The 117,784-nt window shown below is 40.5% G+C and overlaps 2 protein-coding genes across 3 annotated transcripts in view; one reads left to right on the forward strand and one right to left on the reverse strand.

The window, feature by feature from the left end:
- Window positions 1–549: 549 nt before the first annotated feature.
- Window positions 550–72,976, reverse strand: LOC125020581 (CMP-N-acetylneuraminate-beta-galactosamide-alpha-2,3-sialyltransferase 1-like). 2 transcript variants are annotated; one of them, XM_047606016.1, is made up of 8 exons: window positions 72,649–72,976; window positions 44,607–44,686; window positions 31,753–32,353; window positions 28,557–28,750; window positions 8,010–8,189; window positions 4,866–4,911; window positions 3,955–4,074; window positions 550–3,711 (listed from the first exon to the last, which is right to left on the reverse strand). In XM_047606016.1, the coding sequence occupies exons 3-8, from the start codon at window positions 32,041–32,043 to the stop codon at window positions 3,538–3,540; spliced, it is 1,005 nt and encodes a 334-aa protein (XP_047461972.1). In that variant the 5' UTR covers window positions 32,044–32,353; window positions 44,607–44,686; window positions 72,649–72,976; the 3' UTR covers window positions 550–3,537. The 2 variants fall into 2 exon arrangements, with proteins under 2 accessions (XP_047461972.1, XP_047461971.1); XM_047606015.1 differs by lacking the exon at window positions 44,607–44,686.
- A 40,887-nt stretch (window positions 72,977–113,863) lies between these two features.
- The window catches only part of LOC125019573 (CMP-N-acetylneuraminate-beta-galactosamide-alpha-2,3-sialyltransferase 1-like), a 17,829-nt gene continuing 13,908 nt past the window's right edge, over window positions 113,864–117,784 (forward strand). The window contains exons 1-5 of the mRNA XM_047604418.1: window positions 113,864–114,730; window positions 114,825–115,021; window positions 115,105–115,284; window positions 116,153–116,198; window positions 116,278–116,397. Coding sequence (XP_047460374.1) covers window positions 114,392–114,730; window positions 114,825–115,021; window positions 115,105–115,284; window positions 116,153–116,198; window positions 116,278–116,397 — 882 coding nt within the window. The 5' untranslated portion in view covers window positions 113,864–114,391. The remainder of the gene's footprint in view (window positions 114,731–114,824; window positions 115,022–115,104; window positions 115,285–116,152; window positions 116,199–116,277; window positions 116,398–117,784) is intronic.

Consider the following 117,784-nt stretch of genomic DNA (forward strand, 5'->3'; position numbering starts at 1 on the left):
GCTGTATTGTTGTAATGAGCCAAAAAACATAAAGAAAGAAAAGAACCTAATTGTTTCTCTTTTGTGCCGTTCGGAGACAGCTCTTCAGGGATAACAACCGTACCTCAGATTTGATCTCACCTAAGCATACAATTAGTTAAAGTGCAGATATCCTCTTTTAGATATTTATATCCCATTTTACACCCTGATGCTATCACGTCAATTCAAACATGAACGCAATAATATGAAATCAAAGGATTAGCAAAAATTAAAACTGGAATTCACACATTTTCTGTAAGAGGTATATATAGCGGAAGGTGTTGTAGTCAACAACCCGTCTGGGGGACAGGACATCTGCACTGCCCCCGTCCTTTGCTGATGAATGACCATGTTTCAAAGGACACAAAAGAGATGTTTTAAACGATATGAATAGGAGGGAGGAGGGAAAACAGAATCTTCAAAGAATGGGAGAAATATGATATATCAGTGGTTGGCATGAAATATAAAATCTGCGTGAACTAATAATATAATGTGGAGGAAAATTTAAATAACCATTTCTTTACAATCTCAGATATATTTGTTAATATTTGCTTTATTTCAGTAGAGGCGTCCTTTTCACAGATTGCAACGTAAAGGCTGCGGTTGTATTTCTCTGCACTGTGGCAGTCCGTTGAATGCCGAACAACTGAATAATTCATGTCATTATCCATCTCTCCCACACAAGTCAGTGTCCATGAACTCCTCCAGTTGAAAAATAAAAAAAACCCCACTATGGATTATTTAATGTGAAAGAGCTGCTTCGGTTGGTTTTAAATAACCAAGAACTCAGACCTTAATGTTTCCTCACTGAGGGATAAATTAAAGAATTTATTTTAAACATTAATAAGTGAGTACAGTTTTAAAAGTTAATACCAAGCGACCTTGCTTCACATTCTCGTCCACTAGGTGACAGTATTCCCTGTAGAACAAATGTACGCCACTGTTGTCTTCTGTTTTAGATGCATGTACACAAGGTGGCAGGCAGAAAAAAAAAAAAAAACAAGTTGAACTGGATGGTCGCTGTGGTTTGCCTTCAACGCCGTCAGCCCTCCCTCACATGGACGCGTCAAAGATCAGAAACACGATGACCGAGCAAATGGCTCCATTATGTTTCAAGGCACATGGAGAAGATCATAGGTCCCCTGCTCTGACGAAATAACACACGGGACGTGAGAACATGAGAGCCGGGAAGAGTGCCTCTGTGCTCCATCAAGCATTCAGTGTTCACACATCCACAACGAGTTCAGCGAGCGTAACTAATACAGAAACCTCAAGCCTGGGCAAGACATTGTCTCGTCCAAACTGCAAGTGTGCCAACATATTACTGACAATCTGTACCGTATGTATCATGCATATGATTGTTTAGAAGTTACAGTGAGTGCACAGATTAAAGCTAACTTAAAGTTACAAAGAAATAAACACGTTAATCCACATCCCCAAGACAATAATTAGAAGACAATATGATTGAATTCAATTGAAACTTCCCTTAAAGGCACTTAAAGGCTGCATTTCTTTACAAAATAGTTTGTACTTCAAAAATGTGGAGTACATCACTGATTTCAATCATAAGGCACCCCAACACAGGCTGTATAATAAGTGTGGTGTTCAGGATGAATGATTTTGTGTTACACCTGTTACCTATCACCTTATTAAAAACTTTGTCAATTAGTCATTTCAATGATGAAATGATCACACTGATTGTTTTGGTACAGAAAAAAAACTTTCAGTAAAATCATAGTCGAAAATAAAAATCAACCCCAACACCAGACCAAGAACAATATAGTCAGTTTTTCATTCCCTTAACTGTGGAGTGATTCAAATATTTAACAGTGCATGGGGGATCAGAGCAGCACTGAGAGGCGCGTCAGTACGTCCTCAGTGAATTTGTAGATTTTGTAGATTAGCTTTGATCTAAACTACATTTGACCATATGGTGAAGTGAAGTAAATGGAAAGCTTACCATGGCCACCATCCTAGTATAGCATGTTAGCACGCTATACACCTGTGCTAGCATGCTAACATGTCATTACATATTCAGGTATTTGGTCGTTAACCATATATTTCATGGAAATTTAAGCGATCACAGTTGACCTGTGTTTTTAGCTAGGAAGTCAGCCCAAACTTCCACTGCCCACAACATTTCATAGACTTCATAGAGTCTCTCTGCTTGGAACTGATTATGCCCCAGCAATGACCTGCCAGGACAGTCAAATCATTTGATTGTGTGCAAATTTCTTTTAAAAAAAGAAAAAAAAAACTGCATCAGTAAGATCACCACAATGGGATCCAGAGGGTGTGATACCAGACTCATATTTTGATATGAATTGAGCCTAACTACCACAAACAACTAAATTTACATCAAATTTTGTTAAGATATTTCACTCAAAATCACAAATGCTATACGAATGGTGGTGGTATGGTGGCAGCAGGGGATACAGAATCAGCGAAGTTGTTTGGTCACATCTTCTGGGGACCATAAATGTGCGCATAAAATATTATTTATCTGATAGTTGTTGAGATATTTTAGTCTTGGACATAAGGAGTGCACATCAGATGAATATTGTCATTGCCCTGGAGTCATTCTAATTCAATTACTACTGATAATTTAATGTCGGGAGGTCTTAGAGGTCCAAATTCTCCCAACTCAGGCTTATGACTTAAGTACTTCTAAAAATAAGGCTATGACCTTGTGGGTAGTCTGCAAAAGTCACGTTATGCTTTGGGGCTGATTTTGGACTTGATTTAAATGTCCCTTTAGCCTAATCTAACTGTATTTTACTGCCGCAATCAGACAAGCCAGATGCAGGGAGCTCCGCAATACGAGTAATTTATGTCAAAATCAGTCGGTGTGATGAAAAAAAGAGTTGATTTTCTCTCACATCTGCTAGTACTATAATATAAAACACCTTCACTGACACATCATTTATGAATGTTATTTACAGTGTAGTTAATAAGGTTTTGTTATGAAACTTCTAAAATACAATAAAAAACTGTTGGTTGGTTGTCAATTTGTACGTCAGCAGCATCCAGTAGAGACACTAACTGCAGAAATGACAATCATCGATTCCACCTCTCCACAAATCTGGCACTTTGTCTGACTGCTTTCAGCAGAGCATATTGGAGCAAAACGTGCAGGTAGCAAGGTTCATGTGGCCATAATGCTGATCTCAGTTGTGAGGAAAACAGAATGCGTCAGCTTTTAATATAAGCATGCTTGTTGACAGCATGTCATCTTCTCTTGTCTTCTTGTTTGGTCAGTCTCAGATTATGGATTCTGAAAAGGGGCAGTGTTGCTTTTGTCTTGCTGATGGCCAGTGCCGGTCTATGCCTACAGAGACAAAAGCTCTGTTGGTTTGTCAATAAGAACGACATTTTCTCAACTGCAGCCAAAGCAAAGAAAACAAAAAGCAAAAAAAGGAAACCGGATCCTCTAGACAAATTTATGAAAATGTCTTTGGAAACAAACATTAAAGGCTACTGGGTTCATTTGGTGGTCATCCCGCACATATGGGCTTGGTATCATCTGCCTTTAAAAATTTGGATTTTGTGCTTGTCTGCCAGCAGCTGGGTGACATTATGTTCGTAATCTCCATCATGGACTCCCGTGTGTCGGAACGCCCCGGCCAAATGGTTCTTCTCCCAGTAGTGGTGCCAGTTTCCATACTGGTCTGCACCGAATCCAAACACATTGACCTGGAGCAGACAAGGTTAAAAAAAAAAGAAAACACATCAACACCATCACTGGGGGGCATCATCCACAAAGCTTTATGCACTTATTCATCAGTGGAGTGTGTTCAGTCCGGCAGTTCAGATCTATGTGAGATATTATTGGAAAAAAATCAACATAAAAGATGCCCTTTTAAAGCTGCATGAGAAATCTGAGTAGGCCTTTTGGATGAGGTCACATATGTTACCTATTAGAGGAGCTCAACATACCTCATCACATATGTGGATAGCGAACAGCAGGCTCAGGAAGCCAGTTGAAGGATATCGCCCGTGACCCTCCAGCCAAGACTCATAGACGTATTTGAAAAACGCTGGACTGTAAATCAACACCTGCGAAAGAGTCGGAGGAAATTTTACTTTTGTAATTTCCTGAAAAATCAGAATAGAGGGTCAGCTCTGTATTGTGTATTGCTTATATCATTTACATAAATAACACATCTTGGTATTAAAAGGAACACTAGAATGCTCTTGTTATGCAAACATTACGTACAGTCAAAAGTGCAGTGTGCTTTTTGGAAAATAAGTGTGGAACTGTTTTTAATTGGTTTTGGTTGGATTCCTTAGTGGAAAACTAACCAACTCCTTGTGATACAGTGACACCAAAATTGTAAAGTTTTGTTACACACTTAAAAATGAAACCGTTATGTGGACCAAAATAGTTTCAGGGCATAGATGACCCATTTCATGAAAAATGACCGCCTAAATCAACAATACCGAGCAAAAATAGGCTCACACTATCTTTTTTCCTCCTGGGTGTTGCTGAACTGACTAATAGTTCCTGCAGATTGGCAGCCATGTTTCCATTCATCACCATTGTAACTGTGAGCAAATGCATAATGTATACAATACAATTAAGCTCTTTGAGCATCTGGAAAAGCGCAATATAAAGCCAATGCCTTATTATTAAAGGACCAGTGTTTGGACTTTAGCAGCATCTGGTGGTGAGGCTGCAGATTGCAACTAACTAAACACCCTTTCCTCACCACAATTTTTTGCATAGCATCACTAAGAATGTGGTTCTGTCACCCTGTAGGTACAATTAATGTGTTCACATACTGTTGTTCTTATAGGATGCAATACATATTCAGCAATCCATGTTTAACAGATGTATGCATACTCACCTTATCTTTGTTTGCCTTTATCCTGGACATAACGGGCATGTATGTTCTGTAACGAAAGACAATAGCAGGGGCATGAAATATTTCAATACAACTACCTGAAGTAATAATAAAAATACCTTCAACATTTTAAACACAGTTAAAACAGAGTTTGCGCAGTGCTTTAACGGACAAAGAAAAGATGATATACAGTAGAGAGTTAACAACGTGAAACAAGAACTAGGCAGATTAAAGCAAACAGATAGATAATCAAAGAGAGGCACTGTAAAAAAAGATGTGATGAAAAGAATAAAAGCAATACAATAAATTGACAGAATAAAAGCAGGTATACTGAAATAGGTTTTAAGAAATGATTTAACAGAAGTCACTGATTCTGCCAGCCTTATCTCCTTAGACACATCGCTTCAAAGCAGAGAGGCCCTGATACCTAAAGCACAGTCACTTTTAGATTTAAGTTTGACACTTGCGAGGATATACTGCTGCGAGGCTCATACGTTGCTAACATTTATGGTATGTAGCTCGGGGCCAGAGCCACATGTACTTAAAATATGATCAGTAAAATCTTCAAAAATGAGTGGGGGTCAACGGGAGACAATCAGAAAAGCTTTGCTCCCACATTCTTAACAAGTGGAAGGCATCCTCAATGTGAGAGCAGAATTTTTATCAATGTCCAAAACTGAATTACAGTCGTCTTTCCTCATTAGACACGTGTGAGGTCAGCTATCATGAGCAGATTCTGTAGTCATTACAGGACAACGCGGAATTGTGTGCGGCATCCATGAGGTGGTCACATCGAGTTAGCATGTGAAAAGTGTCCTCAAAAGACCCTTCAGACTGCAGTGGATTTACATGCACGCAGGGCGACATGCGAAAAGTGAGTGGAAATCATTTTCATGATGAAAGAAGGCAAAAAGGTTCATGTAAATTCCACACTGTGCCCGTGCTTATGTGAGCATGGATGGCATACCAATGACTGGATTGTAGAAGTAATTACATGGTAGACAAATGTGCCTAATTAAAATATGATTTATCAAGGATGCTGTCTGCTGCAATGCAGTGTGTCTTATTAGAATTCAAACAACATACAGTGTTTTTTAATGAATCTCTATGAAAAAGTCATAGTCCACAACTGGGGTCAGGTCTACATTCTTTAACATGTGCAGCACTGGAAGTTTTGTATTAAATTTTTAAGTTATTAAGTTATTAAATTTCATTGCTGCTCAGAGTCAGGAATTTGAAGTTGTGTAGTGCGAACATGGACAAGCAATAATTCACCTCAGTGTCATCTGATGGAGCCCTGTTTTATATAACAAGGCTAACAAAAAAACAAAAAAACCTTTAAACCTTTAACCTTTAGAATCAAACGAGCGCTAACAACAAAGGGAAATTTATTGATGTCAAATAATTGTTTTGGCAGAGTTGGAAGATGCATTTATAGGCAATATTGTTTGGAAATTTCCACCATCTAACGTGTTGGCGTGACAGCGTTACAGACAGTAGCTCCATTTTATCCCCTAGATGTCCAGTAATCGAGCTAATGACTACAGGTCACTGAGAGTGAAGCAGCTGAAGGAGAAATTTACTGGAAGACACAAACTGAGTGATTATCCATGTTGTGGCAACGTGACAAATAGCAACACTGAACGGCTGTGATTGTTATGACAATCTGGTATCTGAAGAGTGCAAATGAGCAGACGCAGCAGGCATGATAATGAATTCACAGCTTTCACATTTCCGGGCCAGTGAAAACTCTCAAGCTCTGATTTCAGCGACGTGAAATATTAGGCAAGTTTGCTTCTTTGGTGGCACAATTAATCATTGTCTGTTGTTTAGTGTGTAATCTACACACGCTTTTATGTTTTATCTACTGTCTGTATACAAAGGCGGACAACCCTTGCTTATACCTTACATAGGATTCCCGTGGAGGGGCTTTATGCTATCTTCCTAGTCCAACTAACTTGCAGGTAATTCAAAAATAAGCAGAGATCAGGGGCACGGGTAACACCTTGGAAGACAGCTGGCAATGTGTGAAAGCACCAACGTGTCTCTCAAAGCAGTCACGCTCTTAATTACTTAAGATGATATAACATTGAGCCTTTTTATAATTCGTACAGGTACAGTCATCATAAATGATTAAACTAGCCAAAGAGACCAACCCCGACCTTTGCATCACGTTGCTAACGTGCTCATTTCTGCTGCTGTAAAGGTTGAGTTTTTCTTTTCGCTAGACATTTTTGATGGATTCAACCTCAAGTGGCCGTTTGAAGAACTACAGTTTTTGGAAATTGGAAATTGGTGATCCCTTTTAGACACAGGGTTTTTACTGTTGTAAGCTAGCTAGGGCTTGGGGTGATAGAAGTCTCTGGCAATTTGTTGGAAGGAAAACAGGATATAACTACTTATTCCTCAACTGGGCTCCCAATGGAACCCCACCTCCAAATCAGACACTCGGGTGAGCGGTGAATTGTCTTCAGTTCAGTTGGCTTTGTTTTTCTCGGACGTACGATCCCTTGGATGACTGAGAACATTTGCAGGCTTAAATTACAGGACGCACGGAAATGAAAGACATCTTCTGCAAATTCAGATTTTTTCACTTCATGCATTACGCACAAAAGAACAAAAAACAAAACAGATGTGTACACATGATATGAGCACACAAAGCTATATCTTGAAAGAGAAAGTCATGCTCACTGTCTTTTCACCTTTAACTACACAGGTGCATCCAATGTGGGGCTGTTACTGAAGGGACAGGATGAATGGAAAAAAACTGTGTGCAACTACTGTGAGGTAATCACATTCAGTTTGCATATGAAAAGTTTCCTTCACATTATATGTCACACAGCAGTGAGTTCACAAATACAGGCAGGCTGACATGCAAAGAAGTCATTGCAGATTGGGAGGATAGTGTTGTGACGAGGGAAGACTAGACCCTCCCCATACATTTGCATCTGCTCAACACTTGCTTTGCTTTGAGACTTTAAAGGCCAGAGCCAGAGCTGATGCCTCATCTCCCTATAGCCCCAAAACTCACTGCAGATTTAATACTATCAAATCATTACAGAGAGCAACACCTTTTACATTGATCGCCAACATTTCATTCTGAATGTCAAAATAATTGCAGTTTTAATATTTAATAAGAGCACTTACTGTTTTATAGTGCCAGTGGTCAGAGCACTGATAATCCACTGCAGGTCCAGAGTCTTGAAAGGGATCAGAACCAGACTGGTGCCATTGTCCAGGTCTACGGCGCTTTCTGGATACATGAGATGATGAGTTGTTCTGGAGCCCACATCCCGCTCAAAGCCAGCGGTGGGAGCCTGGTTCATTCTGCAGGGGCAGAGGAACAGGAAGATTTTTGCTACTTGCTACTTGTTTCACGCATTCTCGTTTCCCATTTCTCGAGTTATTACTATTTTTTTTTTTTTCAAGTTTAGCATGGTTTAAAACACATGTTACAAAGATGCAAAACATTTGGCTTTAGTTACACTAATCTCTATAATCTAATGAAAGTGGTTGCTGCACTGGACCATGTGTTTAATTCGACAGAGTCCAAAATTTCAGTCATACCACATGGCGGTAAGGCATGCAAGGACAACCACGATCACTATTACAAAATAGAAAGACAATGCAGAAGGAGCAAAGAGGGAGAAAAACAAAAAGCGCAGTTGGTCGTGCCTCTGAATTTTTGGACATCCTAACAGCAGAGCAATCCAGTATCCATTAAAAGCTCAACAATTACCGCCTGGTGAACTGGGCGACGCCTCCCTGTCATTATGTCCAACAATTTTCTCAAACCGGGGCAGTAATTGGCAAGAACATAGTTTGACAGTGTCAGTTGCTTTCGATCAACAGCAGGAAGGGACAGAGAGGGGAGAAAAAGCATGAGGCTGACCCCTCGTGTGACTAGCATCACCTTTTTGAGCGCACTGGCCTGAGCAATATCATCTTCCTCATTACGGAGTCTGGGATGACAGCTACATAACAAGTTGACATTTTCAGCCCGAGCCTGTCAGGACTCAAAAACGACCTCCTGCAAGGAGCATTCGAGGCTGGTTATAGTTGATGAAAATTCTTTGGCTATTTTCTGTAACACTGTAGCTTATACTAATACAGTTTCTCTGGCAAAAAGAATTGATCACAAGGTTGTACATTTGCAATAACTCAATATCTAAAACAAAGTGAAAAAAAAAATACAGACACAGAGTCCTATCCTAGTTTTTCAATAGTTCACTACTTAAGTAATTTCTACTCACTTGTATAGACCAAACTACAGTTGCCTCAGGCAGTTAGGGATTCTTAGGTATTATGACTTAAGTTCAGGAACAAGACAGCCGCCTATGTCATTCTATTTCCTATGCCTACCTATGAAACTGTGTACTAACCCTCTCCCTCTCTGTTCTTCACCATTCTCACTGTCACCGTCCTTATTTTTTCTTTCCTTCCTCTTCCATCTTTCATTACAGGAACCAGGGAACGAAGAACCGAAGCATGCATCTGTGCATTCCACCCCCTCGTCCCCTTTCTCCGACCCCTTTCATCCTTTCCCCTCAACATAATCCATTTTCCCTCGCATCCTGTCTACCAATAAACTTCCTCGCATCAATTAAGGCGTGGTCAGTGGTAGTGGACTACTCAGGTTACGCCCTTTTTTTCTTCTTTTAGACTGTATTCTGCCAAGGACACACTCCACATATTAAGTGTTGAGGCAATGGCCAAAGAAATACATTTACACAGCACTGTGCACGTGTAAAAGCCTTTTAAGTTTATTTGGAAAGACTCCAGCACGGTAAAGTCACTCTCATTTTATCTAGTCCACTAGTCGACGGTTTGTTTAATTTAGTGCTGTGCCGCTTTAGGCATTACGTTGACTAGTCACTAATCATGTGACAATAACAACCTGTCTTATGTCTTCCTCTGGGAAGACTGGGGAAGAGCACAGTGGGTGGTTGCTGGTAAATTTAGTTGTCAAAATTATCAGACCTTTAGCTGCAGCAAATGGAAAAGGCTACTGGCTGGTCTCACCTTACTACTTGCTGTGGAATACACCACTGATGGTGCTGAGTTGCAGCCTGGGCTATATATATCATATGGGCTACATATCGGTATATGTGTTCACGTCAAGACTATAGATTTCATCGTTGCAAAGCATTACTTGTTACTGAGTTTTAAATTAAAAAAATAAATGTTTGCTAAAATGTCAGGTGGTGATTTCAAGCATGAACCAGAAAAGCTGAAACAGGAGTGCATTGAGAGTTCATTTAACTGGTATCTTACCAATGCTTAAGGGTCACAAACAACACACATTAAGTTAATATTATAGCATATACGCATTATCACTACAGTCACCAGGTTCGCCTCCCGCCCTGTTCATGGCTGTGGTGCCCTGAGCAAGCACCTAACCCCGGGCGCACCCACCAGAGGGGCTGCAGCCCTTTGCTCCAACTGTACACATTACTGTGTGTGAACAAATGGATGGGTCAAACAGCAGAATTTCCCCTCGGGGATCAATATAGTATATCAAAAAAAAAAAAAAAAAGTTCCAAACAGAATTAAAGGAAGTATATTTTTGAGAATGTCCATATGCCTGTGTCCAGGTATACCATGTGTGGTGTGGTGTGGCAGGGCATCCCAGGTCAGTGTGACCTCATACAAATTCACGTGTATGTGGCCACGATTACGGGAAATTATTGGTGTTGATGATTTTATTACCAGGAACAAAGCCGAGTGTTCCCAGAATACACGCATCAACTGAACACACATACTTAAACTTATCACTCATCGCACAAAACATTCACACACCAAAACTAAATAAACTACACCCCTCATGTTTGCCGCTGGGTTGTTCCACGATTTTGTCTTGTAGCCTTTGTGAAGTTTGTGGCTTCCATCTGTTTTCTTAACTTAAGCGTGATTTATGATAGTAATGTGTAAATTGGTTATCAGCAGAGTCAGTATCACAGACAACACAGGTTGAAAAATAAATTTAAATTTCAGCTCCTTAAGTGAAAGCATATTTTAGGATTTAGGATGAAAAAGGAGACGTGATGCAACAGCAACTCAAAACTAAAGCAGCAGTGAAAAGGTACAATGCTATTAGCTCTACTAGTTGACTATGTATAGTTTCAGCTGTCAGTTGTTGCATATAAGGCAAATGAACTGCGCCACTTTATGAACAAAGCTCACAAATAGAGAAAGCTCAGTTCACTTAAAACCAAGAGAACAAAAGCTACCAGCTTATTCTAAATGAACACTCAATGGTTGTTGGGTGTTCCCTTTGTTGCTTTGCGGAAGCTCATCTGAAACAAAACAGTTTCAAGGCTCTGGCTGTGCTGAAACTGTAATGCATGGGAAACAAGAAGCACTGACAAGATGGTTTACAGAAAAAGCAATTTCTGACAGGACTACATTGGAGCTAAGAATGTTATAAATGTATGGCAATGAGAGCCAAGGAGAGTCTGGTCAGATGATAGAATTGAAAGAATTCATCACTCCACTACATTCAGAGATATTTTTCAGCTGCACCACACTACTTTGTCATAGTACTGAAAAATAACATTAGCTTTTCTACGTCTTAATTTACGCCTCTGCTATTACGCAGACGGAACATAATGCTCTTGACACGCAACAGGAAAACAACAATAGACGTCACCTTATCTTTTTCTTCTTTCATTTCCCCAAGAGCCAGACTCTATCTCATTTAACACCAAACACAACAGCTAAAAAGACACCGTCAAGGCGCTTTTCTATTATTTTCCTTTCCCTTTCAATAACACAAAATGCTACAGGAAGAAACATTTCTTCAATTTTCTTTCTCCGCTTGACAATTGCTTTTGAGAGCTGTCGAAGGCCATGTAGAGCTTGCCATTCCTCACTACAGTGCTATGATAATGCAAATCTACAAGGACACTCAACAAGTTAGCCTAAGAGGATTCTGTGGGCTGTCTGTTCACTTAATCTTGCGGGGGCGTGCGGTGTCAACTACATTGAATAGGCGAATAATTCGGAACGGGCTAATCAACATTCAACTTACGCTCCCACTCCTCCTTCGCTGGAAGTGTGTACCAGATGGATAAACTGAAGCAGATGTATATTGAGCTTTTAAGGAGTCACCAACAAGATTGCTTTCTCACGCGCAAGAAACTGAGGCTCTTTACCTGGAATACACAAAGACTCAGGAAACAGAGAATGCATCAGTGTGGAATGAAGGATATTTAATGATTAGAGTAATATTTTTGTGTCCATCATAAAATGATTAGGACTTAGTGGTGTCTCTCTGCTGGAATTCTAAGAGAATCCTCAATCTTACAGGCTCTATAACAGTCTTCCAAGGAAATCACAAAACCAGGACGGATACCTTACTCTCAGTGGAGGCCTTTTTTGATGGATGATCAGTGTCTTGACTACTGCTTTATAGCAGAAATATATGGTGACTTTATGAGAGTATGAAGTGTGAGCATAATGAGAATCAATCAGCTGAGCTAAACTTATGTGAGTCTTAAAAGCTCCAATGTAACTTCACCCTAATTCAGGCTGAATAGTCTGCAGCTTTTATTGAAAATAGATTATTGTTTTCCTTCCAGACTGCTTTTCAGACTTGAAATATTTCATTGCAAACATGAACACTTTTATGTCTTCATGTGTTTTCAACCAGACAGAAGATTTACTTTTAACATCGGCCTGTGAATGCTGCTGAGACTGCTCATGATATCAGATGGACAGCGCCAAAAACATCAATGGCTTCACTTCAGACAGAAAAAGAACATGCATTAATGAAACATCTCTGAATCCGATAGTAAATTAATTGTTTATTAGACTTTTTAAGGTCAGTTAAATCATTGCTCAGTCATCCTTGGGCAATAGCTGGGTCTGAGTTTAATATTGCAGCACACCCGATTCAGTGGATTATTGGCGGTTCTGTGCTTGTTTATTCCACTGACGGCTCACCTCTGTGGCCGAGTATTTACAGCTAACACACACCCACCAGCCACAACATTAAAACCACTCGATGGTGAAGTGCACAACATCAACGACACAGTTTCATCGCAGTGCTATGTTCTGCTGGAAAACCCTAGACATGAAAGTGCATAGGCCACATACACATTGCTACAGACCTAGCACATCTACAGCAAAAAAAAAAAAAATGCACCTAGCCATAGTGTAAGAACTCCTTAGGAATGGTTTAAGGAACATGTGTTCAGAAGGAAATGTGAAGAGTTTGGAGGTTGTGTCAACGCCTTGATGAAACTTCCAAACTCTTAACATCATGATGGGATTTGTTGGAAGTATTGATCTCCAGAGGTCCTGCCTTGCAACCCATATGATCTGGATCAAAGGGATCTGCTACTGACATCCCAGTGCCAGACTCCACCAGATACCCAGTTTGAATGAAATGACAGAGTTTGAATTAAATGACAACCCCCTATGAGCAGGTATCCAACATTATCTTAATGTTTTTCCACTAGTGCAATAAATATTAGTGTGGAACTTGTCAATGACACTGTTCAAAAACGAAACCACCTTCACGCACAACCCCCAAACAGTGTCCAGAGTTGCCTTTTAACATCTGTCCTGTAGCAGACATCAGTAGATTATATGTGTCAGACAAGGTGTCACTTCTTGAAATACTCTGTTTGGTGGGTGGCGTCGAAGGTAGAGCCAGAACGAGGCCTAAAATGACATGCATCAGCACACCCACTCACTTGCTGTGTTCCACTGACAATTACCTGCTCTATTTACACACGGACTCAGTTGGACACTGGTATTGGGGAGCTGGAGGAGGAAAGGCTGTTTAATGCTGAGTCCAAGCGATGTAGACATGTGACGGTGTCACTAAAAATAAATAAAAAATGACCAGGGTCCACAGTTGGGTAGATTTTAAAGAAGCCTTCCACGCAGCTTTCCTACCTCCAGATTATCTCTCTGAGGTCGAAGAAAAACTTAGAGATATGGTGCAGCTTCCTGACCAGTGTCTAAGGGACTTTGCCTATGACTATCATGCCCTTTGTGGAAGTGGAAACCTGAAATCACAGAAGTTGAGTTAGTCAGGAAAATACTCAATAACTGTATTTTCCCAGATTAGCTAGATGTCTTCGCGGCACGGTTACCACAGTTGAGCAACTAGTATCCATTGGCACTCTGGTGGAAAAGGACTGCACATCAGCAAAGGAGTACTGGGGGAAGGTTGATCAACAGAAAGCAAAGGAGAAAATTACAAAGAAACCACAAGAAAAGTGGTCATCCATAAGGCCTGCTGATATCTCTACAGTTGTGCAGCAAGGAAAGAAAACAACAACGCTTCTACACATCCTCATTGAGGTGAGGGGAAGTCGATGTACCGCTGTTTTTGACACTGCCTGTACATATTCCCTTATGAAATGTAGTCAGTGGTTGGGGGTGGCACAAAGTGGAGAAAAAAATATGCCAAGTGAAAACCAAAGCTTTGCCCTGGCAGATGGGAAAACCTACTACGAAAGGAAAGGTACAGCTACTGTATGATTGGCATGGCATGCTGTGGTCATTAGAGATGTACATTTTTGATGATAACAACCTAGCATTTCCCCTTTTAAGTCTAGATTTTCTAACAAAGACCTCAACCATTATTAATCTTGGGGACTGAACCTATGGCGTGAAGGGCCCAAGGGGTTATACTTTCTATCCTTTTCTTTCTCAGCCTTCTGAGCAGCAGGTCACTTACCCCAGTGTTAATCTCATCATAGCACTCCCCCAGACGATGAGCCCTCGAAATAACTCCAATCCAGACTGGGAAGATCATCCTTTGGAGGTAAGGGAACTATTCAAAGCTTGGCCAAAGGTGTGTTCAGGTAGACTGGGGAGAACCACCGTGGAAGAACACACGATCTTTACCACTAATGAGGTCCCAGTCCGCTGCAAAGCATACAGAGTGTCCCCTTACAAACGTCAAGTCATCATCGAACAGGTGGAACAGATGCTCAAGGATGGCATTATTGAGCCATCACAATCAACCTGGGCGTCACCAGTGGTGCTGGTCCCGAAAGCTGACAAAACTCCCAGATTTTGTGTTGATTTTAGGCCATTAAATGCTGAAACCCAACAAAATGCTTACCCCATGCCCCTCATTCACGATTTACTTCAGTCTCAATCTGAAAAAGTGTCACTTTTTTGTGAGGAACTGAAGTTCCTAGGCCATGTAGTGTCGGAGAAAGGTGTACATGTAGACCCAGGGAAAACGCTGGCAGTAACAGAATATCCAACACCCACCAATGTTAAGGCATTACAGAGATTCCTTGGTTTAGTGAGATGGTATCATAAGTTCATTTCTCACTTTGATTACATTGCAGCTCCCCTCCATCGCCTGACCAGGAAAGATGTGGAGTGGACCTGGACGGCTGAATGCCAGAAAAGGTTTGAACAGCTAAAACAGGCCCTTGTCAGTGCTTCCATCTTAGCTCAGCCAGACCTCTTGCTTCATTTGAGGTACATAGTGATGCCAGTGATGTAGGACTAGGAGCAGTGTTAGTAAGGGAAGGGGAGGAAAGAGTAATAGCTTATGCTTCCCAAGGGTTGAAAGGGGCAGAGTATAATTACTCAACTTCAGAAAAGGAATGTCTGGCAGTAGTATGGGCTGTTGAAAAGTGGCGCCACTTCCTGGAAGGAAAGGAATTCACAGTCCTTACTGACCATGCTGCCTTAACATGGGCTTTTAACTGTCCAAAAACCTCATCCTGTTTGACAGGGTGGATCCTGAGGCTCCAGCTGTTTCAGTTTAACTTCCGATACCATAAAGGTCTTCAGAACATCGTGCCTGACGCCCTGTGCAGAGCCGTTTCTCCACCCAACATCTCTGCAGCTTATGTAGCTACAAACATCGCTAAAGATGCCTTTGGACTTCCAACTTCTCTGACAGAGATACAAGAGGCTCAAGGGAAAGATCCAGAGATTAAAGATCTGTTAAACTCTGCCTCTGGCACTGATAGACCAGGAAGAATGGGCTTCATTGTGGTACAAGGACTTGTGTATCGAAAGTCCCCTATAGAGGGAGGTGACAAATACCAGCTTGAAGTCCTTAAAGCTCTGACGGCCTGCTTACTGGAATATTTTCACAATCATCCTTTCAGATGACTTAAAACACACTTGAAAATCCTTGAAGTGGCATGGTGGCCCTCGATCCAGAAGAATGTCAGGAGTCATGGAAGATGCTGCCTTACGTGTCAGGCGTATAAGGCAGAAAACCAAAAGCCTGCTGGCTTTATGCAGCCCGCAAGAGTGGAGGAAGAGTGTCCTCAAGGACAGCAAGGCTCATGGCATCGCCAACATCCTAACAACAGCTATCACCACTGTGATCCACGGTTCTCCAGTCAAGACAGTTGAGGAATACAGATACCTGGGAACCATTCTGGACTGCCAACTGAGGTTCTCTTCCAACACAGGAAGTACCACCAGAGGATGTACCTACTTAGGAAACTGAACGCTTTTTCTGATGTAAGTACATCTCGCTGACATTCTATTACACATTCATTGAAAGTGTTTTAGCTTTCTCCATATGCTGCTGGTATCATTCCATAACTGTACAGGACAGGGACCGTCTGCACAACATTGTGAAGGTGTGTTTTAAGATTATTGGACTTCCTGTTCACCACCTGAGCACTGTAAAAGAGCAGCAGGCTAGCAATAAGTCATTTTTAATGACTTATTGCACGGTCTCTTCCAGCTTTTGAGCGGCTGCCACCTGGTCACAGGTTCCGGTGTCCAACCTATAAAATCCAGATGAGGATAACATCCTTTGTTCCCAAAGTTATTCTCCTCCTAAACTCTAAGGCAGTTACAATAACTTAAGTTTACTACTTGTGCAATGCTCAAGTGCAATATCACTATGTCCTCTGGTGCAATATTACAATGTCACTCTTAATTTCATCCATGCTTCACATTATTTATTTAGCACCATTTATCTCACTCTTCTGTTATTGGCAGCAGGCCTGGCATTGCACACGATATGCTGCTTTTGCCCATCCACTTTTGGGTTTTATTCTTGTTCTTTATTTTTATGTCTTTTTTCTGATTCTGAAAAAACAAAAAAAAAACACTTACTGTCACATCTTTTGATGCTTTGATTGGATGTAGGACTGGTTGTAGGTTTTTTTTTTTCTCTGCATCAGTTGAAATCTACCCCACAATGAAATCCTTGAGCGTTACCAAACTGACGTGCTGATAAGAACTGAGTCTGGCTTCATTATTACTGCATTTGTCTTTACATATACATTTTTGTTTTTTTTCAGCTTGAAACAACATCAAGATCATATATATTTGGGTCAGACATTTAGCCTGTAGTCAGACTCACACAGTTTTCTCTCTGGGTTATCTTTCTTCTTTTTTTGAAAAGTGAGAAAAAGAGAAGGCGATGCTGTTGAATGATTTGTGATGCCTTTAATGTCAAGACTGTTTGCCTGCCAGCAGGTTGTTAGACATTATTTGTCTAATTATTATTCATTTGTACTCAAAATGCTCAAAGCCTGGATCCCCTGGTGTTCCGTAACACAGCCCCATGCTTCAAGGTGCAACCAGATCACGGTGCGTGTAATAACCAACTAACACGTTAAAGGTCAGCAGTGTTTCAGTACTGTCTCAATTCTCCTCATGCTCGCCAGTCTGTTGCTCCTAGCACCCTTCTCTTTTGTAAGCCGGAGTGAGTGTACATTTTCAAAGCCGCCTGTGCAGTTCCAGCTGACTAATAACCAAGATGAGGAGGGAACACTGTGTACATTTTTATCAGACGAGTGAAGCAGTGGGGCCAGAATGCAGCAACATTTGAGGTGAAAGGAAAGGAACCCCAGGTGTGGATATCAAGCCCGAGGCTTTGCAATTAACAGGATGAATATTAAAGTTGCACTCAACTCAAGGTTACTTCGAGAACGGTGTAGGACTGCCTGCTTGTTTGCTATAGATGGTCTACCAGTAACTACCAGTTGCCATAAAGCGGTGCCGTGGGACCTGAAAAAAGTATAGTGTATAGCAACTTCTCCTTGTAACTGGTGAAGGTAAAGTAGAGCATAGTGTTAATTAAAGGAAAACACGAGTGAGCCTGGTGGTATGGTCGGGTCATTCAGTGCGTTTACATGCAGAGCTTATTCAAGCTATTCGACTTTGTGACTACAGTCCTTGTCCCAGTTTACATGCAGCGCAAGAAAATCAAATAACTGACGGGAACATGTGCTCCTCCTTCACACTATGTGTCTTTTTAGTGGGATAATACCACGTTAATACAGCCCGTTTTCCCGTTGACCTATTTTGTCACATAATAAACAAGAGTCATTCATGCGGCAGACCAGCATTTCAAACAACAACCATAGGGATAATAGCATACGTAATGTTTGCGTTACTTCTGGTGCAGATAAGTTGCGTGCTATCCCTCAGACGGTTCTTCTACGGGCTTTGTTTACCTTCTTCTTCTTCTGTGACCGGATTTCTTGGATGTTTTTGTTCCGAGGTCACAAGCCAGCACAGTGGTTTTGGAGCATGCGCCTACGCATTATCCGATCAGCACTGCAATTAAGCCGTATACATGGCAGAGAACCGAATGTAACCGAATTCCAATCGCATTATCTGGGTGTCTCAATAGGATAATGAGAACTCAGATTTTAATAGGAGTAACGTGTTTACATAGTTCTCCTGTGATAGTCAGATTAAGGCAATAATTTGTTTTTGTTTTTTTTCACATGCATGTAAACGCACTGATTGTGTGGTCAACTCTGGCTCCAAAGTCTTAAGATGGCAGCAGTTTAGCCAATGAAAGGAAGTAGCAACATGTGGTCCATATTTATATACAGTCTATGACCAGTCTAAAACGCTGAACCCCCAGTTCCTCCCAGTGCTTGGCACTGGTGTGTGAATATGAGCCTGTGACTGGCTTTAGATAAAAACAAGACCATTTATCATTTAACATTCTAAAGCAGTTGCAGGCGAGCAGCTTTATCAAAATGAGTTTGATTCAAACATTTAAGTAAAGTAATATCAGCAAATTGCCTCTAATCCAGGTCACAAAACAGACTTCTGACGGTGCCCTGGTGACATCAATTTGTAGCGCAGGTAGCACAAAATAGTAATCAAGCCTCTGAGCTCCACTGTTCAAATGTGTCACAATAACAATGAGGTGCACTGGGCAAAGCACAGGAATGATTGCACTGTGAATTGAGTGCACCTGAAAATGAGGCCTTTATTATAAATGTTTGTAATGATGGATCTTTGAAAGTGCTGCTCTCTTTGTGCTGTAACAAATAATGAGGAGGAGGAATAATGCAAAAAAAAAAAGCTTTAGGATACTGATTACCAACACGCCTTGTGTTTCCTCAAACAGAGGTGGTTGATGAGTAAGAGGCACTTGCATGTAGATCCTTGGTCAGTCGTTGGCAGCAGGAACATATAGTTATGCTAAAAGGCTCTTGCTGAGAAAAGAAAAACTTCATGTTCTTTCTTACAAACAAGTTTAAAGAGCATCATCACTGGTTGACAGCTTCAGCATCAGTTCAGCGAAGATCTCGGCTTTAAAAGCAATTTCCAACAGGGATTCTGAGACACAAATGCAATGTGCCTACCTATTACGTCTCCTGGCTTTAAGATCCATCTTAATGAAGTTATTTGCAAGGGCTTACATCACGGTGCAGAATATAAGCTTGACTGATCCCCAATTCACCAGAGTAAATATAAATGATGAGACAATCATACATCCAAGACAGCCTGCTTCTTTTCAAATGAAATACGCCAGCGTACCCTCAGAGCATGCAGACGAACTGAGAGAATGTGATTGCACACATTCGCTGCACAGAAGTGCTCAGAGCGGTTTCGGAAAAATACATATCCCCATTTGTCTCCATTTGAGCAAAAACAACATTTCATAAAAACTGGAGACTGGACAGAGTGTCGTCCTCGAGCATGTTACCTACACCTAAGGGTTTTACACTGCTTGTTCCGGTGACCTTTTGGCTTTGCACCAAGGCTAGATATTATCTTTCTTTTTTGCCTCTTCCATCTCCGCTGAGTTGCATTATTTAACAGTCTAATGTATGTCTATTGTTATTCATGTAAGTTTGTTTGCGTTTATATATCTGTTTCCTAATGTTGCACTTTTCCATTGCACTTGATTCTGCCAGGCCAGATTTTTGTTTGCTGTTTAGGTCAAATTTTTCTTCCTCATCTCTGCTACGTGTCTGAGCTACAGGGTAGATGAAGTGTTAATCCAATATCTCTTTTAATGGAGTTTAAAGTTTGGATAACATCATTGTCTTTCTGCCTAAAACGTAGCCCTTATCTGTGTTCAGATACGAACTGGAAGTCAGCAGGGTAATGTGCATGTGTCTCAAAGATAAGAGGTCCACAAAACGTGTTTTAGTGACGACAAGTGTCGTAGAAGACAGAGAGGCTGATCAACTAGTGTGACTATTGTCTATTCTGTCAGAGGCAGATTTAAAAGCTTCGTTTATGACTCATATTTGTTTTTCCCCAGCAATCTGCTGAGCAAACAAGAGGCTTGGGATGATAGGCTAGCGTTGATCGATATTCATAATGGTGTATAAAGAAGGCTTTTTGAGGATCTGGGTGCAGTGTGGATTTCTGAATTGTCTTTCAATGTGCTCACACCCACTGGACTCCGTTTCAGCTATATCCAAAACTTTCAGTTCACAAATTCAGTCATTCGATCGCGCTATCTGCTATAACGTTAACTATCAGTCTGTTCTTCCTGTGCAGAAACGTGTTCCTAGGATACTTGTTGTAGATAATTCAGCAGACTGTAAAGTTTCTAATTGCTGCACAATATGATGATAAAAAACTCTAGGAATAGCACTTCTTTTTACTTTGTTTTTTGTGTGAATATGATTGTTTCCCAATATTTAGGGGGACCTTTCAGCGGAGCACCACGGCCTGACTCCAATGATGCTCTGACTAGAGTAAATTGTAATTTCAAAAGCTGGCTACTGCAGAAATGTCTTCTACTAATAGAAACGTAATACCTCTTGTCCCTGTCATCCATTAATTGAATTGGTAGACAATACCATGCTGCTGTCACAGCGGGGGCTGCCGAAGAAGATAAGTGCAGTAATGTAGCTTTATAAAGAGGCACCACGTCACAGCAGGTTGACAAAGCCATGCTGTGATAAATTAAGGATTATGCAAGAACACTGGGTGTAATTTGTTTTTGCATATTTAGGCAGTGTTCGGGTTACTCTCTTGACAGGGGCTTTGTGTCAACCACATCACTATGATATTTTGCTATACATCTTAACAGGGTTCAAGAACCATGCACAAAATCAGTCTCTTTTAAAGCAAACATTTTTTTCTAAGACCCTACCATGAGGCCCTACTAAATGTAGATGTAGATAGTCATTTTTGATGTTAATCGTGACTTGCTTGTATTTTTTATTGTGTATTTTATATCCTTTGGTACTGAAAACACTTTAAAGATACAATGTCACATTACTCAAGCACACACAAATTCACACAAGTGTGCCAAGCACTGAGAGAACATAGGTGTTCTGTACCTTGCTGATGGATTCTTTGGCGTGCGCTCCATGTACTGGGGATCAAACTCCTAACCCTCCACTTCATGGCCATCCTGTTCTACCTATCTTTATGCTCTAAGATCGATTCTCAAAACACTATACACTATACTTTCAATACTTTTGATAGGTCAGTCATTTGAGATAATGTAGATCATTAACAGGAACACAATAGAAAATAACTAAACTACTGAGTTGTGGCAACACAACAAACATCAAACACCTCAGGTTAAACCACAACACAGAATACCATGCATGAAAGTGCAATGTATATTTTGACATTTTTTCCGTTCAGAAAATGATATTACAAAAAAAAAAATGGGTGGTTATTTCATTTTCATTTTAAAATTCAAAAATTAAAATTGAAATTCAAGGAGTTTTTCTTTGTCAGGGTCGAGAATGGATAAACAAAACTTTAAACAACAGTCTGTTTTCATTTTCTTCAGTTTCTAAAAATAAAAAATAACATTGTTAGAAGACAGAAACAAAAAAACACCTGTTTTTTTAATTTTGCAACCAGAAGTTGCTGTTTTCAAAGTACGGGCACGTATGAGGACGGTATTGTGTTAATGGCAAATACATGACTTCTGTCATTTCCCTAGCCCAGTCTTTGGAACTGACTTTTAGTTTTTACCTGAAATATGACTCACCTTCCCTGAGACACACTCTTTTATTGTTTCGAAAAACAACATACTTATCCATGTCCGTCAACTTCCGTTACACAACACATCAACTTCCGGATTCACAATATGAGAGGTCGAGGTAGTTACATAGGTTCTCCAGTGTCCTCTTGTGCGCTGGGGCGTGGCATGCCCCATGGCTACGTTGGTTCTCTGGTCTTGGAACCCATGCGCTCCATACTGGGGTGGTGGTTCTCAGGGGCTGGGGCTCCTCACTCAGACTTAGGGAATGCACACATGCATGTGTGATGCCACCTGCCAGCCCGTGCTGGATCACATCAAAAAGAATTGATGAGTCCCGTCTCATGAGGGCTAGACTGTTCTTTCACTCTATCACTAGTTAACCTCCTGGACTCTTCCATCTCTCCAGAGATCTACATGGCACCCCCCTGGTCCCAGTCAAACCTGAGTGAGGCGACTTGGAAAGCACAGGACCCTACACACCACCAGTTGCTACCAGCACTTCATGCCTCTCTTCCTCTGTACATCCTTCCACATCTTCTCTGTCCTTTGTTCTCTCCCTCTATTCACTGAGCACTGCCCTCCCTGTCACACAAGGTCACTCCACTTAATAAAGCTCAACACGGCTCCAAGGGAGGGCTGGTGATGGTCACGCACTGAAACAATAAAATATTCAGCTGCAAGAATATAACTGCATCAACCTCATATAATGTTGATGTGTTTAGCTATGTAGACAAATGCAGACACCGCTTTTTTGCTTCCTTCTTCTAACGATTTTAATTAAAAGTGACTGGTTTTTAAAGTTTTGTTTCCATTCTCGACCCTGATTAAGAAAAATGCCTTGAATATCAATTTTAATTTGTGAATTTTAAAATGAAAATCAAATGACAGTTTATTTTTTGTTTTTAAATATCCTTTTCTGAACGGACAATTCAATGACCTAAACATACATGGGCTCAGTTCTCTCAGTGGAGATAAAATAGTTGTGGCCATGTCAAGAAACACACGTGTGCTGCATTTTTAAAATGTAATTTTACCACCGATCATCTCAGTGCGACAAGGGACAGCGTGCCGCTGCTTCCTTGCATTGGCCAAATTGGCGCTAATTTCCTGGGGATACGTGCGGCGCTGTCTTGCAACTTTGCCAGATTCAGCGCAGTGCAGTCACAACACACTTCTGCCAGACTCAGTTGTGCTTTCATATAATTAACTTGAAATTTTATCCAGCCACTGCCAGTTGTAGACAACTTTGGTTGAACGCAATTAAAAGAAAGACTGAGTGTATTAATACAGGGGTTCTTAACCTTTTGCAAGCTGGGCAATGCCAGAGGTCCAAATATAAACATCGGTATTAAGTGTAATAAACTTCATCACCCGAGTCTCTCTCATTAACACACCTGTCTGAACAAAACAGTCCCTCTCATCCACACAGACACACCTGTGTTCACCAAGCTGCACGTTTCACAGCAGATCATTACACCACACCACTGTTTAACGGTGACCTGACATAAAATAATAGAGGGAAAAATTTCTTACCTTCACTCTGGTGCCCAAAACAGTCAGCATTATCAGTCATTCAGCTCCAACAGGTTAATAAGCCACTGAAATTATTCCCGTTTACATCCTGTTCCTCAACAGTGTTTCATCCATTTTCATCGTGTGAGTCCAGAGATGCTGACAGATGAAACGCTGATTAAACGCTGACCGCGAGGAGCAGGATGTAAATGAAAATAATATCGGTGGATTATTAAACTGTTGGAGCTGGATGACTGATAATGCTGACTGTTCTGGACACCAGAGTGAAGGTAAGAAATATTTTTAGGTTTGATCAGTTGTGTCTCTGCTCAGATGTGTGGTGCGCACACACACACTGACTGATCGTAAGTGGTCGGTTGAAGCAGGACGCTTGTCCAGCTTCCTTGGTCATTTGAGTGGCTAGGGCAAAATAGTAGGCTACTTTCGTTGACACTTGCCACGCTGCACGCGCAGCTTCTTGACGAAGTAGGCTGTAATAGTCCAGCTTGGGACTCTGCTACATCTCCTTGTTGAGAACCACTGTATTAGTATATTCTCTAAACTATACATTTTCCTCGTCCACTCTTGCCTTTTGAATTTTTGCTGACCGTCATTTACAAGCTACAGTGTTTGAGCTCTTTTGCCTCCAGGTAAGCCCTGCCCCTCAAAAAACTTCACACTCTTTACAAACTGTGAAGGGGTCTATATTAACAACCTAAAATGACAGAAATCTTATATGAATAAAAAAAATATTTGATGTGTATTTTAGTGTTTTATTTTGGCCCTAGTCCCATCCATTAAAATAGAGATGGAGCTTATGACCTATATTGCAGACAGACACCAGGGCCCTACCTGCTTTTGCTCCACTTTTGAATAGCAGTTCTGCCATCTGTCCATAGCTCCATGGCTGAAAATCTCAATTTGATACCTCTCAGACAAGAAACAATGCTTAAATTACATTTTTTAGCAAAATAAAAGCCATTGAAAGGTCTTTTGTGGATGAGCTGTAACTCATAAAGTCTCGTCTCACAATATCCCATAATTTGCTTATATTCTTGTCACGCAAGAATTCCCTTTGAGAAAATGGACTTGAACTGGTCACATGACCCCCTGCATCATCTCCAGTGGCGCCATAGGTCTGAAAAATCACACGTAAAAATATTTTAGCAATATTTGAGAGGTTTTTCGAAATGAAGGCATTTCCATTACCATTTTTTTATTGCGATATTTGAGTTTTGCATATTTCAATGGGTGATGGAAACGCAGTAAGTGAGAGCCTCCAGTCTCAAGGTGTGAATGGGGTAGAAACTTCTTGAGGAGGGAAGTTAAGACTGTATTGTAAATTGATGGCAGATTATATCTCAGGCTACCTTCTCTGTTTAGAGATGGTTTTGCCAATAGTCTTAACTTCTAGACGAGAAATCACAGTTTGAGAAATGGGTTAAGAAAATTTTGGGGGAGATGCAATCAACATTGTTACATAAGTTTAGCTTGACAACACTGTCAGCTGAGCTGTGTCGTGGTAGACTTGTTAGATCCTAAATATTAAACATATTCGACATTAATCACATTGGTCCCGATAAGTCTACAAGCAGTTCACATCACCAGATCATTTCAACTGAACTTCAACCAAGTAGATTCTGATCAAGATTGGACATAACGGGAGACTCAGGGGATAAATCGACTAAAATCTCCTGTAGTCCAGCTTTAGAAAAACAAAAAACTTGATTTGATTTGGTTTGTCATTTGGTCCACATTTTTCTCTCTTATCTCACCCATGAGCCTGAGACACAGGAGAAAGGAAGTGCGATTCCACTACCTCTGTCTCAATAAAGTTAGCACAATTTTCCATTTCTTTTCATGAATCACTCACAATGCATCAGTTTCACAATTATGATGACTCACTATAACTACCATAGTTTACATCTAACTTTAATCACTGCCCTGACCCTTTACCGTGTCACAGAAGTATCCTTTTTAGAATTCCATTATTCAAAAAGCCCCACAGATTACTATTGTCTAACATGGGCGTATGCAATACTTCTTTTGTGACTCAAATCTAATTTATCTTTGCAATCGGCCAACAAACAAGAGGCTTTAGCCGATAAGGCAATGATGGTTCAATGTGCAAAATGGACCATAAAGCAGGCTTATAAAGGAGGAGCTGGGTAAATTCCATTGTGGATATTTGAATTGCATTATTTTTCACTGTGTGTCACAACGCTCCCCTTACATTTTTACATTATTATCCTACGATTAGTTTAAAACATTTCAGAATTCGGAACGAGAGTAACAATCTTCTATTACTTGAACAATACCAGGATGCTGAACATCACAATTCAGGTCCAGAGTGCAAAAGTCTTCAGAATTGTTGAATAACAGACCGAGAGCAATTCAAAGGAATTTGACGTCACACTAGTATGGGAGCGTTTCACACCCCTTCAGCGTTCAACTCACTGAACACATCAGTACATATTGAGTCATCCTGATAATTCAACCTCTGTCAACAAAGTCTGAGCGAGAACCTTTGTTTGTCCTTAGTTTGAAGCCAGTGGTTTTACAGCTTTGCCAGTTCATAAACTGGTATATCTTGCCATTTGTGCGACTGATAACAGAGACAGAAAAGCGCCACTGTTGTTTCCTGCTGCCTTAAGGCACGAGTCTGACAATTAAATATTCAAACGTGGTTGGTTTGATCTACTTTGTTAATAAAATTTCTTTTGATTTGTTGGAGATTATGACACTTCTGACGTACTGCCTGATGGATCCACACTTAAGTCCATGCATGCATGGACAGTGGCAGTTGTTTGCATTATACATGAATAAGTGGAGGAACAGTTGAGGAAATGCTACAATTTTAATTCATTTTCAGGGGCTCAATAATGATTATTTTCTAGGACAAGTGAGGAATATTCCTTCATTATTTCTTGATCAGATAGGCAGACACATTGTCCGGAATTGTTTCCAATTGTGACATTTGTGTTTGCAACCTGCTGCTGTGAATCAACAATATGTGTTCAAAGGCGCTCTCAGTGAAAGTCAGACCACCCTGAGGCTGCAAGAATGAAGCAAATACGTCAGAGAGATAGCAGGAACATTAGAGTTGCCAAACCAACTAAATGCACTGGTCAGCTCTGCAGTATAAAACACCTTGAACAGTGGTGGATGACATCAGGGTCAGATTAGACTTTGCCAAAAGAGCAGCCTTTTTTTTTCACAAATGAAACTAAGATAACCCTGTACCAGAGTGATGAGGAGAAAAACGCTATTGAAAAGACCCACGATGCAAAGAACACAGCATCATCTATAAAACACGGCGGAGGCAGTGATGCCTGAGCGTGCATGGCTTCAAATGGCTCTGGGTCACTCATGTTTATTGATGGTGCAACGCAAGATAGAAGTGGCCGGATGAATTCTGAGGTGCACAGAGGTGTATTGTCTGTTCCGATTCAGACAGATCGAGCAAAGTTGATTGGACAGGAAATGGGACATAATTTTACATTTATCAACTTCTGCCATATAAAATCTGGTGGTGGTTTGTTTTGCCCCGTTGCTTCTGGAAAGCTTTTTTTTTTAATTATTTTTGTTTGTTTTATTCTACCAGGATAAATTATATTAAAAATTTGAATTTAATAAAAATAAAGAAAATTAGGTGTTGTGTAATAGAGCAAAAGGCATGAGGCAAAAGTTATGTGGAGGCTGTCCGATGAGTAGGCCTTCAGCTCTTCTGTGTGGATAGGATATGGGTAAGCCATATACGTATGGCACAGAACTGGCAAGGAACTGCTTGGAGCCCCAGGTCAGCAGTGGGTCCCCAAGGGCTGACAAACTTGAAACTTCAACAGTGTCAAAGTGCTATGTTGTCAATGACGGTATTAAGACCTCCCAAAGGGACTTCCTCTTGACACAACTCTGCACATCTAATCCCATAGCATGCGGACTCTTTAAAGAATGACAAAGGCACCACTTTCAAAATGAAAAGGAGCTCTGGGGGGAAAAGGAAAAAGAAAGAGGAAGAGGAGAAGCGAAGCAAGACGGCAGAAAGTAAAGCAGATAATGAGGATTCATTATAACACTAAATAGCTAACGAAATGCCTTAACTATGGGAGAGAGATTTGAATAAAATATCTTCCATGAGCATCACATTTTTTCATTCTTTCTTTCTTTTATGTTTAACATTAGTTAAGCTAGCAGAGCAGTGTGTCCAACTCTTCTGTCTGGAACCAAGTCAAGTGTGGAATTTTTTTCCTGGGGCCACAAAAGACTCTACAAGTGATCAGATCTCATGTATCCTGAAGACATCGTGGGTGTGTTCACATCTATACTTGGACCAGTACACTTGCGATTGGATCGAAGCATTTTCTTTCTTTTTTCTTTTTTTTTTCTTTTTTTGTGTGATGCGATCATTGCTGATAAAGTGTGAATTTCACAAATTAATTCTGCTATTTAGTTGACAGATAAGACAAGATGTACAGAGCTTTATCTAATGTGAATATCTGCTGGGCTTCATATCTTCTTTTTCTGCAATCAGTTATAGACTACTGAGCACACGCAGTGAAACAGTTCAAACAAACCCACAGGTTAATCTAATGTGGAAGAAACCTACATGAGTACATCTATATTTCTATTACACTATATCTGTATATAGAGGCGTGTCTTAAGATGTCTCCAGTAAAATAATTCCAAGAACAAACAGTGAGAACAAGGCGTCGGTATTAAGTTGTACCATCCTGAATGAATGAGAATTTAAAACATTTTTATAGCTAAAATATTTCCTTGCCCCAAAACCTTAGAATTTATTTGGTGCGTACAACACCTTCATGAACCTTCAAAGAAGTGAGAACTATACTAACTTACTTTTACAACCTACAATAGTACTACAACATAACCCTAACCCTAACCCAAATAACATACATGTAGTAGATTTTTGGTCTCTGTTAATAACACAGTAAATGGCAAGGGTGTGCAAATGTGTTATTCTATAAATCCGACAGACTGAAGTGCCGACTGACCTTATGATGAAATCATAGGAGTCGATGAGCCTGCCATAATAGGACCCCTTCAGGTTCCCAGAGTTCCCCACCACTGCGCAGGTCCTGCAGCGCTCGGGGCTAGCATCCATGTAAAGCACCTCATCGGGGATGACTTGGAACAGCTCCTCCACCACTTCAGTGAAGTTGGCCGGCTGCCTCTCTGACTGCAACCACTGGTGACACACAGCACAGACAGGCCTCAGAGAGAGCGCCACAGCTCTGGGGCCACTTTAAGTGGAAGTGATTGAACAAGGGCAACGGAGCTCGAGACACTGAGCGCATTTGTGAAATAACCTCAGGGGCGGCTTAGCTCGGTCTGCAGGGACTCTTTTGGCCTGGCATTCTTCTGGTGGCTTTGAACTCGGAGCGACAGCACATAAACACGGGAACATGTGTGCTTTGTATGCTATTACGTAGTGTGCCGTGGCAGGCTGAAACACAGAGCAGATATAGAATGTTCTGCAACGGTCTCACGAATGCATTAGTTTTAGTGACTCATGGTCTAAATATTATTTGTGGAGGCATTTCCACCATGTCAGAACTACATTTTTCATGGCAGACAATTGACCTGTCACAGTAGGCAAAGCCCAGGCGTATTAAATGGGGTTAACAAGTTAACTGAGGTTGATACTTGTATTTACCTGAACCCAGTACCTATAACCCAGTACCTATAACCCATCCTTCCTTCCTTACCCACTCACTCCTTAATCTCTTCATCCTTCTACCTTTCCCTATGCTTACCCAACTCCTCTCCACATCTCCTTTCCCTTTCATCACCTGGGCTCCATAACTTGCTCAGTCACTCCAGTCTCTCCTCCACTCCAGCCACTCACATCAAGGAGCCTGGAAAAAGCCTGAAAGGGGATCCGCACATCCACCCTTTCCCTAACTCCTGTCATTCATCCCTCCTCTGCACCTCTTTCCTTTAAACTTGTTAACTGTGAGCTTTGCGTGGTCCTTGTACCGAGCCAGCATGCACAAAATAAAGACCTCCTCTAAGTGGAATGCAGCTATCAGTGCTATACCTGATTCCCTGCTGTGAAAAAGGTCAATATGACATTACTTACTTGTACAGATTGTTAACACTGTACAGCGGTATTTCATGCCAGCCTTGAAAAGAAAACAGATTTCTCCTCTGATAAAAACATCTCCTTTACTAAGCTTACCTAAAGCCATGTAATGTGTGAGCATTGACAGCACATTGGGAGAAAAAGCCTCGGCGCACCTGGAGGTTATGCCCTTGCCTTGAAGCGGCACAGTCCAAACCATCTGGCTGGACTGCCATTGATAGGTGACACTTGCCTCATCAAGCGCTGAGCGAGAGGCTTTTCCTGAAATGAGTAGTGACAGGCGGCAACCTTGCAGTAATTTTTCTATTCTTGCCTCTAATTGGACATGGTGTGAGGTGAATGTGGGAATACCTAAGGCACTGGCTGCTTTCCAGACCAAGGTAATTGTGTGGCATAAATTTTGTGAATAGGCTTTTTCTAATTTACAGAGCTGCACTAATAATGGGATGCATGGAAAGTACGGTATATACTGGTTTGATGTAATTAAATTAAGACTGGCATGTAATCAGTTATATGGCTGCTATGAATTCTGTTTTACAAGAAAGTGGATTTAAACATAGAATCCCCTATGAAACAAATGTTCTGACTGACGAGCCGGGGTTGATATTTTAAGTTTATTTTATGATCCCTGCGGATGACATGCTAAATTTAGATGGCATTACAAGCTGTTAAAGATGTCTCCAGCAGCGTCAAAACGGAGTTACATGAATATATATCCCCACATAACAAGAAAATAAAATGGCTTTCCTGTCACTCCAAGAAACCAAGGGTTTATCTCTCAAGCTATTTAACAGTGACACTGAGGTATCACACAGGTGACAAAATCCATCTTTGAAGAGGCAGAGATAAGAAATAATCTGCTGACTGTGGTGTCAGACAACAGTGTCCAAGTTCAAAGTAAGTCTGGCTTGCTTACTTTCAAGTTACTTACAAGACTAGACTTAAATAAATTGCGAAGATAAAAGCACTTTTTGCCTGTGATTAGAAAGGAATACATGTTTCCATGCCATTGTACATGAGTGAATAAGTGATTTCTGAGATACAGTTGAAATTAATTTAACAGACTTGGCCAGGTCAATATGTAATGTCTACAATGTTTAAAGTAGGAAGAAGGGACAATAGTTCTGCCTTGCACATATTCATGTTCAAATTAAACGTTAAAATAAACGTGAAAAAATGACATGATTCATGGTTTCCGCATCGATGGGCTGATGTGTTTTTTGGATTGTGTTGGACGTGTTTATGTTTCTGAAGCATAATAGGGACTTTTTTACATTTACATTTACATTTACATTTTTTAGCTATGATCTTTAAAACATAGCAGCTTGTTACAGAGCGGGCTGCGCCACAGTTAAATGGCGTGCCAAGAGCTACGCAATAGCCTGCAGCCGGAGTTTATCCAAGTGCAGTGGGCGGACACTGCATTCTTGAACAAATTTGGAATGTTTTCTAGCCAGGAGTTTAACGCCATCTGCGTGTCCCTGTACTGTACTCGTTTCATGGTGAATTGTGAAGTGGATAACGGCAAATCTCTTTGTGCATCCTCTTTTCGAAACAAGCTGTTTTCTGGTGGACATGGCGCTCTCCGCCATTTGTAATTTCATGGCTGAGAGCAGAAGGAATAAAGGAGCTACGTAAAGCTATAGTTATTGGTTAATAACTAGACAATGCGATTGTCTAAATCAGGGCAAATATTTTGCCAGACAAACCATCTGACTGAGGCTGATTTCAGGAAGTGATCCTAAGTAGTTTGCTACCAATTATTCACTCAAGTTATGACAGAAAACGTTTCCCTTTGTCTACAGATTTAGTAGAGACTGTGAGAAATTACTGTGAATCCCATATCCTAAATCTCACTTCTTCAATGTGAACAAATTGTGCGTGGGAGTTTGCTTCACAACTTGATCCTGCTAAAAATTCCTCGGATTGAAACAATGTGGTGAAAAATGTTTGGGAGCGTCACAGCAGAGTGTGATCTCTGTTCTTTATTCATAGTCTTTTCTTTTGAGCACCTCGTCTGTTCCTAGAAGCTGAGTGTGCACATTCTCTTCCAGTCCTCTGCAGCATTGCATTACAAACCCGTAAACAGGCCTCCTCAATCTTACCTGCCACCACTTAAAGGTCTCATCAGAGAGGACGCTGTTCTCCCTGGTCATCAGAGGGTGGACGGACTGATTGAAGTGCTCGGAGAACCATGGGTCATCCTCCAACTCTGCTATGCACTGCTGACAAGCGCATAGCCCTTTGGCAAAGAAACTGTCCGACAGGCGGGATGCGTACTTGAAGAAGTAGAGCGAAGGATCCCGAAAAGTGTAACTGAACAGGAATGTCGTAAATGTAATGACACAAAACAGGAGAGCAAATGTCCTGTTTTTATTCTTCTTGGTCAGCAACATGTTGTCACAGTCAAAAATCAGTTAGTGGGAACATTAGGATGGCAACGGACAAAAATAGCGTGATGACAAATCGGTATGAGAAAAAAATCAGCCCGGCTGACCACAGACCCCGCTGTTCTTGTTTTCCAGACTTCTCAGGATTTGGTTCGTAAGCGTCCTTAATGAAACTCATCAAAAGGAAGCTAAATCCACGGTGCTTCTGATAGTCTATGGCTCCTGGTTATCCAGATTTGGCAACTTCTACTGACTGCTCAGATGGTGGCTCTGTGAGGTCAGTGACTGATATGCCGTTTAGTCTTTAATGATCCACCTAGAAGGCAAACAAAGGAAGATCACTATGACACAAACAAGGAAGAGGTAACACAGACAAAACTCAGGTTTAACTTTAACCCTCATGCTGTGCCCATTATTATTTTTCAATTTAAGTTACGGTGAACGTAAAAGTCGCATTAACTTGTTGTTTGTTTGGTCAAAGGGCACTAGGAATATATCTTTTGTGTACATATATAAAACCACATCTCACACGTCCCGTGAGACCTGCAGTTGTCTCCTGAATCACAGGTTTCACGTGGTGTTTAGCGTCATGGTCTGCGGGTTTCCTTGTGTAAATTCAAAACAGGTGGCACTGGTGTTCGAATGTGTGTGTGTGCATGTGTGAGCGAATGCATAAATGTGTCTGTGACTGTAATGTGCTTTGATTACCACGAGGTAGAACGGCACTATATAAAAGAATGTTTACCATTTTCCATCTCTCATCCGCACCAGTGTGGCAAACAAATATAAGAAAGAGCTGACATACTTCATATATATATATATATAAGTTGATCTGCCACACACAACTGTGACAAAGACCTTGAAAAAGCATTTTATACCAAAGCTGAAGATTAATTAGCATTATTAATATTATACAAGCAACCACTCACACTTACAGTCAATTCAGTCACCAATCAACCTAACATAACGAGCATGTCTTTGGAGGAAACCGGAGAACCTGGAGAAAACCCACACAGACACAGGTAGAACATGCAAACTCCACCCAGAAAGACTGAGCGGGACTCAAACCCATGATTGAGAGATTTACGGGGCAAATGTTCCCTAAACAGCTGATGCGTTGACAACAGTAATACGAATTTCAAAAAATGTCCATTTCAAATAATTTAAAAAATGGGAATTAGGTTAATTATGGGAATCGTGTGATTAATCGCTATTGAATATTTTAATATACTGACATCTTTAAGTAGAATTGCTGTCACTACACTTCAAGAACCACACAAATGCACAAACACAGTATGTGGTAGTACAAAAAAAATAACAGCTCGACATATAAATTACATGCAAACATGAGGTAAGCAGTCACTGAAGCATCAGAACACTTCTTTCTTGTGTCGGCATTGTTCTGTCGTTGCACCACTAAACCACTATTTTGCAACTAGTCGGCTGGCTTGGCTTTCTCTGTGTACCTACGGTGACCAGATGTCCTCTTCTTCCCGGACATATCCTCTTTTTGAGACGTAAAAATGTGTTAAACTCAAACATTTAAACAATTTCAAAATTTTGTTCAACTAGAGCCCCAAACATGTGTTGCGTCCGTGTTGCGCTTTGCGTTGCGTTTCTCTATGTGTGCTGAAGGGTCCTCTTTTTCACAAACTCAAATCTGGTCACCCTTTGTGTACCTCACACAATGGCAAATGGAACTGAGCAGCTCATGTTTTCATAAGAGTTCATGACAACTAAACTGCAACCCGAAATACGAAGGCAGAATTTTAAATTCCGATGAATTTAAATCAATGTTGATCAAGTTACTGGATGCCATGCAAGTACATACTGGCTCTAAACTGTTGTGCATCACTTTTTATAGTTTCAGGGCTTATTGAGTTATGGTGCTGGAATGGAACAGCCGTTCAAAAGTGAGCATACAGCCCTGGGGTGCCCTATGATGTTGTGCATCGCTTTTTATAGTTTTCAGTTCATTGACATACGGAGCTGGAATGGCACCTTTGACAAAAAACACTTAGTACCTGTTATCCTGGAAACAACTGAATTTGATCTGACAGGTACATTTGTCTTTCTAATTATAACTGTGTTTTCTATTGACTCATCCCTATTGACTCCCTGTCATTAAGTAGATATTCACAATTGTGTTCGTTCCCAGTTCTGGACAAATTTTTAATACAAACTTTATTGCATTGATATTCTCATTAGCAGATGTTCTTGTTGGCAACAATATGTGACCTTGAACTGATTTATCGTGACAGTACGTGTCTGTGCTTGTCTTGTTGCTTCTCATTAGCCGTGGCAATTTTGGTTTGGAAATTCTTAGATCTAGATCAAGACATGTTTCGTTTTTAGAGTCGGTCTTCACATTAAAATATCGATACCAAAAAAGTCCACTGTCACATGAAATATTAATGTCTGTCTGGTCCATAAACAATATCAGAGCTACGGTTCTTAGTTTCATTGCTCTGATTAAAGAGAAGTCTACATAAATGTGCATTGTAAAAGTCACTATTTTTATATACACAAGTAGACGTCTAAAGATATTGATATCCAGATATCAGCCTTAGTGTGGTATCGCACATCCCTAGTCCTAATATTCTTCTGTATGTGTAGGAGGCAGAAGCAGGAGAGTTTTCTGTGCTTGCTTGGAAGCTGAGAGCAAGGACCCAGAGCTACGAATTGTTCTGAATTATATTTTGTCGGTGAAACTTCAGTTGTTCACCAGACAATTTGGTTTGGGATCATTTTGGTTAAACTTCTATCAATGCTAATTTAAAACAAAATCAAAGTACTTTTACTACTTCCTTATCCCTTCAGTGAGTCACATGCAGACAGCATAGACAGTTCTACAAAGGTAGGTTCTCACAAATCCTGCATGTGAAAGAGAGAGAGAAACAGTTTGGTCTGTTTGTATGAAGAGGAGGTTGCCCATTGTCATTAGACTGCCTTCACATGATAAGCAGCGCTTGGTGCAGCAGTTTTAAAGAGTAGAGAAGCTCCATCTGCTTATCAGCGCAATACATGGTGTTACCAACTTGCTTTATAGTAGCTAGATGTGAGGAGCCGTGGTGGTTGCACGATGATTTATATTCCCACTGAATTGATAGGCTACACTAGAGTGACGGTCTAAACCAGGCATGTCCAAAGTCCGGCCCGGGGGCCAATCACGGCCCGCGGTCAGATTTCATACGGCCCGCAGCTTCAGTCTTATGATGTATTATTTATGGCCCGTCTGCACTGTCAAACAGAATAAATAAATCATAAAACTTGAAACTGTAATTCCTCCTTTAACCAAATGGTGGCAGCACCACTTTAATACTATCAGTCTCAGCATCCGTGCCGCGAACCCTTCTCCGCTCATTTCTGCCATGGCCACTGCAAAGAAAACGAGGAAAGTTGACAGTGAGGGCCATGTTACGAAGTGGCCATGTTAATAGCTAAACATGGCAAACCTTTTACTGAAGGTACATTTATCAAAGACTGTGTTATGAAAATGGTGGACAACTGGGGGACAGGGGAGAGGCTTTTGATTATTTCTCATTAGCCTGCGATGAAAGCACAGATGCATCTGACACTGCACAGCTACTGATTTTTTTAAGAGGAGATGACAACAACATGAACATAACGGAGGAGCTGCTGGACCTCCAAAGCATGAAAGGCCAAACCAGAAATTTATTTTTTTTTTATTTATTATTTATTTTATTTGTTAGTTTTATTAAACTCTTGAGTAAGATTTGGTTATTACTGTTACTGATGTTATGAACCTGTAGATGTGACACAAACTATTATTTTCTGAAAGATATTGTAAATGACAAGAGCAAAATTCACTTGTTTTAAGATTTAATAATAACAGACAACTTTGCATTACTCATAACTCCTGTTTTAAATGTTCATGAGGCAAAGATATTTTTAAACTAAATTTAAGGTATTTCATACAGTTTGTTCAATGTTATCTGACTCTCCAGATATGAATGAAAGGCAGAATTTGTGGTTTTAGAGTTGTTCACATCTGCCTGAATGGCTTATATTTGGTTATTTTGTCATTTGAAAAATAAAGATAATTGTGACAATAAAAATTGTTTTATAACAGTGTGTATTTGCATGAAACTTTTGTAGTTAAAAAATGTCCGAACAAACTATTGGCCCCCAGGCATCTTCACTTTATCAAATCTGGCCCTCTTTGCAAAAAGTTTGGACACCCCTGGTCTAAACAGTACTGAACATACTAAACTTTTGGTGGTTTTTGACCAATTTTTGTCCACCTCACTGGTGATGCACCACCATAGATCATAAAGTAAGACACAGCAGCAAGTGAAGATGACACGACCTGCTCAGTTCACTTTCAGACAAAGAAAATCCAAGTGTGCAGGTCTGACGCATGCAACTACACATAAAGAAAATCCTGGCATAGTCTGAAAAAAAAAAAAAAACAACAACAAAAAAAAGTCACAGTCTGGAGACCTGTCTAGCTAACCGTAGGTGCAGGTCAATGATTTAGCCAGAATACAGAGCTAAAACAACTTGATGAAAGGCACAGGTAAGCTTAAGGTAAAGGATAAGTAATAAATCAAAACAAAAGAGGCAGTAGATGGTTGAATTAGAAGAGCTAACTAGTAGCTAAGCTAAGTACTACACATGCAAACACATCCACATAGTTATGGACAGGTGCACGTTGTTATACATACATGTAAAGATACATATTCATTGCCAGTTATTTAGCTGGAATGATAAGCTAGCTCAAATAACTGGATGAATGGTTAAAAAGGTTTAAATACACCACCGAGCAACCGACAAAAGGTCAAGATGTCCAAGCATGAATAAGTGACTGATATGCAGCGCATAGCTAAAGGCAATTGATACATTAAATGACTGAATTGGAAAGGCTCATCCAGCTGTGCACTAATTGAGTAAAATAGCAAGGTGTTTGAAATCTGTTCACACTTAAACACATTAGGCGCACGACAGGCGGTGTCAGTCAAGGTGAACTTCAGCCTCAGGCAGTCAGGGCTGAGGAGCTAAGTCTGATGTAACCGCAGAAATAAGTAAAAATTTGAGCGACTATAGAACCTATATAGTTAGTTTGAAATGTGCTGGTGACACAATTCCCAGGATAAACTTGAGTGTAAGATTTTTTATTTTTTTTTTCAGACCATAGCTTTTCAGGACCGACAAAGCACGCACACCTCCTGGGGTTTGATTTTTCAACATGAAAAGGCCAACCTCTGCCTTTATACCGGGCTGGATTTCATTCTGACATTGCTGCTCTGTTTAGGAGTCCACCTTCTATATTTACGGCAGAACCACAGTGATGCTACCATCACCGACTCAGGGTGAGAAATGCATCAGAAAAGTGAACCGCAGAAAACACTTTAACTGACGTTCGCTCTTAATTTCTGCTGCCCTCCGTACACAGCATTTATGGGAAAACTGTAATACGACGAGAGAAAGGCTGCGAGGTCGTCCTGATTAGAAATTGATCAGGTCATTCGTATTCCACCCTGGAGGGCAGCAAAGAGGATTGTGTTGAAGACTGACTGGGAAAGACTGTGCAGCGACACAGCTTGCCTGTTGATTTCATTCTTTCTGTGGTAACAGAAAAAACAACTCTGTCGTTTATCAGCTGCACAGACTCACGCCGATACGCAGGAAGGCTTATATGTAAGGGATCCCGTCTGCTGATCAGGGCTTTGTAACTGACAACAGACTGCAGATTAGCATACAGCCCAAGGTTGGTTAATGTCTAACACAGCACGTTTGACAAGGATACCTGGGGACACATCAATGAATAGGCCCGCTTCTCTAAAACAGGCTGTTGACTCCACTCATTTTGAAGGCTGTGGCATTAAGGATCCAGGTAGATAGGAGAGCGAGCGGAATTTATTGTCAAACAGGTGGCGACTCCCCGCTTTTTGACAACACACCGACCATCAACCCGTTCCCCTGACCTTGTCGGACTGAAGGCTGGCAACCTCGCACTGATCAAAGATTGCCCAGCTGAGACAGCAAAGCGTCTGTTCACACTTCAGAGACTAGGGGAAGGGTGGTGGTGGCGGTGGTGGTGGTGGTGGGGAAGGGGGTTGGGAAGAGAGAAAGAGAGAAGGTGGCACAAAGCAGGGAGGGAAAGAAAGTGCACGGGCTGTGATTTTCCGCCTAATCTTCAGTTTTGAGAAGTCATCAACTTTGCAGGGAGTAGTTACAGTAAAGTGTTTTGGGTTGGCTTTTGGAGGAAATTGTTTCTCCTCCCCGGCTCGCCTCTTACTACTTGAGAAATTTAGGAAATCAAAATTCTGCAGTTCTGAAGATTCCTATATATTATATACTTTACAGAGGGGCCCCCGCAGAGCTGACAGAGCGAGCTTCCTTAGTGCCTCTCAGTGTGATTTAACCCTTTGAAGGATCATGATGGCGGTTTAACTTAAATTGTGAGCATCATAACAGTTTTTTTAGGTAAATGTCAAAATGCAAAACTCATCAGGTCAGCCCTACTAATTTGTCTCCAACACTGTGTATTGAATGTTTTTGAATATTGTGTGTATTTTCACACAGAACATTAAATAACCATAATAATGATCCAAACAACCTGTCTATGAATATATATTCTCACAGCCCTACAGGACCATTTCTCAGTGGTTGGCATGGTAACTGGTAGTCAACATGATGTCACATCCTTTTTATCTCATCCATCCATCTACTGTCTTTGTATATAAACCACTAAAACATTCTTTAGGTATAATCACCTCCTCTTGAATCAGCCTCCTCTTGGACTGATGGAAAATGTCTTCATCTCTGTTGCTCCCTACATGAGAAGCAGTTCTCTCTATTTCTCACTGGTTTTTGATTTGCCACATCACTACTGTTATTACTAATAATAATACAGAGGGAATGTTGTGATGCTATTAACGATTTTACTGTATATTTTGTCACATTTCATGTCACATTTCTGGAACAAATACACATACAACCACTTCCATTCCCAGCTCTTTGCCAGATGATAGCTGAAGCTTTTTTTTTTTTGTACTCACTGATGTTGCGCATCAGTCAATGTTAAGAGTCCCCAATGTGTAACCAGAGTGGTCTCTTTCAAGTAAATGATTGGGCTGTATTTATTTTATTTATTTCTTTTCTGTGCAAGGCTGAAGCCATTCTAAACTTGGCCTAAAGAGGAACATTTGCATAATGGAACCCTCTGTACTTTACCAGATAAAGCCTGCGACGCTACGTATTCCATGTCAGTAAAGAGCTTTAGAAACACTTGAGGTAAAAAATAAAACAGCCTGGCTGCTGAGAGTGGCGATCAAACAGATTTTCATTGAAATAATTGTCTTTTTAATCCATACTAATAGCAACTGGGATTGAGAGTGATGGAAGTATTGTGAAATTAACAGCACAGTACCGTACAGTGTGCCAATTTGTGAACACATTTTTGATGAACGCCACGAGTTAAACACACACGCATCGTAAAAGTCCTTCTGTGCTTTTGTGTGACAATTAAATTCTGTTGTAGTAGGTGACATTTTTACAGCACTGGAGCTGTGTAGACCAGAGTCAATCCCTCAAACAACACACCATAAATATTCAGTAAACTGCCAAATTTATATCAATCAGTGACTAAGAACAGTCCCCAAAGCCTAATTTTAGTTTGTTAATTTGAAATAATGTCCTGCTCTGGGGTTAAAAATGCTGCATTAAGTTATTGCTAATATAATAGCCACCGATGTCTGGATATTAGTTCAGGAAGTGAACATTTCCTGCTGTTGCGGCCTCGCATTAAAAGCATTTAATTGGCACAGAGGGACTTTTATGATGAAGTGGACACAGAACAATGGCATATGTTTAACTGCGACTGTTCATCAACAATGTGCCTGCAAATTGAGACAGGAATTGTTTGGAAGTAATGGAAAACGAAGGGGCAGCCACAGGGAGCTGTTAGATGAAGAGCTGCAGGCGAAGCTCCGAGGTAACCAACTCCCTTTACTGCGGCATGCTGTTCCCAGTCTCATTCCGTGTGCAGCATAACACCTGATAATGGTAGTGCATAGAAAGATGAAGCAAAGGCCAATCGTTAAATACTTCTGCTCTCACCAGAAGTATGTCACCTGTAGTGTTAAACCACATTCACTGTCAGCACCACTGTCTTTGGCAGAATCAACCAGGGCTAAAATATTTGTGAAGGCCACTTTAATGGAAAGGAAAATAAGGCCAACCCAGGAGTGATACAACACTCTGCTATCGTCAACATTCAGTATCTGAAACCAGGAGATATGTTGAAGGCAAACCCAGAGGGATTTTTTTTTTTTTTCTGTGAAATTTCTGCTCCGCAACTAATAACATCACTCAGGGAATAAAAAATGAAAAAGCTACAGATTTTTACATTTGATGGCATCACATCTTACGAGCCTTCATGCTGTAGACTCTGCCTTTGGTGGTGGAGTATTTCATTTTCACTGGTATTGACTTTCAGCCCGGATCTTTATTTCAATAAAAAGTAGAAGCGTGGTTACGTTTCCTGCTTGAGCACATCAAGTGGATTCAGGAGGCACTGAGGGATTGAAAGGTGTGGGCAGATCTATCTGAGATTTGAATAGATGGCGAAGAAGAAGTGATAAGTATGGTTCAATCGTCAGATTAATGGATCAAACTGAAGGTGGCTTGGACAAAAAATAACACACGCACACAGTATAAACAACCATTAGTCTGCTTTGAGCTTTTTAAGACATTCGTGAAAAAAACCTGCTTCCTGTAAAGCTACTCTTTTAGAGCTATTGATTTAACAGAGGGCTTGTGTGGCTCTCAGTGGGGCTGGAAACCTCATGCGACTCCTGGCTTCCCGACGCCCTTTCAAAATTCAGTGGATAAAATGTGAGATGCAAAGTGGTCACATTTAAAATGCGGCTGTTTATCTGGCTCTTGACATTTGGGAGGTGAGAATGTTGCTGCCCAACAGCAATGTGTTATTTATAGATTTTTCAACTGTAATAGTGTATGTGCTTTGCACGCTATTGATGTTTGCATGTCCTGGTTTGTGTACGTGACAAGCATGCTCTCACAGGTCGTTGAAACAAAGGTGCTCTATGCTCAGGAACCAATGACAACCACAAACCACCTGTAGATGTCAGTCTGTCTGGGAGGGAAGGTTCAATTAGTTCTCAAATTTCAGGATGTGTTTGCACTCACTGTCCTGGGAACTACTTTGTCTTTCGTCCAGCGGACCATGCCAGTCAGTCATGGTTTCTGGTTAGCATGCACAGTGATGGTTTTTATTACAGTCTGTATGCAGATGTACGCAGTCATCATGTTTGCATGCTCCTACCGGTCCGTCTGATTGTAAGGTGGTTACACCCCAGTCCTGTAGTGCTGAGGTGGCCTACCGGCCTACTATGTAGGTTACCCATCTGAGTGCGGGTGGCAGACTACTCTGATACGTTGGACTAGTGACATCTGACCCTGGATCTATAAGCTGACATTAGCACGACAGAGACAAGGTCTGAGAGGCCGAGGCTGGGGGCAGTAGTTGACCTTGTATGCTCCTGTTTATGTGCACCCTGCTCAGCATGATGTTTTGTAGGTACGTAAACATAATAGATAAAAAGCCGGGTTTTCTACAGTCTATTGTGCTCATTTCCTCAATCAGTTAACAGCCTACAAATGAGCCCTATCTTAGGCTTCAGGCAAAACTGTTCAAATATAGTTTTCTTTATTTAGTTTTTTGTATTAAATGTTTGAAATAAATCTTTCATTCATTCATTCATTCATTCATTCAGAGCTGTCTGTCTTTAACTACTATTTTTAAGATATTTGCATAATTTGACTGAATGTCAGTGTGTTTACCATGTTATCTCGCGGCATCTCTAACACCTTCTGACTACTGTATGCCAGCATGTGTGGAAAGAAAGGCTTTCTGTGGCCTCAATAGAATCTTAGTTTTTTAAAATGTTGTGATGATTTCTGCTACACCTTCACCTGCCTTTTTTTTAATGTCTTTGTTGATGTTATTCTTATATGACATGACTCCAATGAACCTTCAGTCATTCACCCTGGCTCAGCAGAAGATTACATAACTAGTTATTTCAAAATGACATTACCCACATTGCATTTCCAGTGATTACTGTAGACTCTCATTTGTCACGTCCTTCACACCCAATCATGCATCTGCAGTTGCCTAAAGCAATAAAGTTTTTTTTGTAGTTGTTTTTTTCCCCCGGTGTCTTACCTACCTGTGCAGCTGCTTTATTCACTTCAGGCTGGCGTCAATGAGTACAAGCACAGAGCAATGCAGTTTGAGATGAGCCTTCACACTGGGTTTCTCAGCAATTCCCTCAGCACAGACATTCTAAACACCTTAAAATGCTTCCTTTTTCTCCAGTATCCTCCTTTAAATCCCTTCTGGATTTGGATAAGCCACCTGAAGCCTCGCTTTCAAACAATATCCACTGATCAAGCACAACATTGTGACCACCTTCCTAAGATTATGCAGGTCTCTCTTGTGGCTCCAAAACAGTTGTGACTCATCAGAGAATGGACATGGGCGGTGTCCTGTGGTGTCTGGTAATAGAATATTGTTAATGGAGGCCTTTGGGTCCTATGCATGGAGGGGAGGGGCCTCTGTGGATCATCCCACAGATACTTGATCAGTTTGGGATCTAGTGAATCTGGAGGCCAAGTTAACACCTCGTGCATGTTTTTTAGTTGGTCCTAAAACGTTTTTATGCCTGTGTCAGGCTGCATCCTGCTGGGCATGGCTGCTGCCATCAAGGGGTGTCATTGCTATGGAGTGGGGGTGTCTGGTCTGGTCTAGGTGGGTGGTACATACAACATCCACATGAATGCCAGATCCAAAACAACTGTTTTCCGGCAGAACACTGAAGTGTCACAAGACGTTCAATGTCATTTACTTCTCCTATCAGGGGTCATAATGTTGTGGCTGATCGGTATATGGATCACATTGGTCTAGCTCCAGCTATGTGATATTTATACAGAAGTATTTTAAAAGCAGTGCTGTTCCAAGTCTTGAGTAGTTTCCCAAAACCAACACACATCTGGTATGTTTCAGTGCTTTCCATACACAGCATGAGTTTGTGATGACTGATGCACTGGCAGGTCAATAAGACTGAGAATTTACTATTATATTATAACATTATATTCCAGCCGTATGTTCCAGGCTGATTTGTAATTACAAGCATACCATGCAGAGCTACTATGAATAACAACAATATAACGATAACAATTCAGCTCTTATTTTCTGTCTACATACTGAGGAAGTATGTTCTCTCCATTTAACCCATCTATTTGTACACACAGAGTAGTGAGCATGCTTGGAGCAGTGCGGACCTGTTTGATGCATTTAGGTGCTCACTCAAGGCACCTCAGCTATGGATGAAGAGGGAACCATCTCCTTTTATCTGACTGTGTATGCACTGGAGGGCACAGCAGCACTTAGTTCTTGTACTGTCACTTCTGTACATACGTACACTTGATGTAAATAATACATTCTTGCACTTTTGCACTGGTTAGGAGCTAATTGCTTTTCTGGGGCTCTGTACCTGTTCTCATCACACTGACAGTGAAGTTGAATCTACTGTAATCTTCTTAGTGGGCTGTGCAGGGGAGTGGACACGACAATTCACGCTTTGTAAAATAACATCCATGCCACGGTGAACCTAGCGTTTTATTTTCTTTCCCCCTCGGCGCTGCATCTCTTCATTAACTCAGGCTTGCTATGCCACCGTTGCTCTCTCTCTCGTCCTGGTCAGGCCAGGGGACCAGGATTGAATGTTGAGTTTACAACTCAACAAACGCTGTGTATTACGCCTTTGAGTAAATCCTGGTTTAAACGTTGCATTCATGCAGTCGTGATAGATATGAAGTCTGCGAACAAAGGTGTGAATTAACACATTAGTTTCTAGACAGAAAAATAATGTGTTTAAACTCATCCCTTCCCTTTGTTTCTTTTGCACTTTGATATTTTCATCATACACACATTTTTCCATCTTAGCCAGGTTCTTCTAAAGGCCTGTATTTTGCTGCCCATCTTGTATGTTACATATGTATGTTTTTAATCATAGCTGAAAAACTATGTGAGAAATATTTATTTTAATCATTTAATGGACAGACCTTCTCATTGAATATTTTTTCTTTGTTTTTACTACGTTCTACTTCATACATGCTGAAGACACAAATATATGAAGCAACACATATGGAATTACTGTATGTACTAGAGAAAAAAAGTGTTAAATAACTCTAAACTAAATAACTAAATATGTTTTATATCTTAGATTCCTCAAAGTAGTCACCCTTTGCTTTGATGACAGTGCTGAAAACCCTTGGCCTTCTCTCAATGAAGGTGACGATGATGTCACCCTTTGTCGTAAGGAAGTCAGGTTGGTACACAGCTGACAGCCCTATCTGACTGTTGTAACTCGTAGTATAGCAAGAACCAATCAGCTAAGTTAAGAGAAACGACAGTCCATCATTACCTTAAGGACTGAGGGTCAGTCAGTCTTTAGAATTGCAAAAATTTGACTGTGTCCCCAAGTGCACCATCAAACACTATGACGAAACTGACTCACATGAGGACCGCCCCAGGACTGGAAGAGCAAGAATCACCTCTGCTGCACCTCTGCTGGATAAGCTCATCTGAGTCATCAGCCTAGGAAATCACAAGTTAACAGCACCTTAGATTAGAGACCAGAAAAATGCCACATAGAGTTCTAGTAGCAGACACATCTCTACTTCAACAGTTCAGCGGAGACTGTGCTAACCAGGCCTTTAGAATCACAAGGAATAGACATTAGACCAGTGGAAATCTGTGCTTTGGTCTGATGCGTCCAAATCTGAGATCTGAGACCTGTTGTGTCTTTGTGTGACTCAGAATGAAGATGGAATGGATGGTCTCTACAATGATCCCAAACACACCTCCAGGCTGTGTAAGGGCTATTTGACCAAGAAGGAGAGTGGTGGAGTGCTGTGCCAGATGACCTGGCCTCCACAGTCACTTGACCTAAACCCAATGGAGGTGGATTGGGATGAGGTGGACCGCAGAGTGAAGGCAAAAGGGCCAACAAGTGCTCAGCATTTCTGGGAACTCCTTCAAGACTGGAAAACTATTTGAGGTGACTTACTCGTGAAGCTCACAGAATGCCAAGATTGTGCAAAGCAGTAATCAAAGCAAAGGGTGGCTATTTTGAAGAATCTAAAATAAAAAACACAAGATTTTTTCACACTTTTATGTTAACTGCATTATTCCGTATGTGTTCATTCATAGTTTTGATGCCTGTCTCCTGCTTTGATGCCAAGAAGGCGTGTCCAAACTTTTGACTTTTATATTACCATCAGAAATACAAAGGTAACAGGGGGACACTTTGTAAAAGCCAATTGCTCAGAAGTACCAGTACCAAATGGGTGAGAATCAGTTCCAAAAAGACGTCTGTGTTATTAACGATTAACAAAGTGTGAGATGCCCTCCCGGGTTAAATTACTTTAAAATCTCACCATTCCATATTTAAAGATTTCATAAAGATGTCAGTAACAAAATCTGATACAACCAGGGCATATTTACAAACATTCTATCCAACATGATAAAAAAGGATCTTTGTGCAAAAACAAATGGGTAAATTCCCTCTATTTTTGATTAGGGTGTTTTGCATGCAGGTAAATGTTTTTTCCTGCACTTCCACCAATAGCTCGAAGCAGCCGGGAAGAGAATGTAAAACAGGTGCTAGTATTTATGTGTTATGTCAAGGAAGTTCCCCATTCAAAAGGCAATATCTGTGCTATTAATCAGTGTGGGAGGCAAGTCCATTTGCATTTCTGGTGACATAAAATACCTATCATGTTGCTGATGAGTCTTTATGTGCAGTGTTTTTTCATTGTGATATTTACTGTACAGCTGTTTTACACCAGAGGGCCACACATTTTCCTCTTCATATAGATGAAGCATTTTCACTGAAGACTTACTACACATGGCAAAATAGGTTACAGCGTGGAAGAATCCTCCAGGGATCTTAGAGATTTGGCGCTCAACAAAAAAAGCATGTTCAGACAGCCTGTTTCTAAGTGGAAGGGATCCTATTGAACTGCCTGGCACAAGGACACTGTCTTTGTCAAATTTCTGACATCCGTTATTCAAACATTATCTGTCACTATGGTACATCAAGAGTTTTTATCGTTTAGTTTTTTGTATTAAGTGATTTTTTTTCTATCAACTTGCCAGTCAGATCCGCTGAGGAGTTCACTCTGCTTCTGATCTTGTTCCAGATTCACTTCTGCATTTGGAAAAAATCCAATTCTGTCAAAAAGAACATGAAAAGCAGGCTGTCCTCTCGAGAGGCTTAAAGTGTTGTTTGTTTGTTCAAAATTGAAATGACTCATGTTTATGTTCAGAATCATGGCACAGCACGAATTGGCATGATGTCCTTATAGTGGAATTAAAATTAAGCATGTGCGTGTTTCAGGACACAACCACTTTCAATCTTTCAACACTCAATGATGGTTTCTTTAACTACTGATCATCATTTTCGGTCTGAGCCTTATAAATGGCCTTGTATTTATTTTAAAGTGCTGTTCTACATATTGATACTCAAAGCACTTTACAGTCACAGTGACTGTAATCTACTCATTCATTCACACATATGCGCACACATCCACACACCAGTGCCAAGCAATGCGATCGACTCGGTGATCAGTGTCTTGCTCAGAAAAACTTACACCCTCTGGTACGTGGACGACCTACTCTATCTACGGATCGACCATAGCCCTGTTACCAGACAATGCAGGGAACAGAAAATCAGTGGTCTTGCCTTGTTTGCTGTGTTGTAGTGTTCACATAACTGAAACTCCTGTATTAAGCACCTATATTGTTTCAGGAAAGATAATAGAAAAAGGATAGCCCAACCAAGACTTCCGTAGGTCTGGAGCATAGACTGTATATAAATATGGACAGTACATTGTACAGTACAGTGCAGTATGGTCGCGTTTTTGGTTAATTAATACTGCATCCTGCTCTACCTCCATCTGTTACAAAGAAATGTTGGACACTTTATTTATTAATTTATGTTTTCCAACTCTCACCGTACTACAGGACTGCTTCACCACATGTGGTTGGCAAACCCACATGTGGTGATCATGATGTCACATCCTGTTTGTATAGGTCAAATAACTAAAGTGAAAAATGGACACTTGAGCAGGCATCAGGATTTCAGAAAACTACCTAAAGAGACAGAAAACATCCTTTAATAAAAATAATTTGACATCTACCATATTAGTTTTAGTTGGTCCCTTATCCACTCACATGGAGGGGGTTGAGCTTATGACCTATACTGCAGCCAGACACCGGTGGGGGCTCTACTTGGCTCTACTTTGGCTTCACTTGGAGGTGCTGTTCCATTGTCCATCTTTATACAGTCTACAGTCTGGAGTGACTGCGTTGGTAAAGGATCATGCTACGGCAAAAATCTACTGGGTCAATCAAATTGTTCAGGTAGGCTGAAGGGTAACAGCAACATAGTCATAAAGACTGCTGAGTTAACTTTAAAAGTGATTGACAGCACATGTAACAGGCATTAGCTCATTCCAGAGCCGCTGCCAAACACAAGGTTTGAATTATGAGGATGTTCATGCAAAAACACTATATTGCTGGCAGACCAGTATAAAGCTCATGGGCTCATGAGTCTCTTTTGATGTTCTGGTATGAGCTGACTCCACTGCAAGAACACTCAATCAGCGCAGTGACCATAACTCTCCGTGTCTGCAGGGAATTCATATTGTGGTTGATCAATAACAATAGCTGGATGATTGTATGTCTGACTGGTGACATTTCAGGCTTTCACAGCTCACTCTCTAGCCTCCACTTTCCCCCTGATGAGCTCCTTCTCCATCGCCAGCCCATTGGCAGCTTCACAGAGGACGACAGTGTCACGAGCACTGACTGAAATGAACTTTAACTGACGAATGACACAATCCGCCAGCCAAGCATATTTATTTTTACTTGGAAAATAAACAAAATTGCCTTTTAGTGTCACGTCAACATTGGCGTCAGTACATTTCACAGGGATCCAAATTATCATGTTGAATACAAGTGAAGCAAAATGATTTTTGCAGTTTTCTGTTACTTCTGTTATCTTTCCTTAGTCAGCGTGTAGCTCCCAGCCAGATGTGGGCATTGTCTGGATTTGATCTTTATCTTAATGCTACTTCTTATCGCCTTCCCTATTGAAAGAAGAAAAAGATACACAATAATAATGTTTGCAGCAGCAGAGCCGCTAGATAAACACAACAATTTATATATGCTTACGATCTTGCTGTTCTAGTCTAAAAACTGGCATGAAAAAATAGAAATTCTTAAGTTTGACACACCTTCTCATCCAATTCAATGAAAAGGCGCCCAAACCAAAACCACCTGTGTGGCAGACAGCCTTATGAAATCTACTCGACAAAGCAGCTTTGGGGCCACAAGGTGAAGGACTCGCATGACAGTATGTCCATGGCTGAGGTGCCTTAAGGCCCCCCACACACATGACAGCTCACTGCTTTGAGTCCAAACACTCGAGTGTGAACGAATGCATGAGTTAAATGCACAGAAAGAATTTCCCCATGAGGGATCGATAAAGGAAATTAAAAATCGGAAAACTGCAAAACTGAAGTCCCCCTTGGCTTTCGATTCAGCTGTACACCAACAATTACAATGCATTCAGCATGTCATAATTCATGTCTGCACATAAACGAGTGCCCTAAAGCAGCAGCCTACAGCCAACTGACATTTGTGGGACACAAAAAGAACACTTTGCCGGTCCCCATGGTTCTCAGCTCCGGCTCATCTGTCAGCCAAAAGAACTCAAATGCCAAAACACATTTTTTTTTACTTTGCATACTGTTCATTAAAACTTTTGGAGAGGGTCTCCGCTGTTCACTGACTTCCACGTCTCTATTATCATAATTATATTTATTATGCGTGCAAGTAACAAAGGAGAAAAGAGAATGGAAGGCAGTGTAGGAGGAGATATTTTCAGTCAGCACATGTTCTACTGGTTACCATGAGAAACTGGCGAGAACAGTACGTGGCTAAAGTATATATACTAAAGTATATATTAAGTATATTCAATGTACAGTCTGTTCACATATTCTGTTGATGTTTATTTTGACTAGGTCATAGTAATGAGAAAAGAAAAGCTGAAATTCAATTCATCAAAAAAAAAACTCCTGTGACTGCTATGCAAAACCAGTGACATCAAATGTGCCCAAAACTTTTCAAGACGTTGAGAACTTTATACATTTGAGACGCCTATATGCGGGGAACAGATGGACTTTTTGGACAGGCCTTTCTGTTATAGTGTGTGGGATTAAGACAGGCTGCATTAAATAACCTAAACCTCCCCGGGAAGAAGAGCCAGCTCTGCCTTGTCTAATCTATTGCTACAGTGTTATCGGACCACTGCAGGTTGTTAATAATGTGACACCTGCCGCCTCCCCTCCAAGCCGTCAGGAAGGGTGCGGCCATGTGGATTGGTGGACGGATTTAGAGATTTCTCCCTGCGTCAGAAATCCAGTAAAACCTAGTTTGTCTCAGCGTGATGGCAGTGCTTTAATCAGAAAGTGTGAGAATCTGTCGCCAGTTATTAAGGGATGGATAATAATGCGTTTGAACGCAATCTAGTTAGAATCTTTTCGAGTACGCCATATTTAATTAAATTATCTTGAGTTCAATCAATTTTAGCTGATTCGTAAATCAACATAAAAACAAAATGGCCAAAATGTACTTGTTCCAGCCTCTCAAATGCAAATGTTTGCTAATTGTCTTAGTCAGCAGTAGCCATGGTTACATGGACACTAGTGTTCCCCTAATAACCAAAATAACACAATAGGAAAATATATTGCAGGAGAAATATATAACGTTGACCATCATATGACAATTCTGTGTCAAACTTTTGACTGACAGAGACACACACACAAAAACAGTTTAGGTACAACTAAGAAAAAAACAAGAAGAACAGCACCTGGCCTCCAAATTCACTAGATCCCAAACTGATCAAGTATCTGTGGGATGATCCACAGAGACCCCTCCCCTCAACCCATAGGACCCAAAAGCCCCCAGTAACAACAACCTGTTACCAGACACCACAGGACACCCTCAGAAGACCCATGTCCATTCTCTGATGAGTCATAACTCTTTTGGAGGCACAAGGGAAACCTACACAAGGTAGACGTAATGTTATGCCTGATTGGTTCATGATACTGTTTGAAAGTGGGGCTTCAGGTGGTTTATTCAAATCCAGAAGGGATCTAAAGGGGGATACTGGAGGTAAAAAAAAAAAAAAAAAGGAGAAGCATTTTAAGGTGTTTAGAATGGTAAGTCTGTGCTGAGGGAATTGCTGTGAAACCCAGTGTGAAGGCTCATCTCAAACTGCATCTCTCTGTGACTTTGATTAGTTCAACCAAAAAAAAAAAAAAAAGTGGTCAGGGAAGTTTGACTGTTTTCCAGGCTAAAAATTCTGAAGAATGATGTACCAGTATTAACACGGGCAGTGCAAGTGAAGACATGGATCATCCTCAGTTATCTTTAAGCATTTCTTTCTTTCTTTGTGGTGAGCAAAGTTGGGATAGGCACGTCTTCTTCGTTTGTTGCCTTTCCAGCAGATTCAATGCTCCGCAGCAGGCACACACATTGCTCATGTTTAAAACATTCCCATCCGATTGACGTTTTGGGGCATGTGAATAAATGATAATGTTATCCAACATCCATCTAAACAGGTAGAAGACTGAGTCACGAGATTTGCATGTTCAGCATTCTACCTCCAAGAGCATTTGTTGCTGTTACATATGAACCATAACTGGCATTTCCACTTTCCATGACTTCAATAAGAAGAGCTCAGTCTCTATGTTTACCTATATAACCACTGGCTACGACTGTGGGAACATATATTTCTTTTAATTTCACTTGTGAATAATCAATTCCTTGCTGCACAATCGATAAAGAAGATGTGACGTCAAACTAATTAATCACATGCACAGCTCTGGAATAAGCTTCACTGATGTAAAATGTAGAATACAAGATGCGAAAACAACAAAAAAAATCAAAACAAGAAAGTTCATGCTGGAACTAAAAGCCTGTTGTGCTTACACATAAGTCATCTGCTCAGATATGTATTCTGAAGCACAAACAGAGACAAAAATGCCCTGGAGGGGAAGCAGAAAGAGTGATCCTTCCTTTATTGCTTCCTGCTTGAAAATCCAAGGTTAGAGGGCAGGTATTTTACTGAACATTCATTGCTAATACAACACAAACGTACAATTAGTTGTCATTGTGATTATGATTGCAATGTGGAAAAGAGTATAACCAAAATATCGGCTTCTGAGCGTACTTTACTACTTCTATGGCATCAATTATTACTTTGTAAAAATGTCATGTTATGGGTTTTCTTACTTAAAAAATGCTCATATAATGTAATTATTTCAAATAAAACTGGGGAAAGAGGAAATAAAAATTAAGTGTAATTGCACAGCCGTGGAAATGCCATAAAAACAAAATATGAAAACAAGGCTGACAAGTCAAACTCACACTTTAAAAAATTAATAACTTGACGTTTATACAGTGAGGTTAGTATATTTTTACTTGTAGTTTGTAATGTCAAATATATATTGTCGATAATAACATTGTAGTATGTAATTGTACATACAGTATGTCACAGTGTTTTTGTTGCCTGTCAAGTGTTGCCTATAGTGTTTCTTTGAAAATGACAAAATAAAAGTAATATACTTAAACGCAGACATAATCTTGTCTAGTGCTAAACTGAATGCACATATTTGATATATGCATTTACATGTAGTTGCCATAAAGCAACAAGTGATTCTGAGCATTTTACAAACCATTTACCACATTATAAATAATAAAAAAGGAACGCTAACTAACCTTTATATTACACAATTCACAGTTAACGGTTTGTTGATCTTTGGTGACCTCAGCCCACGACCTGCACAGTATCACGTGCCTATGGAAAATGGAAGGGGGTAGAAAAGGATTTCCTGGATATGGGTGGATATTTAATGTCATTAAATGTTTGTAGTTTGAAACTAAAAGACCCATTTTCACAACAAAACTATACCAAAAAAAAAAAAAAATGGATTTAATTTTACTGCCTTATAATAACATTGAGATAAAGTCATTGTTTCCACCATGCAAATACAGTGTTAAAGGCCAGAATTCATGTTCACAAGAAGAAATGTCAGCTTGTGCAGTATAAAAATTCATGTTTCTTGCTTCAGTGGTGATTCAGATGTAAACGTCGGCCCATATTATCAACAGCAGATATACGGTACCTGTAATAATGTCGTAATAGTTAAAAGTCTAATATTCTGTCTCGTATAACTGCCTAGCAGGGTAATAGTGTTTAAAAAAGACATTTATTTAATGGTCAGTGTGGAGCTGTGTCATCAGCTGCCTGCTGCTTACATTATTTTATAACATCAATTTTACAACCTGGATGACTTATATGACTCCATACAGATACCACCTAACATTATCCTTTTCAATGGTGATAAATCCCGTGACTGAGACTCCCACAGAGTTTTAGAGGTGGGAGCTCATATCCGATATAAGAAAGTAAATGAGGGATAAAAGGTCGATGCCTTGAGGCGGCCCCTGGAATCGTACCAACTGCATCCCCTTGGCAAGACAGAGTGCTATCCAGGAAACCACAGGGGCATCCACCTGCATCGCCCACAGCTTTTCTCCCTACATGGAAGGGGTCTGCGGCTAAAGGGGAAGTCAACATCCACAGTGCTATCACAGTCATTTAAAAGAGAGGAAGGATCGTGGAGCTGGTCCAGGGGACACGAGAGGACTGAGAGAATTTACATACACTCAAATAATCGATGTTAACTCGATAAAAGTTTCACCAATTTGATTTTCTTAAGTGATTAGCTTAATTAGAGTTAGCATTCCAGTATAACCACAATACATTTCTCCCTACGATACACACTGACACACAGGAAGACAGTCATTTCATTTCGTCAGAAGACGTTGGTAAGATGAGGAAGTCCTGGGAAAGCTCCTTCGGTGTTTCCAACCTCTCAGACCTTTGGATCGATAACACGGACCCATTAGAAAACAAACTCACTGGATTAGAAATCACAGTGATTCCCACTAACCCAATGCTGGGCTTGTATAAGAGCTCAATACTGGAACAATACTGGAACTCCTGATCTACATTCAAGGTTTAAACCCATTATGTTTCTTTTGTTCCTGTGAATTGAAACGCGACATAAATATGTATAGATATGGAGATTTGTGCCCTCCACATTTATATGGTTTCATTAATAGTAACCTGGGCTTAGCTTCTGAAAGCTGCTTCTGATCCAGTTTTCAATTTGATGGAACAGCGAGATTCGTTAAGCTTTGACGTCTCTTATAAGATCTGTAATCTCTCCTCTTTTATTGCTCTTTGACTCTGGCCAGGGTACTGACGTCTGCTCTGCTATCTTCAAGCACCAGGTTTATTTTTTGCACGAACAATCAGCATCTGAGAAGCGTGGAATTGTGTACAAATGCCAATATTTATCGACAACTAGCATGAAGTTATTATTTATTGATGTGTTTTGTTTCTTCAGCGGGCTGTTGGTGATTCACCCTCCTGCTCCGTGGCGTGAGGAGGAAGAAGGAAGCTTTGACTTCTTAAATGCTTTTAATGGACAGAGACGCAGCAAGAACGTGACATGCGACCACAGTGTGACACAGCTGCACCCAGGGGACATGAGCAACAGTCTAATGGAACTGCGTGAATTGGCACAGGAGTCCAGATGCAGATTATATCATGCTTATTCCACAAAAAGACAAGATGGCATTTGGCTAATGTCTATTGGTGCTACAAGAAGAGGCAGGTTTCCCCTAACCCACTATCAGTTGTCTAATCCAGTGAAACAAACACCAGTCTTAGGAAAACTTTTAGCACATAAGAAGTCATTAAATTTTAATCAAAAGTGGTGGAGACAGCATTATTTATGAAGAGACAAGAGTCAACTACTGTGAGTCAAGGCTACAGCTACATGTAGAGAATGGGAACTCCATTTACACATTTTACCAACATGTTCTTTACTGTTGCTATTAAATGCACAATACAAAAAATACATACAAATAAATAAAAATAAAAATAAAAAAAAAATACAAAAAAATGTGTATAAAATCTGGTCTTTAGACATTGTTTCTTCTATCCATATCAATACCAGATTGTAGTTACTTTATCAAAGAAACATGAATCTATTTTGCAGGGAAATTTGTAAAGTTGTGTTCTGTCGAGCCAATCATGAACCCGCATACTACACGCTGACTCTGTCAGGTTCCCTGCTATTGGCTGAGAGCCTGTTCAGTCCCAAGGTTAAATCCCAGACGCACGCTGCAATATTACTGCCCCTGCTGCACATGTTTGACATAAAAAATAATAATATCTGATCCTGTGTATTACTTGACTTTAATATAGAACACATATAGTAGGTAGGGGTCCCTACTTAATATCTCCATCAGTTTGGGGTTCTTGGCCTAAAAAACTAAGTGTTTGAATAAAAGCCTTCACTAAGCTTCCACTTAACAGCCAGCATTTTCTTTCCCAAACTCAATATCTAAACTCTATTAGTTAGAGATTAAATTCCTCTCGATAAGGTACAGTGAGTGAAAAAAGCCAACGTGCACAAAAACACACAAAATACTAAATTTGTTTTTATTAATAATAATAATAATAATAATAATGATGATGATGATGTATTGGTTTTATATTGTGCTTTTCCATTTTTAGATGCTCAAAGTGCTAACAATTGTATTGTATGCATTATTCATTCGCTCACACAGTCACACCCTGGAGGTAAACTACCTCAGTAGTCACAGCTGCTCTGGGGCAGGCTGAAGGAAACATGGCTGCCAATGTGAGCCTACGGCCTCTCCGATCACCACCAACATCACCACTCATTTGCAATCATACACCAGGGAGTGCACACCTGGGGGCAAGGCTTGCCCAAGGACGAAACTGCCAACCTTTTCGGTTATTGGACGACCGCTCTACCTCCGCTCCTGAGCTACTGTACGTTGCCACACACAGATTGTCCTACGCTAGCGTAGCTGGCTCATGAAAAGCAATGCAGTGGAAGTAACAGACTGCAGCAGCCAACCACCACAGCTACTCACATCTAGTTACTATGAAGATGTCTGATGAGTCAGGCGGTCCACTGATAGGCCTATGGAGCTTCTCTGCTCTTTAAAAGCGGCAGCTGAACCAAACGCCGATTGTCGTGCGGAGGCAGACTCACGACAATAGTCATTACTCTGTCAGTCGATAGGCATCTTCCTCTTTGCGCAAACAGAGCACTTAGGCACACTGCACACAAACACAAACTGTCTTGGAAAGGACTAAATGTTTTTGTTTTGAATCAGGTTTGAAAGGTAATATAGGAAAAACCAATATATGATCTCAAATCAGCCCTACTCTATTTTTAAACTCTAAATAAAATTCTAAACCACTCAATCTGGCAAAACAGGCAGTTGGTGCTTCTTCTGAAAGATCACAATAAGATTGATAATCACTCTCAGTAGTGGAATTGGAGGTAATAATATGCAAGGCATTTCTAAGAAATGCTGGCAGCAGAAACACTGCATCTAAAAGGAGCCGCTGTGACACTTAATGGTAATATCAAGGTCGGATCAATCATTGGAAGATGCTACGAACATCTTGTTATTCACTAAAGACAAGGGACGATCAGCGGGCTGTGCAAAGTGATTTCCTGGCGAGCTACTTGTCCACAATCCATGTGGAGTGGATTTTGCTGCCCACACGTTCCTCAATTAACCCACATTTCTTCAATCCCCCCACTCAGCTCAGATGAAGTACTCTGCATAAATGTCAACCCAAAAGTCAAGTAAATGCATTTCACTGTGAAGCACGAGAAGGCGGAACACTTCTTATGGCTCAGTGAAGGTTACAGGTTATATTTTGGCCAATTTGACGTCTGCAGAGATCTTTTTTTTTTCTCTCATAAAATCAGGACAGGATCCCCTAAAAGTGAAGACATCTAAATGTTGCATGTGTTGAATGCCAGAATGCTTTTTGCACATTTCTCTCTTACACACTTCGTTCACTTATTATACAAACGTCCCGTTGCTTTAGCTAACGAAATTATTCATGACGAACTGCGAGTATGTTCATGTCACTTGGTAGTATTTAAATGTTTCCTATACATAAATGTCCTGGATTCTCTTTTCTGAACTATGCGTTTCTTTTCCGACAGTGGCGGGGCTTTGTAAAAAAATATATATTTATATGAGTATTTTTACTCAAAGAAAATTCCCAAATTGCTTGGATACCGCTTTCAGATTTTGAATCAAAGTCCTCCTTCCAGCTGTCAGGCTCATTTGTTGTTCTGTTCTGCATGCTCTTTAAAGCTGACAAAGTCGATGGCATCAATAATTCTAAAATAGAACGTTACTGTGTTAGTCATAACTCTTAATAATTCTATCTGTGAATGACTGTGCAACGCGAATGGCTTTGAAAACAAGTAATCACTACATGTGTATCACTGCTATCCAAATAAGATAACCATTTCAAAATATATAACTCACTGGCGTCTTTAGCTTTTTCAACCATCTCCATGTCTTATGCAAGAGACCAATAAAAAGCACATTTTCAGACTATTAGCTCTGCTCTAATCCCTCTGGTTAATTGCCTTCTTGTGCACCAGAGCCGTCCACCTGGGATCAGCTGTAATTTAGCTGCATTAAAAAAATGCTCAAAGGAACAACCAGCATTTGGTCACAGTTCACCCCCTTAGAAGTAGGCTTAGAAGTATGTATCCTTATTTCACATTGCAATGTGATGTGTGGGATATTAAGGCTTGAATTGAGATTAAATAGTGTTAAATAAATGGCAAAAATACAAAATTTGACATGACCACATATAATAGACAAACACAAGATGAATCCAGTAGGACACACGATAGTTGTGTTCTGGTGAAGTTACATGACAAGGTTAGCAACGTTAGCAACGTTAGCAACGTTAGCTATGAACGTTACTCATCATACTTTCCATGGCTAATTCTGACTTTTTTTTGCCTCTCTAAATATTCTCCCATGAGGGTTTTCTGAAGAACAGTTTTAAAGCACAGTGCAGTAGTTCTGGACTTATTGGTATTACTGGTATTATGTAAGTCCCTGCTAACTCAGAAATGGCCAGAGAGGTGGACTATGACTGGAGGTGAGGTGGAGAGCTCACTCACAGCTGCCACGCTCTTAATTTAAAAATTTTAAAAAATTTAACACAGAGACCAATATATATAGATTAACTGTTTCTTGTACCAGACCATGTTTATTTCTGTTGTAAAAAAATGACATTTTAACACAAAGGTCTGAGGGCGTTGGTCTCAAGTGGCCACTTGTGGAACTGCACTTTTTTTTTTTTTTTTTTTGCATCTGTCTGCATTTGTCCACATAGTTAAAACCCACAGGGTGGCAACATTATATGTCATGTATTCAGTTATATTCATGTAGCTGAATATTTTATTGTTTCAGTGCATGTGTGTTACCATCTGACCACCTCTGGCCCCTCCTGGGAGCTAGTTTGATGATCTTTATTGAGTGGAGTGACCTTGTGTGGCAGTGGGGACAGTGCTACACCTCGGTGAATAGAGGGGGAGAACAAAAGACAGAGAAGTAGTGGAAGGATGGACAGAGGAAGAGAGGCATGTGGGGCTGGTAGGAACTGGTGAAGGATCTTGTGCTTTCCAAGTCACCGCACTCAGGATTACGGGGGTCCAGGAGGGTTCTGTGGAGATCTCTGGAGAGATGGGGGAGCACAGGAGGGTAAGGGTTTCCCAATAGAGGAGCTAAATCAAAGATAGGAGCTCTGCTTGCTTTGACTTCATTTTTGCAAAGCTGTTCCATTGTCCATATTTAGGTCTGAGTCTAAACAGTAGAGTAACCTACCAACACTGGCAACACATCACACCATAAAATTCAACAATAAGCCAACACAATTCACAACTACCGCATTACACAACATTAAACAGACTCGCAACTGGCTTAAGGCTTTATAGATAAAATGAAATCCAAATGCTATAGACATCTGACAGACTATAGCTCCTAATACAATGGCAAGATAAAGATATGCATACAGTAGCTTTATGCTTTAAACTTGAGCCTCCTCCGCTATGCTAGCTGTGTCTATGTTCTGCGTTGCTGGGAGATTGTCAGCTTAAGTCCTGGGTTTAGGGTATATTTAGTCTACCTCCTGCATCCTGTCCACTAGATAAACCAAAGGCAGGGAGGGTGTTTTTGTTTTGGTCTTGATTCGTCACTCTGTGCTGTGCCTGCAGGGGGTGCTATTTTACATAAATCTTACATAATCTACCTTAGAGCTAAAAATAGGAATTTCTAGGGATTTCTTTTAGCAAAATAAATAAATAAATAAAATGCAATCAGCTCAGATTGCAAGTTTTATTCTCTGGAGAGGCAGTTTTATATATTTTTCTGGAAGCGCATTTTTGCATATTCAGCCATCTCTGTTGGGCACGTCGCTCCATCTGGAGTTCATATATTTCAGTATAAGTAAAATGCATTTTGAAAAATAGTTTGCCTTTCTGCTACCTGTCCACTCACATTATCGTTTAATGCAGCTCCACAAGGCACTGAGTTGAATTGAGTTTGTTTGGGTTTTCAGGACAGAGGAACCTCGGGTTTTGCATTGATGCATGGTGGTGTTTGGCACTCTCCCCTAAAATATAAAGCTCCTCTGTGTTTTAGATCCTTGTTAGATATCCTCCCCTCCTAATATACCCGCACTGATTTATACTATTTTGTGACACAGCCTGGAGAAGTAAGCACACTGGGTTCTGTGGACAAAATGTATCCCTGCATCCCTCACCACATTCAATCCTTGTTCAGTTGTGACAACATGTAGCCAATGGAAAAAGGAATATTGGAGGGATTCAGAGGGATGTAAACGCTCTTCATTAGTTCCACACTCTGCATTAAGGAGCAAATTTCTTCTTTGGCCACGTAAATTAATCGATTAGTATCAGCTTCTTTTCTTTTTTTTTTTTGGTTCCTCTGTATTGGGTTTTATCTGTAGTCAAAGATGAGGAGATTGAATCTTGATTATAATTATACTTCTGGCTCCCGCCTCAACATGTTGATTAGGCTGATTAGCGGTGCTCAAAATGTACACTTTAAAAATACTGCAATGCATTCTGCAAAATAAAAAGCACCAACACTTGTTTATCAAAGACAGCACTACATCACAGTCGTAATGGGACTGCTCAAACTAAATAAAACATTTTATAACAAGCACAACATTTCCTTGCTGCAAGGAATAATACAATAAGTAATTTGTTTTGCAGCTAACAGTTCTGAATTAAGATTAAGTTTAAGCTCCAAAATGTCAATCCATGTCCTCCAAAATAAACAATATTATTTGGTGTTTTGCAACTCTGCACACTGTCCTTTGGGAATTCCGAGGCTTCAACACTGCACATTTCCACATGCATGGGACAAATAAAGTCTTATCTTATATCTCATATCATATCTTAACTGTATTAGAACATAACCTGTATTTTTCTTCCCTAGTCATTTAGCAACAGGAGCAACTTGGCTCCAGAGGAAATTCTAAACCACTGCAGGATGGATTGTTATGAAATCCAGAGGATGAACACTAATGAGTTTTCTGACCCCTGACCCTTTCCACTTGCTCCACCATGAAGTCAAAATTTGAAACATAATTAGATTTTATAAAACAATTACCTGCAAACCCGATGAGAATTTGTTTAGCTGCAGCTTTTTTTTTTTTCATGCCAATTAGAAAATCTTGACGTTCTAAACTGTGATTAAACCTCATACCTGCTGCAAATCTGAGACTGTGAATGTGGTAAACTTTCTGCCTTAGTGTTTAGTAAAGGTCAGATGTTAGTCCTTCTATTCAACCAAGACTAATCTCAAAGAGAAACTCGTCACAATTCATGTGACCCCAGGAAATCCTTGTTTAGTAACTCTTTTTATTTGATTTGTCAAACCGTGTTACATTGAATTTTGTCAGAGTCAAGCATTTGAATTTCTCATGTTATGATGGATTCCTTTTTCTGTACCTCAGAGAAGCATACATCATCTATTGATTTAAAAACGCTGCCGTATAATAGACGTTTCCAGGAGAAAAATAAGTCGGTGGTTTGATTGTGGAGATTACAATGATACTCCCACAAGCAACAGAGAGCAAAGAACAGAAAAGGATTTATTCAAATGCGAGGATTTCAAGATTTAAAGGAAGAGGAACAATATGGGAGCAGAAGGCGCTGACAGATAAGCAAACGTGAGCTTATATTTATCTGTTATCCATGTGCGAGTCAAACATGTCACCCATCTGAGAGTTTTATTTCTCTGGCGAACAGAGAAAAAATAAAAATAAATGAGCGGCATTCTGTCAGCCCCCTACGTCCTCTGCAAGCGGATGCAGGCCTGATTACATCAGTGTCAGTGTATTAATTGTATTTATACCGGTAAACAATATATCATGAAACTTTATATCATGTTTAAACGGGAGAGCATCTTTCATGTCGGGGAGGTGAGAGTATGCGGCACACAGGGAGGGAAAGCTGAAATGTGACGGGAATTGGGATGTTGCCAAACTTTCATCGCCTTTTTTTCCCCTCTAATAAAAAAATATTACATCTCCATGGAGACTACGGGGGCAATAAAATCAGCACATTCTAATTTGTAGATAGCAAAGGGAAAATGTCAGTTGTGGGTACATGTGATCACTAGCAACTGGAGATAAGGAAACTCCAGTAATGGTGGCATTATCCTCTAAGCTGATTACTAGCCCCCCATGAGATGGACTTACCTAACCAGACAAAGAGACTGTGTGCGTTTACTTGGGTTGATGAGAAAAGTTATAGGTGTGATTCGCGTCTTAACTGGTTGCAACCACAAAGAAACTTTTCCTTTCCAAATACTCAGGTCATTTGATTAACTGGAGGTGAGGATCTGTCCGTTTCATTTCCTTTCTCCCCACCTCCTTTTGTTGCTAGTCGGCTTTGATGGTAACATCTGTGACATGAGCTTCACAGAAGAATTTAGCTGTTTGATCAATGAAAATGAAAACTACACAGTGGGAAAGCCACACTGGCGCCAGTTCTTTCCTCCACTTGTAAGAAATAAGATGAAGCCTGTCACGCTGCGAGGCTCAGCGGGTGGCTCATCTCTTCATTCATCGGATGTGACTTTCGTTGTGGAATCTGTATTTTCAGCAGTGTTGTCCACCAGCTCTGTTTCAATGCAGCTAGACCTTCCCCGGTTATGTATATGTGTAACACAAGACATAACGGTTGGCATGGAAATGGTCAGGGTGATCGTGATTTTCGGTTAAGGCAACGCATTTGTTAAGTTCTCAATTTATTGTTGAAGTCAGGACTTTAAGAAACCTTTTAAGTGAGAGATAGATATAGAGAAAGATATAGATATAGTATGACTTGATGACTGATAATGTCCTATGAACATTAAATCATTAAGGATCAGTAAATGCTACTTAACAAAATATTATTAATGTGACTCACCTGATTTTTTAAAGAAATTTATATGTATCAATAAATAACAAATTTAGGACAGATGTGTTTTATTTTCCTGTTCTTTTCTAACATTTATGACACAAGGCAGCGGGTATGATTTTGTGGTCGTTTCGCCTCTTGAAAGTAGAAAGATAAAAATAAAATACTGGGTCCATGTCAAGAGCGAGGATAAAAGTCAGAATGTTATTGGTCCAGTTTGATATACTGCAGCTACCGCAGACACACATTAAAGAGAAGACTAATCCTAAACAGCGGCCAACACTATGTACACAGCACTGGTTGAAGAGACAAGTCGACTTTACTGATGTGCCATGACACTTTAAGCAGGAAGTCGACCAGTCGCTGATCACGTGACAATAACCATATGGAGGCCTTCTGGCTTTGGAGAAATACCACATGTCTTTTGAACCTTATCGTATCTCACACGATGTGGAGTGCTATAAAATGCTATTGATGGAGCCTGTTTTTTACAGACTGCAGCACTACAGAATTACGTTCCGAAAGACGTATACGTAAGGCCACCAATGAGGAAAAAAATAAATAAGAAGAGGTAGAATTTTTTTTCATCATGAAATTTGAGAAAAAACTTGAAATACAATATTTAGAATAAAGTTAAAATATTAGTTGAGCATTGGGGCTTAATTTGTAATGAATATGAATTAAGGATATAAAATTGTACTATGATTAGTTTTTCACTTAGATTGCTGATATATTATATTGGACTGTTGCATGGCAACAAGCACACACACTTCGTCCATCTTGCCTGTCAAAGACCTCACATTCCCCATGAGGACAGGTGGTACCGCCAGTTTGTATGTCGACTATTTCAACTTTTTTCTTGAAATTTTAACTTTTATCTCAAAGCTTAGGAAGAAAAAAAATCTACCTCCTCTCTTTTTTTCTCAAGGGTGGCCCTAATACTCTTTGGTAGCAGAACACAGTGTGTAGCGCATGAGCTATATGTTCTCAGCAGAAATTTTACTGGGCCGCTTTGGTAAGCTCACGTGTTTATGTTCAGCTCTCTTCTATTCTATTAGTTGACATTGTCTTGATGATGGTTGACCCAAGGCCCAAGCAACAATATGGGAGAGTTTGTCAAGTGAAGGTCAGACTGATGGTGTTTATGGTGTTGGCATAGGCTATGGCCAGAAAAGCCTGTGTAGTGCTGTGTGGGATGCTCCAATATGTATTCAGGTGAAGAATATAGATTTCTTTGCTGCAGAGCATTATTTTCTCCTGAGAGGAATTTGATTGTAAACTAATTGGGAGCATACCTATGTTCCCCGGGTCCTATGTTCCCTGGGTCCCTAACCCTAACCCTAACCCTAACCCTAACCCTTTTTTTAAAAAAAGGGTTAGGGTTAGTTGGGGTTATCATCCCTATGTTCCCCGGGTCCTATGTTCCCCACTTTGTATGTGACCGGGGAACATAGGAGCCAGGGAACATAGGGATGATCCCAACTAATTTTACTTCATGGCGCTCTGATGACATATGACTATGACTGTCCATCACTGCATAAAGCCCATCCAAAGGATTTTATTGGCCTATCAGATCTTTGCCAGAGCTCAATCATTTCCCACCTGAGGTGTTCCAGAACAACGGTCTGCCTCAAAGGATTTGTAGGGGGGGTTTGGATTTCAGGATATATGAACATAGTTGTGCCAAAAATTGCGATTCTTCGAACGGCCGCTTGAGACTGGAGTCAAAAATGGTTGCTGTTCAGTATGTTGTTCAGCATCCTTTATGGACCCAAACTGTGTTGAGTTTGCATTACTGCCTAGTTAATACAGTAGTAGGCCTCCTCCTAAAGCAAGAAGACATGAAATATATACTTAGAGTTGGGATCTGTACGCATGTTTAGATAAAGGCCTGGTTATCTCTGGACACAGTAATTCCTAAGCCTCAGCCTCAATGAATGCATCCCAGAATACTTCACACAAAACATATAAAACAAGGTTTCCTTTCCTTCCTCTTATATTCCTTTTGATACATCCAAACCATACTACTGTCATTTGAAATTTTACAGGTTGCTAGTGGTGCTACAAGCTCCAATTACATCAAACATCTTGAATATAATTTTTAAGAACCAAGATAGTAAAAGGAGGAAATTAGGATATTGTCATTAATGCAGCCCAATGAAACCTGTAATCCAAGACTGGAGGTAATATAGCAGCAGGATCTTGCAGAGATCAGGAGGTTTCTCTGAGATGAATGACTGTGTAGAAGCAGGCACGCCAGGGAAGCAAAGAGGCCAGCAGCAATATTAACAACCGAGTGCTGGAATCCCGTTCCGTGGATATATCAGCTCATTTGCATGTTTGCAAGGTTTTTGGGCTGAGCAGTCAGGTGGTGAGGCAGACACCACTTCCCCCTAAAAATAACATCCAGTTGGTCTTAATTATGCAAGAACATGCACTCTAGAAACTATCAGAAACATCTAAGGCTTGAAGGGCTTAAAGTTTTAACCTTTCGCTTTCCCACATCCCAAAAAGCTAATACACCAGTGTATTGGTGCACACCGCAAAAATGTACTCATTTATACGGAACAGCATGTTTTATATTACAGTTGCATCTGATAAATGTGTGGTATTTAATCTATTTCATGTACTGCCAGGTGCCTTAACCTACAATTACTATATCATAACCTATGAGACAGATTTATACTTTGGGATGATACATCTGCAAAGTAACGAGTTACTGAGAATAAATAAGTCTAGTAGCATAATTTTTCTCTCCAAACTGAGTATTAAGTACTATAAAGTGGAAATACACAAGTCAGGCATCCTAATGAGGTAAACTACGTGTGTAGACGTACCATTAATCTCTGTAACGAGGTGTTCTTTATGTCACAGTCGCCGCTGTTTATTTAATGTTGCCACTTAGTCACATCTGAAATCCTTTAGATATAGTCGAAAAGACTGATGACAGATAACCACGCTGTTGACAGCAACGATCTCCAGCCATGTGAATTACCATAAAACATTAGCTTCACAGTGTGACAAGCTCTTTGGTTTTAAAGGTGATGAGTCTGTAAAGGTACCGTATCCTAAGAGCAATATTTTGACAGTTTTCTAAAGACGCTTGCTGACAGTAAAATGAAAAATCAATATTAATCCCATATGTGTCCATTAAGGCCACAGTCAGCAGCTGGCCAGCTAAGATTTGCATAGAGGCTGGTAACTGAGGAAACAGAAAGCAGCTCATGCAAAACTAATCTAATACTCCTCTTGATGTCAGTATTTAACACAATCTGTCTAAATTATTTAATTCAGATTAAAATCATAACAGTTGTAAAACTGATTGTTGTGTTGGACTGGTTAAATTTGGCCTTTCTTACATAATTAAACTGATTTAAAGTTGAATTTACAGGCAACAGTTACCATTTAAAATCTTGACTTGTTATAGTTTGCTGAGACACATGCACCTTGTTAATTATGCGGGTCCCAAATGAAGCAGAAAAAGTGCACTCGATCGAATCTTGATTTTGACTTTGGTGCAGCTACATTACTGTCTTCCCTTAAAACACGGTGTGCAATAAAGAGAAAAAATGACCACACAACACCAGAGTAGCAATCATCCTTAACTGTAGTGCCTTAAATTGGCACTGAGTGAGGGTGTCGTAATGATGCCAGAGGACAGGCAAGGAAATGTAACTGGATAAAAGAATGGGCAAACAAATGATTACATGCAGAGACCTCCAAGAACAGACTCCTGTACATTCAGCAAAACTGCTGAAGGACGTCAGTGATTAAATCAATCTATAACTATAAATGACACTGTTTCTTCTTCGGGCGCTGCATCATGCCAGAATACTGGACAGACGCTGTGGTCAGGGTGGAAGGGAAGATGAATGTCTTCAAATACCAAGATAGTTTCAGGAGCAAAAACACACTACTCATGTCAAAGATGAATTTTCCCTTTCGATTAGACAACAAAACCACAGTGCACCAGTGCACACAGCCAAATCAGCCATCGGCAGAGACTAAAGAATGGCCTTCATCCTGGTCTTTATGCGTTTGTATTAGCTCTGTGACCCCAAAAGAGTATGCACACAGAAACTGTTCAGGCTGACAGGGCAAATGAGGAGCAATTCCTAGATTCTGACTCTCTCATACGGATGGAAACATATGTGGAAATGTCACGGGTGTTATCAAAGCAGGGCGCGTCAGTGTTCACCCTCATAAAGCTGGAAAGAGTTGAGTTTTTTTTTTTTCTTTTCATTTTTTTCCCCAACACAGAAATTGTCAGAAATTAGCCGCTTCTCATTTTTACCTTTAGCTCGTTACTTCGGCATGTCCAAAAGGAAATGGAAAAATTCAAATTTGATTTAATAGGTTTTCATTTCAGCCTTCAAGGCAATAAAAGGAGAAAATTAGAAAGAGCCTGTACACTTCTGATATCCACTCTATGTCCACGCAGAAGCCAGGCAGAAGCACCTCCAATGATGATTACAGAACTGAACCGAAGACAGTAATTACTCATAGCCATTACAGAAGCATGTGTGTGGCGCAGCGATGGAGACCTGCTTCCATCCTGATTTGTTTAGGCCCTATAAGCTGGACGTAGCTTTAGTGGAACACACTTATTTCTCAGAGTGAAATGAGACAATCAATATCAGTCTAATGTATGTACATTAAAGAGACTATAATCAATATTTCATATATTACTAGATCACATAACTCTGTGTATGTGAAAGGGGATGCTGGTATCGATCACTTACTGAGAACTATCACACAACTGCAAGTCCTCGATTCAAACGGGCATTTTATCTTCTTTCTGCTACTTTTTTTGGTTTTCTGCCAAGTTATCAACGAGCTAGTAAGCAATGTGGAGCACTAAGCAGCTACAGAGAAACATCTTTCTCAAAGGGGCTGGTAAAACTGGACAGAACTAGTAAAAGCAGAGAATATTTAAGAGATTTTAGGGCTGTAAAGTGATGTTCACAGACTAAAATTCTAAAGTTTGCAAGTGAAAATCAGCAGTCGTGGACTTGCAATGTATTGTGTATGTGTAGAAAGAGTATTCTTTGAAAAAATAAAAATGTGGACTGTTATTGGGTTAAAATATTACTTATCGTGATTACCATATGATTTCCATAGTCAAATTAAATGTTGCATTCAATGTAACTGGAAAGGATTTTTTTTACTTTTTTGATCAACATCACAGCTGATCAGAAAGCTTTATGATGAGCAGAGACCACTCTGGTCTAGAGATGGTTCTAGAGAGAACCATCAGGAGGCTGAAGATGTCATTCAGAAGGCCAGTGTCTTGTTTGTTTTTCATTCTTTTTCTTTTGGATGCTCAAAGTTCTCACAATGTTTGTGGCACTGAAGTTGCGAATGAGTGAGTATGAATTTCGACCCTGCTTCTACACCTTAATCTGACGAGGGAGTGACATAGAAGTCACAAGACTTCCACTCCTTTATCACCTCTGCAGGTCCTGAAAGGCATTCATACACAGCGCATGAAATATTTACCTTTTTTTTCACTCTGTGATAAATATAATTAAACCCACCTGGGTCACAGAAGAGCCTGCGCCATAGTCTGTCCTGAAAAACTAGCTAGCTTGCATAATTTGCAGTACTGCAGCAGACTGACGGCGTAGACATACCGTAGCTCCAGACCCTACTCCATAAGCTGATGCTCACCTCCACCTTAACGATCCATAATGGCCGTGAATGATCTAAAAGGAATTACCTTGCTCACAAAGTGACAGTGTTCTCCTTTGTTCAGGCTCATGCACGCCATCTGCTCAGATGTTTCTCTATGTTCTGTGTTTCAGTGATTTCAGCGAAAGCGACAGTTGTTCAAATTTATTATCTGTAACTACAACATGACCTGCTCAGCTTCATTCAAAACTGCAGAACTCAACACACCTAGCCAGTCGCCACCTAGTTTTTTGGTGGCTTAATTACAGAAACTATGAACATTATGGATGTACCTACGCCTCACCAACGTGCAGCAGTACTATGAATTATGCTTTAGCAGGGTTCTGTGTCAACAAGTAACTTTCTCTAAAACCATAACTAGATGAGTCAAAGATAGTCGACGTAGCATTTTTTTTCCCAGGCGACCTTCCAGCGCTTATGTTAAAGTAAGTACTACCTCACGCCATGCAAACCTCTTTATTTATATATGAGGTTGATATCTGCCTTCTCATTTCACACAAAGGAGCTAATTGGTTTTAAATAGGGATCAATATCTGAATCTTTTTTTTTGGCACTGCATGAAGGTCCCTTTTCCACTTCGCCAGCTCCGCATGTATTAATATAAGCACCTCGTGATGAACCCAAATCTCAAATTTGGCCTGTCTCAGGTATTATAAGTGCTTTGGCGGCTAAGCGAAGAGGAGTATTTACATTTTTCCTGCTCATTATTCCTGAAATGACCTCCGGAGCAAAATTAAGCTACACTCTGTAAGTGTGTGGGTCCAGTCAAGGAGAAGTCGTTTCCACAGAGCAGGGCTGCTGTTTTCCATAGTATGTTTAATTAATGAACTGTTATTAACGACGGTTGCACTGGAGCACTAGGGGAAGTAATGACTCGACTGCCAGTAATTACAGCAGTGATAGCCCTGTTTATTATAATTAGTCCGTGTAAGCCACCGATTTGCTCTTTTTGTTATTATTCATAGCTTTTCCGTTTTTCCATTTTTAAATTGACACTTGTTAACTTTACTGAGCTGTTGATGGAACAGTAGCATATAAGTCATTTTTGCTTATGTACTATGTACAGTTCCTAGAAAATAAAAAAAGAACTTCACAAAAAGGAAAAGAAACGGCAACAACAACAACAACAAATCACACAGGTCCCCATCATCTTCAGCTCTGCTGTTCAGCATTCTGCCTACGACTCCTAGCGCAACATATTTACAAAGCATTTTTCCAGCACTTGTCTCTGTTCTAGGCATCAAGCTATAGCGCAGCGTCTAAATCCGCTTTACGTCTCAAATCCCCATTGTGATCAAAGAAGAAAAGGACAACGCATTTGGGAATAGGGGTGAACTTATGTTTGTTTTGGCAGCAAACAAAACAAAGCTATTGACTTTGTGCTGCGAAAAAGACAAAAGGGCTTTTGTCCTCTGGAGCATAGCGATGCAAGGCACATTTTATCAGAGGTTTGTCTGTGTCATATACGGGTCACACCTCTCCAGCCCCTTTGACAGGCCTAAACATTGTGGTCCCTGTGCTCTTGCACGAGTTACTCTATATTTGTGGGGGTCTTGGTTACATTTTCTCTCAACGCGGAGCTCGATCACACATGGGAATTTTTTTTTAAAAAAAATCTCACGCTATTCAGCTTACTGTGCAAGTTCCTGGTGTGAGTTTCCAATTCATTGTGTGGAGCAGCTGCACTATCTCTTGATTAAATCGCTGCCTTTTCTCTACAGCGTCTCCACTGAATAAAAAGGCTTCAACTTAGAGGAATAGTTCGCGAGGATGGATTTTAACATTCATCTACCTCCATGAATACTGAAACACATCATTGGATCATTGTTATCTCATCTGTTCCGTGGACAGATGCTGAAATAGACCTCAGGAGCCTTTCTGATGCAAATTGTTGTTCATTTGCTAAACTTCTCCTTCCAACGACAAATGAAGGAACCTCCGCATGCTGTGCAGAGTGCTGATGTGCTGCCACCTCACACCCCTGCAGGGTTAGAAATCTGAAACAAAGAGGTGTGACGGCAAAAGATTGCACTAATTTCTCTGGAACCTCCTTTTTTTTTTTGCCTCCACGCAGTCTTCAAAAATCTTGTTTATCCACGTAGCATGAAATAACCGCTTCACTCTGCCGTTTTAGCAAAGTTGTCCGGCATTCTGCGCACACTTCATTGACTTTTCCTCCTTGCTGCCTTCCCCTCTCTCTGTCTCTCTCAGCCTTTGCTGTCTGTCTTCTTTTTAAGAGGCTGCACTCGCATAATGCCACGTCCGTTGGTTTTGCTGGGAGCACCTGGTGAGTTAAAGGCTAGGCCAGGTGGTGCACAGCTTTGACTGCCAATTAGAGCGGTGACCATGTGAGAGGAGCCCGAGATAAGTTCTAATTAACAATGGACCTCTGAGGCATAACAATTAGCCTTTCCTTCAGATTCCTTCCCAAAAAAAAAAGGAAGCTTGCTAAGCCCGCTGACAAATCCCCCCCCCTCCCCCTTTTAGACTGCCAAATAAAGCCCTAGCGATGACAAGCACAAGCAAGTGAAAAACATGCAGAAAGTGGGAGCAATATTGACCAAAGCTGTGCAGCGTGACAGTGAATAAATGTACTGCGCATACAGTAAAAGTGAGTCTCAATTTGAGTGAAGAATGAAGGCTTCATTCCTGACAAGGTCACCGAGGCTCACACAACATGAGCGTCGGAGAATAAAAGGCAGAGAAGATGCAATACATTGATTATGATGCTGGAGGAGAGTCGCACGCTCTCAGGCTAAACTAATTGCACCAAGAAACGATCGGGACAACGAGGGGGAAGTGTTTGCTGAAAAATAACTCAGGTTGGTGACAAAATGATTAAAGTCAAGGGCGGCGCACGTGCCCGTCGAAATGAAGATAAGTTGAGAGGAACAAGTCGTGATAATGCTGTGATATTAAGATGCATGGTTATGTGGGGAGGCTGGAACAGCTGCTGTATGGTACAGTAGGACTTTACATAACGCTTCAGCTGTGGAGTCCCTTCCCGGGATCCTCCAAAGGCACCTGCCAATAAGCATTATCAAACAAGCGCCAGATAAAAGCCGCGCAGTAATTTGACAAGACTAATTGCAGGACTGATGTGTCTTCTTGACGTCGCTGATTGCGCTGGGGAAAGATTACGACGGCAATCACAGGATGGCTTTCTTTCTCGGCGAGGCTGTCGAGCTTAAACTGTCATTTTGCAATCATCTGCGATAACCTCCCAAGTGATGTAATTCAGATATAGTACAATCCTGCTTCGTACATGCTCACAGACAGCACATGCCAGGTATTCTCCACATGTGCCTGGATTACAGGGAGTCTGCTCATGTTTAGGGGAACAAGGGGGGAAAAAAGAATGGTGCTGAGGTGTTTCTTGGAAAATAGCCAGGTCTGTTAAGTGGAAACAGAGGGCAAATCAAAAAGCCAGGGAGAAGTCCAAGGGGAACGTTTTGAAGGAAAAAGACAGAGTGTGAATGAGTCGAGAGGCCTGAACGAAAGACACTAACTATGAAACACATTTGCACATGCTATGTATGCATGCAGACCATCACCACCACCACCACCACCGCGGGGACTGGAAACATTTTGCTGCTCCAGTCTTGGTCCCAGACCTTGTCGTAAACCCTTGTACTTTAAGAGCCTGATTGGGTCTGTGGCGAACCACGGGGATTCCTCTGTCTGGAGCTGAGAGCCTGAATGCCAGAGCTGAATAACTGATTACAGCAAAGCCTGCGCTGACTTAACTCAGCTTTCACGGCATGGCAGCCCAAAGAAGAGAGAGGAAATACCTTGCAGGAAAGATCTGGAAAGTGGCAGCTGCATCGTTAGGGAAACTCGCGCAAACTTTGAATGAGCTCTTAGGCGCCCTCGTGGAACGCTGCGCGTGTTCTGCTCGTCGCGGCCCGCTTTGAAGTGGAAACAGCGGCACAACTACGACTGCAGTTTCATCAGATTTTTTTTTCTTGCTGCATGTCTTCATCTGGCTGGCAGCTGGTGAGGGTTGCCATGATTCACTGTGACTCATTGCCTCTTCCCAGCGCCATTGTTAAAAGGAGCCCACAGAGGACTTTGGTTCAGAGGAACTGCACTGCTTTTAAATTACAGCGCGTACATATATACAGATGAGGAAGCCTGCAAAGACGTATCGGAAGAGCACATTAACAGGATAACACTCTCAAAATAGCTCCTCTATCTTATATACTGTAACAAATGGCAGTTGCTTATGGCAGCTACATTCTCCTCATGTAATTGGGTTCCTTGATAATGGATGCCACCAAGGCGCCCCATCTCCATCTCTGCCACCCTCCCCTCCTAAATACTGCAGCGTTGTCCCCCAAGGTCACGCCATCCAATCTCAATGGAGACGTGATGGGGAAAAAAGGCAGAGCTAATGTATTCCACTTCCACTTGCTTATTATTTATAATGGCAGGGAGGGGTTACAGTGGAAAATTAACCAGAGGGCCGCAGACACCTACATTAATAAAGGAGGTGACATCTCAGGCAAAAAACACAACAGACGAGGACCATCGAAAGACTCATAACATATAAACCTGGAGTTTACTAACACCAGGGCATTACACAGACAAGGAAACAGAGTGATTCATGTTTACAGCGAATTAAAAGGATTTCTGTCAGTGTAAATTGCTGCTGTACTTAATGAGGCTGTTTCCAGGACACCAGACAGCTGCTGTTAATGTGTTCAGCACAGAGATATCGCCCATCTATATTCAACAGTTGCTCAAGCTTGGAGCACAACGGATGGATGGTATGTAGTTTTCCTATTAAACCAGAAAGGTAAGGACTCCGTGATTTAGCTAGGTACCCCCTACCGAAGAATCTAAATCCAACAAATTGAAACCGGTCCTCCAAGACAAGAAGTTCTTTTTTCTTTTTCTTTTTTTTCTCAACACGATTCTACTGTGCGGGTAGGTGCCTGGAAATCTGGCCATTGGAAACATCAGAAAATGAGAAGAAATACGCGCAAACTCGCACACACTTAAGAATAAAACCAATCTGGCACAATATGCCACAGACATACCTAGTGTATGTCTGTGGCATATTATTAACTTCTTAACTGCTGTTATTAAAGTACAAGGGTGAATATAAAAAATCAGAACAAAATCACGGCGCTGCTTTCTGTGAGGCGTCCAGTACTTTATATTTGCGCAGATTGTTTTTAGCAGTAGAAAGTTACAGTGCAACACCTGGTCAGCGGCACTTTAAGACTTTAAGCCTGCGTGCGCGCTGACCAGTTAAAAGCATCGGGCTTTAAAGGCTATAATTAGAATACACATGGTGTTACCAACGCACTGTATAGGGTCACAACAATAAAAATAAAAATGTATATCCATTTTTACCTAAAGTCCATCCCGAGTAGAGTGAAGTCCCGTTATTTCCTGCGCGTTGTGGCGAAGGCAGCAGCCGCTGCTCCTCCACGGAAAGCGAAGAAGGCGAACAGATCAACCCAGCGGCTTGAAAGGTCCAGTTTAAACGCGCAAGCTCCAAACTGGCACAACCTCACACCGCTGCCTGTTTGGATCGGAGAACACCGGAACAAGGTTAACTCCCCTGCTTTAACCAACGCATCCATGCGTTTTTCTTCTTTTTTTCTTCCGCGAAAGGGGAGGATGGCTGCGAATCGTTTTCTCGCGCTACCGCTCCTCGTTCCCAGGCGATGAAAGGCATTTTCGCTCCTGAGTGCTGACCATGAGGGGCACAACACTGCTACGCCCCTCAGCATCCTCACTCACACACACTCACATCATCTTTTTCTCTCTCATGTGAGACCAGGTCCAGGCCTTAGTACCGCAGAAAAGCTTATTCATCTCATCTATTTATGGGCTTATCTTAATATCTCCCATCTCTTTTCTTTAATGTACACTCTAAAAACAATTCAGAGGACCTGTTACAACCACTTAATTAAATGCATTGTGGCAATACAAAAAATAAATAAATAAATGTATTGATTTAGATCAAACCTTTAAGTTACAGTGTTTGATGCGTTCAGTTGACTCAATGTTTTTGGTAAGATCAACTTTATATTATATGCAGTCTAAACTGATATTTCTGCATCACTTGGCACTGAACTGGTTTCAGGTTCTGGTAACTTAATAAAATTGACCTGAGGACTCAATATTTTAATTCCCCAAGTCTCAGTACCCTCTAAAAAAAATCGATAAAACATTACATTTAACCAACAGACTATATTGAGTTAAGGGAATCATCTTTTCTTCTACAATCAACAGTGTTTTTAATTATGATTAATTATGCCCTGCTTAATATTTGCTAACTTAAACGTAAACATTTTTAAGTTGATAAGTCATAAAAATTAATTTGTTCCAAATGGTTTCTCCACAAAGAAATCTTTGGGTGTTATATGGTTAATTATGGAAGTCATGAACATAGCTTTCTAAGTTGACCTGCATTTTAAAATTAAATTGTTCCAATTAGATGTTTTCATTAATAAAAAATATAATTATTTTATATAGATGCTTTCCATTGGATACTTCATCCACCCACAGAGTCAAACCCTGGTGGTGGTAAACTACCTCAGTAGTCACAACTGCCCTGGGAGAGACTGAGGGACGCGTAGCTTCCAACCCGCACCAAACATCAGATTTTGATCATGCAGTAAAGACGAACGAACGTGTGTCCTGAACAACAGTGATGGAAAGCACAATTCAAAGTGAGTATTATTTCATTCATGAATAGTTACACTGATGTATTTGGGAACTTTCTCAGTTGTGTCATAACTGACAGCGGACTAGGGACTAGTGGACTAAGCTAAGTTGCACTGATTTTCTTTGTTGAGCCAGAAGAGTGTAATTGCAAAGGGGTTATGTTATTTAACACCATCTGGCAATAAGTCACCATCTTTGACTGGCCACATCTAACATTCTGCACCGCTGTTAAGTTTAAACGTTATTCCTTAAGACTCACACCGTTTGATCCATCAGATATAGTAGACGTGGTTGGAGACTTTCCTTCTACACTTGCTTACAGGATCACTACAGCTGGTGAGTGCTGCAGACTAATAGGATAATAAGGTGACTGGTAGCTTAACTGCAGTGACTTTAACTCAACCCATGGTCGTGTTCACTCAACCATAATGGCCTCTAGCCAGCGGAGGCCTGTTGGTCAGATTTATGCCCGTTACGCCAGATGACTGCTTACCCCTGAGGCCACTAAAAACATTCCATGCAGCTCCTCGGCAAGGGCTTCTTTTAAAATGTATGTAACTAATGATTTCTGTCAAAAAAATGAGTTGTAGTCCAAGGCCTGTGAATACCTGAACTGCTTTGAAACTCTCTTGCTTACTACAGAGTGAGTTCTGAGCAAAAACGCCTTATCAAGCTTAAGTCCATGAAAAGTAAACAAATCAAATGAATTAACCCTTTGTTAGCATCAGCTACAAGAAATACCACACATACATACAAATAGCAATACATGATGTTTAAAAAGGAAGTGCATAGTTTGCTTAATCAGACCGCATCTCACATCGGTGCAGCTTTGCCTATGCCAGCATTTCTGCAGCATGCCCCGAGGTCCTGGACCCCAGAGGCCCCCGAAAGCCACTGTTTGCATGCAGATAAGTACATCATTCGATAAAACGGTTCCTCTCTCATTTGCATGCCGTCTTAGGTTCAACAGATGGACGTGTACTTGGCTGGTTGATGACTTGATAGGCCAGCTGAACATACATTGTGGAATGAGGACTGTGTGTGTGTTGTGTGTGTGTATTATAAGAGCATATATGCATAATAATCGCATATTACTGAAAGTATATTGTCATTACAATAGGAGACCACTACAGCGCCTCACCGCACGAAGTGGCTGGGTGGATCTCAAAGGTGCAACTGAAAACCTTTTGTCTCTTATAATGTTCACAAAGACAGAGATTGTCATGTGACTGGCTGGCTTCCCACAGCTAAGAATATACTTGTCCACTTGGCATCAATGCTCATGAAGATGACCATAACTAAACCACATTCCTGTCACACAGAAATAGTAAAGGGCCTCTTTTCTATGATGCCAAACACCTAGACAGTATTTCCTCTTCTGTCTGAGACACTCAAGTCCAGTAAATCATCAGGGATAGTAATAACCGCAACAGAAACAATATCTTTGTGGTTGGAAATAACCTAGTAGGAAGGTTAAGCAACAAACCATATTTGAATTAATTATCAGTAGTAACTTCACCTAGACAGTTCTATATGTGTGTGCTCAGCTATCTTTCCAAGGACCAGTTTGAATTTTACACTATCCGAGTCAAGGCATTTGTAGAAAGTAGCCGGGTTTCGCTACTTCCCAAAACTGTTTGAGGGTTAAAACTTGGTTTTAGGGTAAAGGGGCTAGGGTTAGGGACTTAGTTGAGATTGTTAAGGTCAGGGTAAGGGGATAGGGAATGCGTTATGTCACAAATGTCTTTCTAAAGATAGCAAGAATGTGTGTGTGTGGAGGGAGTTTGTGGAAATGGAATGAGTGAAGAGTGAGTGGGGAGGTGCAGACAGCATAGTTAAACTGGAAGCAGGGCAACAGAAAAAGAACTCCATTTAGTGAGTGGAGTGATGCACTGTCAAATATAATCTTTCTTTCTTGCTTTTGGCAACATGTGGGGTTGTGATGGTGAATATGGTGGCATTTGTTGCTATGCTGTTTTCTTCCAAGGGTAGAATCTGGCTCATTATATTATATCCCAAAAATTAAAAGCCCAGATTTTGACTATGAAGCAAACACACATACTGAACACTGACCTTCCCGATATATCAATTACCACTTACGAAGTCGTGGTCCCACAAGCGGGGGGCTGTCAATATGGCCTTTTCTCACAAAGGTGCTAATCAGAACCTTTGAAGACAGCATAAATCACAGTAGAATCAGTTAGCATGGGTCAGTTCAGAAAGCTTCCTCCTTTTGCTACACCTGACATCTCAAACATGCCATTAAAAGTCAAGACTAACAAAAGCCAGCTTCTCATTTCTAACTGGCAACATTTATTTATTTTATCATTTATTTATTTTACAGACAATAATGAGAATCTGAATAATTCAAACTACCATTAGCTCCATAGGTGTGTTGAGGCTAATCTAAAAGGAGTTTTAAACTCTCCAGATAAGTAGAGACATAGAAAGATGGTCAACCCCGCTTTCAACTCAAGAATTGAAGTAATTAAAATAAACATATCGAGAAGGTGGTAGCAGATACACCAACCAAGGCCCTGATCTAAAACTAATGAAGTCACTACAAGGATGGATAGACCCAGTAACTGTACACACACTGACTATTTGGTTTGATTTTGTCAGACAATGGAAATTAGAAAGAGATATAAAATTGTTAAGCTGGTTTGCTTATGATGAAGGATTTAAGCTGAGTGTAAATGACTACAACTACAGGGAGTGGGGTAGGAAAGGGCTCCCGGCAATGTGTAAACTAATAAAGAATGGACACACAATGAGCTTCCAGGAGCGAACTATGGCCTTGAAAACAGAGACCATTTCAGAATTCTACAGCTGCAGGACTATTTTATAAAGGAAATACAAACTGTAAAAAACCTGAATGGTGTACTTGATGTAATGATCAGGACATACAATGGAACCAGACTGAAAGCCGTTTCTGTACCGTACCGAAACTTAAGACACACAGAAGATGTCTCCACAATGTACATTAAGGAGAATTTGGAGAATGAATTGAAGATCAACATTACTCTAGAGGAGTGGCAGAGTATGTGGCAGGCTCCCAGGATGCATGTTAGCGTACATGTGGAGAAAAGGAAGTGAATCATATGCACATTTTCTGGGGATTTCGGAACCCATTTTGGGAAAATGTTCACAACATAATTAAGGACATCCTCGGTTATGAAATACCTAAAGAATGTAGTGCTATGTACCTTGGGAACTTGAATCACTATGTCCTGGTGAAAGACAGATATGATAAAATTATTACTGGTCACATACAAAAAAAAATTATAATAATAATAATAACAATAATAACAAGAAGATGGTACAAGTTGTGAATAAATGGTTAGAAGTCATTAGAGAAGTTTAGACACAGTTGGGAGTACTTGAAATTTGTCTTTTCTCTGTATACAGTGTAATTTAATAATGGACACATGTAGCCACGGCTGTTGTACTTTCTTGAAAGTTGAAAGATTTCAATAAAAATTTTAGAAAGAAAAATAACAGAAACATGCAATGACTGAGCCCAATGTCTGTCACGTATTACGTGTTTAAAGGCTGTACACAAAAAAGTGCCTGGAGTGTGGCATTCCTCAAATTCAAAAGAACAGCATGGAGTTGCTTCTCTGATTGAGTCCAGGACTTGCTACCACACACATTTTCTTAGCATATTTGTCAGGAAAAGCACAGAAGAATATTTTATATTTTATCCAACTGAGCCATTGTTAAAAATAAATAAATAAATAAATAATGATAAATAAATAAATAACCTGAGTTATACTGGCCACGTTCTAGACTCCACTTTTTGTCTGCAGATATTTTGGTATATCACAGCAGGACTAGTACAAGTTTGACTGAAATCCAATAAATCAACTTAACTACATCTAGGTCAGTTTGTTCAAAGGTTCTGCTGAGTTCTAATTTACTGTATTTTGAATGTAACTGGTAACCCAGTTAATTATTGATGCTCACTGAAGTAGTGCTTGGCAAATTAAGAACTTATTTAGATTTGCATAGCTGGAAACACTAAGCTGAGCAAATAAACTCAGTGCTCGATCCAAGTCTTTCACTTTTTCTCCTTAATTTAGAAAGGCTAAAAAGACACCAACTCTTCCCAGCATTATACTGCTTAATGCTTCAGCATGTGGAGATATCTAAAGCTACCTAAGTTGCCGTTGTTAAGCCATGACTCAGTCACAGTCACTGCTCATTTGAGACCTCATGTAGGCGTCTTATGTATATGAAAAAGTCTTAAGGTTTTGAGCTTTAAGGTTTGCTCTTCTGAATGTTTTTGGAAATTAGATTGACTGGTTCAGTCTTCGACCGACAGCCTTGCCTGATTTACTTTTCCGTCCTGCCCCTTTGTCCCCTGGTCATGAAATTTTAATGTAGAGGATAATGTCAGTTCGTAATTACCAAAAAGAAAAGGGGCAAGATTGGATTTGTGCGCCTTATGCACCTTGGCAAGACTTACTTGGAAAGGCCCGGCGTAGGCCAATCAATACTGCAAACATTAACAATTCCCCCCAAATGCGAGACTGGAGATGTTCAATTAACAATGAATGGAAGATAGATTTTGTGGCCTCAAACTTTGTCAAGATTTTTACATTTGAATGAGCTTTTACGTCCATCAGTATCTGAAGTGTGCTTGCCAGAGAACCAACACAGCTTGCAGCCAGCATTTATTGTATCATTAGACCTCATAGATTTGAAAGGCAATCTCCTTTACTCCTGTCTCACGGCAACCTAAAGTATCTCTGGTATATAAAATCTAAAATGAGTTCAGCGTACTGACAGCTTCTGTGACCAGCTCTAAGAAAAGCTGAATACAAATCAAGAATACTTGCGGGTAAAAGGTGCAAGGCATTGAATTATTATACTGTCTGCGACTTTCCGTGTCTGAAGTAGATACAGTGTCTGGCAGGTTAAATGAAGCATAAGCTAATTTAATAATATGGGAGGCTGAAAGGCTGGCTCTCATTGGTTTCGCACATCCTCAGAGTGCAGGGGAATCTGGTCTTATTTCACGATGAGAGAAAAACAACAGATGGAAAATGTTAATTTCCACTGAAATGACATTAAATATATAAACATGTTCTGTTCTGTGTGCAACATGGACCGCCACAATAAAAGATCCACAAGGCGGTTGTTGTTGTTTTTAACACAGAGTGCATTGCATGCTGGGCTTCAGCTGCAGTATCTGTGTGCCAACTAGCAATATCTCCCAGCATGAGGCATACAGCCCTCTGGCAATATCCTTCTCACATAGACCCAAGGTCACTTGGCTAACTACGGTATCTCATCTCACAATGCAAAAGGATTACCACTTTCTTGGGCTGCTCTCTGTTGACTTCCTCCCCATCGCTCTTCTTCAATGGCCCCTCCATCATCAAGTGCTATTGACATTGAGGGTGTGTACCCTTCATCATTCAGTGTATAAGGTGCCACTTTCTTTTTTTCTTACTGTTTTCTACAAGCTCGACTAATTACACCTGTGAAGAAGCGGACCTGAGTGCTTTTTGGCTCCTCTCCAAGGATGGGTCTTTTCACCTCATCCCACTCATCCGTTTTCTCCTTCGATCCTCTAACACCGGGCACTCAAGTCTTAGGCGCTGACTTTGTATTTCACTGCTTCCTCCAATGCTCAAGTTTCTTTTCCAGTTCAATCATATAAGGTCATTAGTCTCGGAGCTGTGATGATAGAAATAGAGAGAGGAAAAAAAGAGAAAAACCACATGGCAACCAGTTCCAGAGATTATTGGGTTTGCCGTCAATAAAGTGCCATACTACATCAGTGATTATCAAGAAAAACTTTCCAAGTCTGCCCTGCAGCAGCAAACTATTTGAAATTTGTGAACAGCGTAACAAATAAATTAAAGTTCATGTCATGTAATTAATTGTGTTATTGGCATGTCGCTGTTTTGTGGCTCCGCAGCCATGGGCAATTAGGATTAGACGATGTGAGATATGAAGAATTGAGTGTTGCAGCTCTGAATGCTGCCTCCACCAATTCGGCAGCAGCTCCGCATGAGACCGAAAACCCCAGGAGTATTATACAGAGGGGATTATGAATTCACTGCTTCCAGGAGAAAAACTATCTATCCTCTGGGAGATGCTGTTATTTCAAATCTTTGTCCAATTATATTATGCTTGCAGGGGCAGTGTGTGTGTGTGTGTGTGTACATGTAGGTTGATTGGGCAGCTTCAGATGAGGACACTGTGTAGTGGGGGTATATTCAAAAGTAGTGAGTGTCTGTAGTCAGTATAAGTTGCTGGAGAGCTACACAGCTTCTAAGGAGAGACGAGAGCGAGGGTCTCCAAGGAGGAGGGAGTGTGAATCTGTTTTGTTGATGGAAAACGGTGAAGACAAATATGCAGCCAGTCGAGTTCATCTGAAATCGCAGTTGTGCCATTGCGATGCCTTGTGAAAATTGATCTGGCGATGCCCTCGCTTTTGATCTTGGAGTATTTTTGCTCCTGAAGTCCTCTGTTGTCGATCTGTGAAAAGTGTCTCGGCGTCGGATCACTGCATGGGTTGCCAGATGGGTTATTGGCATTGTGTGACACTTGCCATGCCTTGGCCTCTCTGAGTTCAAATTGTTCCAGGAGAGTTTTTTTTTTTATTATTATAGCAGATAGAAAAGTTCATTGCGAAACTATGCAGAGACTTATTCGAGAGAGATGTTGAAATAGGACAAAATGAAAAAGCCCTCATGGTGGTCTGTACAGGTTTAAGTGCAATGAGACTAAGATGTGATGGTTGTCTTTTATGGACCTCCTGGAGGAGGTAAAACAAAGAACCATAGGGTCATCCTTTGGGGGCTTGAAGGTGCTTCACTAGAACAAATCTACCTGCCTCTTGTGCAGGAGGTGCATGTGGAAAACTTGATCAGCATTGGCATAGTAGGACTTAACACAAGTACGGCCAAATTTTGTCCTATGGGTATTTGTCCCAAATTTGTCCCAAATACCCATGACTGTTCAATTCTCACTGGCATCCCTGTAATTAGAGGATGAATTATACTTTTTTATTATGAATTTGAAAGTTTTTGAATAAAGAAAAGAAGAGGGCAGCAGCAAAGAGTAAACCTACTCCTAAACTAACTACAAAAGCACAAATGTTTTTAGCCCCGGGCAGGATGTCTAACTGATGTGTAAACAGAGCAGGCTAAAGAGCGTTTTCAACCTCTGTGGAAGGGAGACAGTGTGACCTATGCACATAGCCTACAATGGTGTGAGCTGGTTATACTTCTGTGCTCGTCAATCTGAGTCGCAATCTGCCACTCAGGCTAATTTTTGTTTCTACTTCCTGCTTCACTTTCAACAATGGCGACTGGAAATTTCGTCGAAGACAAGTCCTACAAATGTTTGTATCTCCGAAACTTACTCAGTAGCCCTTTCCTTCTTTATTGATCCAAAACAATCAATTTGAAAATTGTGGAGATGGAGAAAAAGCCCGTACACGGTACTACCAAGCAGACCAATAGCTCCACAGCTACAGTGCACAACTACGCTGTCAAACTGATGCCTTAGTATAGAGCGTACATGAGGCAGGTCATGTCTGCAGCTGGACATAAAGTAATAAACAAAGCACGGAAGATGAGGTAAACGTTCAGCTGCTGTGTAGTATAGTATAGTTTATAAGCATAGTCATTAATCTGTCTCAGTCAAAGATGTAAAAAACTGTTGCAGCAGCAAAATGCTTTCATCTGGGGAAAAATACAACATCTAATTTACTAAAAAATCTGATGACGGCAACGACAGGGAGGCTCATACTGCAGTAAGAAAGAAAGTGGATATTCAGGACAGGATATGGTGGCGGGAACACGTCAAGCGGACAAGATCTGAAGAAGCTTCTGGTCGTACACGAAATGTCGACTATTTCCACACTTGACTCGCTCTCATTTCAACGCATTACACAGAAAATCTCCGCTAAAAGCCGTGGCAGGCTGCCACAGAGAGAGACGTTTGCTACCTCTGGAGAGAACACTGTACGGGGTGAAGGGAAATAATTTGAAGAACACATTCAGAGACATAGACTTTGTTGCCACCGGCTGACATTTGGACAGCTAACAACAAAAGCTCGCTCGGTGCATCTTCACTTTTTCTGTGAGGGAGGAAAATAGTAGAGTAACTTACTTTTTAAAGGGTTATTAAGTAAACTGTAACCTATTAAACTGACTGAGTAACCTGATGATTTCTAAGATACTGGGACAACAAACTATATAAAGAGTTAAAATAAGTTTAGCTGATTTGCACCTGCCATTGCTTCAGAATTGAAGTTTGAATGTTTATAGAGGTACTGGATACTGGAATTACAGATGCAAGACTCATGAGTCATGTTGTGTTTTGGTGCATTTTGTAATATCGTTTTACTTGTTGCATTTAAATTTGACTTCCTGTCTTTGCCTTTTCCTGTCCCTGTATAAACTCTCAATTGTCTTGCCTTGTGTGTTTTCATCTGTGCTCCTCCTCCCCTCTATGGTTTCACCGGTGTCTCGTTATTCCATGTGGGTGTAAGTAAGCCTGCCTTTGGCCCCCATCCTCTTCCATATTTCCTTACAAGAACAAGGTGGACAAGGAAGCAATTCCTGAGATGTGTCCCCACTGTAAATATCAATCCCTGGCTTCCTCTACGCCAGGGCTGGGCAATTAATTTCTACAGGGGGCCGCATAAAAAATCTGAACTGTGTTGGAGGGCCAAACCAAACGATAACTTGAACGTTATTCTGCTCAATATTAATTGTAAAAAGCAGTAAATTATATATGTTGATAAGCTGCTACTGGTAATCAGAAACATAAGAATATTCTGTAAATAGAGTTTTGGTGCAGGTTGAAGAGGAAAATGAAACACAATCGATCTATAGTTTTGGATATAACGCATTGGAATGTTGGAAACTTTGTCCTCTTTGGAAAACTTCGGTGGATCATGTAGCTACATGAATTATTTTCTGTATCTCAATAAATCTCAATAAATTTTTAACCGTTTAAGACCTGAATGTCCGTCTGCCCACAAAGAGAAGCTTGCTGTATTTGAATTACCGTAATCCCCGATGGATAATATTCAAGTTGCGCTTTCTAGAAAAAAATGCTGCCATTACGGCAATGATGACGCACCGCTGCTGTCGGCTGCAGGTTGGAGAGCAACGATCGCGGAGCCACAGCAAGAAAGACTTGTTTGGAGGAATTTGTTGGTAAAAACAAAGTTAGTTATACCCTTGAGATGTCACGAAGGTCTTCCAGGCAAAAGCACAACTAACCAGTGTTCACTCACAATGAATACTGTCAATAGCGCAAACCACTGTGACTTACGGTAATTCAAAATCGGCCGCTTTGACGGATGCCAGCGATCCGTTCAGGCTTTTGAGGGTAAATAGATGGCAAGAAGCTGTTTCAGTCTTACTTTTTTTGTTGTTGACGAACTAACAGTGTCATGACGTAAATAACACATCATGGCTCAAAATAAAAGCAACACAGTCGTATTGCATGCACAGTTCATCTGTGCTCATGACTGACGTACCCCGGGCCGGACAGGAATGCCCAAAGGGCCGTAAAATGCCCAGGTCTGCTCTACGCCTGAAAACCACCATTGCAAATCTCTAACCCCCCTCATCCCTTGCACCACTCTCATATCTTTTCTTCGACCTCTTTCATCCGTCCCCTTGACCGTGCTCATCTATGCTTCTATTTCCCTCAGGTCCTGTCTACCAATGAACTTCCTTGCATCACTAAAGGTGTGGTCATTGTTAGTGAGAGGATAGATAGATAGATAGATAGATAGATAGATAGATAGATAGATAGATAGATAGATAGATAGATAGATAGATAGATAGATAGATAGATAGATAGATTGCTTCTATGCTTTCTGCTTCCTGCTTCCCTACCCACTGTTTTGTGTCAGACAGAAAAGTGATACTAGCATCAGGGGTGGAACTAAAAAAAAAAAGGACAGGGACACACAAACACCCTGCGCCCCTATACCTGAGGATCAAACATTCTTTTTTGAGCTTGTTTGACCAGATGCCCCCACAATCTCCCTTCCATTCCACCCCCCTCATGTGTTCTTTTTCCCCTCTTCCACTCTTAACTTCTTAGCAGAAGGAGAGCCATGGTGTTGCAGGGGTACTAACAGGCACTTTTGCCAGATTGCTAAGAACTTCAAAGTGTGTTTGACACGTACACTTGGGAGCCCCGCGCTGGGAGCAAGAGCATCTCACACTGAGACCATAGAACGGGCCTTAAAAGCACCGTGTGTGTCTACACTATTAACATTCAAAGGCACTCACTCATTGCTGACTCTTGCATAGCTCTTTTGAATTAAATATGTGTCATTTCTGTCGCATCAGCTCCAGGATTATATAGTCTGTGTTACACTGCCCTGTGTGTCTGACAAGCAGCGTTGAGACAATGGCCTACATATCAATTATAAAACTCAACCTGGCATTTTTTTGACATTTGAGTCACTGGAGGCAGCTTTTTGTCCCGCCTGCCATGTTTGTGTCTGCCCTTCTTTAATTCTAAGGTCCTTTCCATTTGGGAGAGGCTTTGAGAGAGCAAGCTTTAATTTCTCCCGACAGCAAATGTTTCAAGGAAGGGGGCAGGGGGATGCCTCTTTCAGTATTTAATTTAGCACCTCTTGCACAGAACTTGACATGTCTGCATGGGAAAAGCTTTCAATCCGCTCAGTGCACTGATGAATCATTTCGATTCATCGTGACGCACTGGGGTTTTCCAGCCTTGTCTTTTTATCTTCGCAGCCCCCACGCCGACTAATCACAACACTAGATTTACAACAATGCTCAAGTGGCCTCTGAAATACGAAAAGCGCAGCGAAATGGATTGAAAGCGAGGGAAAGCATGAATGACAGATGAATTCACTAAACACTGAGATAGACCTGGAAAAAAATAAATAAATTAAGAAATCATTTCTCTCATTAAGATTTCGTTCATACACCATGGATACAAAAAATGGGGGAGAAGCAAGCAGAAAGAGGTACAAAGAGAGACTAATATCCTGAATGTGCCAACAATGTGCCTACAATGTGCCTGAGGATGAGTTGGTCAGTTAAGGAAAATAATGTTTGTATAAGATAAAGGATGTTTGTTGTAGAAGGTGTGAGCTGGAGAGATCCCACACAAACACCCTGAAAGGACGGAGCTGGACTCATTTCTCTTTGTGCATTCTTTGATTCTCATGAGTCTAATCTCCTTCCAGGGCTTCGATGCCACTGATTAAATATGCATTTCAACACAACAGCAAAGGCAACCTCCACATCACAATAATGAATTAATGATCTGCATTTGCAAGATTGTCATGTGCAACATACAGTTGTCTCGTGATTGTTTCTTTGAATTTGGAGCTTGCGAGAATAATTGTGCTCTAAATTCTTTTCGTACGTTAAAATCGATCCTCGCTGTGATGTGCTGAGAGGCTGCCGGAGCAGCAGCCGCATCGCTTGGAGGAATAACTCAGCTTCAGGGCTTGTTGCAAAATCCTTACACAACTAACACACAATGGTCCTTTTACGCAGCAGTGTCGTAAACAGCGCTGTCCTCCACCAGCTAAGCCCCCACCCATCCTGCCTCTTCCATCCATTTCATTACTTCGCTTGATGTCATTGTCACTTACGATGTAGATCCAGATCTGTGCACATCACCGACTGCTCCGGTGACCTTTTCTCAAAGTGTGAGGGGTGTGACAAATTCAGTGCTGCGTGATTCCTGCGTGCAGTGCTCGGATGTTGAAACCTGCGAAATTTTGAAGAACGAAATTTTGATTTCAGAAGTGAGGGGACACAATTATTTTTTTTATTAAAACTCTTTCACTTCACTGTGTTTTCTAATAGTTCTTCTAGTTTTCTATTGCTACTTTTAAGTTTGCTGTTCCCTTTTTTGGTTTGACTGGTTGTAAAGCATGTAGCAAAACATTATCACCCAATTCTGTGTTTCACCTTGTTGAACAACTTCACTCCAACTCAGTATCGCCAATTTTACACTTTTTTTGTAATATATGGTAAACAGACCTCATTTACATAGCACCACCACAGTGGTGGGCTGGTCAAACTGGCAGGAATATCACACGTGGAAAAAAATTGAATAAAATGAGTGTAATGGAGAACCACTGTCATTTTTAGACAGTTACATGGAGGAAAATCCTATTTTTGATGTAAATGAAAAGCAAATGAAAAGTGAACACAGAACACCAAACCATTGTACTTTTTGATATGTACTTTAAAATGGCTGCAAGCATTGACACTTCTAAGTGTCAATAGTGAGCAAAAAAAAAGGTGGTACAAGACAGCGGATAACAATACTTCATCCCATTTTTCACCTCATATAAGCTGTTATTTAAGAGCTTCTTTCTTGCTTCACAAAATTTCGCATGCTTTACTTTATAACTCACCTTAGAAGCACCACTTTTCAAAGTGAAGACTTTTTTAAAAATGTAGAAATAATAAGAATAATAATAAAAGTACAAGACTCCCTATTATGAGTGAGTTTTTGTAGCCCATCTCTGATAGCAGAACACACTCTCGGCTCTTTTATCCATAATCTGCCAGTCATTATTCCTCATGTTAAACATCTAAAGGACAAAAGTATTCATGTAAAAAAAGTAATTGTGCTTTAAAAAATCAAAGAAAGTTCTTGAGTTAAAGTTTTAATGTTTAGATAGATTGAAGTTTTAAACAAATATCTGCAGACTATGACCACAAAACACAATATTGTTTAGCAATAAAGCAATGTCCACCATTAACGTAATGTTGCAGGATTCAAATCTTTCACTCACAGAGGTAAAAACTAGTCTAGTGCTGTTATAACGTCTGGCAACAAAACATACTCTTTGTGACAAGAAACGTAGGAGTTAGCCAGGAGTCCCTTCCTGCTTTGTGTTTACCTTCCTGCAGAATGAGATTTGCATAAAAGCTAATGATGTGTGAGCCCTGAGTGTCTCATGCTGTCTTAATAGCATTACTAAGGGGATTGGACTGCCTGATGGGTGGTGGTCATATTGTGTTTGGACCGGATCAGTGTGTCAACATGATCACCTCGCAGCTAAAAAGATTTGAAAAACCAGCAGGGGGAAGTGCACTCAGTCACTATGTAGTATGGTAAGTTTACATTAAAAAAAAAATTAAAATAAAGCAAGAAGTATGTTTATCATATACAACTGCCATAAAAACAATGAAACCAATCCTGGTATTTTCCTTCACAGAGCTCCCCTCGTGTTAAAACAAACTATTAAAACCCATCATCAGTGACTGTTGCACTGACTGACATGTTCCTTCATTAGCATGGACACACACTGTACTTTACTTTGCCTCCATCCCACACACTCACTGTGCCACTGCCAGAAATACTCATTAGGGCACTGATGGTGGGGACCATTTTGATCTTTAAAAATAAATAAGGAAAGTTAAATAACATATTCACTCTGTTTAGTCGTGCTCAGCAAAAGCTTTACTGACTACCGTATTTTTCGCACTATAAGGCGCACTTAAAATCCTTTAATTTTCTCAAAAATCGCCTTATGTATGAATTCTGTTTGTGTTTACTGACCTCGAACCGATTTTATGTGGTACACAGCGCTCAAAAATCTGTCAAAATGCTTTATTACAGCTTTGGTAAGCTGCGAAGCCGCCGTGCTTGATGGCTTATTGGACAGCTACCGTAGTCACACAGGAGCCTTGCGGAGTAATACATACTGTGCTTCGACATACCGGTGCTGTAATATTATGGTGTGTGTATAACGACCCCAACATGGCACCTGTTAAGAGACATGGTTACGAAGCACATTTCAAACTCAAGTCTATCAGTCACACAGTAGAAAATGGGAACAGAGCAGCTGCGAGAGAATTCAACATTAATGAGTCAATGGTACAGAAGTGGAGGAAGCAAGAAGATGACCTGTGCCAAGTAAAGAAGACTAAACGCAGACTTATATTATTAATATTATTATTGAAGTTACTTAAGTTATTAAATGAGTTGAATAAAGTTTGACTTATCTGACTGTTTTGTATCGATTAATGCGCCTTATAATCCGGTGCGCCTGTTATGCCCCGGCCTAGGGATACCTAAACATAACATAAACATGTAAAGTAATACAGAACACGTAGAGATGCAGTCCAAAAACGAAGGGATTTATTTACCCAAACGAACATAAAGTCTTCGGGGTGAGCATCACCTAAAACAATAAACAAAACGAGCTGGGTTTGAAAACTGACTTGCCTAGCCAAAAGAAAAGAAGTCAACAAAACAACAGGTTTTCTACCCTCACTCCCTAACACCAAAACAAGAGAAAAGATGGACAAAAGTAAAAGGCTACTCACCCCTACTAATATGGTACTGCGAACTATTACTACTATTTACAATATTTACAGGAGAGATAAAAGATCTCATCCGCAACATAAATGAATCACAAGAATCACAAGAAGGTCGGTATGGATTGCGTCGGTGAAGGTCGCGATGCGGTTTGCAATGCTGCCAAAGGCGAACCAGCGAGAGAGAGAGAGTGTGTGTTGTCGGCTCCACTTTTGAATCCGCGGCCTCCGGACTTCCTCCAATCAGCGGCCTCCACCTGCACGCGCCCATCCTGGAAACACAAGGACACAGCTCCCCCCCTGGACAGGGAGGGACAACACAACAGAAAGAACAAAACATGCAAATTATGACCACTACGGTCATAACAGCGCCGTATGTATGAAAATAGACCCGTTCATTCAGTGCATTTACATGCAGAGCTTAATCGAGCTATGCTCAAAATTCGACTTTCTCACTACAGCCCTTGTCCCAGTTTACATGCAGCGGAGAAAATCGAGTAACCGCTCTCCTCCTCCACACTAGGTGGCGATACATGTCTTTTCAGTGGGATAATACCATGTTAATACGGCCCGATTTCCGGGTGACCTATTACGTGATATAATAAACAAGAGTCGTTGGTGCGGCAGACCGGCATTTCAAACAACAACCAGGAACACTCTTAATTATGTAAAATTTTAAACTTTAATAAAAAAAATAAATTAATGAGTTACAAAAGTACTGTTGTCATGCATAGTGAAATAAACTATGGAGACCAAAATGTTTTGTTTTGTTTTGTTTTGTTGTTTTGTACCAGGCTGTAAACATGTTTAATAATGCTGTAAAGTTGAGTTTTTTAACATGGGGGTCTATGGGAATTTGCTCCCTTTTGGAGCCAGCCTCAAGCGGCCACTCAAACTGCAATTTTTTGCACTTCCGCATGGGCTTCATCGCTCAGACCCCGAAGTTGCTGTTTGTCGTACCGTATCGTATTGCAGCTTATCATTTTGTATCCTACTCTATTGTATTGCAACATAACAAAACACACACACAAAATAAAATCTCAAAATGAAACTCAATTCAAGTCAATTCCATGACATCCTGTTCCATCGTTCCTAGTGGTAATAAGAAAATGCCCGCAAACATTTTAATTAAGTAGAAATTAGTTATACTATTTTCTTTTTACAGACAGTTTAGAGGGCGTTAACTGAAATTGTGGAAAGACATATTCCCCACACACCTGTATGTACATGCAATGTTCATACCGGTTCACAGCGTTAAATCCACAAAATCAACAAAACTCTGGGATGCAGCCAAAGTACACACGGTTGTGGTGCCACAACCTCAAAAGCTCATCCACCTGTTTGATAATGATGAGTGATGCCAGGGAGGAGATGCAATGACTTCTCAGGAAAGCTTAGGTCAACACAAACCATTGTACTTTTTGATATGTACTTTGAAATGGCTGCATGCATTGGTGAGCATGACAGCAATGTGCGATTGACAGTGACTTCTAAGAAGAAGAAATGTGTCAATAGTGAGCAAAAAGTAGATGGTACAAGACAGCGGATAACAATACTTCATCCCATTTTTCACCTCATATAAGCTGTTATTTAAGAGTTTCTTTCTTGCTTCATAAAATTTCGCATGCTTTACTTTATAACTCACCTTGGAAGCATCTTCTTGTAAACACAGCTACAGTAATTAGGGAGTATTCAAGGCACTTCCTCCTCATATACTCTATTGCAGGCATGCCCATTAGAGGTAATTGGATTATTTCTACTCTGTTTATCGCTTAATTCTGCACATCTGTAGTTTAGAGGGAAGTGTTTCTGCATAGATTGGATAAAGGAGAAGCGTGGGGATCTCACCAAGGATTTATGGGAGTCCCCCAACAGTGGGATTTCAACTCTGCCTTTAGGGGTCTCCAGGGGACCAGGTCTGAACACGTGAACACGGGAACCAGGAGAAGGGAAGGCTGAGGCTTAGCCATCCTCTATTATACACCCCAAAGCAGGAATAACTTCATGCTTTAATGTGACTATTTGATCCTTTGAAACAACACAAATGCCACCAGACATCATTAACCTCTAATCCAACCTCGATTATTTAGGCTTTAATGCCTCTCAAAGGATGACATCTGGACTCATTGACCTAGCCTGTGAACAGGACACAGTCTTACTGCCATCAACCTACTGGTGAACATGTGATCGTACTTGAGAGCTCTCACAACTCCCCACCCCACCTGAGGTTTTTATTGATTTTTCCTTCAATATATATTTTATATTTATAATCTATGTATGTATAATGCTTGTAAACAGAGCTTCTCATTTTTATATCTCAGACATGAGGCAGCGGATCAATAAGTTTATTCTATGAGACAACGCAAACCAGATCCATATATTACATTGATCTTACAGACTAAAAATATTCTTAGCTTTAACAAAAATCCATTCGTTACTTTCCGCCTGATACACATTTATTTTAGTAGCGTTCCTGATGGCATATGGAATTAGTTTCCTTCTTCTTCTTCACCCTGATTGGGGTTTTTGTGCACCTGCATTTTTAAGCTTCAGGTTTGCAAGTGTGAAAAGTAATCCCCTCGAACCGTGTAATCTGTTCACGCTGCTTGACTTTCTTTCTTTTTTTTCTCTATTTTTTGCTCAGTGGGGAGACTCAGTTTGCTGCACAGCAAACTGAGTCTCTGTGTGCGCATACTTTGCAGGTGCCGCGTCCACCTTTCACTTCCTTCACACCGTTTGAGTTCATTTCTCTTTATGCATTCTTTGATTCTCATTAGTCTAATCTCCTTCCAGGGCTTCGATGCCACTGATTAAATATGCATTTCAACACAACAGCAAAGGCAACCTCTACATCACAATAATGAATTAATGATCTGCATTTGCAACATTGTCATGTGCGACATACAGTTGTCTCGTGATTGTTTCTTTGAATTTGGAGCTCACGAGAATAATTGTGCTCTAAATTCTTTTCGTACGTTAAAATCGATCCTCGCTGTGATGTGCTGAGAGGCTGCCGGAGCAGCAGCCGCATCGCTTGGAGGAATAACTCAGCTTCAGGGCTTGTTGCAAAATCCTTACACAACTAACACACAATGGTCCTTTTACGCAGCAGTGTCGTAAACAGCGCTGTCCTCCACCAGCTAAGCCCCCACCCATCCTGCCTCTTCCATCCATTTCATTACTTCGCTTGATGTCATTGTCACTTACGATGTAGATCCAGATCTGTGCACATCACCGACTGCTCTGGTGACTTTTTCTCAAAGTGTGAGGTGTGTGACAAATTCAGTGCTGCGTGATTCCTGCGTGCAGTGCTCGGATGTTGAAACCTGCGAAATTTTGAAGAACGAAATTTTGATTTCAGAAGTAAGGGGACACAATTATTTTTTTATTAAAACTCTTTCACTTCACTGTGTTTTCTAATAGTTCTTCTAGTTTTCTATTGCTACTTTTAAGTTTGCTGTTCCCTTTTTTGGTTTGACTGGTTGTAAAGCATGTAGCAAAACATTATCACCCAATTCTGTGTTTCACCTTGTTGAACAACTTCACTCCAACTCAGTATCGCCAATTTTACACTTTTTTTGTAATATATGGTAAACAGACCTCATTTACATAGCACCACCACAGTGGTGGGCTGGTCAAACTGGCAGGAATATCACACGTGGAAAAAAATTGAATAAAATGTCCATAATTCAGTGTAAGTAGTCACACAAAAAAATAAAAAATCTAACTAATTTTATTCTAAATGAGTGTAATGGAGAACCACTGTCATTTTTAGACAGTTACATGGAGGAAAATCCTATTTTTGATGTAAATGAAAAGCAAATGAAAAGTGAACACAGAACACCAAACCATTGTACTTTTTGATATGTACTTTAAAATGGCTGCAAGCATTGGTGAGCATGACAGCAATGTGCAATTGACAGTGACTTCTAAGAAGAAGAAATGTGTCAATAGTGAGCAAAAAGTAGATGGTACAAGACAGCGGGTAACAATACTTCATCCCATTTTTCACCTCATATAAGCTGTTATTTAAGAGTTTCTTTCTTGCTTCATAAAATTTCGCATGCTTTACTTTATAACTCACCTTGGAAGCATCTTCTTGTAAACACAGCTACAGTAATTAGGGAGTATTCAAGGCACTTCCTCCTCATATACTCTATTGCAGGCATGCCCATTAGAGGTAATTGGATTATTTCTACTCTGTTTATCGCTTAATTCTGCACATCTGTAGTTTAGAGGGAAGTGGTTCTGCATAGATTGGATAAAGGAGAAGCATGGGGATCTCACCAAGGATTTATGGGAGTCCCCCAACAGTTGGAGTTCAACTCTGCCTTTAGGGGTCTCCAGGGGACCAGGTCTGAACACGTGAACACGGGAACCAGGAGAAGGGAAGGCTGAGGCTTAGCCATCCTCTATTATACACCCCAAAGCAGGAATAACTTCATGCTTTAATGTGACTATTTGATCCTTTGAAACAATACAAATGCCACCAGACATCATTAACCTCTAATCCAACCAGAGCTTCTCATTTTTATATCTCAGACATGAGGCAGCGGATCAATAAGTTTATTCTATGAGACAACGCAAACCAGATCCATATATTACATTGATCTTACATGCTAAAAATATTCTTAGCTTTAACAAAAATCCATTCGTTACTTTCCGTCTGATACACATTTATTTTAGTAGCGTTCCTGATGGCATATGGAATTAGTTTCCTTCTTCTTCTTCACCCTGATTGGGGTTTTTGTGCACCTGCATTTTTAAGCTTCAGGTTCGCAAGTGTGAAAAGTAATCCCCTCGAACCGTGTAATCTGTTCACGCTGCTTGACTTTCTTTCTTTTTTTTTCTCTATTTTTTGCTCAGTGGGGAGACTCAGTTTGCTGCACAGCAAACTGAGTCTCTGTGTGCGCATATTTTGCAGGGGCCGCGTCCACCTTTCACTTCCTTCACACCATTTGAGTTAATTTGTCTTTGTGCATTCTTTGATTCTCATTAGTCTAATCTCCTTCCAGGGCTTCGATGCCACTGATTAAATATGCATTTCAACACAACAGCAAAAGCAACCTCTACATCACAATAATGAATTAATGATCTGCATTTGCAAGATTGTCATGTGCGACATACATTTGTCTCGTGATTGTTTCTTTGAATTTGGAGCTCGCGAGAATAATTGTGCTCTAAATTCTTCCGCATCGCTTGGAGGAATAACTCAGCTTCAGGGCTTGTTGCAAAATCCTTACACAACTGACACACAACAGTCCTTTTACGCAGCAGTGTTGTAAACAGCGCTGTCCTCCACCAGCCAAGCCCCCACCCATCCTGCCTCTTCCATCCATTTCATTACTTAGCTTGATGTCATTGTCACTTACGATGTAGATCCAGATCTGTGCACATCACCGACTGCTCTGGTGACCTTTTCTCAAAGTGTGAGGGGTGTGACAAATTCAGTGCTGCGTGATTCCTGCGTGCAGTGCTCATCTACGCATTTGTTACCGTGAAATAAAGGCGACTGCAAGGTTATACAAATTGTCAAGAGAAACAAAGAAGCGCGAGAGAGGCCTCTTACATCTGCGACATCTTTTGCTTTCAACCTTGGCAGACCTTGAAGTACTGTCCCTGCTTGACTGGCAGCAAGAAAATAGTCTTTGGTTTGGAATGACAGTCTCAAAGAGAAGCAAAAGTGGGTGGTATTTCTTCTCCAAGCTCTTTTTTACATGCGATGCAAAGCCTTGTGAGACACAATGAGAGCTCAGGACACGCATTGTTCATTCAAGGGGAAACGGAAATCAGTTTTTATGCAGTTTTCTGTTTACAAGCATGCAAGCTTTTAAAGAAAGCGACGGTATAAAATATAATCAGCCCAAGGCCACACTGTGCACCTCGGTGACAGCACAGCTCGCTCAGACAAAACTCAATCCAACACCGGGATGCTAGTCTCGCTTATTATAAATAGCAGCCTCATCGGTTCACCAGTCAACTGATTGCACTCCCAGGAGTAATAAAGTCATTTGCATTGCTCTGGTTTACACAGCCGTGAAGAGGGGCGTCCATTTCCCCCCACCCTCTCCTTTTTAGTGCAGCAGTGAGCTGCCTCTGTGCTTCCCATCAGTCCTAGCTCTGTCCTGAGGCGGCTACATCTGTCTCCAGCCCCTCTTACGCTTTGTCAAAGCGCTAATTCAGCACCCAGAGCTGACATTTGGCTACTGTGGTCTGTCTCCCAGCCCCACCACCCCACCCACCATAGATCCGATGCATAGCTTAGGGTGCGATTTCCTATTTGCCCCCGAAATGGGTTTCACAGACATAGAGCGCCAATGCCCATTACCAACTGTCTTTGAGTTTGAACTCCGCAGTGATTCAGTGTCAGCGCTAGAGTAAATGTATGACTGGAGGCACAGGTGAGCCAGACAATGAGACCTGTCAGCAGATCCAGTTTGATATATAGTTTGCAGGTGTGAATGAAACACACAATTCCCAGTACATATTAAGATGGGCTGTCTCCTGCTTGCTCATAAATGAAAACCTTTATCTGTCTCGTGGATGTTTATTCAAATTTTAGAGTGTGTATCTGCGAAGAAAATAAATCCTTTTTCCGTTGTTTCCCAGATATCAGACCTGCTTCATGTTTATTAATTACAGCTGATACATCCTCCAGCTGAGAGAGGGAAAAAAATACAATTTGCTGCACCACAGGACAAGAAATCCATCCTTGGGTGCTGTGGGTTGTGTTTGTGGATTCAACGTGTGTCTTTCATTTTTACACAGCAAAAACTGGGAGGGAGGAGGATCTGAGATTCAATTTGCGGACAAGATAGAAAGCCAACACAGATGTCAGGAGTGAAAAATAGTTTCGGATGACAAGTGAAAGAAGTTTGCAGCGTTGGGCTGTGATGGCTCTGGCAGATGGGTTTCTGTCCTTGTGTTACGGCTGAGGCTCAGCGCTGACGGCTGGTGAAATCCTGCATCTCAAGATTGTTTACTATGAAATTTGTCTTGGGGGCGCTTGAAAATCCTACAGTACAACAGGTTGGAGGGACGAGAGGAATAATTAATGTGCAGCATGTGCATAATTTATTTCACAGGCATCGTGATCAAAAGCTGTCAGTGCCATCCTGTTCCCAGCTGCACTGTTAGGCGACGAGTGTCCTATACCTGGAACTGCGGATTTTGTGACTGACAGAGTCGCTGTAATCCATGCCCGCCTGGAAATCACTGACATTCAAGGGTATTGCATAATCGGTGCTAGTTCAGCAGGAAATGAATAGCGAGGCTTTTTCATTTGAGAGGAACTAAATAGGGCTTGAAAGATTTCCATAAATGAAACAAACATTGCTAAGCACGCAGGGGCCCCTCCTCGCAAATGTTAAACCCCCGCCCCCCACCAAGGCCTGTTTATTTTTAATCTCCATCTTATCCATCATTTTTAAATCTCCCCTGTCTGGGTGGAGGTGCCGCATGTTTACCAGACTTAATAACTCATTTGCTCACCTGAGAATACAGTGCAGCAGCAGCAGGAAGCTGCGAGTAATACATAAAGATGAAGTAAGGCGAGGGGCTTTTGTAGACAAAACCAATTACTGCAGGATTTTATTTTAAGCCAGACAATGGACACAGGTCATTTCATACTATTTGATGCCGTTTCTTCCTGAAATACCTCATAACACACAGCAATTGTGGAGTGACGCTTGCACATGCAACAACAAGTACTTATTTACTAAGTATGTGGATTCTAACCAGCTAAAGGCTTCACTATTTCTACTAGCAGGTTGCTAACTGTGTAAAACCAGCTGCTGCTTTAAATGAGGTTGAAAGTGGCGGAAGCTGAAATAATGAGCAGAAAGATGCAAAAATGTGACTAAGAAAGAACTGAGGGGAACTAATGACTTACCGCTGAGTGACCTCTTTCACATTATACATAGTTTTCATTGCAAATATAAAAATGTTGATCAGTGAAGCTTTGAGGTAGCAGAACAAGGTAAAAGCATAGTGCCACGTCATGCATCCAGAAGATACTGAGTACTCTGCGTATGTCTCTCAAAGCTCTTGAGAAATACACCCAACAGCAACAACAAAAGCCTCTACCTGCATAGGTCCCCCTTGTGTCGCCCAGCAGACCCGACTAGGTGAGCCCTGGACTCCCTCAGACCTCTGAAGGCATGCCATGGAATCAGGCACCAGGGAATTAATGGTTAAAGTTTTGGTGTGGATCATGGATCAGACTTTTGTCCAGCACGTGCCATCGGTGGTCTGGCTCTCTCTCTGCAACAGTGTTTAGAGGCAGGAGGTGTTCAAATTTAACTGAGCTGCCAGGACCCACATGCCCTGATCATCACACTTGCTTATCCAGGCAAACGACGGACACGCAAATGTGATTCGTCACACCAGGCCTCCTTCTTTTGTTGCTTCATGGTCCAGTTACAGCTGCACAGCAACACCCTCAACACACTGTGTTTACCATGTTCTGACATCCTTCTGTGCGAGCCAATGTTGAGGTTTTCAGTCATTTGTCCTGTTGCAGCTCTCCTGTGGGGTCAGGAGAGCACACAGGAGAGCGCCGATGATCCTGCACGTTTCGGGTTCATCGCTTGTTTTTCCTTGCACTACTTTTGGCAGATACCACCAAACAAACACATACCAGGAGCACCCCTACCCCCCGACCTGCTGACATGCGCTGACTCAGTCACCTAGCCATCTCAATTTGGCCCTTGTCAAAGTAGCTCAGATAAATACCCTACTTCATGTTTTCTGTTTCCAACACTTTCAAGAAGAACTGACTGCTCACTTGCTGTCTAATATATCCAACCCTGTGACGGGTGCCACAGTAACAAGATAATGAATGTTCACCGATGTTTTAGTTTTGTGACAGATTGTTGTATATCCTTTTTTCAGCACAAGTGTGATGTTGCCACAGCTGTCTACTACAGTGGGAATGACAAAAGTGGATTTCTAAACAATGCAGAATTTGGTTCATTTTCTTTTGGATTCTTTGTTGACTGCAACAGTTTTTCCCTAACACCTGTTCTTTTGACCTATTGGTTACATAGGAAATAAGGATCAGGGAACAACTTTTTTTCTTCAATATTTCTACAATACAATACAATATTTCTTCATGGCAAAAGACACTTTAAACAAAACATTGAGTTCTCATATGAAAGCTTAGTACGACTCATAATGCATTGATACTGCAACCCACTGCATGTTATTGGGCTTTGCCCTTCACCGTCTTAAGTGACAGAGTCACGATGTAGATGGCCCCATTCTGGCAAAGCAAGTCAGCGGATCATTAATCATCTATCAGGGGGGACTTGGCTGATATATAAGGTTAAAGAAAGCCAGCCAAAACCAATGCAGTCCTGAATGGATAAAAGGGTGAAACAAACCATTTCATTTCAGCTGAGCATACAGTCTTCTAAGGAGCATATGACAAGCACTTGGACCAAGAAAATATGTATTTTATTCACTGTAATGTGATTATGGTGCTGTTTTGGTGGTGTTGTGATGCGACATGCTGTGCAGCTTTAACGCTCTTAATTTCAAATGAACGTGACAAATTCTCCTACTGCAAAAAAAGAGACTTGCTGTTTACCTCTGCAGGAGCTAATGTTCAATTAAACACTTCACAGTCTGGGGGATTTCACAATTTATTGTTTGAGAATTTGCCATATGGACGGTGAGTTGCAACAGAGATGGCTGGATACTTCCTCTCAGCTACAATTGTGCTTTGTTAAAATGAAACAGAATTGCAGTAGAAACCATGCTGCAAAAAAAAAAAAGTCACGCTAGTGGAATATTTTCACATATGCTCGCAGGCTTTTGGTTTTCATATGTGACTGCTGTAGACAAAAGAAAAAAGCTGACCATAGGGAAAGATATCAAGCCTGCACAAGTCCATGACATGTCAAGTGGAGTTATATGAAAAATGAAGACCCAGCACTAAAGTGGAAAGTCCACTATCTGATATATGAGGTGGATGATTTGCAACTGTTAATTCTAAGAGTACAGTTATAAATAACAGGCGACAGTAAGGCAATGGCGCTGTAGGAGTCCTTTGAGTCTGGAATTAAACGCTGTCTCTTAATAACCTGATGATTAACACATTCATAAGGCCTGACTGCAGGCTCCTTTTAGCTGCATGGCACATTCATAAATACTAATTTATGACTCGTGCCAGACTCATCACCAACGAAATGATCATTTGTGATGGACCACGGGACATTGTGTCAAAACTGTTTTTGAAAGAGTAGAGCTCTATCTGTCACTTTCCAGCAGAGGAACATGGTTCAAATTTAATAATTCTCCCCCTGCATCACATCCCTTCTCATCCTCCTCTCTGGCCTTTGTCTGATCAAAGAGTTGCTTTATCTCTCAGCTGTGCATGTTACGTGCATTGTTTGGTCAAAAGAGAAACATTTAGGTTTTCCTCCTCTCGCCCTTAATGTGTCCTGACAGTAAATTTAATTAACATCGTGTTCCTCATTGTTCAAGACGGAGTTTCAATTTCATCTGGCATTCTGCCTATTATTAACAGGAGGAAAGAAAAGCATTCTGCTTCCAGTTTGTATTCCAATGTGTGTGTCAGTGGAAAAAGACACGCACACACACATACATACACACGCACGCACACCCACTGACATTTTTCATTCTAATTCAGGTCACTTTCACATCTGCTCTAATAGAAAATGACACATTTGATTTGTGTCACTGCAACCTCCACATGAATCATGTGACCTGCACTTCCATAGAGGAAGAGTTAGAGGCAGCACATGACATGTTGAAAATTTGAGGTGATTCTGTTTCTACAAAGCAACTACTGCAACAGACAGTGCTCCCAGCTGTTGCATTAACTGCTTCTTAGCTCCACACTTATTTGAGTCTCAGGTCTATTTTGCCTTCTCATCTTCACCTTCAGCACCACACAGCATACAGGCCACACACAACATCATGTTGACTCAGATCATTTCTTTGCATAACTGAGGCTAAAACAGGGTGTGGCCTTCTTGGTACTTTTGTGTGTTTGTGGTAATGTGGTTCTGGATATCAATTTATTTGTTTTCAACAGGAACTGGTGTGTAGACGTGGGAATTGCAAATTCACACGAGCCAAACTGCAAACTGTTGTAAAGGGTTGGCTGATAACTATTTGTGAAACTCATTCAACAACTAAAGCATGACGCATGTCTTTCTGGTTATAGCAGCTTCTCATTTAAGCTAAAGGTGGTCTTGGCAGCCTTTAAAAAATATTAGCAAATTTAAAAATGCCAGGATGCAGTATGTAACAGTGAACTGGAGCTTAAGCTTATGACCCCACCACAGAGAACCTCAAAAATGGGTAACAAGCTAAGAGTCTAGTCTAGATGTGCTTTGGCTCAGTGGTGCTTCAGCAAAATGCTAACATTAGCATAATAAAATGCTCAAAATGGTGATGCTGATAGGGTGATATTCAGTAGGGGGCAGTATAATGGTCACTATCTTCAGCATTTTAACCCTATATAGGGCAAGGAATCATATATGGTAACTTTGGCACACATTTTAAATTGCATCCCTGTGCCTCTCAGTGAGGTTAAGAAGCATGTAGTTTTCATTAAGCCAATCAGAAAAGATCAAGGAAACATTCTCAGGTGAAATGAAGTTCAAATTTGATCTGCTAGGTCCACCTCTGGGTGAATGCTGAGTGTAACTGCTTTTTTAGGTACCATTGTTATTCCCCCTGTGTCTAGGACGCAACATGATTATGCCCCCATCTTTCCCAGGTCCCAAGTAGCCACTAAGGCATCAATGGTTACAATAAAAATCAAGTTATGTATTTACGAAAGTGAAACAAATGAAAAGTAAATGAATATTTGCTTCGGGGTGGACCACCACCAAATTAACAAAACAATCCGACCTTGAAATAACGTCAATAACCCTAAAAAACCCAAACAAATGGCAAAAGACTTACCTCCCTAACTAAATAAAAATGCCAAAAGAAGATAACCAAAAGTGGCAGTACACCCTTACTACTCAATGAACACTAACAGAACTGACACCCATCAAAGGAAAAAACGCGGTGGCTTGGTTTCTTGGCTTCTTATATAGGCGATGGCTCCCTGCTGCAGCCAGTCAGGATCCAGGACAGGGACCTCTCGCACCAGTTGCCTACAACAAGGCAGCAAAACACAAACTCGTGGGCCTTATGACCACAATCATACTCTATACCCAAGAATTAAACATCCCCCTATGAAGTTTAATTCCTAAGAGTTTTAAGATAACCTAAATAAAGCATCAGCTAGCACACTGTCTGTGCCTTTCTTATGATAAATTTTTAAAAGACACCAAATGTGAGACACCAAATGTGAGTTTAACAGAATTACCGTATAACATGACATGTAATACATGAGATAATAACAGGTTTACAAATACTGCAGGATTCAAATAATATTTTTCCTGAATGTCTTTTTTAATTGGATGCACCCTTTATAGAAAATAAAATGTCTCTCTTTGTCAAAAAATCGAAGAAATGGTTCACTCCAAATATTTCTGAAAGTCTTTCCTACTGTCCTACCACATTCATTGGACAACTGGTAAAAAATGGAGAAGGTCTTCAATCCAGATGGGTTGGCTCAACATCCCCCTCTTTAGGGAGAGAGTTCACTTTATCCAGATTCCGGGGTTTCACAAAAAAACCAGCCGAGAAATAAAAGATTAAGGCACATGTAAAGGTTCTAGGGTCGCTCAGAGTGGTTAGCTGGACACTTTTGGACTCAAACAGTTTCCCTATTTTAGTAGTGTTCCACAATATCAATGTTTTTAACAATATTTCTCCCTATCTGTGTCTGCCATGTCGCTGCTCTTTTCATGCTATTGCTCTGCTATTGCTTTTTCTGACTGCACATCTATCTAACCTGCGCCAAGGGGCATGAAAGACATCGCGCCATTAATGCCTCAGCTACATGAGAATGACCAAATGACATTAGTTTTTCTTCACAGGACCACTCTCTAGAGCAAACTCCGGCATCTAGGATAAAATTAATGAATAAATGAATGTGAAAATGAAATAATGAATGTGTGTGCCAAATTCACAGTTAATCAACTTACTGCACAGTAATTCCATCCAATGAACGTGGGAACTTTGGGATCACTTGGCCCTCTGTGGCAGTCTCCTGCTTTGCCTGATTGATAATCCAGCCTTGTCAGCAACCCTCAGTTGATATGTCACTACTTTTATCCAGTGAACTAATTGCCCTCCTCCTTTCAGCCAACCATTCCCTCGTCCCTGTGCTTTAAAGTCGTTCTCTTACTCCATCTGCAGGGTGTCCGTTACACAGCCCTCCTCCTCACCTTCTCCACCTCTCTCAAAAAATCATCCAAATGCCCAACTTTATATCTTTTCCATCACCAGTGTCTAGACTCCAGGGCGTCATGTCCCTATTTACTTTCGTTCTTTGAGATTCAGCTCTGTGACACAGTTGGTCTTGGAATCTAAACACCAAACTATTACCTTTCATGTTTATTTTTCCTCAATAAATGTTAATTCATCACCCATTTGTACGTTCTACACTGAAATAGCAGTGGAAAAAAAATGTTTTATAATATTATTATTTCTCATTTGAGAAAAATGACTCAGGTGCCAACTGTTCTGAATGAACGAGAGGCTAATACCTTGCACATTATAGGTGTGTGAATGAACTATAAAGCACTTTGTACAGTTAACATTAAAACAGTGCTATTTAAGTGCAGACCATTTACCATCTGTGCTGCCCGGGTGGTGACAGAAATCCTTTTAGCTCAGTTTCAGTTCATCATGAGTGCACTATTGGGCAGATCTGACCTTTCTACCGATAAAAAAAAAATAGATGGAGAGAATCAACACCACAAATGTGTGCTTCACGAAAAGCATCCATTTCAAAAAGCGTACAGCTGTCCATCATGAATGCGTCTACAATGAGTTTCAATAAAAACATCTCACTTTTAAGCAAATGTGAAAAGCCTCATATTTCAGGCCTGCGCACTCACTGCTGTGATGCTCAAATTCAACGGACACCTACGGTACATACTGTATGTCAACCCCCACTGATTGTTCTCTTGATTGTTCCTTAATGAAACATGAAGAAAGAGGCAGCAGAGGCCCATCTAATAATTTACATGTTTTTTTTTCCCCTATCGTTTCTGCTTTTCATCATTTTAAACACAGAAAAAAGTAAAAGAAAACAGGAGTGTAATGACTTACTGACTGCTGTTTAATTAAACACATTTAAGGGTTTAACTGAAGACTTGTGCTTTAAATGGCAATAGTAAAAATTCCAGTGCTTTGTAAAAACACTATCAGCACTGGCTCAAACTGCTTTAATTAGAAATTTAACTCTTAATGTGCAGCACACAGAGCACCAGTTTATTCAGACATCAAGCCGCTTTTCCCTAAATGAATTGTGTCTGCAGAGGGCATGCGATGGCAAAGCAGTGCAAGACAATAAAGTCACTTTCACTAGCGCTGTTCATTATGTGTCGTGTCAGATGTGCATGTTAAAAAATTATCTTTGTGACAATACTAACACTGGCTACAAAGGATGAGCAACATAGGGCAAGAGAGGTGGAGAGGAAACATTCAAAATATGACAAATCTATTCAGATATAATAATGATAAAAATTTCCAGTGTTCATGAAAATATACAAACCTTACTAAATTTACGTGGCATTTTACAATTACAAAAGTATAAATGGAAGGACCTATTTATGGATGGATCATGCAGGTCACATATAAATATAACGTGTAGTCTGGTTGGAACACATTTCAGAAGGTATCTCTCTCTGTGCCCCCTTTTTTTTTTAGTCAATTTTTGGTCAAGTGTACATATCCACTCCAGACATTGAGTGCACAATTGGTTGACATTTGAAAGAAATGTCATAAATCTTGTGCATCCAAGCTCCTCAGTGAAAGCCCGCCAACTGTTTATCTTCTGATTGTGTATCTGCAAAAAAAAAAAAAGGAACATCTCGGTTTAGCTTTGAATACAGTCTATAAATATAAGTGTAATGCTGTTTATGTGCTTAATTCTTATGGCCTCTGTCAGGCCGAGACTCAAAGCAGGACTCAGAATGCAGAGATGACAAAAGGCTTTATTTGGATTCCTCAGAGATCCCTCACAGAGGGACAAACAAATGGCCACAAAAAAACCTAGATGCTAATCTGACCACTGAAAACAAAAAAAACTCTCCAGAAGGAGGAAAACTCAAATCAAAGTAACAAATCAAAAAATAACACAAAACACTCCGAATGGAGGAAAACCTCAGGACTAAGGATCTAACTAAGAAAAGACTTAACAAACAAAAACTCTCTCTTCGAGAGGATTCACAGGCTTACTTGAAACTTCTTTGGTTGAAGACATGAAGCAAGGCACAAGAACAGGTTGAAGACGATAACACTCTGGCACAAGAACAGGTTGAAGACGATAACACTCTGGCACGAGACAAGGGGAACACAGACTACTTAAACACATGGAGGGAAATAGGGGACAGGTGGACACAATCAGGAATCAGGGAAGACAATCAGACTGGTGACACATGAGGAAGGGCAAGTGACCTGAAACGAGAGGAGAGTTACTTTTCAAAATAAAACAGGAAATGACAGGACAAAGCAACCCCAAGACAAGACACCCTCACCACGGTGTGACAGCCTCCAGTTGATGTGTGCGTCAACCACCAAGCAGTGACTGCTATCAAATGTTCCATCATGTGGGGTACAGTTAACTTTGGAGTGATCCAAAAAAACTTTATTTAACAGCTCCTAATTAAAACGTACATACAGCGGTCAGGCATAACATTATGACCACCTTCCTAATATTATATTGGTCTTCCTTGTCCCTCCAAAACAGTTGTGACTCATCAGAGAATGGACATGGCTTTCATGGGCTCACTCTGCAGGGCAAGAATGTTTCCCTATTTTCTATATAAAGAACACATCTTCTCGGAAAGAGTTTTTCGTATTCCAAACTTCATTCTGACTTGTTTCTATGTGCACCTCCCACTGGGGCTGCAAGTGAAATCATTGTTAGAGTGAACCTATTTGTGACACAGTATCATTATATTCATACATACAGGCCGGCAGCCTCAGAGCTTTGGGCAGTACATTACCTTTCAGAGATGGATTGACTGCGTGCAAGTGATAACTGAATGATCTTACTGAGTTTCACATATCGTCAAATGTTTTGCTGGTGCCTCTTGTGCCAGATGATATGTAAAAGTCCTAAGATGAAGCTGATTCTGCCTGCGGACTGCAAGTTCATCATTGTGCACTGGGGATCTCGCAGTGCTCCTCTACGTAGAGAAACACCAAGAGGCAGTCAGGGACTCATAAAGATGCAGAGTCAAAGCTACAACTGGAGCTACAACAGTGCATTTCAACTGCAAGATGTGAGAAGAATCATAAGAGGAAAATGTATATATAAGCTACACCAAGCAAGTACCTGAAAAGAGGTCAAAAGTAACATTTTTGTTTCTATCTATTTATTTTTTGTTACAAGGATGTGCACTTTTCTTTTACCTTTTTTGACAAAGAAGGACGTGATCTTCGTGAGACTACTATGTTTACATTTTTATAGGCAAATGTGTTTCTTTTGCCTTTCATCATTTTTCAGCAAAGAAGGACTTGCGTTAATAGAGGCAATAGAGAGTATCTGGTAGTTGAGTTCTACATAGTTGAGTTCTTATATATAACTTAAACCATTGCATAGTGCTGTAAGAAAAGTTGAAAAATGTGAGCTTGTTTAAGTACTTTGTGGTCGACTGTGACAAATGCCTTCTTAATAAACACGTTAAGCGCCTCGTTTCTGTAGAAAACCAATTGGTTCAAGGAGAGTTCAGGAGGGGGTGAGGGCGTGGTGTTGTTTCAAAGAAGTTATTCCCTCTTTCCAGAGAAGAGATAATTTACCTTTTGCTAGGCAGCATGACGTGTACTGAAGATAAGATAATAGAGTTCAGCCCAGGAGGCAGAGTTGCAGCCTCTCTGCTGCTTCTCTAGTGCTGTCTCACACCCATAACTCCACAAACTCCATAGATGTGCTGTCTGCTCCCAGATTTTTTAAATGGAAAAATAACAATAAAGGAGTTATTCATAGGAACCTTATCCAAATCAACACAAATTCACTAGTAAAACAGAGCAATAAGAAAATTAAATGTGGTCTTTTGAATGTCAGGTCTCTCTCATCTAAATCACTTTTAGTGACCGATTTGATAACTGATCATCAGATTGATCTATTTAGTTTGACTGAAACGTGGCTGCAGGATGATGAGTATGTCAGTTTAAATGAGTCCACACCACCCAGTCATAGTAACTATCACATTCCTCGAGGCACAGGCCGAGGAGGAGGAGTGGCAGCAATCTTCCACTCTGAGTTATGTATTAATCCTAGACCTAAGCAAAGCTTTAATTCGTTTGAAAGCCTCGCTCTTAGTCTTTCGCATCCAGACTGGAAAACACAAAAACCAATTCTCTTTGTTGTGGTGTATCGCCCACCTGCTCCTTACTCGGAATTTTTTGCTGAAAACTCTGAGTTTCTATGTGATTTAGTGCTTAGAACAGATAAAGTCATTATAGTAGGTGACTTTAACATCCATGTTGACAGTCTTAGCTCTTCATTTATGTCATTATTAGACTCAATTGGCTTTTCTCAGAATGTAAATGGTTCAACTCACTATTTCAATCACACCTTAGATCTTGTACTAACTTATGGCATAGAAACTGAAGGTCTAACCATATATTCTCACAACCCTCTATTGTCCAATCATTTTCTTGTAACATTTGAATTCACTATAAGTAATTACACAGAAATTGGAAAGACATTTCGTTATGGTAGACACTTATCTGATGATGCTGTGACTAGATATAAGGAATTAATACCTTCAGTATTTACCTCAGTGCCTTATGTTAGTGATGTGGATATCAGCAACCACAATGTAACTCGATCACAAATAGATTATTTTGTTGACAGCACGACAGCATGGCTTAGTACAACTCTAAATCTAGTTGCTCCTCTTAAAAAGAAGGTGGTAAATCGAAGGAGGGTAGCTCCATGGTATAATTCACAGTTGCGTAGTTCAAAGCAGACAGTTCGAAAGCTGGAAAGAATTTGGCATTCCACTAGTTCTGAAGAAGCTCACATAGCCTGGAAAGATAGTTTAACAACTTATAAAAAAAACTCTCCGTAAGATTAGGACAGCGTATTATTCTTCATTAATAGAAGAAAACAAGAACAACCCCAGATTTCTTTTCAGCACTGTAGCCAGGCTGACAAAGAGTCACAGCTCTGTTGAGCCATCTATTCCTTCAGACCTCAGCAGTTCATGAGCTTCTTCACTGATAAAATTGTTGGCATTAGAGATAAAATTCATAGCACCCTTCCATCTGTCAAAGATGTAAGTACAGTGGCATTAGAAACCTCTGTAGGACCTAGTCAATATTTGGATTCTTTCTCCCTAATTGATCTTCCTGAGCTCACTTCAGTTATTACAGCATCTAAACCATCAACTTGTCTTCTAGACCCCATCCCAACTAAGTTGCTCAAGGAGGTTTATCGATTAATTAATACCTCCATATTAAATCAGATAAACTTATCTTTATTAACAGGATATGTGCCCCAGTCTTTTAAAACTGCTGTAATTAAACCATTAATTAAAAAACCCACTCTTGACCCAGATGTTTTAGCCAACTATAGGCCAATTTCTAACCTTCCTTTTATCTCTAAAGTTTTGGAAAGGGATATTGTCAATCAGTTGCTTGATCATTTAAACAGGAATGGTTTGAGTTTCAGTCAGGTTTTAGAGCTCATCATAGCACAGAAACAGCTCTGGTTAAAGTTACCAATTATCTCCTCATGGCTTCAGATAATGGACTTGTCTCTATACTTGTCCTGCTAGATCTCAGTGCTGCATTTGACACTATTGATCACAATATACTACTACAGAGACTTGAAAGTGTGATCACTAGACTGCACTAGACTGGTTTGAATCATATCTGTCAACAGATTCCAGTTTGTCCATGTAAACAACAACTCTTCTATATATACCAAAGTAAGCTATGGAGTTCCTCAGGGTTCTGTGCTAGGACCAATATTATTCACATTATACATGCTTCCCTTAGGCAATATTATTAGAAAGCACGGCATAAACTTCCATTGCTACGCAGATGATACCCAGCTATATTTATCCTTGAAACCAGATGAAACTAATCCGCTGGTTAAACTCCAAGCATGCCTTAAAGACATAAAGGCTTGGATGACCTGTAATTTTCTACTTTTAAACTCAGACAAAACTGAAGTTATCGTATTTGGCTCTAAACATGTCAGAGATTCATTATCTAATCACCTGCTTTTGTTGAATGCCATTACCTTGGACTCCAGTACTACTGTGAAAAACCTTGGTGTTATATTTGACCAGGATATGTCCTTTAATTCTCACATAAAGCAGGTGACCAGGACTGCTTTCTTTCACCTTCATAATATCATCAAAATTAGGAGCATCCTTTCTCAGAGTGATGCGGAAAAACTAGTTCATGCATTTGTGTCTTCCAGGCTGGATTATTGTAACTCGTTACTGTCTGGCTGTCCAAGTAGCTCTTTAAAAAGCCTCCAGTTGATTCAAAACGCTGCAGCAAGAGCACTGACAGGAATTAGCAAGAGAGATCATATTACTCCAGTATTAGCTTCTCTTCATTGGCTCCCTTTAAAATCTAGAATTGAATTTAAAATCCTCCTCCTTACATACAAGGCCCTGAAAGGCCTAGCTCCATCATATATGAAAGACCTCATAGTACCATACTGTCCCAACAGATCACTACGATCTCTAAGTGCAGGTCTACTTGTGGTTCCTAGAGTTTCTAAAAGTAGAATGGGAGGTACAGCCTTCAGTTATCAGGCTCCTCTCCTATGGAACCAGCTCCCAGTCTGGATTCGGGAGGCAGACACAGTCTCTACGTTTAAGGTCAGGCTTAAGACTTTCCTTTTTGAAAAAGCTTATAGCTAGGGCTGGACTTAACCATCCCTTAGTTATGCTGCTATAGGCCTAGGCTGCAGGGGGACGATGCACTGAGAACATGTCCTCTCCTCTTTCTTCTCTGGCTCCTGTCCTCTAATATCTTATCATTTTATTTTCTATCTCTTATAATTTACTAACCACTGTGTCTTACTCTCTCCCCTCCGCCCCCCTCCTACTCCATCATTTTGTGAGGGTCTCTGGTCTGGAGTGCTGAATATCTGACCTGTGGAGTTTTAAGCTACATCTGCTGCTGTGGCCTCATCAACCAGCCCAGTCTTCATGGTCTGGAGTGGTGTGTATCAGACCTGTGGAGCTCCATAAACTACATCTGTCCCAGTCATCATGGCCTCCTCCAGTTGTCCACTCCTACCTAGATGAACAATTCAACAACCTGCCCATGATTCCTGTCATACTCACAAACTGTCACAGATCATCAGCTATGTGTTATATTACTAGACCCTACATGTTTCCTTCAGCTTGATGTATGTATCCATGACAGAAGTTTGTTTATCTTGTTTCTCCTGCTCTTCTTTTCTCTCTATCCTCTCTGTTTCTAACCGGCTGGCCTTCGGCAGATGGGTCCCTCCATATGAGCTGGGTTCTGCTCAAGGTTTCTTCCTGTTAAAAGGGAGTTTTTCCTTGCCACCGTCGCCCTCAGGCTTGCTCTGGAGGTTGCAGGCTGGTTTTTGTGAAGCGTCTTGAGACGATTTGTATTGTTATTGTTATTGTTATATAAATAAAACTGAATTGAATTGAATAATTCACCACTGTGTATAAATACAGTTTAATTTTTCTGTTCAGGAGCTCCTCTCCTATAATCTTGTGTTGTGTGAGATACTGTGCACTCCTGGAGTAAAGAGACACTGACTTCAATATCCTCATTGCAAGAGTAGTGATTTCCTTTTTTACCTCATATAAATTGGCCCTTCGAGCCGGATGCCTTGTACCGTTCTTTTCCTCCTCCAAACCTGGGAATGAAAAGGCTGTGCACAGCAGAACTAAAATCCTTATCTGTGAATTCAGAATAAGGCATTCCACAGAAGGAGGAGGGGCAGATTGGTCAACAGGACAGAATTAAGGTGAGAAGACCGTTTCTTTAATCAGCGATAAAATAAGTGCAATAGAGTTTTTTTCTTCTCAACAATAAAGAGGGTATAGAAAAAACTATGAGAGAGTGAAAGACTGTAAACAGTACTGAGACTGTGTAACCCAACTGAAAATGGGCATCAGTTTTTAGATATTCAGTAAAAATGTCTAAAAAGTGTTAGATATTCCCTGATGAAGGAATCCGAGTTTTAGTTTAATAAAAAAATAAGAAAAATATTTTAAAAAATCGAGGAGATTTTTGGATATTCCCTCCAGAAAATGGGCGCAGAATACTAAATTAGACTTAGTTAGGTGTGACAGGTTTCTGGATATTCCCTACTGAAAATGGTTGCAGGATTCTAAGCTGGAACAATGTCAAATGATGATGATTAGGATTGGGGCTATGGACAGGCTTCAATATGAGTTGGCATATTACTAATAAATACCAGGTCAATGCCAGGAGAGGCAAGAATACTGTAAGAAGTGTCACGAAGTGTGAATAATTTAAAACAAATGTAAGCACTGAATAATTTACATTAAAACATTAGTAAAACCAAAACGACAGTTGAAGAGCTGCAAGGAGTTAAAAACTCAAAGGCTTACGTGATTATATGATCAGTAAGTCAGACTTGAAGTGCCATTCCAAGTGCATAAAATGAAAGATTTGCTGAAGCGCAATAAGCAACAGTAGTTGAGGTCACTTGTGTATGGACAGAAGTAAAATTCTGAAATTAGTTAAATAAGAAATGAAAGCAGTTGTTCTGTTGTCATTGTTAAATAATGAATGTGAGTGGAGGCAGCTCATCGTCCTTTAAAGTCTTGAGTCATATGAACCAGGAGGGTATTATGCCGCTCATAGCAACTTGCCAAAAAAAAAAGTCTAATTTCATGTGTGTAATTTGCTCAAATAACAAAGCAACAATACATAGACATCAATAACATAGCAATTTTTTTTTTATTTAATATTTTGAAGGCAATATGTGGGTATTTACATATGAATGAAGACCCACTATGTTCAAGCCCTTGTCAAATGAACTCCAATCTCTGTGTTTGGCAGCACACTGGAGTTTAAAATCTTATTCCTTCACGACATTCCTGCATTGGCACACTGGTAACAATGCATTTTATATGACTAGAAACTCATCACCTGAGCTTAAGACGAAGCAAATATAACCAAACAGAAAGTGGAGGTAACAGCAACTACTGCACCTACTGTGGTAAAAATAAATAAATAATAAATAAATAAATAAAAATACTAGGAAACATCCAAGTAAAAGTTTAAGGTATTGGGCTCCAGATTAAGAAGAAAATCTGTATTAAGGGAAAGGACTACAGACTAAACAAGAAAGCAAACATCAGCGAGGCGTGTATGAAAAACTGTTCACTCACTCACAGTGTAGTGTTTACCACATAGAAAACTCACTATGGCTCATAATTTCCAGAACATCTTCTCCAATATTGTTGTTTTTGATTAAATAATGACTTATGTTGACTTTATTCAACAGAACCAAACCTAAATCACTCATGAAGGAGACAGACTTAGCTGTGGCATGAGACACAGACTAGGATGACTGGTTGGGGCGCACAACAGGACAAAACACTGTAGCACAGGACAAGGGGAGACACAGACTATATTTTACACATAAGGGTAATGAGGGGCAGGTGGAAACAATCATAAATTAGGGAAGATAGACAGAAGATGCATGAGGGAAGGGCGAGTGACCTGAAACGAGAGCAGAGTTACTTTTCAAAATAAAACAGGAAGCCACTAGACAACTTTTTCTTCTGAAGGTGCAAGTGCCAGGAACAGTGGAGAAACAAGGGGAAGCTGACAGACCTAAGCTCGTTGATGTCATAAAGAACTGGATTAAAAAATATTCTTTGAAATGTTATTGCCGTTGAAATCAGTTAATCAGATGGAACTGTGACCCAAATCACCAAACAAAAATAGTCTGGTGTCTAGTGACTACAAATTACTGAGTCATGCTTTGTGAAACTACAATACGCTCTTGATTTCTCACACAGGAAGGTAGTCACCCTGAGGGATTCAGAAATGCCTCATGTGTGGAGTATTTCTGAATTCACCTTCTCAAAAATGTGCACATACTTATGGAACATCCCTATACGATTGAGAGGTGTAACACTGTTAAAAATACTGTCGAAAAACATGTCATTTTCAGAGGTTCGTTTGGCAGTAGGGGTCAAAGCCAACATGGCTGCAGAGGAAAGACTATAACAACAATGACTCTACACATGGTTCAAGAGGTGCATGGTAACTGACGTTTATTTGCTTTACTGGACAATGCTTGCTCCTCTGTCCTCATTCTTTACTTTGGCAATGGGACAAGCTTGAGTGATTTTGCTGACATTCTGCAACATGACAAGTACTGATTCCTCAAGGGGCACAAGCTGAAGAGGCTTTAAAAATGATTGAGTAATGAAGAGTATGCTTTGAACTTAGCCATGCCCTGTATTTCCCTGTGTTTCCGAATGACAGATTGCCTTGGAAATGAGACCTGTAAACATCTACGTGATGCATGGACTTTATTGCACCGAATCAACTTCCTCAGGCAAATACAAGCAAGCCCGTGGCAACTTCAGAGTTACTGTGAATCTGAGGGGGAAAGACACATCGACTGCTGTTACTGTGAGGGCAGCGCCATCTGTTGGTGACTCCTAGGCTTTTAATGTTTAATGAATGGGTGCATTCCCAACAAAGTCCAGAAATGCTGAAATTAGGAGATTAGTAGCCCAATTAAGCATGTCTTCATGTGTAAATATAATCTTTTTTCTTTGTTTAATTACTATTGGAATGTGATAAAACAAAACAGTGTGTGTATATATATATATACAAAATTAATTTTCTGATTTTAACTGAGCTCAAAACTTTTCTGAAGAGGATTCACTGTGGATATGCGTATGTGTGCTTGATTTAGCCAGGGACAACCACACATTCTTTTATTCCTTTATTTCAGCTAAACTACGGAATTCTACGTAAAGAATAATCAATAAATGCTAACGCACACCTTAAAACATAACCAGTTCACTATCTATCGTTTTTTCTCACGTCCAGCTCCATTAACCAAGCACGCGCAATTAAATATACATGTGCATGCTTTCAATATGCCAGATTATAATATGCCTACAGTATTAGTATCATACAAGTAGTATATTCCTGTAATTCTATAATTTACTTGAACTCACCCATTCATGAATATTAAGTTTTTACGTTTGGAGACATCAATAACATAGCAATTTTTTTTTTTATTTAATATTTTGAAGGCAATATGTGGGTATTTACATATGAATGAAGACCCACTATGTTCAAGCCCTTGTCAAATGAACTCCAATCTCTGATGCGTCTTGTCCGTTAGTGAGGAGGCTGTGAAGCACAGGACTGAAACATTTATACATTCTCTATGACGCGCTGGTTTTCTTGATTACATCGACTATAATCAAATGTCTTTAAACGGACATTAACGCGCAATGCTTTCCAGTTTACGCATATCCATTCTTAATGTGTTATTTGTTTCATGTGTGAATATTTCAAACGTCCTTCTCTGATCTATGGTTGCGTTTAGACTGTAGCGGATATACATACACAGCATAATTCTCACTGAAGGGTACAACTGAAACGAGTATAAATCAGAATATTTCCTTCAGCACTTTCACAATTACGTTTTTGGATGCAATGACTTGATTGGATAAACGAACAAATGGGATGTAGTTAGACATGATTTCATCTTACTAGCAAACAAAACAATGACAACGAAAAAAATAAGTTTAAAGTATCTTCTAAGAACACATTGATTGTATATACCATATAATGGAGGAAAGCACCAACACTTGGGCAGACCAGTGTTCTTTTTTTGTGGCACTGATGTCTGTTCGGTTGCTACCACCACGCCCCACCTTTCCACACCTGCAGCTCAGGTGCAAGTCACCAATCACATTCTCAGAAAATCCTCTTCCAGGGATTATCTGACACCGATCAGCTGACAGTTTACCCAGTAGTCAGTAGTGACACACTCATATAGTGGTAGTTGGACCAGAAGCGCATTCACTGATCAGGTAAGAGATGAAAACTAATTATATTACTTTTTAAAATAATTTATTTACATTTGATTACCTATCGGCTTAATATGTTGACTTATTGACTAAGTGAACAATTCTGCCACTAAAATAGTCTTCTTCTTCTTCTTCTCCTTCTTCTTCTTCTTCTTCTTCTTCTTCTTCTTCTTCTTCTTATTATTATTATTATTATTATTATGTTACTTCTTTTACTTCTTCATTTTTTCCCTTCTTAGACTTAGACTGACTTCATTGCAAAACTTATTCGGTCACAGTAGAAAAGGTAACGAAGAAAAAATAAGTAAAAAAGAAAATAAGAAAAATTTATTGTAAGTGTAATAAAAAAATAAATAAATCAGAATTAGCATTATGAACAAATGAACAACAAGTAGTTGACAGTGTCCAAGGTGATCCAGTTGTTTGGTCAGATGCATAGCAACAGTGGCATGGATCGTGTCGTATGCTGTTGCCTTGTCCGCTGAGAGAGGGATGTAAACTCCAACACCTAGGAGCGTGTCTCCATCCGCCTTTAGAGTCCCGAAGAGACACAGACGCACTGTGCTCTGTATGAACCCAGATCTCCAAAGCGCTTCTCAGACACATTCCCTCTGGGTCCCATCAAGCGCACACAGTCCATCCATCCTGCTGCCGAACACCTCACACGCCGACCTGAACCTCCTTCTCCTCCTCCACCTCCAACTCCAGGCTGGCATCTACAGCGCTTCTTCTGACGTTCAGCGGGAATCTCAGTCGTCGGTCAGCTGGACAGCAGCTGATTATTATTATTATTATTATTATTATTATTATTATTATTATTATTATTATTAATACACCATTTTCCTCTTTTCCGTCGTCTCATTTCTTCTTCTGACTACAGACAAAAAATTACTTAAATGGACTTTATGTGTCCTTTAGTTTCTGACTATATCTCTAAATGAACCAGTGATGTTTATGGCCTCACTTCTGCTCACTTGTAAATTTCCCACATCCTTTCTTGTTTCAGATCGTAGCCATTTCCCTGACCACAAGCGTCACACATCCAGAAATATGTTAAAGTTGAAGATGTTGAAGATGACCACTTTAGCCCTGTGCTTCGCCGGCATTCTTGTGTTTTTAAAAGGACTCACTAAGTTCAATATTCAGTTCTCTCTTGATAATCAAACCCTCTGTGGGATGTGTTTATCCCCCAAAAATCAGCTGTGCTTCCACCCCTTAAAACCCCCAGTTGAGCCGCTTTTGTCTGCGAACTACAACCTCTCAGAGGATGATTTCAACTGGTGGAAGGTGAGGACAGAGTTCTTCTGTGTTGTTGAAGTTGGTGGATGGAAATGTCCCAGTGTGCTAGTCCAGATAAACATTCTGTATCTGTCTCCACCAGCACTTACAGGATGAAAAACAAGACTACAACACATATAAAGAAACAGTGAACAGCCTGTTTCAGACATTCCCAACCATCCTGGAGCCTTTAAAGCCCAGCAGAGACAGCTGTAAGACCTGTGCTGTGGTGGGAAATTCTGGTAACTTGAAGGGATCACGTCGTGGACCTCAGATAGATTTCCATGATTACGTCATCAGGTAAATATTCACCAAGAAGAAAATCTCATTTAAAGACTGGCCTCTTCTTAAAGAGTGGATTGATTTCCCCTGTGTTTTTTTAGAATTAACGGGGGTCGCACCAAAGGCTACGAACACGATGTCGGCACCAAAACAACTCATCAGGTCATGTATCCAGAGAGTGCCATGGATTTAGACAACTCCACTCACCTTGTGTTGACCCCATTCAAGATACTGGATCTAGAGTGGCTCAGGATGAGCATGACAACTGGATTTCATGGAACGTGAGTCAGTCCTCTTTTCAATTTTTCATTTTAGACTGTATTTAAGTGGTTGTCCCTGTTTGCTATCAGGTTTGTTTAATGTAATGTGATTAGATCATACTATGCATGCTGCGTGTCATGCGTGTGATTCTAAGTGACAAGGGATGCCAGTTAGAGGGCTCAGTCCATGCTCACAGAAGCTGAGTCATGATGCTAAACTACAATTCCACCTCAATCAGATTGGTTGTGTCAGATTATAACATAGGAGTACTTCCTCTTAGAGACTAACCTAGGAACAGTGACACTAGATGAATTTGAAATCATTCTACAGTCTATTGGGGTCTTAGGCAATAACTGCCACCAGACTTGGTCACAGACAGAGCAAGACACACTGCTCCACTGGCTAAGTCAACTAAGTTTAATACTTTAATCCTGCATCTTTCCCCTGTTTTCAAGATTGACTAGCACTGAATGAGCTATTTAGTGTTAGTAATACTCGTCATTATCTATTTCCATTTTTCCTCTTCTTCCCTCTCTCCTTAACACCTTAGTTAGTTTTTTAAATTTGGCACCATCAACATGTTTAAATACTTTAAAACACGTGTGCACGACGTGTAATGTGATGGTAGAACTGTGTCAGGTGGGGCCCCTTCTACTGCCATTCAAAACACGGCACATTATTGCAGTTGCCTGTCCTATCTCTTGACACGTTCCGCCTCTGCTTGCAATGCATGATTTACATCCAAAGCAAACCAGTGGCAGTGAGTCCTTCCTGAGAAGGAAGGACTCTACTGAAACCATGACATTTAATTTATGAAAATTAGGATTTTGTTAAATAGTTGCATAGGCGACATAATTTGAATTTGTCACTTCATGCTGTCCCCAACAGGTCCTATGTTCCAGTAAAATCAAAAATAGCAGCCAACAAGGATTTGGTGAGTAACACTCAGAGATTCATGGACTCTACAGGTAGTGGATCATGTAAGTTTAAAGACCAATTCTGACTGACAACAGGTGATGGTGATCAACCCAGCTTTCATAAGACACGTTCATGACACGTGGCTGGCAAAGAAGGGACGGTATCCATCCACTGGCTTTATAACCTTGGCTCTTGCGCTGAACATTTGCAATGAGGTAAGTTCAACAATTGAACTGGAGCTGCCTTTGTGAGGTTTAAAATGTGCTTGGTTTGTGAATAAGTAGCTACCCCAAAGTGAGCAGCTCAACATGTCACATCTAAACAAAGTCAAAACAATCATTAGTGGACTGGCATTCAGTATGTACTAAGGCCCACACCCAATCAATTAATACCCGATTTAGGTTATTGCAGTATAAATGGTTAATGAGAACGTATATCACACCAGTTAATTGAAATAAATATAACAGGAACATCCCAGATATATGTATTAAATGCAGTGAGGTGAAGCGGACATTATTCCATTGTATGAGGCAATGTAGTAAGATAAAACCTTTTTGGGAGGAGGTTAAAATACCATTAGAAAAAGTGATTTTGAAAAGCATTCCAAGCATCCTGTACTTTTTGTTGTAGGGGTTTATACAAAAGGTCACAAATACAATGAAAGTGAGCCTAATAGACATGTGTCTTTTACACAGAAAAAGATCCATTGCATTTTTTTGGAAAAAGACCAGCAGACCAAGTGGTACATACTGGGTGAATCAAATGCTGATAACTTTTCCTTTGAAGAGAGTGACGTATATACAAAATGGAAGGCAGGATCTGTTTGAATAAAGGTTCAGTTGTATAAACCTCATAACAGGGTTAATAAGTTCAATAACCATAATTGTAACAGGTCATTAAATTGTGCACAAATGCTCATGGCTGAGAAGGTTGTGATGTGTATGTGTATTGTTTGTTTGTAATCTTTGGTTTTTGGTTTTGTTTACAACACTTCACTTCACTTACAGTGAGTGTATATGTGTGTATATATGAAAAATGTACACACACACATATATAAATATATATAGCTGACCTCGTCCATACGAGACTCTGAGGCACTTTGGTCACAGTGGCTTCTGTTCTTGTCAGAGTTCAACAACCACCATTTGTGTTGCGGCGCTGACAATTGGCTCATTTGCATGAGTTTGCCTGTGCTGTCACACAATATAAAGACCTTTAAACAACCAGAAAATTAGGTCAACCGACACTGAACATATGGGGTTCCGTTTGTAAAGTTGTGCATGAAAATGCAATTCTTCCTACATTTAGCGTCAAAACATTAAAAAATCGGCATCTCCAAAATAAGTGTCTTGTTGCAATAGTTGACCATGCTATACCTCGAGAATGTCTGTTTGATAACAAGTCCTGTAAATGGATTGAGAATTATTTATCTGGCAGAATACAAGCTGTGGTGGCTGATGGCTACTGATCCCGCACTGTAAAAATAAAACCTTGTTTAAACTTAAAAAAAAAAAAAAAATGAAGTAATCAATCACACCTAATTTTTTAACTTGGCTCAATGCAAGTTATATTAGTTCAGTTTAGCTTGTATTTTGTAACTCT

This window comes from Mugil cephalus, chromosome 14, assembly GCF_022458985.1.
Source record: "Mugil cephalus isolate CIBA_MC_2020 chromosome 14, CIBA_Mcephalus_1.1, whole genome shotgun sequence".
NCBI classification, from domain to species: domain Eukaryota; kingdom Metazoa; phylum Chordata; class Actinopteri; order Mugiliformes; family Mugilidae; genus Mugil; species Mugil cephalus.

What these genes read in the sequence shown, in the direction of transcription:
- LOC125020581 (XM_047606015.1), bottom strand. Translation starts at nt 32,043, where the DNA reads ATGTTGCTGACCAAGAAGAATAAAAACAGGACATTTGCTCTCCTGTTT. An exon ending in ACCACTGGCACTATAAAACA is followed by an intron (nt 4,912 to 8,009) that starts GTAAGTGCTCTT and finishes CTTTCGTTACAG; the next exon opens with AACATACATGCCCGTTATGT. An exon ending in CTATCCACATATGTGATGAG is followed by an intron (nt 3,712 to 3,954) that starts GTATGTTGAGCT and finishes TGTCTGCTCCAG; the next exon opens with GTCAATGTGTTTGGATTCGG.